Source organism: Rutidosis leptorrhynchoides, chromosome 9 (genome assembly GCF_046630445.1).
Source record: "Rutidosis leptorrhynchoides isolate AG116_Rl617_1_P2 chromosome 9, CSIRO_AGI_Rlap_v1, whole genome shotgun sequence".
In the NCBI taxonomy this organism is placed as follows: domain Eukaryota; kingdom Viridiplantae; phylum Streptophyta; class Magnoliopsida; order Asterales; family Asteraceae; genus Rutidosis; species Rutidosis leptorrhynchoides.
Window position 1 is genome coordinate 301,962,423 of NC_092341.1, and position 144,179 is coordinate 302,106,601.

Sequence of the window (144,179 nt, forward strand, 5' to 3'; positions counted from 1 at the left end):
AGAGCTTCCAGGGAGTGATATTACATCACTAGATCAATCCAGAGATTAAAGATTACAGAATCTGAACACTCTCGATATTTTGAATCAGACTCGGTATAATCGAATCTAATAATCTGACGTTCAGATTCCTGTGATAAGTTCAGCGAAGGTGTATTAGGTTTTACAGCTTTTTAACATCAATTATGGAGAATCAAGTTGATTTTTAGAGTTGGTGGCTAAAATTCTTGGTATTCATCAATTACAGCTTGATTCTATAGTTAAGTAAAGATTTGAGGTTTCAGTTGTGATCGTGAGGTGTTTAATCACATTTCTGACGGTTTAATTTCATCAATTATTCAAGTTTTGAAGATTTGATACACATTCGGTATCGTAACTGCCATACTGAATCTGCTTCAAAGCGATTAATTCTCATTTAGTGTTGCAGATTGTGGTGTGTTTGTGATTCTATCACATTCGGTTTGGTCATACGTAGCTAATTAGTGTGATTTGAGAAAGGATTCGTTTGAATTCTAAGTTTTCATACTTAGACTCAGTATTGTCAACTGCTACAGTTGACATTCGGTATCCTATACATTCGGTATCTTTGATATTTTGTGTGATACTAACTTGTTTCCTTGTGCAGCAAGGTTACAGAATCTAATTCAAAGGAATTGAATTGTGTTTGAATTCAAATTCATACAGAATCTGACTACTAAGTCAGATACCGAATCAGGATCTCGGTATCACTTAATTCATTGGTTTTAAGTGTTCTCAGGTTACAAATCTTGTGGTTACCGAATCTTTACCGAATCTGGGTGTGTTAATTGTATTTCTGATCAGTTTCTGATACAGAATCTGGTTTACCGAATCTGCTACAGTACAGAATCTATACCGAATCTGCTACAGTACTGAATCAGTTACCAAATCTGACATTTGTGTTAGATTATTGTGATTTTTCATCTTAGATTTGAGTAATACCGAATCTTTACCGAATCTACCTCATTTTCAAGATGTCTACTCAAGATACTTTGATCATTGGATCAGATTTTCGACCTTCAGTGTTGTTTGATGGCAAGTACACTCAGTGGTTTCACCGCATCACTCATGAAACAACCCAACCCGTATTTCCATACGATAATTTTTTTTTATAATACACATTTATGCGCCAATTAAATATGTAAACCATTCCACAAGTTCCATTTAAACGTACATCAATTAAAATGTTTACAAAAGGCACGAAAGCCATTAATTAAGTTTAATACAAGTTTGACCCACTACAAGGATAGTTTATAATCCAAACGACCTCGAGCATGGTTTGGGGCTAAACTACCCAGAACGTTAGGCCAACTTCAAAAGCTAACACCAAAAGCAACCCCGACAACATAAGCGGGAGACCACTAGTCCAAACGTATGCCCTTACCCACTTGGGGTCTTCACACGTATAAACTTTTCATGGCATGCAATATTGGCTCTATTTCGATCGAGCCAATCCATACCAACAACGATATCAAAATCGCCCAAAGTCATAGGGATGAGATCAATTTTAAAGTTTTCGGTACCAAAAACACATCACAATTCTTACACACATCAACCACTAGCACCGTCTTGCCGTCCGCTATTTCGACTTCTACCGGACGACTTAACTTAGCTAACGGTCTATCAAGTTTAGGCACAAATTTTGGAGACACAAACGACAAGTTTGCACCGCTATCAAAAAGAATCCTTGCCGGATTAGAATTAACCAAGAAGGTACCCGAGACAACTTCGTTGGATTGCTTGGCTTCATCGTTAGTCATCAAATAGTTTCGACCTCGAGCCGTACCCGCCGCCTTCTCTAGCCTTTTAACATTATCGTTGTTCAAATCGGGACACTCTGACTTTCAGTGTCCTTCTTTGTTGCAATTAAAACAAGTGAGCTTGTTTGTTGAATTTGGCTTCGGACAATCTCGAGCCATATGTCCACGTACCCCACAATTGTAGCAAGTAGGGACAAAGTTCCCAAAACCACCAGTAGCGCCCTTCTTCACACTATTGACACTTTTGGAACCCTTTTTGTTCTTGTTCTTTTTATTTGAAAAATTCGAATAACTCGAACCTTCAAACTTTCTTTTTGAAAAAGTGAAATCACTCTTCCTCGGAACCTCTGGTTCAAAACCCCGAGCCAACTCGAATAGCTCTTCAAAAGTCTTAGACATTCCCCGACTAATCTTACCCTTTAACTCATCGTTCAAGGTACGGTAGAAATCTTTCATTAGCTTGTGATCGTCACCAACATATTCCGGGCAAAAGCGAGTCTTTGCCAAAAAGGTAGACTTGAGAGTAACCAAGTCCATCGAACCTTGTTGCAAATGATGCAACTCGTCCCGGATTCTATCAAGGTCAGAAGAAGTTCGGTATTCTTGGAAGAATTCCTTCTTAAACTCCTCCCATGTCAAGCTCATGCATTGCTCTTCACCATATAAATTGATTTTGTCGTCCCACCACAACTTGCCTTCTTCACGTAGCATGCTAGACCCATATCTCGTCTTCTTCTCGGGAGGACATTCCGCGGTACGGAAAGCTCCCTCGATATCGAAAATCCAACAAGTACTTTTCAATGGAACCCTCACCCCATTAAACATCGGAGGTTAAGTATCCTTGAAGTTTTTGTAGTGGAAGTCCCGCCTTCCACCCCCACCATTACCTTCACCCCCTTCGCCTCGAGGATAAATGCTTCTAGCCTTTAAAGCCTCCCCTATTGCGGCTTTTATTCGATCATTGATCATTTCGGTCACTTGTCCATTGACCGACTCTTGGAAGACCTTTCGGACATCGTCAAGAAAATCCTTCTTTAACTTTTTAAAGATGGCCTCAACCTTGGCCGTGAGTTCAACATCCTCACTCGTACCACCGTTATCATTATCGTGTTCGTTTCTCGTCTTCATTCTATAAAACGGAAAAGATTAAACAAAGAACGAAAAGTCATAACATGTAAGTATATACATGTACACTACACTACTCCATCTCGCTCGACAATCGTCGTACATTACTTGTTTGACACAATTTGCACCCGTAACAACGGTAGCTAATCGTTGTTACGCGAGCACGTCGCATTAACTCGCTAGTACAACGTCCGTCTTGCTTGATGATTGCTAAACACAATACAAAACAATTAGCACAAGGTTAGTTCACATAAACCAAAGCACTAACAATTCCCGATTATGAAATGTCCCGTTCTTATTGATTAAAAACGTTCCATATTAATTGATTCCGTTGCGAGGTTTTGACCTCTATATGAGACGTTTTTCAAAGACTGCATTCATTTTAAAACAAACCATAACCTTTATTTCATCAATAAAGGTTTAAAAAAACTTTACGTAGATTATCAAATAATGATAATCTAAAATATCCTGTTTACACACGACCATTACATAATGGTTTACAATACAAATATGTTACAACAAAATAAGTTTCTTGAATGCAGTTTTTACACAATATCATACAAGCATGGACTCCAAATCTCGTCCTTATTTAAGTATGCGACAGCGGAAGTTCTTAATAATCACCTGAGAATAAACATGCTTAAAACGTCAACAAAAATGTTGGTGAGTTATAGGTTTAACCTATATATATCAAATCATAATAATAGACCACAAGATTTCATATTTCAATACACATCCCATACATAGAGATAAAAATCATTCATATGGTGAACACCTGGTAACCGACATTAACAAGATGCATATATGAATATCCCCTATCATTCCGGGATCCTCCTTCGGACATGATATAAATTTCGAAGTACTAAAGCATCCGGTACTTTGGATGGGGTTTGTTAGGCCCAATAGATCTATCTTTAGGATTCGCATCAATTAGGGTGTCTGTTCCCTAATTCTTAGATTACCAGACTTAATAAAAAGGGGCATATTCGATTTCGATAATTCAACCATAGAATGTAGTTTCACGTACTTGTGTCTATTTTGTAAATCATTTATAAAACCTGCATGTATTCTCATCCCAAAAATATTAGATTTTAAAAGTAGGACTATAACTCACTTTCACAGATTTTTACTTCGTCGGGAAGTAAGACTTGGCCACTGGTTGATTCACGAACCTATAACAATATATACATATATATCAAAGTATGTTCAAAATATATTTACAACACTTTTAATATATTTTGATGTTTTAAGTTTATTAAGTCAGCTGTCCTCGTTAGTAACCTACAACTAGTTGTCCACAGTTAGATGTACAGAAATAAATCGATAAATATTATCTTGAATTAATCCATGACCCAGTGTATACGTATCTCAGTATTGATCACAACTCAAACTATATATATTTTGGAATCAACCTCAACCCTGTATAGCTAACTCCAACATTCACATATAGAGTGTCTATGGTTGTTCCGAAATATATATATATGTGTCGACATGATAGGTCGAAACATTGTATACGTGTCTATGGTATCTCAAGATTACATAATATACAATACAAGTTGATTAAGTTATGGTTGGAATAGATTTGTTACCAATTTTCACGTAGCTAAAATGAGAAAAATTATCCAATCTTGTTTTACCCATAACTTCTTCATTTTAAATCCGTTTTGAGTGAATCAAATTGCTATGGTTTCATATTGAACTCTATTTTATGAATCTAAACAGAAAAAGTATAGGTTTATAGTCATAAAAATAAGTTACAAGTCGTTTTTGTAAAGGTAGTCATTTCAGTCGAAAGAACGACGTCTAGATGACCATTTTAGAAAACATACTTCCACTTTGAGTTTAACCATAATTTTTGGATATAGTTTCATGTTCATAATAAAAATCATTTTCTCAGAATAACAACTTTTAAATCAAAGTTTATCATAGTTTTTAATTAACTAACCCAAAACCGCCCGCGGTGTTACTACGACGGCGTAAATCTGGTTTTACGGTGTTTTTCGTGTTTCCAGGTTTTAAATCATTAAGTTAGCATATCATATAGATATAGAACATGTGTTTAGTTAATTTTAAAAGTCAAGTTAGAAGGATTAACTTTTGTTTGCGAACAAGTTTAGAATTAACTAAACTATGTTCTAGTGATTACAAGTTTAAACCTTCGAATAAGATAGCTTTATATGTATGAATCGAATGATGTTATGAACATCATTACTACCTTAAGTTCCTTGGATAAACCTACTGGAAAAGAGAAAAATGGATCTAGCTTCAACGGATCCTTGGATGGCTCGAAGTTCTTGAAGCAGAATCATGACACGAAAACAAGTTCAAGTAAGATCATCACTTGAAATAAGATTGTTATAGTTATAGAAATTGAACCAAAGTTTGAATATGATTATTACCTTGTATTAGAATGATAACCTACTGTAAGAAACAAAGATTTCTTGAGGTTGGATGATCACCTTACAAGATTGGAAGTGAGCTAGCAAACTTGAAAGTATTCTTGATTTTATGTAACTAGAACTTGTAGAATATATGAAGAACACTTAGAACTTGAAGATAGAACTTGAGAGAGATCAATTAGATGAAGAAAATTGAAGAATGAAAGTGTTTGTAGGTGTTTTTGGTCGTTGGTGTATGGATTAGATATAAAGGATATGTAATTTTGTTTTCATGTAAATAAGTCATGAATGATTACTCATATTTTTGTAATTTTATGAGATATTTCATGCTAGTTGCCAAATGATGGTTCCCACATGTGTTAGGTGACTCACATAGGCTGCTAAGAGCTGATCATTGGAGTGTATATACCAATAGTACATACATCTAAAAGCTGTGTATTGTACGAGTACGAATACGGGTGCATACGAGTAGAATTGTTGATGCAACTGAACGAGGATGTAATTGTAAGCATTTTTGTTAAGTAGAAGTATTTTGATAAGTGTATTGAAGTCTTTCAAAAGTGTATAAATACATATTAAAACACTACATGTATATACATTTTAACTGAGTCGTTAAGTCATCGTTAGTCGTTACATGTAAGTGTTGTTTTGAAACCTTTAGGTTAACGATCTTATTAAATATTGTTAACCCAATGTTTATAATATCAAATGAGATTTTAAATTATTATATTATCATGATATTATCATGTATGAATATCTCTTAATATTATATATATACATTAAATGTCTTTACAACGATAATCGTTACATATATGTCTCGTTTAAAAATCATTAAGTTAGTAGTCTTGTTTTTACATATGTAGTTCATTGTTAATATACTTAATGATATGTTTACTTATCATAGTATCATGTTAACTATATATATATCCATATATATGTAATCATATAGTTTTTACAAGTTTTAACGTTCGTGAATCACCGGTCAACTTGGGTGGTCAATTGTCTATATGAAACATATTTCAATTTATCAAGTCTTAACAAGTTTGATTGCTTAACATGTTGGAAACATTTAATCATGTAAATATCAATCTCAATTAATATATATAAACATGGAAAAGTTCGGGTCACTACAGTACCTACCCGTTAAATAAATTTCGTCCCGAAATTTTAAGCTGTTGAAGGTGTTGACGAATCTTCTGGAAATAGATGCGGGTATTTCTTCTTCATCTGATCTTCACGCTCCCATGTGAACTCGGGTCCTCTATGAGCATTCCATCGAACCTTAACAATTGGTATCTTGTTTTGCTTAAGTCTTTTAACCTCACGATCCATTATTTCGACGGGTTCTTCGATGAATTGAAGTTTTTCGTTGATTTGGATTTCATCTAACGGAATAGTGAGATCTTCTTTAGCAAAACATTTCTTCAAATTCGAGACGTGGAAAGTGTTATGTACAGCCGAGAGTTGTTGAGGTAACTCAAGTCGGTAAGCTACTGGTCCGACACGATCAATAATCTTGAATGGTCCAATATACCTTGGATTTAATTTCCCTCGTTTACCAAATCGAACAACGCCTTTCCAAGGTGCAACTTTAAGCATGACCATCTCTCCAATTTCAAATTCTATATCTTTTCTTTTAATGTCAGCGTAGCTCTTTTGTCGACTTTGGGCGGTTTTCAATCGTTGTTGAATTTGGATGATCTTCTCGGTAGTTTCTTGTATAATCTCCGGACCCGTAATCTGTCTATCCCCTACTTCACTCCAACAAATCGGAGACCTGCACTTTCTACCATAAAGTGCTTCAAACGGTGCCATCTCAATGCTTGAATGGTAGCTGTTGTTGTAGGAAAATTCTGCTAACGGTAGATGTCGATCCCAACTGTTTTCGAAATCAATAACACATGCTCGTAGCATGTCTTCAAGCGTTTGTATCATCCTTTCGCTCTGCCCATCAGTTTGTGGATGATAGGCAGTACTCATATCTAGACGAGTTCCTAATGCTTGCTGTAATGTCTGCCAGAATCTTGAAATAAATCTGCCATCCCTATCAGAGATAATAGAGATTGGTATTCCATGTCTGGAGACGACTTCCTTCAAATACAGTCGTGCTAACTTCTCCATCTTGTCATCTTCTCTTATTGGCAGGAAGTGTGCTGATTTGGTGAGACGATCAACTATTACCCAAATAGTATCAAAACCACTTGCAGTCCTTGGCAATTTAGTGATGAAATCCATGGTAATGTTTTCCCATTTCCATTCCGGGATTTCGGGTTGTTGAAGTAGACCTGATGGTTTCTGATGCTCAGCTTTGACCTTAGAACACGTCAAACATTCTCCTACGTATTTAGCAACATCGGCTTTCATACCCGGCCACCAAAAATGTTTCTTGAGATCCTTGTACATCTTCCCCGTTCCAGGATGTATTGAGTATCTGGTTTTATGAGCTTCTCTAAGTACCATTTCTCTCATATCTCCAAATTTTGGTACCCAAATCCTTTCAGCCCTATACCGGGTTCCGTCTTCCCGAATATTAAGATGCTTCTCCGATCCTTTGGGTATTTCATCCTTTAAATTTCCCTCTTTTAAAACTCCTTGTTGCGCCTCCTTTATTTGAGTAGTAAGGTTATTATGAATCATTATATTCATAGATTTTACTCGAATGGGTTCTCTGTCCTCCCTGCTCAAGGCATCGGCTACCACATTTGCCTTCCCCGGGTGGTAACGAATCTCAAAGTCGTAATCATTCAATAATTCGATCCACCTGCGCTGCCTCATATTCAGTTGTTTCTGATTAAATATGTGTTGAAGACTTTTGTGGTCGGTATATATAATACTTTTGACCCCATATAAGTAGTGCCTCCAAGTCTTTAATGCAAAAACAACAGCGCCTAATTCTAAATCATGCGTCGTATAATTTTGTTCGTGAATCTTCAATTGTCTAGACGCATAAGCAATCACCTTCGTTCGTTGCATTAATACACAACCGAGACCTTACTTTGATGCGTCACAATAAATCACAAAATCATCATTCCCTTCAGGCAATGACAATATAGGTGCCGTAGTTAGCTTTTTCTTCAATAATTGAAACGCTTTCTCTTGTTCATCATTCCATTCAAATTTCTTCCCTTTATGCGTTAATGCAGTCAAGGGTTTTGCTATTCTGGAAAAGTCTTGGATGAACCTTCTGTAGTAACCAGCTAGTCCTAAAAAACTGGCGTATGTGTTTCGGAGTTTTCGGGGTTTCCCACTTTTCAACAGTTTCTATCTTTGCCGGATCCACCTTAATACCTTCTTTGTTCACTATGTGACCGAGAAATTGAACTTCTTCCAACCAAAATGCAGACTTTGAAAACTTAGCGTACAATTCTTCCTTCCTCAATACATCTAACACCTTTCTCAAATGTTCACCGTGTTCTTGGTCATTCTTTGAGTAAATAAGTATGTCATCAATGAAAACAATGACAAACTTGTCAAGGTATGGTCCACACACTCGGTTCATAAGGTCCATGAACACAGCTGGTGCATTAGTCAATCCAAACGGCATAACCATAAACTCGTAATGACCATAACGCGTCCTAAAAGCAGTCTTTGGAATATCATCTTCTTTCACCCGCATTTGATGATACCCGGAACGTAAGTCAATCTTTGAATAAACAGACGAGCCTTGTAGTTGATCAAATAAGTCGTCGATTCTCGGTAGTGGGTAGCGGTTCTTGATGGTAAGTTTGTTCAACTCTCGGTAGTCGATACACAACCTGAATGTACCATCTTTCTTCTTGACAAACAAAATAGGAGCTCCCCACGGTGATGTGCTTGGTCGAATGAAACCACGCTCTAAAAGTTCTTGTAATTGGCTTTGCAGTTCTTTCATCTCGCTGGGTGCGAGTCTGTAAGGAGCACGAGCTATTGGTGCAGCTCCTGGTACAAGATCTATTTGAAATTCAACAGATCGATGTGGGGGTAATCCCGGTAATTCTTTCGGAAATACATCGAGAAATTCTTTTGCAATGGGAACATCATTGATGCTCTTTTCTTCAGTTTGTACTTTCTCGACGTGTGCTAGAACAGCATAGCAACCTTTTCTTATTAGTTTTTGTGCCTTCAAATTACTAATAAGATGTAGCTTCGTGTTGCCCTTTTCTCCGTACACCATTAAGGGTTTTCCTTTTTCTCGTATAATGCGAATTGCATTTTTGTAACAAACGATCTCTGCTTTCACTTCTTTCAACCAGTCCATACCGATTATCACATCAAAACACCCTAACTCTACTGGTATCAAATCAATCTTAAATGTTTCGCTAACCAGTTTAATTTCTCAATTCCGACATATATTATCTGCTGAAATTAATTTACCATTTGCTAATTCGAGTAAAAATTTACTATCCAAAGGCGTCAATGGACAACTTAATTTAGCACAAAAATCTCTACTCATATAGCTTCTATCCGCACCCGAATCAAATAAAACGTAAGCAGATTTATTGTCAATAAGAAACGTACCCGTAACAAGCTCCGGGTCTTCCTGTGCCTCTGCCGCATTAATATTGAAAACTCTTCCGCGGCCTTGTCCATTCGTGTTCTCCTGGTTCGGGCAATTTCTAATAATGTGGCCCGGTTTTCCACATTTATAACAAACTACATTGGCATAACTTGCTCCGACACTACTTGCTCCGCCATTACTCGTTCTGACACCATTTGTTCCTTTCGTTCTATTAACCCCTGGTCCGTAGACCTCACACATCGCCGCGCTATGACCATTTCTTTTACACTTGTTGCAAAATTTGGTGCAAAACCCCGAGTGATACTTTTCACACCTTTGGCATAGCTGCTTCTGATTGTTGTTGTTGTTGCGGTTGTTATTGTTGTTGGGATGATTGTTGTAGTTGTTGTTGTTATTGTTGTTGTTGTTGTTGGGCCGTTTGTTGTAGTTGCGATTGATGTTGCGATTATTGGGATAATTGTTGCGATTATTGTTGTAATTGCCGTTGTTGTTGTATTGGTGATTCTTATCACCGTTTTCCTCCCACTTTCTTTTGACTTGCTTCACATTGGCATCTTCAGCAGTCTGTTCTTTAATTCTTTCTTCAATCTGGTTCACTAGTTTGTGAGCCATTCTACATGCCTGTTGTATGGAGGCGGGCTCGTGTGAACTTATATCTTCTTGGATTCTTTCCGGTAATCCTTTCACAAACGCGTCGATCTTCTCTTCCTCATCTTCGAACGCTCCCGGACACAATAGGCACAATTCTGTGAATCGTCTTTCGTACGTGGTAATATCAAATCCTTGGGTTCGTAACCCTCTAAGTTCTGTCTTGAGCTTATTGACCTCGGTTCTGGGACGGTACTTCTCGTTCATCAAGTGCTTGAATGCTGACCACGGTAGTGCGTACGCATCGTCTTGTCCCACTTGCTCTAGATAGGTATTCCACCATGTTAACGCAGAACCTGTGAAGGTATGCGTAGCGTACTTCACTTTGTCCTCTTCAGTACACTTACTTATGGCAAACACCGATTCGACCTTCTCGGTCCACCGTTTCAATCCGATCGGTCCTTCGGTTCCATCAAATTCCAAAGGTTTGCAGGCAGTGAATTCTTTGTAGGTGCATCCTACACGATTTCCTGTACTGCTAGATCCAAGATTATTGTTGGTATGTAGCGCAGCCTGTACTGCGACTATGTTTGAAGCTAGAAAAGTACGGAATTCCTCTTCATTCATATTCACGGTGTGTCGAGTAGTCGGTGCCATTTCCTTCAAAATAGTCAAATGGAACAAGTTAATCATACAGAATATTAAGAGTAGTTAATAGTATTTCGTAGCATAATATGAACTCATTTATAAAAGCTTTTTCTTCATATTAGCGTTTTATAAGTTTAAATTCGGGTAGTACCTACCCGTTAAGTTCATACTTAGTAGCTAATATACAATTCAACTACTACAATTCTATATGAAAAACTGATTATAATAATATTTCGCGTTCAAACTTTTACACAATATTTTACAAACTTACAATACCGCTTATTTTACATATAGCATGAAATATAGCACACAATAAATTTGATACAAGATGGTTGTGAAGATAATTCTAGCTAGTACACAAGTCGTTCAGCAAAGGCAATAAAGACACGTAATTCATACGTCCAGAAACAAGTCATGCATTCTGGTTTTACTAGGACTACTTCCCATCCTTGGTCTTGTGGAACATAACCGTTATGGCCGTTGATAAGACAGCGTGTTGTAACGTCGTCAAAGGGACGAGGGTTACGTAATGTCCAACAGTCCCGTAACAATCTAAAAACCTCATTTCTTACCCCAATTACCGACTCCGTCACTTGTGGGAATGTTTTGTTTAGTAGTTGTAGCCCGATGTTCTTGTTCTCACTTTGGTGAGAAGCGAACATTACTAATCCGTAAGCATAACATGCTTCTTTATGTTGCATGTTAGCCGCTTTTTCTAAATCACGAAGTCCAATATTCGGATATATTGAGTCAAAATAATTTATTAACCCATTGCGTAAAATAGCATTTGGGTTCCCCGCAATATATGCGTCAAAGTAAACACATCGTAACTTATGGATTTCCCAATGTGATATCCCCCATCTTTCGAACGAAAGCCTTTTATAAACCAAGGCATTCTTGGAACGTTCTTCGAATGTCTTACAAACTGATCTCGCCTTAAATAGTTGTGCCGAAGAATTCTGACCGACTCTAGACAAGATTTCATCAATCATGTCTTCGGGTAGGTCTCTTAAAATATTGGGTTGTCTATCCATTTTGTGTTTTTATACTGTAAAATAGACAAGAGTTAGATTCATAAAAAAAAATACTTATTAATACAAGCAATTTTTACATATATCATAAAGCATAAGCACACTATATTACTTATATTACACCACACGAATACAACTATCTTATTCCGACTCGCTTGTTTCTTCTTCTTCGGTTTTGGTTCGTTTTGCCAAGTTTCTAGGGATATATGATGTTCCCCTAATATGAGCCGTCGTTATCCACATTGGTTTAGAAAAACCTGGTGGTTTAGAGGTTCCTGGGTCATTGTTACAACTTAAGGACTTCGGGGGTTGACGATACATATAAAGTTCATCGGGGTTGGAATTAGATTTCTCTATTTTTATGCCCTTTCCCTTATTATTTTCTTTTGCCTTTTTAAATTCAGTTGGGGTAATTTCTATAACATCATCGAAATTCTTGTCGGAATCTGATTCATCGAAGAATTGGTAATCCTCCCAATATTTTGCTTCCTTGGCGGAAACACCATTGACCATAATTAACCTTGGTCGGTTGGTTGAGGATTTTCTTTTACTTAACCGTTTTATTATTTCCCCCACCGGTTCTATTTCTTCATCCGGTTCCGATTCTTCTTCCGGTTCCGATTCTTCTTCCGGTTCCGACTCTTCTTCCGGTTCCTCTTCGGGAACTTGTGAATCAGTCCACGAATCATTCCAATTTACATTTGACTCTTCATTATTATTAGGTGAGTCAATGGGACTTGTTCTAGAGGTAGACATCTATCACATAATATCAAACGCGTTAAGAGATTAATATATCACCTAATATTCACATGTTAAAAATATATAGTTTCCAACAAAATTTGTTAAGCAATCATTTTTCAAGTAAACACGGTCGAAGTCCAGACTCACTAATGCATCCTAACAAACTCGATAAAACACACTAATGTAAAATTCTGGTTCTCTAATACCAACGCTCGGATACCAACTGAAATTTCCCGTTCTTATTGATTAAAAACGTTCCATATTAATTGATTCCGTTGCGAGGTTTTGACCTCTATATGAGACATTTTTCAAAGACTGCATTCATTTTAAAACAAACCATAACCTTTATTTCATCAATAAAGGTTTAAAAAAACTTTACGTAGATTATCAAATAATGATAATCTAAAATATCCTGTTTACACACGACCATTACATAATGGTTTACAATACAAATATGTTACAACAAAATAAGTTTCTTGAATGCAGTTTTTACACAATATCATACAAGCATGGACTCCAAATCTCGTCCTTATTTAAGTATGCGACAGCGGAAGTTCTTAATAATCACCTGAGAATAAACATGCTTAAAACGTCAACAAAAATGTTGGTGAGTTATAGGTTTAACCTATATATATCAAATCATAATAATAGACCACAAGATTTCATATTTCAATACACATCCCATACATAGAGATAAAAATCATTCATATGGTGAACACCTGGTAACCGACATTAACAAGATGCATATATGAATATCCCCTATCATTCCGGGATCCTCCTTCGGACATGATACAAATTTCGAAGTACTAAAGCATCCGGTACTTTGGATGGGGTTTGTTAGGCCCAATAGATCTATCTTTAGGATTCGCGTCAATTAGGGTGTCTGTTCCCTAATTCTTAGATTACCAGACTTAATAAAAAGGGGCATATTCGATTTTGATAATTCAACCATAGAATGTAGTTTCACGTACTTGTGTCTATTTTGTAAATCATTTATAAAACCTGCATGTATTCTCATCCCAAAAATATTAGATTTTAAAAGTGGGACTATAACTCACTTTCACAGATTTTTACTTCGTTGGGAAGTAAGACTTGGCCACTGGTTGATTCACGAACCTATAACAATATATACATATATATCAAAGTATGTTCAAAATATATTTACAACACTTTTAATATATTTTGATGTTTTAAGTTTATTAAGTCAGCTGTCCTCGTTAGTAACCTACAACTAGTTGTCCACAGTTAGATGTACAGAAATAAATCGATAAATATTATCTTGAATCAATCCACGACCCAGTGTATACGTATCTCAGTATTGATCACAACTCAAACTATATATATTTTGGAATCAACCTCAACCCTGTATAGCTAACTCCAACATTCACATATAGAGTGTCTATGGTTGTTCCGAAATATATATAGATGTGTCAACATGATAGGTCAAAACATTGTATACGTGTCTATGGTATCTCAAGATTACATAATATACAATACAAGTTGATTAAGTTATGGTTGGAATAGATTTGTTACCAATTTTCACGTAGCTAAAATGAGAAAAAATATCTAATCTTGTTTTACCCATAACTTCTTCATTTTAAATCCGTTTTGAGTGAATCAAATTGCTATGGTTTCATATTGAACTCTATTTTATGAATCTAAACAGAAAAAGTATAGGTTTATAGTCGGAAAAATAAGTTACAAGTCGTTTTTGTAAAGGTAGTCATTTCAGTCGAAAGAACGACGTCTAGATGACCATTTTAGAAAACATACTTCCACTTTGAGTTTAACCATAATTTTTGGATATAGTTTCATGTTCATAATAAAAATCATTTTCTCAGAATAACAACTTTTAAATCAAAGTTTATCATAGTTTTTAATTAACTAACCCAAAACAGCCCGCGGTGTTACTACGACGGCGTAAATCTGGTTTTACGGTGTTTTTCGTGTTTCCAGGTTTTAAATCATTAAGTTAGCATATCATATAGATATAGAACATGTGTTTAGTTAATTTTAAAAGTCAAGTTAGAAGGATTAACTTTTGTTTGCGAACAAGTTTAGAATTAACTAAACTATGTTCTAGTGATTACAAGTTTAAACCTTCGAATAAGATAGCTTTATATGTATGAATCGAATGATGTTATGAACATCATTACTACCTTAAGTTCCTTGGATAAACCTACTGGAAAAGATAAAAATGGATCTAGCTTCAACGGATCCTTGGATGGCTCGAAGTTCTTGAAGCAGAATCATGACACGAAAACAAGTTCAAGTAAGATCATCACTTGAAATAAGATTGTTATAGTTATAGAAATTGAACCAAAGTTTGAATATGATTATTACCTTGTATTAGAATGATAACCTACTGTAAGAAACAAAGATTTCTTGAGGTTGGATGATCACCTTACAAGATTGGAAGTGAGCTAGCAAACTTGAAAGTATTCTTGATTTTATGTAACTAGAACTTGTAGAATATATGAAGAACACTTAGAACTTGAAGATAGAACTTGAGAGAGATCAATTAGATGAAGAAAATTGAAGAATGAAAGTGTTTGTAGGTGTTTTTGGTCGTTGGTGTATGGATTAGATATAAAGGATATGTAATTTTGTTTTCATGTAAATAAGTCATGAATGATTACTCATATTTTTGTAATTTTATGAGATATTTCATGCTAGTTGCCAAATGATGGTTCCCACATGTGTTAGGTGACTCAAATGGGCTGCTAAGAGCTGATCATTGGAGTGTATATACCAATAGTACATACATCTAAAAGCTGTGTATTGTACGAGTACGAATACGGGTGCATACGAGTAGAATTGTTGATGAAACTGAACGAGGATGTAATTGTAAGCATTTTTGTTAAGTAGAAGTATTTTGATAAGTGTATTGAAGTCTTTCAAAAGTGTATAAATACATATTAAAACACTACATGTATATACATTTTAACTGAGTCGTTAAGTCATCGTTAGTCGTTACATGTAAGTGTTGTTTTGAAACCTTTAGGTTAACGATCATGTTAAATGTTGTTAACCCAATGTTTATAATATCAAATGAGATTTTAAATTCTTATATTATCATGATATTATCATGTATGAATATCTCTTAATATTATATATATACATTAAATGTCTTTACAACGATAATCGTTACATATATGTCTCGTTTAAAAATCATTAAGTTAGTAGTCTTGTTTTTACATATGTAGTTCATTGTTAATATACTTAATGATATGTTTACTTATCATAGTATCATGTTAACTATATATATATCCATATATATGTCATCATATAGTTTTTACAAGTTTTAACGTTCGTGAATCACCGGTCAACTTGGGTGGTCAATTGTCTATATGAAACATATTTCAATTTATCAAGTCTTAACAAGTTTGATTGCTTAACATGTTGGAAACATTTAATCATGTAAATATCAATCTCAATTAATATATATAAACATGGAAAAGTTCGGGTCACTACAGATTAGACCCAAAGTCCTACAAGTCCCGCATAAAGCGCTCACACAATAAAGTCCAAGTCTAGGCACCTATCTCAAGTGGCCTAAATCCCTCAGACCATGCTCTGATACCACTTGAAACAACCCAACCCGTATTTTCATACGATAATTTTTTTTTTATAATACACATTTATGTGCCAATTAAATATGTAAACCATTCCACAAGTTCCATTTAAACGTACATCAATTTAAATGTTTACAAAAGGCACGAAAGCCATTAATTAAGTTTAATACAAGTTTGACCCACTACAAGGATAGTTTATAATCCAAACGACCTCGAGCATGGTTTGGGGCTAAACTACCCAGAACGTTAGGCCAACTTCAAAAGCTAACACCAAAAGCACCCCCGACAACATAAGCGGGAGACCACTAGTCCAAACGTATGCCCTTACCCTTGTCCAAGCCGGAACCTATAAAATGATAAACAACGAGAGGGTAAGCAAGGCTTAGTGAGTGCAACAATTATACATACATATATATAACCTACTTACTTGCAAACACTTACCAACTCCGCATACATACTAGTTACCTAATTAGCATACCTTTCACATGTATAACGCTAAGCATCACGATAACAAGGCTAGTATAACCATAGCTTATAACACAACAATACAATATGCTAAAACACAAGTATAACGATGATGTTCACAACATCCATAGTACTCAAGATCTCAAGCCTAGCCCAACGAATGGTATCATCAACATCGAACTTAAATCCCATTCGCCTATATTAACTGTGGTATCATCAACACCGAACTTTAAACCCACATATGAGGTATCGTCAACAACGAACTTTAAACCCTCATCAACGTCACTACAATAATCGTATGGCATCGTCAACATTGAAATTTAATTCCATACGTATGAGGTATCATCAACAACGAACTTTAAACCCTCATCAACAACACAAATATACACTAGGGTATGGTATCGTCAACACCGAACTTTAACCCATACCCCACAAGCATATAAATCATATACATGCATATATAATTATTCCACTCACCTTAACACTTTGGTGGTGATTCAAATGCTTCCGTACACTTCGAGCAAAGTACCTAATACATAGGTACACATTCAATACACAACTAATGGCTTTTACCACCTTACTTATACTTTGAGCATTTAATGACCCATTAGCATTTATTAGCTCACTTACACCCAACACCACCCATAAATGGCCAAGACTCATGTTAAATCACTAAAGCTAGTGATTTAAAGTCTATTAACATTAACTAGCACAACCTAGGGTAATTCATACCCATCTCACCCAAACTAGGTCAACATTACCCATTTTGACTCATTTTAACACTTTGACTCACAAACTAGTCATACTTAGTTCATTAACTATTTTCATCATCATTAACAAGTGTATTAGTGACAAAGAACCCATTTAACACTTTCAACTTCAAATCCTAAGTCCAAACCCTAGATTATAGTTACTTAGGGTTTTCTTTCATCAACACAACCCAAATTCACCCATTTGAACCCCAAATGGGTCACATAAGTTCCAAATGAACCAAAACCCTAGCATAACTAATTAAAACTCGAAACATAGAGTTAGAACTTACCAAGACTATCTTCTTGTAGCTAACAACAAGGAGAACAACTTTAACTCTTGCTCCTAGGTTTGATTCACAAATCTCCAACTCCAAATCTTGAGTTTAATCTAAATGGTTTTTGTGTTTTGGGAGAGAAATTGGAAAGAAAATAGAAAAGGAAATGAAATAAATGAATATGTGGTGGAGAGTTAATGCTCCCATCAGATCCACATGTCAATTTACCATTTTACCCCTTAAAACCCCTTAAAATGAGCTAAATCCGGCACCAGTCCAGCAGAACTGTCGCGGCGCGGACTCAATCGTCGCGGCGCGACACATAAAGGGAAAATAGGCCCTTCTTAACCCAATCCCTGATCCAGGTTTGCTTTGTTTGTCGCGGCGCGACCCAGTTTGTCGCGGCGCGGCATTAGCCGTCGCCTGGACACCTCGACAACTTAAGCAAATTTTGATTTTATTTCATTCGTACACTTAAATCCCGCTTCCTATAATCGCCTAACCTCCAACAATGGACTCACAAGACTTAACGCTATCAAAACCCACGTATACACTTGTATATGCACCCATTATCAAGTATGTATATGTATATATATATATATATATATATATATATATATATATATATATATATATATATCTATATATATATATATATATATATATATATATATATATATATATATATATATATATATATATATATATATATATATATATATATATATATATATATATATATATATATCTATACAATTTCGCACAATCTAGCGAGTTACAAACGTAAAATGACTTAGTATGTACCTTTCGATATGTACGGGAAAAACGGGATGTTACAACTCTCCCCCACTTGAATCGGAGAGCGTCCTCGCGATCCAAGCCGCATGACAAGCCGGAAGATAAACCAGCACAAACTCTTCGGGCTCCCAAGTGAACTCGGAACCCTTACTATGAAGCCATTGAACTTTAAAAGTCCTAACCTCTTTATGTCTCAACCTTTTGACCTTCTCATCGAGTATTGCAATCGGTTCCTTGATATACTCTAACTTATTATTTAACTCAATCTCGTCTAATGGCACCCAAGATGAATCATCCGCAAGACACTTACGGAGATGGGAAACATGAAATGTATTATGGATCCCCGCAAGCTCTTCGGGTAATTCCAAATGATACGCGACCTCACCAACATGAGCTAAAACCTTAAACGGCCCAATAAACCGAGGAGCTAACTTTCCTCATTTCCAAAATCGAATAATACCTTTCCATGGCGAAACCTTAAGCATCACCATGTCACCTTCTTGAAATTTGATCGTTCGTCTACGTTTGTCGGCATACGACTTTTGCCTATCTTGAGCCTTTTTCAAATGATCTCAAATCACATCAATCTTGCTATTCATCTCTAAAACCAAATCGGTACTCCCGATTTCCTTTTGTCCCACTTCACCCCAACAAATCGGGGTTCGACACCTACGCCCATAAAGCATCTCATAGGGTGGCATCCCAATACTAGTATGATAACTATTATTGTACGAGAATTCCACCAATGGTAAGTGCTCGTCCCAACTACCACCAAAATCGATAATGCACGCACGTAACATATCTTCCAAGGTTTGATTCGTACGTTCGGTAAAATGTATCATGCCATCAACTTTAGATATATTATGAAATGTTATGCATGCTGTAAACTTTAGATGTAATGAAAGTTTTGGCTTTTAAAAATGAATGTAATGTTTGTAAAATGTATCATATAGAGGTCAAGTACCTCGCGATGTAATCAACTATTGTGAATCGTTTGTAATCGATATGGAGTTCGTCCAGATGAATTAGGACGGGTCCTTTCAGTTGGTATCAGAGCGGTGGTCTTAGCGAACCGGGTCTGCATTAGTGTGTATAACTGATAAGTCGTTAGGATGCATTAGTGAGTATGGACTTCGACCGTGTCTGCATGTCAAAAGTTTTGCTTATCATTTCTAGTCGGAAATCATCTGCTTATCATCCTTAGGAAATTACCTGCTTATCATCCTTAAAGTCTAGACACGTCTTACTGCCTCTATTGCATGGACTGTGTATAGATAAATTCATATCTTAGCGTATCTGTTATTGTTACCTTTGCCTGACAGTTTCCGTAGATTTCTCCGTAACTTATGGGATTTTAGTATTATATATGCATATGTAAATTATGTATTGCAGGGTACTAATCTACATCCTATAGTCTATTTCTTATCGAAAATCCTTCATCTGATCGTACGAGATGAATCCTGCAACCAGTTCGAGTCCCTCAGATTCCGATAGCTATTCCGATAGTTATTCCGACAGCTATTCCGACATAGATGTTCACCTAAGCTCCGAAAGCAGTGTCACCGGAATGAATCAACCAATCAGCCATCCCCAATTTATCTGATGGGTTCATAGTCGACTTAATAAATGGAGACGCGAAGAAGGCGATCATTTCCACCAACCAAATTACCCTCTTGATGATGAACCTAAAGCACTTACCGACGAACCTGTCCGTAATACCATTTTCTCGCTCGTTTCCAAAGTATCTTTTCATGATTATATTCTATTCACAATTCTAGACCTTATTCATCTGCTCGTTCCGACCGACAATCATCCCGGAATAATGGAAGAAGTCAACAAACTTCGCGCTCGAAAAAAAAATCAATCTGGAAAACGTGGTGCAAAACCCACAAGCTTCAGCAACAGCACCGGTAAAACGAGTACCATCAATAACAACATCTCAGCACAAACCTCAACATCTCATTCTATACCTCAAGTATAATCATCGTTCTACGTATCATTCTATATCATTTATCTTCATTCGACATGACGATTATGTAATCTCTAATGTTTTAGAGATTATATATTCTTGTTCTAACGGTAAATCAAATGAGTTAATATCATATTGACTCATAAAATCCATGGTTACATCTGAAGAAAATATATATGTATATATGTGTTCATAAAGATTGTAATTAAAAATACTTTCGTACAAACTATTAATGGTAAGAATATTTTAACGGGTAGGTAATACCCGAGGAAATATTTAGCTTTCATATTAACATGTTATGCTGTATATTCTTTCAATCTGATTCAACAGTTATTTACTATCCTATTTACAACCACAGATATACGTATCCGTTCACCGCAGCATAACCATTTTCATTCAATTTCATATTTGGATTTTGACCTATCAGAATCCAACAAGTGGCATAATGAAGAAATAATGACCACAATAAAAATTGATTAGAAACAGACTAATTAACAATATGTAATTTTGTTAAGAAACCACGCTAACAAAATCCTAGCTAACTGTTCCTAGCTAACTGTTAATTCCGTATTACATTTTATTTTATCGCAATTTAATTATCGCAATTTATTTATCGCAGTTTATTTATCGTAATTTTAATTCTCATAATTTTATTTATCGTCATTTAATTTCTGTTATTTATTTTACGCACTTTAAATATCGGGACATGTATACAAGGTTTTGACATATCATATTGACGCATATATATATATTATTTAGAATCACCATAGACACTCTATATGCAGTAATGATCGAGTTCTCTATACAGGGTTGAGGTTGATTCTCAAATAATATATATACTTTGAGTTGTGATCGAGTCTGAGACATGTACACGGGTCACGATACATGTTAATTCGAATATTATATATATAATTATATATGAATTATTGAATTGCTAACTGTGGATTATCGACTGTGGACTAATGACATTGGACAATTAAAAAGAATTAAAATATTGATTATAATATATGAAACTAAATGATTCTTCAAGTTTGCCACTTGATTACATCTAAAACCTCATTTGTATCTTGACAATTCTAATCTGCGTTCAAACCTTTCATGATTCTTGAAAACACCTCAATTGAAAGGATGAACCAACCGCACTTCATCTATGAAAGAAAAGATTGATGCATATAGTTATGCACCTGAAGACTCCCAGACCCTAAGTAAAAGTTTAAAACGTGTCTGTGTTAGCTCTTTTGGCATTGTTATTACCGAAAATAACATTGCAATTTTTTTTCTTCAAATTAGCCAATTTTATCACAGCTTCAACAAATCAACTTCAACTTCCATTCGAATTAGCCTTATTATAACCTCGATATATAAGTTTGCCCGTCGTCATAGTTACCGGAGAACCATTTATATTTCACCACATTAGCAATAAAATTACCAGCAACTTCAATGAATTTGGACTTTCCGAAAAATCATTATATTCATTGAAACCCCATCTTGTATTCATCTATACCCTGTAACAATAATTGCCATACCAATTACCGAGAATTAGCAATCAGTATTTCGAATCTCGTAGCATTCCTACATCAATAGTTATATGTATACATATAACAATTATCTCCTAGAATTACGATCTTCAATTCTGAAATTTTGAAAAGGCACCCAGTTTACGAATCGATACTCTGAATGTTGAAAAAGCTGAATGAAGCAGCAGAAACTGTAGGCAACCGTAAACGACTTTAGTCATCGAAAGTTTGATGATAAAGAATAGTATGTTGGAAAAGCTCAGAAACGTTGGAACTAGAAAACGGATTGAGCGAACCATGAAGGAGACCACGGACAAATACAAGGACCATACCCTATATTCAGAGAATTCAGATAATTCTGGATCCGTTGAAATCTTTAGAGAATATCTTGCTCCGAAGTCATGTTAAAATCTTGCGGAAAATCTTTCTCCATCAACCATCGAACTTAGAAATTCCAAAATATCATCATCAATATCTTCGATATTTCTGAGGATATTTTCATAAATATTCTCGTCCGAAATTATATACATCCTCGTGCTTCCTGTGTATCATTATATTGGAAACATTCAATAAAAAAAATTTAGTACCGAAAAGCAGATTATGCGAAACTATGAAGAAAGCCATGGACAAATCACAAAGAATAAGTTTGACTTCAAAGAATCCAAATAATTCAATGTCTGCTAAAGTCTTTAGTGAATATCTTGCTCTTTACTCTAAACCCTTGCAGATAATAGTTTCTATCATCCTCTGATCTTAGATATTCCGAAATATTATCGAATCTTTCATTATAAATATCCTCCATATTTCTGGAGATATTTTTATAACTATTCTTATCTGAAATCATTAATCTCTTCGTGCTATCAGTATTACATCATATAGAAACTGTTAGTTTCTATATTCTGTAAAATTTCGAGCTTAAAATATGAATGTCATTGAAGTAATGTTGGGAACTGATGCATGAGTTAGTATAATATAATGACACTTGATCAACGTGATTATATTACATTAAGTCATGCTGAGTTTCTAAATGGGACATGATGATTCACAGATTATAACGTCATCATGTGTCATGTTACACGACTCTTACATTTTATCTGATATAGAAACATATCAAGAACATATTTTCTTGATCGTTCTATCTTTCCCGGATATTCTGGTAATTTGACGAATCAAGATCGTGCTATTACCATTTCTTTCTTAGAACATTAACTATGTTCATTTCGAAATTCATATCTATGAATTCTGGACCGTTGCTCGCTTTACTAGAGGTCGAGAGGATAATATAAAGGCAAAGAGATCCAAAATATAAGAGAAAATATAAAGCCCAATGACAACACCGAAATTACAAACCGTGGATATCGGTACGTATGGAAATATAAAGACACGGGAGGATTATAAATACAATAATCCCTAGAGCATAATAGAGATAAACAGATTCTTCAGGTGGGAGTTGGAAAAGAAGAACGATCATTACGATAGTTAGAATAAGAACAAGGATCAGAACAGGGTTAAGCATTTTCATAAATATTTTAAATTTGGGAAATGAGTATAGAAGTGGTGAAAACTAATGGAACGGAAAAGGTAAATTTATAATGGAAATATTAGACGTAGTAATCGGGACAGATCATCGCATTTAATTAAAGAGATCCTAATGTCTTTAAATCTTGAAGAATCAAATCTTATAGATTTCCAAGATTTTCTTTTAAATCCCTTGAATTTCGGAATTCAACCCTCTACGTCAAAAGTTAAGACGCACCTTATTTTCTAAATTCCGCCGTGACTATGTCAAAAGTTAAATCTCTATCGCAATCTGTGGTGACAGCTTCATTTGTACGCTTCACCTAATCGAATCGTTTATTCTATATTAGTCAATAATGATAAAACTCCATTTATCAATTCATATTTATCATGAAAACATTTTTATTGTTAGCCATGACGACCTCACTCAAATTTCGGGACGAAATTTCTTTAACGGGTAGGTACTGTGATGACCCGGGAATTTCCGACCAAATTTAAACTTGAATCTTATTTGATTTCAACACGATAAGCAAAATCTGTAATGTGAAGTCTCAAAAACTTTGAACTATTTATATGGAATCATTTGACCTTTGACTATTCCTGACGATTCACGAACTTTACTTTGTAAATAAATAGGTACATGTAAATATAAATATATGGACATATATAATCCATAGTGTATACTTTAAACCTTAGGAATTAAAAATGTGAAATAATAAATAGAATAAATAAATTACCATTTTACATATATAATATTATGAGTCTATATGAATTCTAATAATAATTATTAATATATTGTGATATATAATATTTAATAAATATTATTATATAATATAGTGTAAAGTTAATATATTATTTGTAATTACAAGTTAAAATATAAATGATATATCAATGTTATTATTATTATTTCCATTATTATTACTAATATTAATATTGATATTAATATGTATTTTATTAGTATTACTAATTCTAATATGAGATATAACATGAATAAAATTTGATAAGTTACTATATTATTATTATTATAAATATCATTAATAATATTAATATCCTTATAACTAATAATATTTTAAGTATCATTGATAATATTATAAGTAGTGTTATGTTAACAATATTGTTATTATCATTGTTAATATCATCATAACTAATAATAAATTTTAAATATAATTATTATGATTATTAACAGTATTATTATTCTAGTTATATTTGTTAATAATATTAATTATAATCTATAAAAAAATAAATATATAAATATACATATATAGAGATAGATATACACATGTATATAATATATATATATACGCAAACATTTACAGTAATATGTTTTTAGGAAAAAGTAGTAATTTTATTTAAATTATTATTATAATTATAATTAAAATTATTAATTATTGATTATTTATAAATTGGATTATATCATGCGAATAAAATTAGGAATTTAATGTCAGTTCACGTTTTCATCAGACTGTATCATCAATTTGTCTCTGTCTCTAACTTTAATCCCGTCGACTTCAAATAACAGTTAAATCTAAAATTTGTTTAGTGTCTTTATCAGATAGTTATTTTAATTTGTTTTCTGTACTATCGAATTAATCCCTGTCGACCTTTAATCCCCACGAAACAAATTCGGAATTGAATATAAGTATTACACAAATTCGTGCAGTAGTCATACGACCCTCAATTCACTTCAATTCATGATTTTTTAAATCGAAAGTTTTAGAAATAAACTAAATATCCTCTGTTCTTGAACCCTTCCATCAATTCTTCAAATTCGACTAAGATTTTAAAATGTATAAATGTAGTCATGTTATAAATCTTCCGTTCAACATATCTGGAAAATCTTAACTTTTAATTTTTTCTCTTGATTACGAATTTTAGAGTCAAACCGTAATTTCTAAAAAGTCATCTGAGTTGTTCATCCAAAAATTCGATTGCTGTATGATGTGTCTGTTGAAATTGGTAATGGAGAAAGTTTACAGGAGCAAATTGAAACACAATTCATGTGAAAAACTTTGTCTAAAACGTCTTAGATTTTGAAGTTGATGATTAAATTTTTTTTTACTTCCACGATAACAACAGGTTTGATTTTTTTTTTATTTATTTATTTCGATCCTTTCAGTATCTATTAATACTATATCAGTGATTAATTATATTCCTATTGAATAAATTAACTAAGTTTAAATAACTGATTGTATTGGAAAATTTTTCTGGTCGATTGAATTGATGAAGGTGGGGAAGAAATATAGACAGAAATGTATACGGGCTAAATAAATTAGAGTGACAAGATAAAATAGATTATGGGCAGTAGCTCAGTTGGTTAAGGCGTTAGCGGGTATTCGAGGGGTCATGGGTTCGAGCCTTGCTTGGGGCATTTCTTTTTATGAAAGGCTTAGGAGGTAGCTTTCTCTTTATTTATTTATTTTTTTATATTAGTATTATTATTATTATTATTAAAGTTATTATTAAATGTTGTTATTGTTAATATTATGTTAATACTAATAAAATGACTACTATCATTATTATTATTTTTTGTTAGTACTAAGTTGTAACATTAAGTGATGTCAATTTTAATATTACTATCATTATACAACTTGTATATTGATCATTAAAATTAGTATCATTATCATATTCATAATTATTATTATCATTATTATTAATATTAATACTATCATTAATGTTATCATTAATAAAGTTAGATATTGTTATCATTAATACTTGTATTTTATCAGTATTAATATTATTAGAAGTATTATTAGTAACATCCTTAATATTAATATTAGTAGTACCAATATGATTATAAATATTATTAATATCATGAGAATGATAAAAATTATTATTATTTTCATTAATATTAGTACTTGTATTATTTTATAATATTTAGTAGTATTAATACGGACACAAGTATTAATTTTAATGCTATCTTTTTCATTAATATGATTATCATTAATGAACACTGTTATTATTAAAATTAATATAAATATTACTAAAAGTATATTTATTATACATAACCATATTAATATTTTTATATACAAAATGAAAACATTTAATTAAATAATGAAATATATAAGCTATTAATATAAAAATTATATCACTAATAATAATATATACAATTATTCGATTATGATTATATATATTAATGAATACACAACTGATATAGGTTCGTGAATCCAAGGCCAACCCAGCTATGTTCAGTTGTTTAATGTCGTCATATGTATTTTTACTACAAAATACATTAGGTGAGTTTCATTACTCCCCTTTTAAATGCTTTTGCAATATATATATTTTTGGGACTGAGAATGCATGCGCTTTTATAAATGTTTTACGAAATAGACACAAGTAATCGAAATTACATTATATGGTTGAATGATCGAAATCGAATATGCCCCTTTTTATTAAGTCTGGTAATCTAAGAATTAGGGAACATACATCCTAATTGACGCGAATCCTAAAGATAGATCTATCGGGCCCAACAAGCCCCATCCAAAGTACCGGATGCTTTAGTACTTCGAAATTATATCATGTCCAAAGGAGGATCCCGGAATGATGGGGATATTCTTATATACATATTGTGAATGTCGGTTACCAGGTGTTCAATCCATATGAATGATATTTTTGTCTCTATGCATGGGATGTATGTTTATGAGAAATGGAAATATGAAATCTTGTGATCTATTAAAATTATGAAATGATTATTTATGTTAAACTAATGAACTCACCAACCTTTTGGTTGACACTTGAAAGCATGTTTATTCTCAGGTATGAAAGAAATCTTCCGCTGTGCATTTGCTCATTTTAGAGACATTACTTGGAGTCGTTCATGACATATTTCAAAATACGTTGCATTCGAGTCGTCGATTTTATCAAGATTATTATCAAGTCATTTATAGTTTAGATATATTATGAAATGTTATGCATGCCGTCAGCTTTAGATGTAATGAAAGTTTTGTCTTTTAAAAATGAATGCAATGTTTGTAAAATGTATCATATAGAGGTCAAGTACCTCGCGATGTAATCAACTATTGTGAATCATTTGTAATCGATATGGACTTCGTCCAGATGGATTAGGACGGGTCCTTTCACTTGGCATCAGAGCAGTGGTCTTAGCGAACCAGGTCTGCATTAGTGTGTATAACTGATAAGTCATTAGGATGCATTAGTGAGTTTGGACTTCGACCGTGTCTGCATGTCAAAAGTTTTGCTTATCATTTCTAGTCGGAAATCATCTGCTTATCATCCTTAGGAAATTACCTGCTTATCATCCTTAAAGTCTAGACACGTCTTACTGCCTCTATTGCATGGACTGTGTATAGATAAATTCATATATTAGCGTATCTGTTATTGTTACCTTTGCCTGACAGTTTCCGTAGATTTCTCCGTAACTTATGGGATTTTAGTATTATATATGCATATGTAAATTATGTATTGCAGGGTACTAATCTACATCCTATAGTCTATTTCTTATCGAAAATCCTTCATCTGATTGTACGAGATGAATCCTGCAACCAGTTCGAGTCCCTCAGATTCCGATAGCTATTCCGATAGTTATTCCGACAGCTATTCCGACATAGATGTTCACCTAAGCTCTGAAAGTAGTGTCACCGGAATGAATCAACCAATCAGCCATCCCTAATTTATCTGATGGGTTCGTAGTTGACTTAATAAATGGAGACGCGAAGAAGGCGATCATTTCCACCAACCAAATTACCCTCTTGATGATGAACCTAAAGCACTTACCGGCGAACCTGTCCGTAATACCATTTTCTCGCTCGTTTCCAAAGTATCTTTTCATGATTATATTCTATTCACAATTCTAGACCTTATTCATCCGCTCGTTCCGACCGACAATCATCCCGGAATAATGGAAGAAGTCAACAAACTTCGCGCTCGAAAAAAAAAAATCAATCTGGAAAACGTGGTGCAAAACCCACCAGCTTCAGCAATAGCACCGGTAAAACGAGTACCATCAATAACAACATCTGCAGCACAAACCTCAACATCTCATTCTATACCTCAAGTATAATCATCATTCTACGTATCATTCTATATCATTTATCTTCATTCGACATGACGATTATGTAATCTCTAATGTTTTAGAGATTATATATTCTTGTTCTAACATTAAATCAAATGAGTTAATATCATATTGACTCATAAAATCCATGGTTACATCTGAAGAAAATATATATGTATATATGTGTTCATAAAGATTGTAATTAAAAATTCTTTCGTACAAACTGTTGATGGTAAGAATATTTTAATGGGTAGGTAATACCCGAGGAAATATTTAGCTTTCATATTAACATGTTATACTGTATATTCTTTCAACCTGATTCAATAGTTATTTACTATCCTATTTACAACCACAGATATACGTATCCGTTCACCGCAGAATAACCATTTTCATTCAATTTCATATTTGGATTTTGACCTATCAGAATCCAACAAGTGGCATAATGAAGAAATAATGAACACAATAAAAATTGATTAGAAACAGACTAATTAACAATATGTAATTTTGTTAAGAAACCACGCAAACAAAATCCTAGCTAACTGTTCCTAGCTAACTGTTAATTTCGTATTACATTTTATTTTATCCCAATTTATTTATCGCAATTTAATTATCGCAATTTATTTATCACAGTTTATTTATCGTAATTTTAATTCTCGCAATTTTATTTATCGTCATTTAATTTCTGTTATTTATTTTACGCACTTTAAATATCGGGACAGGTATACAAGGTTTTGACATATCATATTGACGCATATATATATATATATATATATATATATATATATATATATATATATATATATATATATATATATATATATATATATATATATATATATATTATTTGGAATCACCATAGACACTCTATATGCAGTAATGATCGAGTTCTCTATACAGGGTTGAGGTTGATTCTCAAATAATATATATACTTTGAGTTGTGATCGAGTCTGAGACATGTACACGGGTCACGATACATGTTAATTCGAATATTATATATATAATTATATATGAATTATTGAATTGCTAACTGTGGATTATCGACTGTGGACTAATGACATTGGACAATTAAAATGAATTAAAATATTGATTATAACATATGAAACTAAATGATTCTTCAAGTTTGCCACTTGATTACATCTTAAACCTCATTTGTATCTTGACAATTCTAATCTGCGTTCAAACCTTTCATGATTCTTGAAAACACCTCAATTGAAAGGATGAACCAACCGCACTTCATCTATGAAAGAAAAGATTGACGCATATAGTTATGCACCTGAAGACTCCCGGACCCTAAGTAAAAGTTTAAAACGTGTCTGTGTTAGCTCTTTTGGCATTGTTATTACCGAAAATAACATTGCAATTTTTTTTTCAAATTAGCCAATTTTATCACAGCTTCAACAAATCAACTTCAACTTCCATTCGAATTAGCCTTATTATAACCTCGATATATAAGTTTGCCTGTCGTCATAGTTACCGGAGAACCATTTATATTTCACCACATTAGCAATAAAATTACCAGCAACTTCAATGAATTTGGACTTTCCGAAAAATCATTATATTCATTGAAACCCCATCTTGTATTCATCTATACCCTGTAACAATAATTGCCATACCAATTACCGAGAATTAGCAATCAGTATTTCGAATCTCGTAGCATTCCTACATCAATAGTTATATGTATACATATAACAATTATCTCCTAGAATTACGATCTTCAATTCTGAAATTTTGGAAAGGCACCCAGTTTACGAATCGATACTCTGAATGTTGAAAAAGCTGAATGAAGCAGCAGAAACTGTAGGCAACCGTAAATGACTTTAGTCATCGAAAGTTTGATGATAAAGAATAGTATGTTGGAAAAGCTCAGAAACGTTGGAACTGGAAAACAGATTGAGCGAACCATGAAGGAGACCAAGGACAAATACAAGGACCATACCCTATATTCAAAGAATTCAGATAATTCTGGATCCGTTGAAATCTTTAGAGAATATCTTTCTCCGAAGTCATGTTAAAATCTTGCGGAAAATCTTTCTCCATCAACCATCGAACTTAGAAATTCCAAAATATCATCATCAATATCTTCGATATTTCTGAGGATATTTTCATAAATATTCTCGTCCGAAATTATATACATCCTCGTGCTTCCTGTGTATCATTATATTGGAAACATTCAATAAAAAAAATTTAGTACCGAAAAGCAGATTATGCGAAACTATGAAGAAAGCCATGGACAAATCACAAAGAATAAGTTTGACTTCAAAGAATCCAAATGATTCAATGTCTGCTAAAGTCTTTAGTGAATATCTTGCTCTTTACTCTAAACCCTTGCAGACAATAGTTTCTATCATCCTCTGATCTTAGATATTCTGAAATATTATCGAATCTTTCATTATAAATATCCTCCATATTTCTGGAGATATTTTTATAACTATTCTTATCTGAAATCATTAATCTCTTCGTGCTATCAGTATTACATCATATAGAAACTGTTAGTTTCTATATTCTGTAAAATTTCGAGCTTAAAATATGAATGTCATTGAAGTAATGTTGGGAATTGATGCATGAGTTAGTATAATAGAATGACACTTGATCAACGTGATTATATTACATTAAGTCATGCTGAGTTTCTAAATGGGACATGATGATTCATAGATTATAACGTCATCATGTGTCATGTTACACGACTCTTACATTTTATCTGATATAGAAACATATCAAGAACATATTTTCTTGATCGTTCTATCTTTCCCGGATATTCTGGTAATTTGACGAATCAAGATCGTGCTATTACCATTTCTTTCTTAGAACATTAACTATGTTCATTTTGAAATTCATATCTATGAATTCTGGACCGTTGCTCGCTTTACTAGAGGTCGAGAGGATAATATAAAGGCAAAGAGATCCAAAATATAAGAGAAAATATAAAGCCCAATGACAACACTGAAATTACAAACGGTGGATATCGGTACGTATGCCAATATAAAGACACGGGAGGATTATAAATACAATAATCCCTAGAGCATAATAGAGATAAACAGATTCTTCAGGTGAGAGTTGAAAAAGAAGAACGATCATTACGATAGTTAGAATAAGAACAAGGATCAGAATAGGGTTAAGCATTTTCATAAATCTTTTAAATTTGAGAATTGAGTATAGAAGTGGTGAAAACTAATGGAACAGAAAAGGTAAATTTATAATGGAAATATCAGACGTAGTAATCGGGACAGATCATCGCATTTAATTAAAGAGATCCTAATGTCTTTAAATCTTGAAGAATCAAATCTTATAGATTTTCAAGATTTTCTTTTAAATCCCTTGAATTCCGGAATTCAACCCTCTACGTCAAAAGTTAAGACGCACCTTATTTTCTAAATTCCGCAGTGACTATGTCAAAAGTTAAATCTCTATCGCAATCTGTGGTGACAGCTTCATTTGTACGCTTCACCTAATCGAATCGTTTATTCTATATTAGTCAATAATGATAAAACTCCATTTATCAATTCATATTTGTCATTAAAACATTTTTATTGTTAGCCATGACGACCTCACTCAAATTTCGGGAAGAAATTTCTTTAATGGGTAGGTACTGTGATGACCCGAGAATTTCCGACCAAATTTAAACTTGAATCTTATTTGATTTCGACGCGATAAGCAAAATCTGTAATGTGGAGTCTCAAAAACTTTGAACTATTTATATGGAATTATTTGACCTTTGACTATTCCCGACGATTCACGAACTTTACTTTGTAAATAAATAGGTACATGTAAATATAAATATATGGACATATATAATCCATAATGTATACTTTAAACCTTAGGAATTAAAAATGTAAAATAATAAATAGAATAAATAAATTACCATTTTACATATATAATATTATGAGTCTATATGAATTCTAATAATAATTATTAATATATTGTGATATATAATATTTAATAAATATTATTATATAATATAGTGTAAAGTTAATATATTATTTGTAATTACAAGTTAAAATATAAATGATATATCAATGTTATTATTATTATTTCCATTATTATTACTAATATTAATATTGATATTAATATTTATTTTATTAGTATTACTAATTCTAATATGAGATATAACATTAATAAAATTTGATAAGTATAAGTTACTATATTATTATTATTATAAATATCATTAATAATATTAATATCCTTATAAGTAATAATATTTTAAGTATCATTGATAATATTATAAGTAGTGTTATGTTAACAATATTGTTATTATCATTGTTAATATCATCATAACTAATAATAAATTTTAAATATAATTATTATGATTATTAACAATATTATTATTCTAGTTATATTTGTTAATAATATTAATTATAATCTATAAAAAAAATAAATATATAAATATACATATATAGAGATAGATATACACATGTATATAATATATATATATACGCAAACATTTACAGTAATATGTTTTTAGGAAAACAGTAGTAATTTTATTTAAATTATTATTATAATTATAATTATAATTATTAATTATTGATTATTTATAAACTGGATTATATCATGCGAATAAAATTAGGAATTTAATGTCAGTTCATGTTTTCATCAGACTGTATCATCAATTTGTCTCTGTCTCTAACTTTAATCCCGTCGACTTCAAATAACAGTTAAATCCAAAATTTGTTTAGTGTCTTTATCAGATAGTTATTTTAATTTGTTTTCTGTACTATCGAATTAATCCCTGTCGACCTTTAATCCCCACGAAACAAATTCGGAATTGAATATAAATATTACACAAATTCGTGCAGTAGTCATACGACCCTCAATTCACTTCAATTCATGATTTTTTAAATCGAAAGTTTTAGAAATAAACTAAATATCCTCTGTTCTTGAACCCTTCCATCAATTCTTCAAATTCGACTAAGATTTTAAAATGTATAAATGTAGTCATGTTATAAATCTTCCGTTCAACATATCTGGAAAATCTTAACTTTTAATTTTTTCTCTTGATTACGAATTTTAGAGTCAAACCTTAATTTCTAAAAAGTCAACTGAGTTGTTCATCCAAAAATTTGATTGCTGTATGATGTGTCTGTTGAAATTGGTAATGGAGAAAGTTTACAGGAGCAAATTGAAACACAATTCATGTGAAAAACTTTGTCTAAAACGTCCTAGATTTTGAAGTTGATGATTAAATTTTTTTTTACTTCCACGATAAAAACAGGTTTGATTTTTTATTTATTTATTTATTTCGATCCTTTCAGTATCTATTAATACTATATCAGTGATTAATTATATTCCTATTGAATAAATTAACTAAGTTTAAATAACTGATTGTATTGGAAAATTTTTCTGGTCGATTGAATTGATGAAGGTGGGGAAGAAATATAGACAGAAATGTATACGGGCTAAATAAATTAGAGTGACGAGATAAAACAGATTATGGGCAGTAGCTCAGTTGGTTAAGGCGTTAGCGGGTATTTGAGGGGTCATGGGTTCGAGCCTTGCTTGGGGCATTTCTTTTTATGAAAGGCTTAGGAGGTAGCTTTCTCTTTTTTTTTTTTTTTTTATATTAGTATTATTATTATTATTATTAAAGTTATTATTAAATGTTGTTATTGTTAATATTATGTTAATACTAATAAAATGACTACTATCATTATTATTATTTTTTGTTAGTACTAAGTTGTAACATTAAGTAATGTAAATTTTAATATTACTATCATTATACAACTTGTTATATTGATCATTAAAATTAGTATCATTATCATATTCATAATTATTATTATCATTATTATTAATATTAATACTATCATTAATGTTATCATTAATAAAGTTAGATATTGTTATCATTAATACTTGTATTTTATCAGTATTAATATTATTAGAAGTATTATTAGTAACATCTTTAATATTAATATTAGTAGTACCAATATGATTATAAATATTATTAATATCATGAGAATGATAAAAATTATTATTATTTTCATTAATATTAGTACTTGTATTATTTTATAATATTTAGTAGTATTAATATGGACACAAGTATTAATTTTAATGCTATCTTTTTCATTAATATGATTATCATTAATGAACACTGTTATTATTAAAATTAATATAAATATTACTAAAAGTATATTTATTATACATAACTTAACCATATTAATATTTTTATATACAAAATGAAAACATTTAATTAAATAATGAAATATATAAGCTATTAATATAAAAATTATATCACTAATAATAATATATACATTTATTCGATTATGATTATATATATTAATGAATACACAACTGATATAGGTTCGTGAATCCAAGGCCAACCCTGCTATGTTCAGTTGTTTAATGTCGTCATATGTATTTTTACTACAAAATACATTAGGTGAGTTTCATTACTCCCCTTTTAAATGCTTTTGCAATATATATATTTTTGGGACTGAGAATGCATGCGCTTTTATAAATGTTTTACGAAATAGACACAAGTAATCGAAATTACATTATATGGTTGAATGATCGAAATCGAATATGCCACTTTTTATTAAGTCTGGTAATCTAAGAATTAGGGAACAGACACCCTAATTGACGCGAATCCTAAAGATAGATCTATCGGGCCCAACAAGCCCCATCCAAAGTACCGGATGCTTTAGTACTTCGAAATTATATCATGTCCGAAGAAGGATCCCGGAATGATGGGGATATTCTTATATACATATTGTGAATGTCGGTTACCAGGTGTTCAATCCATATGAATGATATTTTTGTCTCTATGCATGGGATGTATGTTTATGAGAAATGGAAATATGAAATCTTGTGGTCTATTAAAATTATGAAATGATTATTTGTGTTAAACTAGTGAATTCACTAACCTTTTGGTTGACACTTGAAAGCATGTTTATTCTCAGGTATGAAAGAAATCTTCCGCTGTGCATTTGCTCATTTTAGAGACATTACTTGGAGTCATTCATGACATATTTCAAAAGACGTTGCATTCGAGTCGTCGATTTCATCAAGATTATTATCAAGTCATTTATAGTTTAGATATATTATGAAATGTTATGCATGCCGTCAACTTTAGATGTAATGAAAGTTTTGTCTTTTAAAAATGAATGCAATGTTTGTAAAATGTATCATATAGAGGTCAAGTACCTCGCGATGTAATCAACTATTGTGAATCATTTGTAATCGATATGGACTTCGTCCAGATGGATTAGGACGGGTCCTTTCATAAAGCGCTCACACAATAAAGTCCAAGTCTAGGCACCTATCTCAAGTCGCCTAAATCCCTCAGACCATGCTCTGATACCACTTGAAACAACCCAACCCGTATTTCCATACGATAATTTTTTTTTATAATACACATTTATGCGCCAATTAAATATGTAAACCATTCCACAAGTTCCATTTAAAGTTACATCAATTTAAATGTTTACAAAAGGCACGAAAGCCATTAATTAAGTTTAATACAAGTTTGACCCACTACAAGGATAGTTTATAATCCAAACGACCTCGAGCATGGTTTAGGGCTAAACTACCCAGAACGTTAGGCCAACTTCAAAAGCTAACACCAAAAGCATCCCCGACAACATAAGCGGGAGACCACTAGTCCAAACGTATGCCCTTACCCTTGTCCAAGCCGGAACCTATAAAATGGTAAACAACGAGAGGGTAAGCAAGGCTTAGTGAGTGCAACAATTATACATACATATATATAACCTTGAAAACACTTACCAACTCCGCATACATAATAGTTACCTAATTAGCATACCTTTCACATGTATAATGCTAAGCATCACGATAACAAGGCTAGTATAACCATAGCTTATAACACAACAATACAATATGCTAAAACACAAGTATAACGATGATGTTCACAACATCCGTAGTACTCAAGATCTCAAGGCTAGCCCAACGAATGGTATCGTCAACATCGAACTTAAATCCCATTCACCTATATTAATGTGGTATCGTCAATACCGAACTTTAAACCCACATATGAGGTATCGTCAACAACGAACTTTAAACCCTCATCAACGTCACTAAAATAATCGTATGGCATCGTCAACATCGAACTTTAATTCCATACGTATGAGGTATCGTCAACAACAAACTTTAAACCCTCATCAACAACACAAATATACACTAGGGTATGGTATCGTCAACATCGAACTTTAACCCATACCCCACAAGCAAATAAATCATATACATGCATATATAATTATTCCACTCACCTTAACACTTTGGTGGTGATTCAAATGCATCCGTACACTTCGAGCAAAGTACCTAATACATAGGTACACATTCAATACACAACTAATGGCTTTTACCACCTTACTTATACTTTGAGCATTTAATGACCCATTAGCATTTATTAGCTCACTTACACCCAACACCGCCCATAAATGGCCAAGACTCATGTTAAATCACTAAAGCTAGTGATTTAAAGTCTATTAACATTAACTAGCACAACCTAGGGTAACTCATACCCATCTCACCCAAACTAGGTCAACATTACCCATTTTGACTCATTTTAACACTTTGACTCACAAACTAGTCATACTTAGTTCATTAACTATTTTCATCATCATTAACAAGTGTATTAGTGACAAAGAACCCATTTAACACTTTCAACTTCAAATCCTAAGTCCAAACCCTAGATTATAGTTACTTAGGGTTTCCTTTCATCAACACAACCCAAATTCACCCATTTGAACCCCAAATGGGTCACATAAGTTCCAAATGAACCAAAACCCTAGCATAACTAATTAAAACTCGAAATATAGAGTTAGAACTTACCAAGACTATCTTCTTGTAGCTAACAACATGGAGAACAACTTTAACTCTTACTCCTAGGTTTGATTCACAAATCTCCAACTCCAAATCTTGAGTTTAATCTAAATGGGTTTTGTGTTTTGGGAGAAAAATTGGAAAGAAAATAGAAAAGGAAATGAAATAAATGAATATGTGGTGGAGAGTTAATGCTCCCATCAGATCCACATGTCAATTTACCATTTTGCCCCTTAAAACCCCTTAAAATGAGCTAAGTCCTGCACCAGTCCAGCAGAACTGTTGCAGCGCGGACTCAATCGTCGCGGCGCGACACATAAAGGGAAAATAGGCCCTTCTTAACCCAATACCTGATCCAGGTTTGCTTTCTTTGTAGCGGCGCGACCCAGTTTGTCGCGGCGCGGCATTATCCGTCGCTTGGACACCTCCACAACTTAAGCAAATTTTGATTTTATTTCATTCGTACACTTAAATCTCGCTTCCTATAATCGCCTAACCTCCAACAATGGACTCACAAGACTTAACGCTATCGAAACCCGCGTATACACTTGTATATGCACCCATTATCAAGTATATATATATATATATATATATATATATATATATATATATATATATATATATATATATATATATATATATATATATATTACAATTTCGCACAATCTAGCGAGTTACAAACGTAAAATGACTTAGTATGTACCTTTCGATATGTACGGGAAGAACGGGATGTTACAATTTAGTACATAGACTACAAGGGTGAGAAAGCAAAGTACATACGGGCTTCTCTGAGAGATGGTCCAGTTGTAGATTATCATCCGAATATTGGTATGCCAATTCCAGTCTATGAACTTTCTGGTGATAAACGTGAGAGAGCTCAGGGTGACATAGAGGCAAAGAACAATGTTATGCAAGCTATCCCGTATGAGTTGTTTGAAAATGTTGATAGCAACACAACAGCAAAAGATATATGGGATGAGATCAAACGACAGCAAGAAGGTTATGACATGTCAGATGTTACTAAACTGAATAAGGCTCTGGGATTTTATGAAGATTTCAAGCAGGAACTTGATGAACCACTCAAGGATACCTACAGTCGTTTCAATGGTGTTCTTAATGAGTTGAAAAGGTGCAAGATCATAAAAGTAAATGCTGAAGTCAACATGAAATTTCTCAAAAAGCTCAATGTTGATTGGCTTCCTTATGGAACCATTGTTCGATCAACCAAAGAGATTGACAAGTTGACTATTCATGAGCTTGTTGGAGTTCTTATACATTACCAACCTGAAGTGTCTAAACTTCAAGAAGGAAAGAAAGAGTCATCTCCAAGTGATCCTCTTGCTCTCATTGCCAAAAATAAGAGCAAATCATTTACTACTTCCAAAAGCTTGTCCAAGAAAGTGCTTGTTGAAGATTCAACTGATTCTGAAGAGTTGAATCTGTCTGATGTTGATGATTCTCACCTTGAATTAGTCAAGATGGCAGCCATATTTACAAAAGCCTTGAACAAATACAAATTCAAAGGCAAATCAAGCAATCAACGCAAGAATTCATCATCTTCCTCGTACTACAAGAAAGCTGATCAATCAAAACAACAACAATGAGCTGATGATTCCAAGAAGGATGATTCAATCTGTTTCAATTGTGGCAAAGCTGGTCATTACTCTCGTGAGTGCAAGATGCCTAAGAAGAAGGATGCAGCTTACTACAAGAAGAAAATGTTGTTGGCTAAGATTGTAGAAACTGGGGGAGAGCTGAAATTGGTTGATGATACTTGGTTTACCTGGACTGACGATTCAGATTCAGAGGTTGAACATGCAAATGTTTGCAAGGTGACTAAGCTCATCAAAGCTACGGAAGCAATGGAGAATTCTGACTCGGCATCTGATGATGATGAGGTACAATCATCTGAAATTCCACCTGATTTTATCAAAGTGCAAAATGACATGATGAAGAATTTGGTCTCAATGTCAAAAGAAGTCAAAGGTTTAAAATCTGAAAACAAGGTTTTAAAATATAAAATCAAACTTTTTGAGACCAAACCATCTTCATCTAAATTACAATCAGAATTGCAAAGATTGACTGTCCAACTCAGCTCCACAGAAACTGAGTTGGAAGATCTTAAAAAATCAGTTCATCCGATTAAGGTCGAAAGGACAGATTATCGTCTAAAATCGGAACGACTTGCAGAAAAAGTTCAATTTCTAGAAAAAGATCTTTCTGATTTGAAAACTCAACATGAACCCACACTTTCAAAGCTAAACAAGAAAATTATTCAATTGGAAAACACCATCATTGAAAAGGACTCTGAAATCTCTTCGTTGTCAAAAGAGTCTTTTCAAATGAAAGCACAACTTGCTCGATATGAGGAAAAACTCTATCGAACAGATCAATCCAAAGTTATCATGAATATGGAACTTTCAAAACAAACGATTTTCATGAATAGACCAAAAATAATTCATGGTGACAAGTGGGGGTTGGGTTATGAAGATCCTAAGATCTTAGAAAATGCTTCCAAAAAGATTCCAGGATTATATCATTCTGATTACTTTCAAGCTGGTTTACCATATCATTTTGTGCATGCTTCTGATACTGATTTTGATGATATTATTGTTAATCGTAAATCTAGGAAATACCATCAAATTAGCTTAATGTATGAGAAAATCAATGCTAAAATGTGTAAATCAAATCCTGATTTCTTGAAGGAACTTGTTGAAACTGAAAAGAATATGCAACATGAAAATTATGTGCCTAAGCGTAGACTGGTTTATATTCCAACACTCATGCTAGAGAAATACATTTTAATGCTTGAGAATGAAGTGTTTAACAAACCTAGTTCTAGCATTATTGCCATAGATGAGGTGTTTGATGAACCAACTTTTGATGTGAAACCAATTCTACCAGCTTTGCCTGCATGTTCTGATAATGTTTTTCGTGAAGACCTAGTACATAAACTAACTGTCTTCTTTGAGACAGAATCCCTAGGTCAGCCTGATTTAGATGTAAAGGTAGAACCTCAAGATGAACCAAATGTTGAAAACATGATAGACTTTGACACAAAAATTAATGAATTTTATGAAAACATACCTGTTGTACGAAACTTGAAACGTATATTAGGTATAGTTGAAAAAGAAAATGTTGATTTGCAACTTAAGTGTCAATCATTAGAACAAATACTTGCTTTGTGTGATAAATTGCCTCCACTTCCTAAGAAAAAATGTACTTATGATTTTACGGAAGGTGAAGTGCTTGTTTCTGCAGAGGAATTATGTCTTGAAATTAAGAGCTTAAAACAAAAAATAATTCAACTGAAACAGGCTAACACACTTAAGCAATCATCTACTGTTGAAACCAATGTGTCTGAATGTGTTGGTGGGATTTATAAGAAGGGGAAGGGGATAAAAACATCTACGGATGCAAAACCCATTACTATTCTTAAAAACCCATTACGTTCTCAATTTGGTAAACGTGTTTCAAAAGTTGCACCTTCAACACAATTTGTTGTCAAGAAAGTTCATTCTCAAAATGGTTCTGTGTTAACTAAAAAGATTCCTATGATTCCAATGTCAAATCAATCAAAGGAAAGTCTTTTACCAAAATCAGTCAAGTCAACACAACACAAGAGTCCACAACCTGATTTGAGTGAGTATGATGCAAAGGAACGTAAAATCAAATTGGAAATTTTGCAAAATCAATCATCTCATGTGTCAACTGAAAAGTTTGGACGTCTAACTAACAGAGGTGTTTTTCGTGTCACAGGTTATAATCCAAATTTGACTTACAAGTCTGTATGGGTTCCTAAGTCCACGACTAAGAAAGTAGAAACTAAACCAAAGAAATCTGCTAGTCGACCTAGGAAATCATCTCATGTTTTTCAATTTTCGTCTGTGAACAAAACATCTACTTGGAATAAGTTGTGTGTTAAGACTTCTGATAACGATGTAAAACTTGATATTGCGTATGATGCTTCATGTAATGTGGTTTTAAATGATGCTTTATTGTCTAAATTGCATGATGCTTTACATGATTATCTCATTGTTGATCCAAAGTTTATTTTTGGTACTAACCGAAAAGGACCCAAGAAACTTTGAGTACCTAAAATCTAGGAAATTAATGTTTACAGGGTTTCGACATCTGTGTTTGGTATATCGATTCTGGTTGCTCTCGACACATGACGGGCGATAAATCCTCGCTTGTCAATTTCATTGACAAATTCCTAGGAACGGTTACTTTTGGAAATGATGAGATTGCAGCAATAACGGGTTATGGAGATTTCGTGAAAAATGGCATAACGATCAAACGGGTCTCATATGTTGAGGGTTTGGGGTGCATTTTATTTAGTGTCAGCCAATTTTGTGACGGAGATCTCAAGGTTTTGTTTGAACGTCGTCAATGCTCGATGCAATCCACCGATGGAAACGATCTCTTTGTTGGTAAACGTTGTGCTTCACTTTATACTATTGACCTCAATGATGCACCATCACATGAAACCATGTGTTTGGTCACTCGTTCAACAAAGGAAAATTCATGGTTATGGCATCACCGGATGTCTTACCTGAATTACAAGGGTATTAATCGACTCGTCTCTAAAGACTTAGTTGATGGTATTCCAAGCTTTCAATATGATAAGCATCATGTGTGTCCATCATGTGCGATGGGTAAGCTGAAACGGACTTCTCATCCGACTAAGCAACACCCTAGTACTTCATCGTCCTTGCAATTATTGCATATGGACTTATGTGGACCCATGAGGGTTTCTAGCCTCGGTGGCCGGAAACATGTGCTTGTCATTGTTGATGACTATACCCGATTTACATGGATTTTCCTTCTCCGGACTAAGTCAGAAACCCATGCCATTATCATTGAGTTCATTACAAAGACTCAACGCTCTTTTAACAAACATGTTAAGAGTATTCGAACTGATAATGGGACGGAATTTAAAAATGACCTGCTTGATAGTTATTTGAAAGACCAAGGCATTGAACATCAGTTCTCTGCTGCACGAACCCCTCAACATAATGGAGTAGTCGAACGACGTAATCGTACATTGTGCGAAGCAGCATGAACAATGCTTGCTTACTCCAAACTACCTCCGAAAATGTGGGGGGAATCCATTTCTACTGCATGTTATACCCAAAATCGCTGCATCATTAATAAACGCTTTGATAAAACTCCTTATGAGTTACTATATGGTAGACGCCCGAATGTCAAATATTTCTGTGTCTTTGGTTGTATATGCTATGTGCTTAACGATTTTGACAGTCTCAGAAAGTTTGATCCTCGTGGCGATCAGGCCATATTTCTTGGTTATTCTTCAAACAAAGTTGCCTATCGTGTTTATCACAAACGGACAAAGACGATCAAGGAAAGCATTAATGTAAGGTTCGATGAATTATCGGGAATGGCTTTTGAACAACTCAGTTCAAAACCCGATCCTAACCTGGCTATTACTTCTTCCGTGCAAAACTCAATTTTCTTGAAGAAGGGTGTTCCTACGGTAACAACAAAGGAACTGGATATCTTGTTTGATAGTCTTTATGCTCCTCAACGGCATACAAATGTTCAACCCGTACCAGTTACATCATCACAGTCAACTACTGTGGAGACTCAATCAAGTCTTTTTGATGAAGATATAACACCAACTGATTCACCCGTTGCTTCTTCATCCTCCCTCCCACCTCCAGATACAGATAATCTTGAACCAATTCAAGATTCATCAGTTGATACAACTCCAGTTGTTTCTCCAGATACTCAATTGAATCCATTAGATGGTGTTACATTAGATCAAGCGGATCAAGGCTCAACGTCAATAACGGTTGATGTTCCAACGGATACCACTGATGTACAACCTCTTCCACATAACAACCGATGGACTAAAAGTCATCCAATTGATCTTATCATTGGTGATGCATCTGCTCCAGTCTCAACTCGAAGGGCGACTTGGAATATGTGTTTATACACTGCCTTTCTGAGTAAGATTGAACCAACAACGGTTGTTCAAGCTTTACTAGATCCGAACTGGGTAGTAGCAATGCAAGAAGAGATCAGTAAATTTGATCGTTTGAAAGTATGGCGATTGGTTCCAAGACCAACGGATCAACTACCAATAGGGGTTAAGTGGATTTTTAAGAATAAGAAGGATTCTGATGGAATTATGGTTCGAAACAAGGCACGTCTTGTGGCAAAGGGATATCGACAATAAGAGGGTATTGATTATGACGAAACGTTTGCTCCGGTTGCTAGGATTGAGGCTATTCGTCTTTTCCTTGCATTTGCTTCTCATATGAAGTTCACGGTGTTTCAAATGGATGTCAAAACTGCTTTTCTGAACGGTCATCTTCAAAAAGAAGTTTATGTTGATCAACCAGAAGGCTTTGTCGATCCCATTCATCCAAACCACGTCTACTACTTGGAGAAAGCTTTATATGGTCTGAAGCAAGCATCGCATGCATGGTACGAGACCCTAACAAAGTATTTGCTGGACAATGGCTTCTCTCATGGAACGATTGATACAACGCTATTCATTCATAAACACCACGGTAACATTCTCTTGGTTCAAATTTACGTTGATGATATTATTTTTGGTTCCACATCCCCGGCATTATGCAAAGAATTTGGTGACCTTATGGCCAACAAATTCCAAATGAGCATGCTTGACCAGTTAAATTTCTTCTCGGGGTTACAAGTAAAACAATTACCAAATGGGATTTTTATTAGTCAAACAAAGTATATCAATGATATGCTAAAACGTTTTAAAATGACTGATTTAAAATCAATGACAACCCCAATGAGGACTTTACTGGATACTGATGCTAATGGGGAACCCTTTGACGTTACGCTTTATTAAAGCATGGTTGGTTCTTTAATGTATCTGGCTGCAAGTCGACCAGACATTACACTTGCTGTAACTGTCTGTGCCTGCTTTCAGTCCAACCCTAAGAAATCTCACTCCAAAGCGGTTGTTAGGATTTTTCAGTACCTTAAAGGTACACCTAACCTCAGAATCTGGTATCCTCATAGATCCGATTTCAATCTCACTGCTTATACTGATGCGGATCATGGCGGTTGCCATGTTGATAGAAAAAGCACATCTGGATCAATTCAGATGTTGGGAAATAGGGTAGTTGGTTGGTCATCCAAAAAGCAGAACTGTGTGTCTTTATCAACAGCTGAGTCTGAGTACATTGCTGCAGCTCACTGTTGTTCACAAGTTTTGTGGATGCAAACTCAACTTTTGGACTATGGCTTTAAGATTTCTAAGACCCCAATTTACTGTGATTCACAAAGTGCTATTGCAATTACGAGCAACCCGGTCCAGCATTCTAAGACTAAACACATTGATATTCGTTATCATTTCATTAAGGACCATGCAGAAAAAGGGGATGTAGAGTTATACTTTGTGCCTACCAAAGTGCAATTAGCTGACATGTTCACTAAGCCCTTAGATGAACTTAGGCTAAAGTTCTTGATCAAAGAAATTGGCATGGTAGAGTATAGTGCTTGACATTCTTTAGATCTGTTGGGACTTATACTTAGGATCTCGTGTTTAGGGGGAGTAGATACATTCTAGGGGGAGCAACTTCTTCTTTTGCTTTAGATAATATCTTTCAAGGGGGAGCCTTACTTTTAGAATTCTGTTAATTTCCTGGGATTAAATTTCAATGGTTATGAAAGGGGAAGGTAACTCATTGATATCATATTTCAAGGGGGAGTTAACTCATTTTCTTGGGAATATATCAAAATGATGATTTACTTTCTTGTATATCACATTTTGAGGGGGAGAAAAAGGGAGAAAATGAAAAGAAAACTGTTTTTCAATAGTAAATTTTATAAATTCCTTGTTTTTAACTGAAATAATTCACTAAGGCTTGTATACATCTCAGTATGCAACCCGTTTTAACAATTGTTATCACTGAAGATTTGTACTTTGTACATAATTCAAAATTTTCTAAGTACAAATCTTGTTTTGATAAAATTCATAAAAATTGGAAAAGATAAAATCCAAAAAGATTTGAATTTAAATGAATAAATGCTAATTTTTGCATTATACCGAATCTGACAACCAACAGTGCAGATTCGGTAAGTTCAAATTTTTTCAACAATTGTCTCAGAAATGTTTTTCATCAAAAATGTGATAATCTTGAATGATTTTTGATAAAGATTTGTCAAAGTTGGAAGTGCAATGTGTCTAAATATAAAAATGGACTGCATTCGGTACTTAAGGCCCATTCGGTAAATCCCATGTCTTCAAAACATTCGGTATCTATAAATTGCAGGGTCAAAGTCAAACTTTCTTTTACTTTTACCTAATTGCATACCGAATCTAATCTAAACTACTGAGTCTGCCTAATCTACCGAATCCGTCTCTCTGTATCCTCAAATCTTTGGTATATTCTTGTTTTAATTGAATTTATGTATCACATGTTGTAGATCTGAGATAATTGAACATTTATAAACCAGAAAATCAAGCAAATAATATGATTGTGGCACTTAATTTTGATAATTGTTAATTATACTGAATCTGAGTTGTGTTTCATAATTCTTTGATTAAACTCATCTGATTTGGTTGATTAACATGAAATCTTGTCAAATCCATGTTAAATTAGTTGATCTATCAATTGACCGAGTCTGATTACATGTTTAATTGAGTATTTGATAGATTCTGTACATACCGAGTGTGTTCTTGCTACAGTACCGAGTCTGTTCATGTCATTAACATGTTTTTCTGATTTTTTTGAGTTGTTGATAGTGCTCCAAATGAACATATATTTAGGCGCAATATCCTTCCAATATGTAAAGTTTTCAGTTGCAATTGTTCTATTTTCAATTAATATTCGTTTATATTAAATAAGTGCGAAGACAAAAGGCGAAAACGAAGATTCGAAGACAAAAACGTCCAAAATGCTCAAACGTACAAGATACAATCCAAGTGGTTCCATTTATTGATGAGAAACCTCTAAAAATGACAAGAGTACAAGTTGCGGAACGCAAAGTACAAGATATTAAATTATACGAAAAGACGTTCGAAAATCCGGAACCGGGACTTGAGCCAACTTTCAGCACGCGACGCAACGGACCAAAAATTACAAGTCAACTATGCACAAGAATATAATATAATATATAAATAATTATATAAAATTATACATATATTATATTATATAATATAACGTCGACAAGCAAATGGCCAAAAGTTGGTGAGCTGGAGTGCGTCGCTTCGCGATCTCGGAGCTGGAAGGCACATTTGCTTCGCGATCTCGGAGCAGTCAAATCCCAAAATGCCTATAAAAGGCAACGAAGTCTGCCGAGTTTTAGACACCAAAAATAATAATACTCCCTCTGTAATAATAATTATATAATATATATATATATATATATATATATATATATATATATATATATATATATATATATATATATATATATATATATATATATATATATATATATATATATATATATATATATATATATATATATATATATATATATATATATAGTATAGGTTAGTTTTATATTAGTTAGTTTGGGTTATGTAACGGTTAATTTACGGGTTCTAAAGTCGAAATTCTGTCCGTGTAACACTACGCGATAAATAATCAATGTAAGTTATGTTCTCCTTTTTAAATTAATGTCTCGTAACTAAGTTATTATTATGCTTATTTAAATCAAAGTAATCATGATGTTAGGCTAAATATTAAGATTGGGTAATTCGGCTTTGTACCATAATTGGGGTTTGGATAAAAGACCGACACTTGTGGAAATTAGACTATGGGCTATTAATGGGCTTTATATTAAATTAACGATACCTCGTTAATTTAATATAAAGGTTACAATTTGACGTATCTATATATAACAACATACGCTTAATCGGATACGATGGGCGGAATATTTATAAGTACTAATGATTGTTCATTTGACCGGACACGGGGATGGATTATTAGTTAATGGACTCGTTAAAACAGGGGTGGATTACATTCAAGGGTAATTGGTGTAATTGTTAATAAAGTATTAAGACCTTGGATTACACACAGTCGATAACCTGGTGTAATCATTAAACAAAGTTTTAAGACCTTGTTACAGTTCGAATCCCCAATTAGTTGGAATATTTGACTTCGGGTATAAGGTTAATTTGGCGAAGACCCTCGTACTTTATAATTATGACCGATGGACTATTATGGACAAAACAAGATGGACTTATCGAATAATCCAGGACAAAGGACAATTAACCCAGGGTAATAAATTAAATCAAAAAGTCAAACATCATGATTACGGAAGTTTAAATAAGCATAATATATTTGATTTTATATTTCCTCGTACTTTTATTTATTGTCATTTTAATTATTGTTATTTATTTTATCGTTAGTTAAATATCGTCATTTACTTTACGCTTCGCTTAAAATATAAAATCAACAAACCGGTCATTAAACGGTAAACCCCCTTTTATATATTATTACTATGTATAATATATTTTGTACAAATATAATTGTTTAAAAATATAGTGTAAAATAAGTCGTCTCCCTGTGGAATGAACCGGACTTACTAAAAACTATACTACTCTATGATTAGGTACACTGCCTATAGTGTTGTAGCAAGGTTTGGGTATATCCCATCTGTAAATAAATAATTAAAACTTGTGTAGTTTGTATCACTTTTCGTACTAAAAATATATAGTATTTTCGTACCCCCACGCTACATCATCAAGTTTTTGGTGCCGCTGCCGGAGAGTCGGCGAAACGCTATATTTTTAATTCATTTTTGTATAAATATATTTATATATATTTTTAGAAAAACAATATAAAATTTAAAAAAAATTAAAAGTAAAAAAGTAAAAAAAAAATTAAAAAAACTGCCGAACTGTTTTGAGCCTGCACACAAAAACTAAATCTGCACACCTCCGCGATCGCGGAGCTACACAGAGAAAAACCTACGCGATCGCGGGACAAGGTCTGACAGTCAAACCCTTGTAATTAATGCGAATTTAGGGTTTATTTTTATATATTATTTATTATTTAGGGTTTAATTTATATATTAATGTATTTAGTATTTAGTTTTATTTTATATTTTGTAATATTAAGTTTAATTAATTGTTATTAATTATATAGATTAATATTTTTATATACTAATAATATAAAAATAATATTTTTATATAAAATTTTAGTTTTATCATTTTTCTTTTATATCATTTGATATTTTGTATCTTTTTAATCGTTTAGTTCGTAATAATAATTTTAGTTTCTTTTTGCCTTAGTTTAAAATTAGATTTTTAGGTTTTGCCGTAAAATCGCTTAAGTGTTTTTCTTTAGATTAAGATTTAGGCGCTTTAGAATTTTGCGACGCAGTTTTTAGATTTTAGTGCCTAATTAAGTTATTGCCGTTTTGGATATAGAATTCCTTTAAGCTTTAATACCTTTAGGCGCAACTTTTTAGATTTAGTTTTTAGACTTTTAAGTTTTGACATTTTTCTTTCTTATTTTTATTTTTCGACGTTTTTCGACGTTCTTTTTCTTTTTCGTTTCTATGCGCTAGTTTTTAGGATATATAATTTTATTTTTTAATTTTTAAATTTTTGACGAAAAATTGTAAGCGATTTTAAATCAATAGACGCCAATTTTTTGGTTCGTAGTAATAGTTGGATTTGTTAGTGGCTAGTTGTGGGCTTCCGATTTAAAGGGTCCTGGCTACCTGCTGCATCTATTGGCTATTCGAAACGTGGGCAAAATCAGAAAAGTCAATTAATTTAAAATTTAAGTAATAAGTGTAGTATGAAAAATCTCGAAAATATTTTGGAAACTCTTTATGACCTCCGAAATCAATTAAATCAATACCCTCAAACGGGTGTTGATGACAATTCGTTCGGTCAATCTTGGATAACGAATGACGAAACAATAACTGGTTGTGAAATCTGTGGAGATTATCATTCAACATGGGAATGTTATTATTACGTTCCTATGGAAAATTACGCACCCACAGAACCTGAATGGAATGATTATGAAGAATACAATTCAAATTGGGATTATTCCTAAGAATATATCCAAACTCAACAACCAGATGACGAGGAAAATTATGTGTCTGAAAATCTTTTAGACAATATGAAAATCAAACTCGAAGAACTCGATGCTCAAAATGAACAAATGAGAGAGTTTGTAAATCGGCAAGCTGAAACTCTATCAGATTACACACCTGTTAATCTGAGGAGTATTGTGCAAGAAAATCTCATATCATCGAATTTTAATGAATTCGAGAGCTTCGAAATCACCAATTATCCCGATGATACTTTTTATTCAGTTTTACCAATTTCACAACATATCGACACATTAGCCTCTACCGACGAAATCATCGATCAATCAATGAATGAAGAAGAAGTAAGGGTGACAAATTGGTACTCTTGGGAAAACGATAACGTTGAAAATTTTACCCCCGAGACCAAAGTGGAGGAACCGATAAGGACCGTTAATGAAGAAGAATTTGCTTCGATCCAGCCACAACCTTCCAACCCAATATTCTCAATAGACGAGTCATCTACCGAAGATGAACTACGAGCTGTAATAAATAATGACACCTCGGATTTTTCCCATTTGGGTAATAGAGGTGAAAACTTTGATCCCGAGAATAAACGGAAGGAAATGTTAGGAATTTTCCACCCTATAGTATGTATGTCGGTGTATATCGATCCATTTGACCAAGAACCAGAAAAGAGACATATCTATTTACTAAAAGCTACACTTAAAAAAGAATTAAGTAGTGACGATCGGGTGAGTCTAAACTTTAAACCCATTGATATATTATATATCACCCGAGATGTAAATAACTGGCTCACTATTCTAATTCGTGGAACTTATTCTACCGACTTCACATGTCGTCAGCTAAGTGTGGGGAAGTCTAACCCCACTTAACGTTAAATTCGGGGTTCGGGTTAGCGCATAATTTGTTAATAAAAATGCACGATTAGGGTAAAAGACGTATTTTCAAATATTAGCAAACAGTTCAGAAAAGCAACTGTTTTTGAAGAAAAACATGTGTGATAAAACAAGAAGGAATGAACGATGAGGCGTGCCATCTATCATTCGACGAGCTTTGTAATTAAAAACTGGTATCTTTAACTACTTTTCTACACTAATCACCCTCATGAATTTATAATTATAGTCTGATTTCATGCAAATGAGGGCATTGCATGATCTCAAGTGTGGGGAAGGGTTATAAATTCTCTCGGGTTTATACTTGGCTTATTTTCTAAATTTTATGAAAATTTGAAAAATTTTCAACTAAATGAATTCAAAATCATGTTTATACATATTTATGAACGATAAAACTAGGTGTTAATGCCGAAATTATTGTTACCTCGGAAAGGACATAAATTGAGAAACAACTAAAACGCTTGAATTTATTTATTAAGATATAAAAAGACGCATGAAAAAAGCCAAGTGTGGGGAGAATGTACCAAGTTATTCAATTAAAAACTATCTATCACATGTTTCTGTAAAGTTATTGCAGGTGCTTTTATTTTGGACTAAATTAACTGTTTTACCCGATGAAAGAAAAGATGGATCTACACGATGAATCAATTCCATCATTAAAAGGAAGTAAAGTCTTCCAAAAAAGACACGCGCTTCTTGATTTAGGTCAAGCAGTTGTCGTCCAGACCAGTTGTAGAGTCTACGAAAAACCTTGAAAAGTTTTCTCAAAAATCGACTGGAAATCCACGGTCCTCAGTATCAAACAGGGTCGCCATGTGGTCAGATTTATCCTAACCATGAGAAGGATTTATCTCGTAAAATGGGAGGGCGCCGTGCAAATTAGCTTGATAAGACTAATGAATCAGACCCCCAGAAAGGATAATCTCCTTAAAGATTAAAAATCAGCTTTTAAGCCTGATATTACTCAATCCTTGAGATTGACCTTAAAGATTGAGAATTACAAACTCATGGAATTCAATGATATCTAAACTCGAGCTTGAACGAGAAAATATTTTGATCAAAATTACAAACCGATTTGTTTTATGAAAATCTATTTTCAATGCATTCATTACCATTGAACGTAAAATCCTAGGAATTCACCTGGAATTCATTAGGTCACCTGAACCAAATCGGGTGTCAACCGTAAGAACGGTGGTTGCATATCATGGTCGGAGACAGGACCTTGTGCCAGACCGAAAAATCATAGGATGATCTTTACTATTGCTCCTACAAAGGATAGTAATAGCATCCGACACATTTTTGGACCATAATCAAATGCATGTCATTAGACATTGCCTTAACAGTTGCTTGTTCATCGCTTTCCTTTACAACTGGATGGTAGTTTGCCGAAAGGTAATATACGGGACAAGTAAACTGGACGTGTGCTTTCCGATACAGGGATAGCAGTGGATTACACGAACCTAAAAGTTTTTAGCCAAAATATTGATCCACAAATATATTTTGCAACACCGATGGTGGGTCAAATCAAAAAACTTATCTAGGGTAAAAGCTAGACTGAATTTTCAAAAGATCAAATGTTTTCATAAAGATCCAATTTCCTAAAGGATCTAAATTTTTATAGTCATGTGGGATTGTAAACCACATTGTTACTATCATTGTTTATACCGCCGTATCAAAATCACTGATGTATAAAGTGTGAAGAATAAAGAAGTGATTCGTGTGATTTAATTTCAAGTTCTGTATTGCTTGAGGACAAGCAACGTTCAAGTGTGGGGATATTTGATAGTGCTCCAAATGAACATATATTTAGGCGCAATATCCTTCCAATATGTAAAGTTTTCAGTTGCAATTGTTCTATTTTCAAGTAATATTTGTTTATATTAAATAAGTGCGAAGACAAAAGGCGAAAACGAAGATTCGAAGACAAAAACGTCCAAAATGCTCAAACGTACAAGATACAATCCAAGTGGTTCCATTTATTGACGAGAAACGTCTAAAAATGACAAGAGTACAAGTTGCGGAACGCAAAGTACAAGATAATAAATTATACGAAAAGACGTTCGAAAATCCGAAACCGGGACCTGAGCCAACTTTTAGCACGCAACGCAACGGACCAAAAATTACAAGTCAACTATGCATAAGAATATAATATAATATATAAATAATTATATAAAATTATATATATATATATTATATTATATAATATAACGTCGACAAGCAAATGGCCAAAAGTTGGTGAGCTGGAGTACGTCGCTTCGCGATCTCGGAGCTGGAAGGCACATTTGCTTCGCGATCTCGGAGCAGTCAAATCCCAAAATGCCTATAAAAGGCAACGAATTCTGCCGAGTTTTAGACACCAAAAATAATAATACTCCCTCTGTAATAATATATATATATATATATATATATATATATATATATATATATATATATATATAGTATAGGTTAGTTTTATATTAGTTATTTTGGGTTATGTAACGGTTAATTTACGGGTTCTAAAGTCGAAATTCTGTCCGTGTAACACTACGCGATAAATAATCAATGTAAGTTATATTCTCCTTTTTAAATTAATGTCTCGTAACTAAGTTATTATTATGCTTATTTAAATCAAAGTAATCATGATGTTAGGCTAAATATTAAGATTGGGTAATTGGGCTTTGTACCATAATTGGGGTTTGGATAAAAGACCGACACTTATGGAAATTGGACTATGGGCTATTAATGGGCTTTATATTAAATTAACGATACCTCGTTAATTTAATATAAAGGTTACAATTTGACGTATCTATATATAACAACATACGCTTAATCGGATACGATGGGCGGGATATTTATAAGTACTAATGATTGTTCATTTGACCGGACACGGGGATGGATTATTAGTTAATGGACTCGTTAAAACAGGGGTGGATTACATTCAAGGGTAATTGGTGTAATTGTTAATAAAGTATTAAGACCTTGGATTACACACAGTCGATAACCTGGTGTAATCATTAAACAAAGTTTTAAGACCTTGTTACAGTTCGAATCCCCAATTAGTTGGAATATTTGACTTCGGGTATAAGGTTAATTTGGCGAAGACCCCGCACTTTATAATTATGACCGATGAACTATTATGGACAAAACCAGATGGAATTATCGAATAATCCAGGACAAAGGACAATTAACTCAGGGTAATAAATTAAATCAAAAAGTCAAACATCATGATTACGGAAGTTTAAATAAGCATAATATATTTTATTTTATTTTTCCTCGTACTTTTATTTATTGTCATTTTAATTATTGTTATTTATTTTATCGTTAGTTAAATATCGTCATTTACTTTACGCTTTGCTTAAAATATAAAATCGATAAACCGGTCATTAAATGGTAAACCCCCTTTTATATATTATTACTATGTATAATATATTTTGTACAAATATAATTGTTTAAAAATATAGTGTAAAATAAGTCGTCTCCCTGTGGAACGAACCGGACTTACTAAAAACTATACTACTCTATGATTAGGCACACTGCCTATAGTGTTGTAGTAAGGTTTAGGTATATCCCATCTGTAAATAAATAATTAAAACTTGTGTAGTTTGTATCGCTTTTCGTACTAAAAATATATAGTATTTTCGTACCCCCACGCTACATCATCAGTTGTTAATTGATTGTGACTATGTTTTTGCATGATATAAGACTGAATATGCATCTTTGGGTGATAATATGTGATTTTTGAAGATACCGAATCTGTTCTTGGCATTATATCGAGTCTGCTATTTGGTACTTTCAAAATTTGAGATTTTCAACTTGATAAATCTTGCATGCTTTATTTAAGTATTTTGTATGAAAACTCAATCTCATTTGGTTTCAGAATCTCAAGTTTTCATGACTACCGAATCTGCTTGATTTGTGCTTAAAATTGACTAAGTGTTGTTCTGATACTTTATGATATATAATTGACTTTGCATGATGACTTTATACTGTAATGAATATCAAACGAATGTCATGTTTGTCAATTACTTGTTCATATTTGGAATAAATGATGTTTTTAACTTAGAAAAATCATAAAAATTATAAAATTTGAAAAATACAAAGGATTTCAAAGGCAAATAAGAATAGAGATATGTGCTTTATGTTAAATATCGTGTGGTCTTCTATTTCTTATTCTGTGATGACCCGAAAATTTCTGAACAAATTTAAACTTTATCTTTATATTATTCTGACACGATAAGCAAAGGTTGTTAAGTTGAATCTCAAGAGTTTTAAACTATGTTTGTACATTCATTTAAACCTCGACCAAATTCCAATGATTCACGAACCATTAAATGAACGTATATGATTATATATGTATGTATATATATATATATATGTATGTATATATATATATATATATATATATATATATATATATATATATATATATATATATATATATATATTATAACTTGAAAATGTCAACAAAGTATTTAAACGTATAATACTTTAAACTAACGTAATTATTTCTAAAATAGTTATTATCAAAATTAGAAGATAATATCGAATGATTGAATTATCAGATACATTGAATTGTAATTACGAGTCTCTGTTGAGAGGTCCACATCGATTTGAGAAATCTTCCCATTTTAACAATATTCGGAAAATGATAAAGTGATTTACGAGTAAGAACAAATTGTCAATCATTGAGTGTTAGACAAAGGATAGTGGAAGATTGAATTCCATAAAACAAGATTGATTTAATTTCTAAACGTGCGAAAACGCTTTATGATATAATGGAACTTGATAATTTAAACGTCCTTGTTTAAATAACGTGAACTAGGAGATTAGTTGTTAAATATATAGAAAACTCGCAAATTGTATTTAAAACATGTTCATTAAATATATATGTTTTCAAATTAATTAAATGAACGATTGTAACAATTGGTTATTGTTTCGATGGATACTTAGTCATATTATTTAGAACGTTTTAGAAGTTAAAATAAATAATGGCGCATAAACGAAGTATATCAAAATTAAGTTATAAAGTATAAACGATAAGTATTATAATATTTTCTAAACGAAATTTAAAACGAACTTTGAATTGAAATATAAATAGTTTGAGAGACTAAATATTATATTATTCAATAAATATTTCAAACATATATATTATGTATGAATTTACAATTCAAAATAAAAAATATATATATATGTATCTATATATTTTAACTTGGTCATAAAACATCCAGAGTTAAAATAATATATTTTGATAAACAGCGAGCCCCTGATTTATAGAAGCAAATGACCACAACGCTCAAATATATAAGTTACATTTATTATAATATGATTCATCGACGTTAAAGCCTAATTTTTGTAAAAGGTACACGTCGCGTAACAAAAAGTGTTAGTTTCCTAAACGTACGAAAGGTCGTTCGAGAAACTGGAACTGAGACATGAGTCGAGAGACAATGTCCGTGTCATTTGAGTAAAATTTATATTTTTACCATGAACGTAAATATAATATAATATATAAGTAATTATATAAATTAAATATATTATATATTAAATGTTAATATAAACCGTCGGTGCATCAAACAATCGAACATGAGCTGTAAGAGGGCCTCATGCGATCGCATGGGTTCCCCCTCACACCCTCATGCGATCGCATGAGTAGTTGGTGAGGTTAAATCCCTTTAAATGTCGAACGTACCCAGTTTCTGATTTATATATCTCGTCTCTAAATCTCTCTATATATCTATTATTTATAATTACTATTATTACTAATATTATTATTAGTAGTATTATACATAAAATACTACGACGAGGTGCTGCTTGCGTAATTTCAAAATAAGTTTTTCGAGTAGGATAAGGCTAAGGAAATTATGGGTTATAGCTGTGGAGGTGATGGGTATGGTTCATGGGTATGCTCGTGAAGTCAATCTAGTGTTTATCATCTCCGTTGCATCTATGTACCTTTCCTGTAATATTGAATCTCAATATTGATACGTGAGTACTCATAATTTAATTTTTGCATACTAATAGTGTATCCCTGACTAGTGCTCGAGTATATAGGATTATGCATGCTTGTACTTTTGATATTGCCATTAGATAGGTTATGTTAAATCCTGAATTAGTTACATATGCGGTTGAGATAAGGTATAAGATATGCATGTCGTTGGAAAGCTAGCGAAAAATTAAGAACTTTTCATTTAGATATCGAATGATTTCGATGAACGGGTTATAAGTTATAGTCAATTGAATTTTTGTATTAATATTAAAAATGATTAATATTATCGTCGTTATTATCGTCGTTATAGTTTTTATCTAATTATTATTATTATTATTATTATTATTATTATTATTATTATTATTATTATTATTATTATTATTATTATTATTATTATTATTATTATCATTATTATTATTATTATTATTATTATTATTATCATTAAAAATTGTTATTTTTATTATTATTGCTATCGTTATTATCGTTAAAGTTATAATTAAGTATTATCATTAATATTATCATAATATTTATTACTTTTAGTATTATTATAATTAAAAACTAATATTAGTAACACCTAATTATTATGATTACTATCTAATCATTAACATGAACGCGATATAAACGACGATTAAAAGCTATTAAACGAATCGATTAGGAAATAATGAGTATGAGTATCATGATGAAATTAAAATATTATAAGATATTGATTTAGATAAAATTACCGTTCTTATTTTATTATTACTATTATTATTAAAAGTATCGTTAGTATTAAAACTATCATTTTAACGAAAATTATCATTTTAATAGAAATGTCATTGTTATTATAAAATATCATTATCATTATCATTTTAAATAGAGTTATTATTTTAAAGTTAATATTAAAAGTATTGTAAATATTAAAGTTATCATAATTAGAATTATCGTTTTATCATAACATCACTTTTAGTAAATAAAAATATTGATATTTTTATTAATAGAATAATAATAATTATTATTTAATACAACTTTTACTTATTATTATTATCAATGTTATTTTATCAAATAAATATGTAATACAAAGATATTTTATTATACGTAATATAATTACATTAATAATACCTATCGTTATATTAAATGAACTTTATAAATTTTATTACTTAAGATATATAAAAGTATACTTTTATCATCTATAAATCTTAAATATAAATTTTTATTAACAAATGACTTTTATTAATTACTTTCATAAAACCGGTTAAAAATATTAAATATATATAAAACGACGATATTTAAGTTATATGTTAATCATGTATGGATTTTGGAAATCATTTTGGGTCAAGTTGATTTTTTGTTGACTGTCGCATATTAGTCTCGAGCATTAGGATTGTGATACACTATGACCTAACCTAAATTGTTAGACAAATATTGACCAACATATATTAATTATATATATATATATATATATATATATATATATATATATATATATATATAATTAATATAGGTTCGTGAATCCGAGGTCAACCTTACACTTGTTCAATGATGTTATATGTATTTTTACTATGAAATACAGTATGGTGAGTTTCATTTGCCTTTTTACCCTTTATATTTTTAGGCTGAGAATACATGCGTAATTTTTATAAATGTTTAACGAAATAGACACAAATAATCAAAACTACATTATATGGTTGAATGATCGAAGTCGAATATGCCCCTTTTTCTTGGTAGCCTAAGAATTAGGGAACATCACTAATTTTGAGAATTAGTGCACCCCTAATTGACGCGAATCCTAAAGATAGATCTATTGGACCTAACAAACCCCATCCAAAGTACCGGATGCTTTAGTACTTTGAATTCGTATTTATCATGTCCGATGGATGTCCCGGAATGATAGATGATATTCTTATATGCATCTTGTTAATGTCGGTTACCAGGTGTTCAATCCATATGAATGATTTTTGTCTCTATGCATGGGACGTATATTTATGAGAAATGGAAATGAAATTCTTGTGGTCTATTAAAATGATGGAAATGAATGATTATGATAAACTAATGAACTCACCAACCTTTTAGTTGACACTTTAAAGTATGTTTATTCTCAGGTATTAAAGAAATCTTCCGCTGTGCATTTGCTCGTTTTAAAGATATTACTTGGAGTCTTTCATGGCATATTTCGAAGAACGTTGCATTCGAGTCATTGAGTTCATCAAAGATTATTATTAAGTCAATTTATAGTTGGATAGTGGATATTATGAAATGGTATGCATGCCTGTCAATTTTCGATGTAAAGAAAGTTTGTCTTTTAAAAACGAATTCAATGTTTGTAAAATATATCATATAGAGGTCAAATACCTCGCGATGTAATCAACTATTGTGAATCGTTTATAATGTGTATGAACGGGTCCTTTCAGTTGATATCAGAGCGGTGGTCTTAGCGAACCAGGTCTACATTAGTGTGTCTAACTGATAAGTCGTTAGGATGCATTAGTGAGTCTGGACTTCGACCGTGTCTGCATGTCAAAAGTTTTGCTTATCATTTCTAGTCGGAAATCATCTACTTATCATCCTTAGGAAATTACCTGCTTATCATTATTAGTCTAGACACGTCTTGCTACATAAATTGCATGAGTAGTGTATAGACAAAATTCATATCTTAGCGTATCTGCTAAATCATATCTTATCGTATCTGTTACTTTAAACGTTGCCTGATGTATTCCGTAAATTCCTCCGTAATCTACGAAATCTTTTGATCTATATATATAGATATCCTATGTAAATAGAATACCATCGATAGCTGGAAAATCATTTCAATATCGAAAAATCCTTTATTCAATCGTACGAAATGGAATTCGTCATTAATTCAAGTTCCTCGGATTCTGAAATGGAATCCCACTTCAGCTCCGAAAGCAGTGTGACCGGAATGGATCAACCAATCAGCCATCATCTATTCTGGATGAATTGGGGATGGGTTCGTAGCCTCTTCAATCATTGGAGACAAGAAGAAGGTGATCCCTTCCATCCACCACATTGCCCTCTTGACGAAGAACCTGAAGCACTTACCGGCGAACCAATCCGAAACACTATTTTCTCTCTCATTTCCAGAGTATCTCGTCACGATTATATACTACATCAAATTCTAGATTTTATTTATCCACTCATCCGAACCGACAATCACCCTGGTGTAATAGAAGAAGTCAACGAGCTTCGCGCTCGGGTAGTGTCTTTGGAGAATATGGTGCAGAGATTACAAACACCAGCAACAGCACCATCAACATAACCAGTACCACCATCATCAACGCCAACAGTACCATTACCACACCCAACCACAACCGCATCGTAAACCTCAACTTCACAATCTGTCCCACGAGCATCAATGTCATACGCACCATAGATACCAAGGAGTACCAACAACAATAACCGACGAAGTATTAATTCATAACTTCATTGGAGAAACATTCCGCGGCGATTATGTAATCTCTAAAGTCTTAGAGATTATCTAATCTAGCCCTAACCATAAATCAGTTAAGCGAACCAAAATGATAGAAAGAAGAGTAGAAACCCTGACAAAAATGATGTGTGGTTAACAAGCTAAACTTGTTTTACCAACAGCATCAACAGTATCATCAGCGTCACCAGCATCGTCAGTGCAGACAACATCAGAATCAACAACACCTATAACATCACAAACTCCGTCAGTTCAAGAATCACTGTGGACATCATTAAAAATCAATAACGCGTATATTGTATCAACGAGTTATGAAGAATTAACTCATTCCCTCTGAAGAAATTATATGTATATGTTATATATATATATATATTGAAATAAAAATAAATCTTTCCGTGCTAAGCTATTGTGTGTGAATCTTAACTACTCAGTTAATTCATATTATGTTAACACCTATTTCCTTATGAGGTAAGGCTTAGTGTGTCAACACAATACTAGAAGTATCTAGCTAAAAGTGGAGGAGTGTTGCCGATTGATGTTTACCCTCGGGAAATAATCCCTGCAGACCCGCTTCACAAGTATAGAAACTTCTGGGGTGGCTTAATCAATCTTTTATCCGCTGAGTGCTGAGCTACTAGCCGGATGAATTCTAGTGAGAGAAAGTACTATGTGAGAGAGAAAGGTGAAGTCTCTGCTCACAAGTTTTCAGAATGTCTGAATGTGGAAAATGACGACCCAGGGGGTCTATTTATAGTGATAGATCCACCGGATTGTTCGGGGACACGTGTCAGATGATGATACGTTCTGTTATTCGTGACCCGAAATATGCGCTGGATGTGACGTTCTCTGGTCAGGGCTTAAGCGCTAGGCGGCCTTCAGGGCTTATGCATGACGGAAGCAGCCTACACAGCGGAGAACGCTTGACGGACAGTTTCACAAAACCATTGTTCTCAGTGTTTCCGATGCTATTTTCATGCGAATATTGTGCCTTTATGCGTGTATACGATAGGATACACCATTAAGTCCCCCCCAGTTTAATGACTTAAGCATTTGAAAAAGTATTAAGTTGTTAAACTTCTGCCAACACATGCCAAACAAGTCTTCACATTTGCCATTTGCATCGGGGAAAACATTATTGATAATGATGACAGACGAATTTTACTGACATTATGATGATTACTTTTAAATGGTTGAGATCTTCACGTGCCACCAGCTGTAAAAATCGTTTCTGTATATCCCACTTTTAAACTTGCCCATACACGTGTCACGATCGTGTCCATAAAAAATACATTGATGAATCTCTATATAAACCGTCATAACCTTTGAACTTCACTTTTTTACTTTTGCTCAAGATCTAAAAAGCATATCTCTGCCCAAATCTTCATCGCCTTCCTCAAGCTTTTACTTTCAACTTTTTAATGTTTTTCATCTTTCAAGGTCAGTTGCATTTTACCTCGCTGTTAATTCTTTTTCACTTTTACTGTTCATATTATTACCATGGCTTCTGTGTCGAGTACTGGCCGAGAGAACGTGGAGCTTTATTCTTCAGAAACAACTGACCTTCCTGAGGTTAGTACGATAGCATCGTCATTATTGGAGAGCCATTTTGACGGCTTGAAGATCAGTTTTCATCATCTTAATCAATACAACCCTATTCTTCCTACTGGCAATCAAAGGGCCAATAAACCGCCTGCTAGAAAAATTACTTTGTATGCTTTACAACTTACTCATGGCAACCTCCGTGTTCCTCTAACTAAATTTCTTCTCCGTATCGTTAGATACTATAGAGCCTGCTTGAGCCAAATCCATCCCCACGGCCTTCAAAAAATTATCCTTTTTGAAATGTATTGCAATGCCAGCAATATTAAGCCTCGCGTTAAAGTTTTCATATCTCTTTTTAGAATACGAACGATTAGCCACTGCTGGCTTACGATTGACAATAAACGAAATACATATTTTGTTGGGAAAAATAAAGTTTCAAACTTGAAGGACTGGAAGAGTCCATTTTTCTTTGTTGACGAAGGAGTTATTCCGGAGGAGTATTCCGTGGTCCGGAAATGGAAGTCTATAGATGCTGGTGTGGGAAAGGCTGTTAAGGTAACCGCCGCTGAGAAGCGAATAGTGAATAACCTTAAATCTCTCCGCCTTCCGCCTAGATCATATGAGAAATATGAGGGTATTCTTGTGCTGCGTAAAGTGAGCCAAGAATGGCCAAGTACTTCTGTGCCAGTACTCCGCTAGAAAAACCAGGGTAAGATGCGATATGATCATCCTAACATATATATTTGTCTATCTTTTTTATTGCATTATTGCTTATGTTTGCTATTTTTTCCTTTGTTTAATTTTTGCAGAAAATACCGAGATGCTTGTTCGTTCTGCTATCTTATCCCTCGATCTTGAGGATGACGTGGAGATCACTGCTCGTGACAAAACCCCTGCTGAGCTAGAGGCAGAAAGGGTTGCTTCTGAAGCTGAGGCTGCTGCTGCTGCTGCTAATGTTGAAAAGGAAAGGGAAGGCAGCGGTAGTAGCTCAGATAGCGAGTTCGAGTCTGACACTGAACGGATGGCGGAAGACACCACTACCGAGCAGGAAACAACAGGCTCGGTTGACATTACTGGTGAAATGCTTCCTAGCCCTCCTGCAACCAAAAAGACTCGCAAGAAGAGTATAGGTGCTAAGAGAGCAAAAAATGATGAGGGAAGCCCTAAGCTAAAACGCAGAAGAAGTATGCCAACATTGCCCTTTCTTGATATTGCATATATCTTTTCTCATAACTGTTATGTTTGCTAATTTATTTATGTTAGTGATTTTAGCAAATTCTGATGATAGCCAAGGAAAAGCTGCTGAAGGTGGTGAGCAGAGGCCAGAGGAGAATCTTGAAAGTCAAGGAGATAAATGTTCAAATATGCAATAATGTACGTCCTTCGCCCGCAACTTAACCATCGTTAACTACAATCTCTGTCTCAATTCAACAAATTCTAATTCATAATAAATCAAGTATATATTTGATTTTACACTTTCATCATCGATGTATCCGAAACTTTTCAGATAACATCATTCGTACTTTGCGAAGTTCACAAGAATTTAACGAAAACCAGCATCACGCCTCAACAAATAACGAAGTATTGATTCATAATTTCAATATTATTAAAGAAATACTTATGTAATCTCTAAAGCCTTCAAGGTATTATTCAATTCTAGTTCCAACCGTAAATCGAATGAGTTTAATTTAGTATTAACTCATTAAAATCTATGTTACATCTGAAGAGAATATATACATATATATTTTCATAAAGACTGTAATAAAATTCTTTTGTACAAAATATTAATTGTGAAATTTTTTTAACGGGTAGGTAATACCCGAGATATATATATATATATTCACAATTAATATGTTACATTCTTCGAATCTGATTAACAAATTATCAACTATACTTCCTACTTTCACAATAATATACATTCTTTCATAGAAATCAAAACAACCATACTCATTCAAACCCAATTACATATTCTGATTTTGAAACCTCAGAATTCAATTCGAGATATAACCGGTATCATCACTTTTAGATTCCTACATATTTCAAAGCTATACTTTGACTTTAAAACTGTGTTAGAACATCAAATGTATATTAACGATTACAATCTGTGTTCAAACCCTTCAAAAATTTCTGAAGACACTTCAAATAATGAGCAATAGAGATGATGATCCAACCACATATTACCCACAGTTATGTACTTAAAAAGCTCTCGAAACCAAAGTCATAATTCAACACATATCTGTGTCAAATCCTTTGGCATTTATTAGCAAACATAACTTTGCAATTCCTTTTCAAAGTAGCAAATTCTATCACAGCTCCAGCAAGACAACTTCGATTTTTCATTCGAAGTAGCCTTATCATAATCTTGATATATATGATTACCCTTTTGTTACCGGAGAACCTTTCATGTTCCACCACATTAGCAATAAACTTATTCACAACTTCACTGATCTTTGACCTTCCGAAGAATCATTATATTTATCGAAACCCCATCATTTACTCATTCGCATCTTGTAACGAGAATTGCCATAAATATCATCGGGAATTAGCAATCAGTATTTTGAAATCCCGCAGCATGTCTACGCCAACAGTTATATGTGTACGTACAACAACTATCTCCTGGACTTACATACTTTGAATGTGAAGTTTCTGAAAAATACCTTGAACTGCGAACTAGTTCTTGAAATGCTGACGAAGCAGCAACAACTGTAAACGATCTTAACAGTAAAAAGTTTGATGATAAAGAATAGTGTATTGGCAAAGCTCAGAAAAAGAGAAGTTTTGGAACTGGAAAACGGATTGAGCAAAGTATGAAAGAGGCTGTGGACAAATCACAAGGACGAAACCTACATTCAAAGAGTCCAAATGATTCAGTATCTACTGAAGTCATTAACAAATATCTTGCTCCTGATCATAAACCCCTACGGACAATATTCTTCATCATCCTCTGATATTAGGAATCCTAAGATATCATCATATCTTTCATTATAAATATCCTCCATATTTCTGAAGATATTTTCATAATTATTCTTATATGAAATCATTTACCTCTTCGCGCTATCTGTATTACATCATAAAATAAACTATTTTAGTTTCTAAATTCTGAAACATTCGAGTTTAAAATAGGAATATTTTTGAAGTAGTGTTGGGAGCTGAAGCATGAGTTAGTATAATATAATGACACTTGATCAACGTGATTATATTACAGTAAGTCATGCTGAGTTTCTAAATGGAACGTGATGATTCACAGATCATAACATCATCATGTGCCATGTTATACGACTCTTGTATTCTATTTAACCTCTAAAATATCAAGAAAATATTTCTTGATGATTCGGCCTTTTCTGAGGTATTCTGGTAATTTGACAAGTCAAGATCGTGCCATTACAATTTCCATCCTAGAACATTAACTATATTCATTTCGAAATCCATACCTACGAATTCTGGACCGCTATTCGCTTGACTTGAAGTCGGGAAGAGGAGACAAAGTATGGAACTCTTGAATATAAAAAAAAATATAAATCTCGACAACAACACGTAAATTACAAACCGTGCATATCAATACGTATTGCAACGTAAAGACACGGGAGAATTAAAATTACTATAACCCCAAGGTAATAGTAAAAGTAAATAAAATCCTTCAGTGGTAGATGAAAAAGGAGAATGATAGATATGAAGGTTAGGAGTATATCAAGAATCAGAACTGGATGAAGCATATTAACGAATGTTTTAAAGTATGAGTTGAGGGAGAAGGAATAGAAGGTGTGAGTTATAAGGAAATAAAGGAGGTGGATTTAGAGTAAAATATCCGACAGAGAAATCAAAACAGATGATCGCATTTAAAGCGGATCTTAATTCCCTTGATTATCGAAGAATCAAATCTTATTACGAAGATTTTCTCTAAATCTCTTGAACTTGGAAATCAATCCTATGCACGTCAAAAGATATGACGAATCTATACCTACTCATTTCACTCCTTTGGTGATAGCTTCACTCGTACTCTTCACAAATTCAAATGGTTTTATCCTTATTACTCAATGATGATAAAACCCTAATCTTTAGCTTATATGCGTCATGAAAACATACTTATTGTCATCCATGACCAGCCCAATCAAATTTCGGGACGAAATTTATTTAACGGGTAGGTACTGTGATGACCCGGAAATTTCCGAACAAATTTAAAATTTATCTTTATATTATTCCGACACGATAAGCAAAGGTTGTTAAGTTGAATCTCAAGAGTTTTAAACTATGTTTGTACATTCATTTAAACCTCGACCAAATTCCAATGATTCATGAACCATTAAATGAACGTATATGATTATATATGTATCTGTGTATATATCTATTATAACTTGAAAATGTCAACAAAGTATTTAAACGTATAATACTTTAAACAAACGTAATTATTTCAAAAATAGTTATCAACGGAATTAGAAGATAATATCGAATGATTGAATTATCAGATACATTGAATTGTGATTACGAGTCTCTGTTGAGAGGTCCACATCGATTTGAGAAATCTTCCCATTTTAACAATATTCGGAAAATGATAAAGTGATTTATGAGTAAGAACAAATTGTCAATCATTGAGTGTTAGACAAAGGATAGTGGACGATTGAATTCCATAAAACTCGATTGATTTATTTTCTAAACGTGCGAAAATGCTTTATGATATAATGGAACTTGATAATTTAAACGTCCTTGTTTAAATAACGTGAACTAGGAGATTAGTTGTTAAATATATAGAAAACTCGCAAATTGTATTTAAAACATGTTCATTAAATATATATGTTTTCAAATTAATTAAATGAATGATTGTAACAATTGGTTATTGTTTCGATGGATACTTAGTCATATTATTTAGAACGTTTTAGAAGTTAAAATAAATAATGGCGCATAAACGAAGTATATCAAAATTAAGTTATAAAGTATAAACGATAAGTATTATAATATTTTCTAAACGAAATTTAAAACGAACTTTGAAATATAAATAGTTTGAGAGACTAAATATTATATTATTCGATAAATATTTCAAACATATATATTATGTATGAATTTACAATTCTAAATAAAATATATATATATATATATATATATATATATATATATATATATATATATATATATATATATATATATATATATGTATCTGTATATTTTAACTTGGTCATAAAACATCCCGAGTTAAAATAATATATTTTGATAAACAGCGAGCCCCTGATTTATAGAAGCAAATGACCACAACTCTTAAATATATAAGTTACATTTATTATAATATGATTCATCGACGTTAAAGTCTAATTTTTGTAAAAGGTACACATCGCGTAACGAAAAGTGTTAGTTTTCTAAACGTACAAAAGGTCATTCGAGAAACCAGAACCGAGACATGAGTTGAGAGACAACGTCCGTGTCATTTGAGTAAAAATTACATTTTTAACATGAACGTAAATATAATATAATATATAAGTAATTATATAAATTAGATATATTATATATTAAATATTAATATAAACCGTCGATGCATCAAACAATCGAACATGAGCTGTAAGAGGGCCTCGCGCGATCGCATGGGTTCCTCCTCACACCCTCATGCGATCGCATGAGGTACTTGGTGTAGTGACCCGAACTTTTCCATGTTTATATATATTAAATGGAATTGTTATTTACATGATTAAGTGTTTCCAACATGTTAAGCAATCAAACTTGTTAAGACTTGATTAATTGAAATAGGTTTCATATAGACAATTGACCACCCAAGTTGACCGGTGATTCACGAACGTTAAAACTTGTAAAAACTATATGATGACATATATATGGTTATATATATATAGTTAACATGATATTATGATAAGTAAACATATCATTAAGTATATTAACAATGAACTACATATGTAAAAACAAGACTACTAACTTAATGATTTTGAAACGAGACATATATGTAACGATTATCGTTGTAACGACATTTAATGTATATATATCATATTAAGAGATATTTGTACATCATAATATCATGATAATATAATAATTTAAAATCTCTTTTGATATTATAAACATTGGGTTAACAACATTTAACAAGATCGTTAACCTAAAGGTTTCAAAACAACACTTACATGTAACGACTAACGATGACTTAACGACTCAGTTAAAATGTATATACATGTAGTGTTTTAATATGTATTTATACACTTTTGAAAGACTTCAAGACACTTATCAAAATACTTATACTTAACAAAAATACTTACAATTACATCCTCGTTCAGTTTCTTCAACAATTCTACTCGTATGCACCCGTATTCGTACTCGTACAATACACGGCTTTTAGATGTATGTACTATTGGTATATACACTCCAATGATCAGCTCTTAGCAACCCATGTGAGTCACCTAACACATGTGGGAACCATCATTTGGAAACTAGCATGAAATATCTCATAAAATTACAAAAATATGAGTAATCATTCATGACTTATTTACATGAAAACAAAATTACATATCCTTTATATCTAATCCATACACCAACGACCAAAAACACCTACAAACACTTTCATTCTTCAATTTTCTTCATCTAATTGATCTCTCTAAAGTTATATCTTCAAGTTCTATGTGTTCTTCATAAATTCCAAAAGTTCTAGTTTCATAAATCAAGAATACTTCCAAGATTGCAAGTTTACTTCCAAGTTTTCTAAATCCATTCCAAGTAATCATCCAAGATCAAGAAAACTTTGTTACTTACAGTAGGTTATCTTTCTAATACAAGGTAATAATCATATTGAAACTTTAATTCAATTTCTATAATTATAACAATCTTATTTCGAGTGGAAATCTTACTTGAAATTGTTTTCGTGTCATGATTCTGCTTCAAGAACTTTCAAGCCATCCAAGGATCCTTTGAAGCTAGATCCATTTTTCTCATTTCCAGTAGGTTTATGTAAGGAACTTGAGGTAGTAATGATGTTCATAACATCATTCGATTCATACATAAAAAGCTGTCTTATTCAACGTTATAAACTTGTAATCACTAGAACATAGTTTAGTTAATTCTAAACTTGTTCGCAAATAAAGTTAATCCTTCTAACTATACTTTTAAAATCAACTAAACACATGTTCTATATCTATATGATATGCTAACTTAATGATTTAAAACCCGGAAACACGATAAACACCATAAAACTGGATATACGCCGTCGTAGTAAAACCGGGGGCTGTTTTGGTTGGGATAATTAAAAGCTAAGAAGAACTTTGATTTAAAAGCTATACTTCTGGAAAAATGATTTTTCTTATGAACATGAAACTATATCCAAAAATCATGGTTAAACTCAAAGTGAAAGTATGTTTTTCAAAATGGTCATCAAGATGTCGTTCTTTCGACGGAAATGACTACCTCTTTCAAAAACGACTTGTAACTTGTATTTCCGACTATAAACTTATACTTTTTCTGTTTAGATTCATAAATTTAAGTTCAATACAAAACCGTGGCCACTGGAATCACTCAAAACGGATTAGAAACGAAGAAATGGCGAGTAAAACAAGATTGATAAAAACTACTCATTTTACCTACGTGAAAGTTAGTAACAAATCTATTCCAACCATAACCTAATCAACTTATATTGTATATTATGTAATCTTGGGATACCATAGACACGTATACAATGTTTCAACCTATCATGTCGACCCATCTATATATATATTGCGGAACAACCATAGACACTCTATATGTGAATGTTGGAGTTAGCTATACAGGGTTGAGGTTGATTCCAAAATATATATATAGTTTGAGTTGTGATCAATACTGAGATACGTATACACTGGGTCGTGGATTGATTCAAGATAATATTTATCGATTTATTTCTGTACATCTAACTGTGGACAACTAGTTGTAGGTTACTAACGAGGACAGCTGACTTAATAAACTTAAAACATCAAAATGTATTAAAAGTTTTGTAAATATATTTTGAACATACTTTGATATATATGTATATATTGTTATAGGTTTGTGAATCAACCAGTGGCCAAGTCTTACTTCCCGACGAAGTAAAAATCTGTGAAAGTGAGTTATAGTCCCACTTTTAAAATCTAATATTTTTGGGATGAGAATACATGCAGGTTTTATAAATGATTTACAAAATAGACACAAGTACGTGAAACTACATTCTATGGTTGAATTATCGAAATCGAATATGCCCCTTTTTATTAAGTCTGGTAATCTAAGAATTAGGGAACAGACACCCTAATTGACGCGAATCCTAAAGATAGATCTATTGGGCCTAACAAACCCCATCCAAAGTACCGGATGCTTTAGTACTTCGAAATTTATATCATATCCGAAGGGTGTCCCAGAATGATGGGGATATTTTTATATATGCATCTTGTTAATGCCGGTTACCAGGTGTTCACCATATGAATGATTTTTATCTCTATGTATGGGATGTGTATTGAAATATGAAATCTTGTGGTCTATTGTTACGATTTGATATATATAGGTTAAACCTATAACTCACCAACATTTTTGTTGACGTTTAAAGCATGTTTATTCTCAGGTGAATACTAAGAGGTTCCGCTGTTGCATACTAAAATAAGGACAAGATTTGGAGTCCATGTTTGTATGATATTGTGTAAAAACTGCATTCAAGAAACTGATTTCGATGTAACATATTTGTATTGTAAACCATTATGTAATGGTCGTGTGTAAACAGGATATTTTAGATTATCATTATTTGATAATCTACGTAAAGCTTTTTAAACCTTTATTTATGAAATAAAGGTTATGGTTTATTTTAAAAATGAATGCAGTCTTTGAAAAACGTCTCATATAGAGGTCAAAACCTCGCAACGAAATCAATTAATATGGAACGTTTTTAATCAATAAGAACGGGATATTTCAGTTGGTGAGGTTAAATCCCTTTAAATGTCGAACGTACCCAGCTTCTGATTTATATTTATTCATTCATCTATCTCGTCTCTAAATCTCTCTATATATCTATTATTTATAATTACTATTATTACTAATATTATTATTATTAAATTAATATTAATCTTATGGTTAGGAGTATTATTATTATTAGTAGTATTATACATAAAATACTATGACGAGGTGCTGCTCGCGTAATTTCAAAATAAGTTTTTCGAGTAGGATAGCGCTAAGGAAATTATGGGTTATAGCTGTGGAGGTGATGGGTATGGTTCATGGGTATGCTCGTGAAGTCAATCTAGTGTTTATCATCTCCGTTGCGTCTATGTACCTTTCCTGCAATATTGAATCTCAATATTGATACGTGAGTACTCATAATTTAATGTTTACATACTAATAGCGTATCCCTGACTATTGCTCGAGTATATAGGATTATGCATGCTTGTACTTTTGATATTGCCATTAGATAGGTTATGTTGAATCCTGAATTAGTTACATATGCGGTTGAGATAAGGTATAAGATATGCATGTCGTTGGAAAGCTAGCGAAAAATTAAGAACTTTTCATTTAGATATCGAATGATTTCGATGAACGAATTAGAAGTTATAGTCAATTGAATTTTTGTATTATTATTAAAAATGATTATTATTATCGTCGTTATAGTTTTTATCTAATTATCATTATTATTATTATTATTATTATTATTATTATTATTATTATTATTATTATTATTATTATTATTATTATTATTATTATTATTATTATATTATTATTATTATTATTATTATTATTATTATTATTATTATTATTATTATTATTATCATTATCAATAAAAGGTATCATCATTAAAAATTGTTATTTTTATTATTATTACTATCGTTATTATCGTTAAAGTTATAATTAAGTATTATCATTAATATTATTATAATATTTATTATCATTAGTATTATTATAATTAAAAACTAATATTAGTAACACCTAATTATTATGATTACTATTATTATCATTAACATGAACGCGATATAAAAGACGATTAAAAGCTATTAAACGAATCGATTAGGAAATAATGAGTATGAGTATCATGATAAAATTAAAATATTATAAGATATTGATTTAGATAAAATTACCGTTCTTATTTTATTATTACTATTATTATTAAAAGTATCGTTAGTATTAAAACTATCATTTTAACAAAAATTATCATTTTAATAGAAATGTCATTGTTATTATAAAATATCATTATCATTATCATTTTAAATAGAGTTACTATTTTAAAGTTAATATTAAAAGTGTTGTAAATATTAAAGTTATCATAATTAGAATTATCGTTTTATCATAATATCACTTTTAGTAAATATAAATATTGATATTTTTATTAATAGAATAATAATAACTATTATTTAATACAATTTTTACTTATTATTATTATCAATGTTATTTTATCAAATAAATATGTAATATAAAGATATTTTATTATACGTAATATGTTTACATTAATAATACCTATCTTTATATTAAATGAACTTTATAAATTTTATTACTTAAGATATATAAAAGTATACTTTTATCATATATAAATCTTAAATATATATTTTTATTAACAAATGACTTTTATTAATTACTTTCATAAAACCTGTTAAAAATATTAAATATATATAAAACGACAATATTTAAGTTATATGTTAATCATGTATGGATTTTTGAAATCATTTTAGGTCAAGTTGACTTTTTGTTGACTGTCGCATATTAGTCTCGAGCATTAGGATTGTGATACACTATAACCTAACCTAAATTGTTAGACAAATATTGACCAACATATATATATATATATATATATATATATATATATATATATATATATATATATATATAGGTTCGTGAATCCGAGGCCAACCTTGCACTTGTTCAATGATATTATATGTATTTTTACTACGAAATACAGTATGGTGAGTTTCAATGCCTTTTTTACCCTTTATATTTTTGGGCTGAGAATACATGCGCAATTTTTATAAATGTTTTATGAAATAGAAACAAGTAATCGAAACTACATTATATGGTTGAATGATCGAAGCCGAATATGCCCCTTTTGCTTGGTAGCCTAAGAATTAGGGAACATCACTAATTTTGAGAATTAGTGCACCCCTAATTGACGTGAATCCTAAATATAGATCCATTGGGCCTAACAAACCCCATCCATAGTACCGGATGCTTTAGTACTTCGAATTCGTATTTATCATGTCCGATGGATGTCCCGGAATGATAGGGGATATTCTTATATGCATCTTGTTAATGTCGGTTACCAGGTGTTCAATTCATATGAATGATTTTTGTCTCTATGCATGGGACGTATATTTATGAGAAATGAAAATGAAATTCTTGTGGTCTATTAAAATGATGGAAATGAATGATTATGATAAACTAATGAACTCACCAACCTTTTGGTTGACACTTTAAAGCATGTTTATTCTCAGGTATTAAAGAAATCTCCCGCTGTGCATTTGCTCGTTTTAAAGATATTACTTGGAGTCTTTCATGGCATATTTCGAAGAACGTTGCATTCGAGTCATTGAGTTCATCAAAGATTATTATTAAGTCAATTTATAGTTGGATAGTGGATATTATGAAATGGTATGCATGCCTGTCAATTTTCGATGTAAAGAAAGTTTGTCTTTTAAAAACGAATGCAATGTTTGTAAAATGTATCATATAGAGGTCAAATACCTCGCGATGTAATCAACTATTGTGAATCGTTTATAATGTATATGAATGGGTCTTTTCATATCCATACAGCTATATGGCGAACAATCACTTCATCAACTCTGAAACCAACATTCCTTTCAACTACTGGACTGCAATAGTAGAGAGGCATACACTATGGCCTGCTCTAAGCTCAACTGTCAGTGTACCTGTGACAGATCTGGAGCTACTCAATAGAACCATTAGGTTTGTAGAAGCTGCACAACCTACTGCTGATAATCCAGAGGGAACTTAAGCTCGATTTGAATTTCAACTAAGGGGAGTTCAAGGGATGAGGAGTTTCACTAAGGCTGATTTTAGGAGGATCTTCAGACTTCCTCTTGTACAGAATGCTCCTGCTTTCCCTGCTACTCAGCAAATGATGAACGCAGTCTTCGATCTTGGTTATGTTGGAGCTACCAATGTTCTACCGGCTAAGTTCTAGGCGAAATATATGCACTCAAGGTGGTATGTGATCTTCTCAATCATCAACAGATGCTTGCTGATGACAAGAAGTGGATCCGATAGCCTGACCGTGCCAATGCTGAAGTTGTTCTACTCTTTCATAAGAGTAGAGGCTCCTGACTATGCTGAACTTCTATGGGAACTGGTTCATGAACAAGTTGATAAGCCAAGGGGTTCATACATCCCTTGTGAAAGGTTTTTCTGTATCTTTATCCACGATGCTATCACTGCTTGTGGAAATGCAAATATTTTTGTACCAGGTACACATGGATTACAGATGAAAAGATTCGGGGAGCTGAAGATGAATACCCCGGTGATTTCTGACAATCAATTCACTGCGCCGATTCCAAATTGGCTTGTAGGGCTATCTGTATCTCAAGACGCTCGAATGCGCTCTTATTTTGAGGCTGTAGGAATACCTCTTCCGAACCCGGCACAACAAGAACAAGTTGAACCCGCCGCAGTTCCAGCCCCAGAGGTTGTAGAGGAACCTGTAGTACAACCACCCGGGCCAGCTAATCCTCCACTTAGGGTGAACCTTAAACGTTCTAGGGCAGCATACCAAGCTCAACCCTTGAGGATCAGGGAGCCTAGTTCACCTAGGATTGAACCAACCCTTTCAACAACACTCGAAGTGAGCAGTGACACTGATTCTTCAGCAACTGAGTCATCTCCTGAACATTCTCCTAAGAGAACTCGATTTATACCTGATGAGATGATTCAGACTCCGCCAACCCAATGAGTAACTAGATCTAGGACTTCGACACCCATCGTTCGCCAAACAGTTACTCCAACCGTTGGTGATACGGATCAACACCTAGAGCCAATTAGGTCACCCTCACCCATCTCCGTATCACATCCAAGAATAACATTAAGCCCTACGCTAAATGAAGCGCAAGCTTCGGTAGGCAAGAGAGCTAAACGCAAGGATGGTAAAAAGACCACTAAGCTCATCCAATCTAAACAGGACTTAACAATAAATCTTACACAGAAAGATGCTTCGGCATCTAAGGAAGTATAGTCTTCCTCTGCAGTAAAGTCTGCGTTGACTCAATCGATTGAGGAAACTCAATCATTGAAGTCCAGAATGGCCGAACTGGAGCCGAAAAGTCTTGAAAAGGAACCATGCGTATCGGCTGGAAATCCTCCTGTGCCTCAATGTACAACAGGGTCTCGAGGTCCGGCTTATCTTGATGAGGAAGATCTGTCGCATCCCATGGAAACGAGTCAACATGACAATCCTTTGGGATATTTATCAGACTTCTAGCAGATTGATCCCTTAGTTCATGAAAGTGGTCCATTGGTTCAAACCACTTCTCTTTCGAATTCTGAAACTCAGGGTCTGGAGGAAGAGTCGTTAACTGAAAGAGATGTACCACCTCATGGTATATCAATGATTTCAGGAGTCGGAGATAGCAATATCTCTGCGAGATCAAAATCGGCGGATAGTTCTACTACTTTGTCAGAGTCCCCTGAGACTAAAGTCATGGAGGCGGATGCTTCGAAAGAAACTTCGCCGGCGACAACTCCGGTTGTTGCCCAACCTCCATCAGAAGGGGATATCACGAATCTGACTAGTAGTATGTACAGCCCTACATATAAGTATAATACCGCACATCCTTACCTGCCCTCACGGCAAATCAAACACTTCCACTGACATCGCCTCCAACAGTTGCTGCTGATGCTGATGTTGTTCATGGTTACACTTTGTTTCACCAACTGGGTCAACTTCTCGGATTTTGAATAGATATGGATTAAGATATTTCTCTGACAATGAGGTGGAGGAACTATATCTTGCTGAGTTTGCTAAACGAACTGATCTTGATGAAGTTCGCGAGACTATGATGATTTATCTTGAGCAAGCAAGGATAGTATATCCTTTATCTCCATGCAAGTCACCTGGACCAATTCACATGTCTGATCATGATGATTTCGATCCCGACAATCTTCATGAGGGGGAGACTAGACAAGGTGGTTATCGGTCCAGTGGTTTTCAAAGATCAACGTATGAAGCTGGTACATCTAGTCAACATAAGGATCAAGATGTTGTTGATATATCTGATTCTGAAAGCGATGAAATTGAGGAAATTCAGTGTGAGAGTTTTCTAGATGAATCGGAAGGTCAGAGAGAGGGTGACTCAGGGATGCTTATGATTATGGATTCAGCTAATCAAGTAGAGAATAAGTCAGCTCAAGAGGACAATCAAAACTTTGATAATATTGAAGATATTTTGAAGGGGTCGTCGAGTGTCGCCAATGAATTCAATAATCATCAATTTTTTAACTTGTCATCTCCAACTGATGAATTTGGGATACATTTTGAGAAGGAGATTTTCTCTAATGGCAAGGAAGATACTACGACTCCTCCTGATCTGAATGTTCCATTTCAAATTGAAGAGATTGTTCTTGAGCGTGATGCTGATTTCCAATTAAGTGAGAAAGAAGAGAAGATGATTCTTCGTTCACCATTCATTGAACAACAAGCGTATAGAATCTATGGTGATTCTGATCTCGTCCTTTCTACATCAATGAGTGTTCTGGGTGCATGGAAATATCATAAGAAACCAGAATATCTCAAAGCTTATTTGAGTGTTCGTGACAAATATAAATTGAAGAATGAAGAGAAACTTCAAGTTCAGCGAAATTCAGAGATCAAAAGCATAAATAAGATTTTGATGATTAACAAGGATGGAGTGAAGATGCCATTGTTTCAGGTAACAAGAATGGATGATGAAGATTATCAATTCTCTGAGGCAGATTTTGATAGATTGAAGATGGAAGACATTATTTTCATTTACAACTACTTGATTAACTTGAATGAATCTGCAACAATTTATCATGCTACCGTGATGAAGGCAGTCTACATATTTATTCTTGACTCGATGAGATGGATGTCCGTTCACGATTTTCAGATGTGGTTAGAATCTGGACACAAAAAGCTCGGAATCAAACCGCCAAATCAAGTAATCGAAGAGCTAAGATATATGTCCTTACTAGAAGTAAGTGACAGTCCTTATGGGTTTGTGTTTATCAATTCTTACTATACAAAGATCTTCATCAGAGTCTCAGATTTCAGAAGATACTCAGACGGAACGTTGATGCATGCTTTCAAATATTTGAGATGGAGACTGATCAATAACTGCTATTCAACTGAAGATAATGAGATTGTCAAATACATTCTCACAAGATTGAAAAGTCGTCTAAAGACAAGAGTGAACATACGAAGATATGAGAATCTCAAGGGATTCAAATCCAAAGTTCACTTCAGAGGAACAAAGTTCCTTTAGATGTTTTAATAGGGTTATATTGTAAAGTTCACATTTAACACTAAGGGGGAGATTGTTAGGACCCCGAAGTTGTATAGTGTTAATGTGAAATATGCTTCATTGATGGCTCCTTAGAAGAGGGCTATATAAGGAACCTAAGTAGTCCTAATTAGATAGCCATTGCATTGTAACTGAGTTCTAGAAGCTGTGGAATGTAAATCTTGTTAATTCTCTCTAATACCAAATCTCCTTCACACTTACCGAATCTCATTCTATCTTATCATTTCTCTCAATCTCAACATGATCTGACCTATCAGTAGAAGCAAACCTTAAATTATAAACAATTAACAACCTGAAGATTGATGTCAAAACAAACTGGACTCACAACTTCAAACTGGTAAACAAAGAAAACAAACATCCATTCCAAATTAATAAGTAAACAATAACTGAAAAAAGAACACAAAATAGAAAAACAGTAATATAATCATCAAAAACATAAAACAAACAGGTAGAGGCAAATCTGATATTATACAACAACTGAAGCTTAAACTAATGAGATGACAGGAGTGGCAGTAGTAATTTCACCCAAAAGTTTGTTCGATTAAAAAGAACCCTAAAGAAGTAATACTCGTTCGCCACGATTAGCAGATGAAATAAACGAAACAATCGTTCAGACGACGCATAAATCAACAATAACGTATCGAGATAAAAAAACCCTAATTTTATTGCACAATCAAAGAAGCATATGTATATTTATACAGCTATGAAATCTGGCGATTACACATACGAAAGTGAAGCACAGCAGCGCAAGCAATCCTTAATGAATCGACAACAATCGGCATGGAAAGAGAGGAAAAACAGATGAGAATGAAGCGTAATGGATGTAAAAAGCTTGATTATAAACCTTTATGAAATTTAATCTCAAATAACCACGTGCCCACTAACCTGCCACGTTTAACCCACTAACAAAGAGGTAGGAACAGTAACAAACGACAATTATGTAACCTAAAACTCTAACTTAAAATATACACGATACGACATAAGCCACTTTGGCTGATATAACTTATGAAATTAGATTTAGGTTCTTCACTTGTTCCCCACTTAGTGAGGTCAACATAATAACCATTGACTATTTATAAAATCAACTAAAGGTGAAAAAATAATGGATAAGGAGTATGTATACAAAAAATAGATGTAATTGACCGCTTTTAGATTATTATAGGGGACAAAAGTATACCATGATGACCATTCTATTCAGATCAAGGTTGCAAAAGATGCGAGACGGGGTCGAGACGGTCGGGTCCTAAAAGGGTCGAGACGGTCGACACGGGGTCGAGACGGAGGTCTAGACGGATGTTGACTAACGTTGACTTTTAAATAAAAATGTTTTATATATATATATATATATATATATATATATATATATATATATATATATATATATATATATATATATATATATAAATTGTACATTACATTATTCAAAATATAAGCATTTCACACATGTTTAAATACTTCAACATTTCAAACATAAAAAAGAAACCCTAAGTAATAGCACAGCGTTTAATTTTTTTTTTTAAATAAAAAAAACTTGAAAAAAATCAGAAAAACCCGTTTTTTCCCGTCTCGGACCGTGTTTGACCGTCTTTTGACCGTTTTTGGCCGATTTCCGTTTTTTCAAAAGTTTTATGTATAAACGGGACGGGGCACTCCAAAATCCGTCTACACCTCCGTTTTTTCCGTTTTTTACAACACTGATTCAGATTAAAAGACCAATAGTATAACCTCAAGTTATTTGACCCATGAACTAATCCAGCAAGTTATTGCTTTATTAGTCATTTGTCTAAGTTCATAAAGTATCAATCAAGTATCAATCAAGTTAATGCAATATAAAAAACACACAATTGACTTACAAATTCGGTAAGAAATTTTTGGATCACCACCTTGGAGATAAAACTCCAAACCAGCAGTGAAGACAGAAACCTTAGATTTTGCATAAGTTGTCAGTCTAACACGATGACTGTATTCCTGATATAAATTCACAGCCCAAATGTCAACCATAAAATAAATAAAATGAAAACAAATAAAAACCTTTGTAAAGCACACAGCTTACTAAATATGAGGGTCGTTGAAATGATGAGGGTCGTTGAAATAAATGATCTAGTAATGCCAAAAATACGTCGTTATAAAAAAAGCACACAGCTTACTAAATAAATTAACAAACATGTAGTAACATTGAAGAAATTGAAAAAGGAAAATATTGCTCAATGACACAAGTAAACATTACTAAGCAGATTTGCCGTAATTCATTTTATAATCTTCCAATTGTACAATCGATATCCATTTAAACTACACATAATTACTTTTGTAAACTTAGTATAGCACAACTTAGATAATTTTGTAACGAAGACAATAGTAAAACCTTCAAATGATAAAGAAATTGTAAACCCTAAAACCCAAATAAATGCCTTACTCGTCCATCAAGTAACTGAAACCAATTGATATACCACAAACCGTTTCGCATCATGCCACACTATCTAATATGTAGTGCTGAATGAGCTTCAAGGGGCATCCCAATCTCTGACCGAAGTTGATCGTGTAGGTTCTCCTCGTCGGATGCTCCTATTATTATGGCTTATTGGATGCAACCCATGCTTGCTCTTCAACAAATAGCCTCATTAAGTACATAATAAACCAATCAATAACTTTTGTAAAAAAAAAATAGTGTTGTTGCAATAGTGGATACAACAATTTATAGTAGTCCTATTAACTGTTATTATTTATTGATTAAATCACAAAGAATTTCAACTATCCTTGGCGGAATGATAGTTGGTTGATACAGATTTATCTAAGTGTAGCTAAGAGGATAAACTTAAAGCTATTACACGTTTTGGACTCTAAATAAATAAATCCACACCACTAGTTGTTGCAATAGTGGATACAACATTTTATAGTAGTCCTATTAACCGTGTAATGGTTCTATTATCCACAGGTACATAGGATGTCTGTACTTGTGGGGACAACTGCATCAGAGAGCGTGCTCTCCTCTTTCCTCTTTGGTAGCTATTTGCAGGAACACCCCAATTTGGTTTAGCACCACTATTCATTTAAACAAATAGAATGTAATGTTCCCTAGACATTGACAAAGTATAGCACATGTCTGCACATGCGTTAAACTTCTGCATTCCCACGTGGTCTTGTAAGGTCACTTGTCAGCCGCCGACACTTGTCCTTTCCTGTTCAACTTTGTCTTTGACTTCTGTTGAATAATACAATTGATGTAGACCACTCGAAAAACCATCATGCTTGTAATGGAGCATGGCTGTCTTGTGTTGTATGATGCTTATCAGGTTTACTGGTTCTTCTTATGCTGAGTCACTTGATATTATTGAATTGCTGAGTACTCATCCTGTGCTGATTCAAAGAGTACACTCTACCTTGTGCTGGTGGACTAGGCAGCATACTGAACACTCGACACAGCAATATTTATTGTCTATACATAAACAAACTTGTGCTGGCTGCACATAACATTTTAGTATAAATAAATTACAGTTTTGTCATAATTAAATCCTTAATTATTTTGGGGACTCAACAATCTCCCCCTATTTGATGATAACAAAACTTATGACATTTAGAGAAAACACTAAAGCCAGCACAGAGGGACCTAATGAAAAATAGGCAGAAAATTTGACCCCTTTAAGTTTTTTTTTTTGAGATCTTTTGCTGAGTTATCTATATCTTATAACTTGATATGATTTTGAAGATTAACTCATTTCATCTTCATTACAACAGAGTATATACAGTAATTACAAAACATCATAATGAAAAATGAAGTAACAAAAGATACAATTTAAGCACTAGAAGGCTATCTGTCTTTATCTTTATTATTTTCTAGTTCATCACCAGATAGCTCTTCTTCTTTTACTTTTCAGGCAGCCCAGGCTTCAGGAAACAAGTAAGGCAGCTCAGCAGGGTCATAAACTGGAACATGAGGAGGTAGAATGATGGGATCTCTTCTGTGTGGGCCTTCACCAGTAGATTTCTTTCCTTTAGGCTTTTGAGAAAGTACTTCTTCTACGTTTACTACTGGTGCATTCCCAAATTTTATTGCTTTGTTGAAGAGCTCTTGGAGTTCTGGCTTCAATGTTTTTTTAATACCACTTTCAGCTTTACCAATGAAGTACTCCAATATCTCCATCCATTCACTGAATTCGAAGGTTCTCAAATCAGTGTAGTCTACCCTCTCTTGAATGTTATCTTCCCTGCTGATACTGAAAGCTCTTTTTGTGCCTCTGTGCACTTTGATGATCTTGCTGGGATTTGATCTCCTGGTCAGTACATCACCATACTTGCTCCTATAATAGTGATCAGATAGCTCAATTGTTCGTTCAGTTTCTATAGGAGCAGTAGCAGGTGCTTTCTCAGCAGCTTCCAGTTCATCAAGAGCTTTATCTTGTTCCTTAACAATAGCTTTGGCTAGCTTGAGGGACTCAGCCTCTTGCTTTCTATCAGCAGCCAATTTAGCTTCTACTTCCTGAAGCCTTACCCTTTCAGCATATTCAGCATCAGCATCCTCCCTTCTTTTGCTTTCAACTTCTAAGCCCAAAAGATAATCATCGACAGTAATATTCAGGGACTTTGCTGTTTCAATCATTTTCCTTCCCTCTTCAGTTCTAAGGGCATCACGATACTGCCTTAGATCCATACCCAGTTGCCGAGCCTCATGAAATTGAGCTTTCTCTTCATCAGTATGTAGCCTTTGACCACTGTTATTTAGATACACGCCAATTTCAATGCCATAAGTTAAGGCAGTGATGTAGAATGGCTGATCAAGAGGATGATGCAGCAATCTAACTTGGCGTATCCTTTCAGAAATAGCTGATTGTCTTTGCTCAAGCAATTTAGGTACAGTGATCTCCAGCCTGTATGCCTCTCTTTCATCTAGATTCACTCTAAATAGATCTGGCTCACCACGGGCAACTGAATCATCTTCCCAAGTTGTGTGTTTATCATGTGATTTTAGGGAAGATGGAGGATACATGATTGATTTTGATATGCATGAAGAACTTACTAAAAACTGATTAATACGTTCATCCTGGGTTCTGTTAAAATAAGCAAGCGTCCGGGGAGAGATAGGTGATTGAATAAATAAATGATCTCCTCTACCCCAGACTATGAAGTCAGTAGGATAAACAGTATCATCATCTTGTTTAACACCCAGCTCAGCCGCCTTGGCTGGGTCTTCAACACATGTTTCACCCAGCAGCACACTACTGGCTGGGTCTTCTATCACAGCCCTCCTTGTTGTGTCTTCAGTACCAGCTGACTGATTAGTATCAGCTGAAGGCAGATAGGGAACAATAGCAAGATGCTCCCCCTTAACATCATCAACATCAAGGTCTGTTATTTCTGCTGGTTGTTGTTGTGTAGCTGGCCGAGCAGAAGATGCTGGTCGAGAAGATGAGCTAGTTTCCAATATTGCATCTAGCCATTTCATGAACACGTCAGCTCTTACTATTTCTGACCCAGTAGATTGCAGATAATCTTTCATTTCTTCAGGGGTCATTCTTTTGATCCTGTCTGCTTGCTCAACATACAGCTATGCCCTTTTCTTGTCATACTTAACCATGAACTTAACATTTCTTTTACGAGCATCTCTTTTATACTTTTTAATGCTGATTAGTTCATCATTAATATCCAACTTGTCTGGGTCCAGGCTTCTTCTATGTTCAATTCTGTGATACTTACGAGCAACATAAGCCTCCCATTTGGCATTAAAGGCATCATTTAAATCTTGCTGTCTCTTATGATGTCTTTCCAGTTTTCTTTTCATTTTCCTTTCAATCGTTTGAGAGACAATAAAAGATTCAGCAACAGCCAGCTCAGAAACATCACTGGGCTTACTGCCAGAACCGATATCATCCACTGATGTGGCAGACACACTGGGTTGAGATTCACCAGCTGCCTGTACACCAGCTTCAGTATGATCGTTGCTGGGCTTAGTGCCAGCACCTTGATTAGTACCAGTACCATCATCATCACCATCTCTCCTTTGCTGTTTAGGAGCCTTTTCATGCTCATGCTCCCTTTCTCTTTTTGAACTTCTTTTTAGACTTCTTCTCCCCCTTTTTGTCATCAGCAGGGGCAGAAGGGTGATCAGGGGAAACATGTACATCAAGGTCACTGTCTGACTCAGGCACTGAAAATGCAAAGTTGTTCCAGTCGGCATCAGCAGGAGAAAGATGGGCACCAGGATCTACACCATATTGTCGGAGACACAGATTTGAAGTTCTAACTTCATTTCTTGCAACACCAATGACCATTTGATTAACAGTGGCCCTAACATCTACTTGTAAGGCAGCCATTTATTGCATAGTCTCCACCAATTGAAGATAAGCAGAGACAGGGACCATATTAGCCATTTGCTGTTTCTGCGAATCCAACCTCTTTGTCAATACCTGATTCTCTTCATTAAGATAAAGATTCCTTCGATTAGCAGCATCAAGATCAATTTGAAGATGGGCAAGATGATCAGTATATTCATTATGAGAGATGATTCGCCTCTTAAGATCCTCCTCTTCTTCAAATTGTTTGACAATAGCATCCACCGCTAGATCAGCAAAAGCACATACTTGTTTGAGCTGGTTTTCAATGGTAGAAGTGGTAACCTCCCCAGCTCTGTGTATGGCTTCAGTCATTCTATCAACAATAGCAGAGCAAATGGTGCTTTATAGATCTGGTGTAACTTCGGCTAATGTCTTATAGACAGCCAGAATGGAGATGGCAGCCACCTCATCAGCATTAAAACTGCTGGTTGAGGGGCAATCACTAGCAGCTAACGTAGAAGTACCTCTATGGGGTGGTGGAGGTGGAAGGTCAGAATATGACTCGTCACCATGATCACCATCATTTTTACCTTCACCCGAAGGTTTAGAACCACTGGTATTCTTGTCAGCATCATTATCAGCATCATCAGTTAGATCCACTAGTTTGTCTTTGGAACCAGTCACATTATCATGAGTGACTGGTCCGCCCTTACCAGTACCTTTATCAGCATCACCATCAGATGAAGAGGATGATGAGGAAGAAGCTGATGAATCAAAAGGTACTGGTGAATCAGGGACATTTTGCATAACACATTTACCAGTAGCTGAATCTATGATGAACTTAAGAGGCCTCCATGTACCAGGCCATGGAGCAGCGCTGGAGCCATACCAAAGTAGTGATAGTATGGCTGCTCATTAATTTGTTGTAGCGTGGCCAACCTCTCATATATCTCTTCTCTTGCTGGTCGATCCAGCTGAGATAATAGCTCAGTCAGCTCCTCTTCTGGTAATTTACTGGCTGAGACTATAGCACTTTGGGGATCAATAGTCAGCTGATCCACCAGCAAGGCAACTCTGGGAGTGATGGATGCTCCCCTATAGACGAAGTTAGGTACAACTTCATCAGGATCTGGTACCTGGCACACATATGGTTTCTTCTCAGCAGAAGCAGTAGCCTGAGAAGAATCAGTGGTGGTAGTAGCAGAGGTACCAGTATCCATAGTGGGTTCCGTAGAACCAGTGACATGTGCAGAATAGGTAGCATTTACTGCGATAAGCTCATCAGTAAGCACCACGTCATCTTGGTCACTACCTGTGATAATCTCCTCAATAGAAGCAGTTGGAGAAGTAACCGTGGTAGTGCCAGAAATATCAACATCAAGAACCTCCTTAACAATATTACCAATGATCTTTTCAAGTGTAGGAGGAGGTTCCATTATCATCTCCTCAACCACTACAGAATCAGTGGTTGAAGCAGCAATACCAGAGACAATAGGAGGAGTAGCAGAAATATCAGCAGTAGCTAACTCCTCATTATCAGTAAGAACAGTAGAACCAGCAACCACATTGTCTCCAGTAGAGCCAGCAGCAGTAGAAGCAATAGTACCAGTAGCAGTACCACCAGTAGACAAATCAGTAGCACCAAAACCAGTAGCAGAAAAGGAGAGTTCATCAGTAGAAACAATAACATCCTTTTCTTGCTCCCCCTCTGCCTGTTCATCTACCCTGCTAAGAACTGAAACAAAAGAACATTTTATGTTAACAACTGTAGAACCAAATAAATTTAACTCAACAATTGCATCTGTTGTTGGTCTCTGGAGATAGACTGGTGATTTAGTCAGCCCTTCGATTGAGACAGAGTTAGGTGTCTGTAAGTACAGTTGTGACTCTGCTGACTCATTGGCAACACATGTTGACCCAGATAGTGTAAGAGTTCTGGCTGGTAATGATGTAGGAGTGAGACTCTTGGCATGATCCAAGTAACATTTAGGCTGTGCAGTAGCCTGAGCTGATTCAACACGATGAGGAACCAGCTCAAGACTGCTTTGGGGGTCAGTTATGTTCTCCGCTGATTGTACTGTCAGCAGAGTATATTGCATGATGTTCATTTTAGAAAAATATGGAAGGGCCTGTTTAGAAGAGTATGGGTTGCTACTCTTCTTAACACTAGTTTTAAAACCAGTCAGCTTGAGAGTAAAGGTTGTGCCTTTAACTCCATTTCCATTTTTCAAGTCAACAGTGAAAAGATTTTTAATTAGGTTAGAGATTTCTACTGTTTGGTCTAGAGACGCACCAGGTTCCATAGCAGCTTTCTTTGCAGAAGCAGCAGTTGAGACTGGGGCAATCCCTTCTGTGGTTTGCTTGGAGCCAGCTTTAGCTCGTTTGGATTTTCCTGTTACCAAGAAATAGTTAAGCAACGGATTCCAATACTAGAAGTGGGTAGTCTGTATATAAGACTAAGGCTGTTCTTTATGATCAGAGAGCACTAGATTCTAATACAAATACTGCTTTACCTGTATGTGAGACGGTGGCTGTACTAGTTGAGGTAGCTGGTTTCTTCCTTTTCACAGCTGACTTTCACTGAGGTCCCTCCCCCTCAGCTGGTGCAACATCAGAGGCAGTCTTTGGGTTTACTCCACCCCGAGCAGCAAGATACTCGAGCATGCCTGGTGTTAAACCAGTATATGGAGCAGCAGGAGCATCTTTTGGCATTCCCCCTTGTTTTGGAGGCAGGTCGAATGATTGATCAGCAATCTGCTGGTAAGCTTCACCCTGCTCATTTTCAAAAACAAGGCTCAAGAACCTTGGAAAGGGGATTAGATGTGTTCGTTTGGGTGCAAACACCATTTCCCTTAACCTGAGGTAGATCTCAGCTGCGTAGTCAATGTTCCTGTTGAACAGCAAACCATGACCAATTTTGAGCTCAAAATCTGAGCACTGATCAAAGCTACCGGACTTTTGGCTGATGCACTGAGTCAGCAGTCCAAAGAAGTAATAACATAGCGGTGGCATGTTCTTCTTTAGTGGTGTATGAGCAATTGGACCAGCATATCCAATCGTTTTAAGCACTTCCCTCCTCAAATTGTCGCTCGTCAGTGAATTAACAAATGGACCACCGGGTAATTGAAGGGCATGTCGGAGGATATCAACGATGATCGAGCAGTTTAGGGTTTCAGTCACCATGCCACGAATACAAGGAGCATTCTGTTGAGTGGTGGCCATGGTGACAGTATACCAAAATCTCGATAAACAGGCCGGATAGAGGCGAGAAGGAACTCCGGTGATGGATCTCGCCAAGGGGCATCGCCTTATGTAGTCGATTAAAGCCTCATAGCCAATGTTGGCTTTAGACTTGGGAATAGAGAGAGCGTTTGCTACATTGCCTCTGGAAAGGCGAATCAGTGCATGGTCTGGTGCATTATTGGCCCTGATCAGGTTGGGGTGAATATTGAACAGTGGACCCTGTACAGCTTGTTCCTCAATGACCGGAGGAGAGTGTGGTTGCTGTTGTTGTTGTTCCACCTATTGTTGTTGCTGTTGTTGTTCCTCTGGCTGATTCTTAGCAGGTGGTGATTGGTGTTGTTGTTCTACCATTGATGAAATGTTGAAGATGAATGTATGAAGTATTTGAAGATTTGGGATTTTTTAGAGAGAAGAGTGTGTATTTGAAAGGTAAATCAAAGAGTTAATAACCGAAGGTTATTATGTGGAATTGATCGCTTTATTTAACCTTTCGGATTGGTGGAAAAAGTGCAGGAGAGAGAAAGTGGCAACTGTCATCTGCAGGCGCGTGGGCAGATGTGATAGAGTGGCACGTTTTCGAGGAGACACAGACTGTTGATATGACGTTTAATCGACTTAAACACTCATACCTCCCATTAAGCATTAAATGCATCGGTTTTCAATTCAATTTGAAGTTAAAAACCATAAGATAAATTTTGTATTAAATACAAAAATTCTTTGTGACATTTAATATGTAATGAATTTAATTTTAAATCATTGGGAGTAAATGAGTTTCAGATTTAAGGTATCATTTAAGTATTGTGAGCTATTTATTATATCGTTTTGAACATTGAATAATCATGATATAAAAGACCTTGTTGTGCTGACTGTTTGACATGTAGGCAGTAAGTGAAAGAAATTTTGACTTACTGGTTTGCCCTACATGTTGTAGAGCCAGCACACCAAGAAAATTGCCTTTTATTTTAAAGTTCAAGTATACCCAGCTCAGAGATGAGATAGTTAAAATGTTTCTCATCTAAGGGCTTTGTGAAAAGATCTGCTAACTGCTGGTTTGTTGAAAAAAATGTAGCTCCACATCTCCTTTTTGAACATGATCCCTTATGAAATGTTATCGAACGTCAATGTGCTTTGTTCTAGAATGCATCACAGGATTATTGGTAATAGCAATAGCACTTGTGTTGTCACAGTAGATTGGAGTTTTTGTAACATGAACACTATAGTCCTTCAGCTGGCTTTGCATCCATAGTACTTGTGCAGTACAACTACCAGCAGAAACATATTCTGCCTCAGCAGTAGATGTGGACACAGTATTTTACTTTTTGCTCGTCCAGCTGACTAGCCTACCACCCAGTAACTGGCAACCACCAGTAGTACTTTTCCTGTCTATTTTACACCCTGTAAAGTCAGCATCTGAATACCCAATTAGCTCAAAATCCTGGTCTTTAGGATACCAAAGACCACGTTTGGCAGTACCTTTCAGATACCTAAATATCCTTTTTACTGCTAGCAAGTGTGACTCTTTAGGATCAGCTTGATATCTGGCACAGAGACATGTGGCAAACATAATATCTGGTCTGCTGGCTGTAACATAAAGTAGGGATCCAATCATACCTCTATATTCAGTGATATTGACTGGTTCACCATTAGGATCAGCATCTATTTTAATAGATGCTGCCATTGGGGTCTCTATATCTTTTAAACATGTCAGACCAAATTTTTTTAACATATCTTTGATATATTTATCCTGACTTATATAAATTCCATCATCAAGTTGTTTAATTTACAATCCTAAAAAGTATTGCAAATCTCTTTGTAAGCTCATTTCATATGTCTTTGACATAAGTTTTGAAAAATCTTGACAATGTTTCTCATTTTTAGATCCATAAATAATATCATCCACATATATCTGTACCAGCAAGAGATCTCCATCTATCTCTTTTGAGAACAGAGTGGTATCAATTGTTCCAACTTTAAAACCTATACCAGTGAGATACACATGAAGTGTCTTATACCATGCTCTTGGTGCATGTTTGAGGCCATAAAGAGCTTTGTCTAATTTGTAGACATGGTCTGGATATTTACTGCTTATAAAATCAGGAGGCTGTTTGACATAAACTTCTTCTTGCAGCTTCCCATTTAGAAATGCAGATTTAACATCCATCTGGAATACCCTAAAGTTCATCTTAGCAGCATATGCCAAGAACAATCTGATAGCTTCCATCCTAGACACTAGAGCATATGTCTCTCCATAATCCAATCCTTCTTCCTGCTTGAAACCTTGAGCTACCAATCTAGCTTTGTTTCTAATTACAATCCCATCTTCATCCATATTGTTCTTGAAAACGCACTTGGTACCAATGATCTTCTTAGTTTCATCATCAGGTTTAGGTACCAATGTCCAAACCTTATTCCTATCAAACTGGGAGATCTCTTCTTGCATAGCTCCTGCCCAACTTGGATCTTTGATTGCTTCATCAGGACATGTAGGTTCAATGGTAGACATAAAGTTTACATGCATACAAAAATTGCTGGTTGCATGTCTTCTTGTTTTAACACCACTTGCCAGATTACTAATAACTTGTTCAATTGGATGCTCCTTTGTCCATCTAGTGTTATGAACAGGTGAGCTTGTTGTGGAACACACAACATCTTGATCATCAGCTGGCTCAGAGGAATGAGCAGCAGTGGGAGACAGCTGTTCATTATAAGTGTAACTAGTACCAGCTTGAGATCCTTCAGAACCAGTAGACCTATGCTCCAATTGTAAAACTTCAGTAGAGCCAGTAGGTCCACATGGTTTAGACACAGATGGAACAGAGTGTTCCATCTCATCATCAGAGAACCCAACAACATGGATTGGTGAGGGATTTGCTGCTGGTTCTTCTTCATCATCAAGAGCTTGCTGAGTTGACTCCTCAAACAGTAACTCCTCATCTGTGATGACCCGGAAATTTCTGATCAAATTTAAACTTAATCTTATATGATTTCGTTACGATAAGCAAAGTCTGTAATGTGGAGTCTAGAAAAATTTAGAACCATGTTCACATATTCAGTTACCCTTTGACTAATCCCAACGATTCACGAACCCTTAATTAAAAATTGAAATGTACATATAAATAATTATACATGTAAATACTTACAAATTATAAATTAAATATATCAATGAACTATTATGTGAGTTAGTTATTATGAAAGATAACTTAGGTTAACTAAAACTTGTTATTTAAAACTGTTTAATTTAATATAGAGAGTATATCGAATATGGATAGTTTCGAACATAAGTTGTCAAAGTAACAAAATATTAAATGTATACTTTGAGTTTAGTTGTTTCAATATATATCGGATATAGTTAGTACATAATAAAATCGGATATTTAAAAAAAACATAATTTTATATATAGTAGTGTGAATATATATGGTTTCTATACGTAATTATTGATTATACATAAAGTGTAATATATTAAAAAGTATAAGTATTAAGTATTCAATTCAATTATATAATACATACTATAAATATTATTAACACATTAAATTAACTACAAGATAAAATATAGTTATATTATTAATAGTGTTAATATTACTTCCATTTATAAAAATAAAAACTAATACTAACATAAATATCAGTATTACAAATATTATTATCTATAACATATAAATATGAAATTTGATATATCATTATCAATATCATTGTTTCACTATTAGTATCATTGTTATTATGATTGGTGGTAAAATTATAATTACTATGATTATCCTTATTGTTATCAATAAAAATTATCATTTTATTTTTATTATCATTATTTATATTTATCATTACTACTATTATTAGTATTATTTTGATTATTAATATAATTATCATTTGTATTATTATTATCATTAGTATTAGGTATTAGTTTCATTAATATCATTATTATCTTTATCATTAATGTTATTCTAATATTAATATTAGTGTATTTTTTTACAGTATTATTATTAATTCATTTGTTAAATAATAATATTATATATATTATATATATATATATATATATATATATATATATATATATATATATATATATATATATATATATATATATATATATATATATAAACAGTTAAAGGTGAATGATCTGTTTTATCTCTGTCTGTTCTAATAGTTTCTTTGCCCGTGATTTGTTCTGTCGACTTCATAAAACAGAACAACCATAAATTCCGCGATAGATCTATCAACCATAAAACAGACAACCATAAATTCCATAAGATTACTAAGTCCATTGTATTCTATCACTTTACAAATTCCCATTTTTTTTTTGAAAGAACAGACCCGTTCCCTCTGTTGTGTTTGATTTTGTCAAAAACTCGAATTATGATGTTATTTCAAAATCCATAAATGCCATTTTGTTAAGAATAATTTTTTTAAACTATCTGTAAAACAGCAGAGTTCAATTCCTCTTCTTCTCTTCGAATTTTCGAGTCAAACAATTGGAAATAAAAAGTCAAACCATGTTCAACAATCAAATTTGAATTTTCTGTTTTGATTTAAGTTTAATTGATGATTTAGATAGTTTCTAAAAGAGTTTTGAAATCTATTTCATGTTGAAACATTTAACCAAAATGATCTAAAAAGCGAAAACGATTTTTTTTACTTGTAAGCAGCGACGGCAGCAAATGCTGCATATATACATTTATTTTTTTTTTTAAATCCATTTTATCAATAATAATCGCTTTTGTGTTGAATGATAAATCCTAAACGTGATTTGGTAATTATTCTTAAGGTTTAAGGAATTGGGTTAACCAATTATTGAATGAAAAAGATGAAGTTGAGCATAAAAATCAATTACGGGTTATATATTTATTAACAGTCGATTAAAATAGAAAGACAGCATTGGAGGAACGGTTTGAGAGGGATGTCGGGTTTCGAGAGGTTGTGGGTTTGAGTCCCTGTTGGGACAGTTTATTCTTTTTGGGCCAATTTCCTCTTGAAGGTAGTTTTAATATTTATTATTATTATTATTATTATTATTATTATTATTATTATTATTATTATTATTATTATTATTATTATTATTATTATTATTATTATTATTATTATTATTATTATTGTTGTTGTTGTTGTTGTTATTATTATTATTATTATTATTATTATTGTTATTATTATTATTATTATTATTATTATTATTATTATTATTATTATTATCATGATATTTACTATTGTTGTAGTTATTATTATTGTTATTATAAGAATTGATAATAAAAAGTACTACATCTATTATTAATATTATTACATGTATTAAAAAAATGATATTACTATTAAATGTAAAACTATAATATTATTAGCAAGAATATGTTTATTATCATTATTATTAAGAAAGTAATATAAATTACTATCATCTTTGTAAACATTAGTATTAATATCTTTTTATAAATAATAGAAGTGATAATATTGACATAAGTAATATTATTGTCACGAATATTATTAGTAGGTAAGTACTAAAATTAATATCATGACTATCATAACAGTAAAACCAATATTGCTACAAATTTTATTATAAATGTCACTACTATTATTACTATGATTCTTATTATAATTATTATTATAAGTAATGTTATTATTAATATTATCATTATATTCAATTACAACTTTTAATTACTATATTATTGAATATATAAAAATATACTTATAAGTAATATTACATATATGTATGAAAATGTTATATTAACAATTGTTTTTACATAAATATTCATATAAAACAAATTAGATGTGTTTAATATATATATATATATATATATATATATATATATATATATATATATATATATATATATATATATGTACATATAACTATATAAATAATAATCATTTTCAAATATATATACAAATTAAATAAATGATATATAAAGTTATAACATATGGGATTGTTCGATTATGATTATAAGTTTTAATATATATACGAATGATATAGGTTCGTGAATCCGAGACCAACCCTGCATTGTTCAATATAGTCATATGTATTTTTACTACAAAATACATTTGGTGAGTTTTCATTTGCCTTTTTACCCTTTATATTTTTGGGCTGAGAATACTTGCGCAATTTTTATAACTGTTTTACGAAATAGACACGAGTAAATGAAACTACATTCTATGGCTGGATTATTAAACCGAATATGCCCCTTATTATTAAGTCTGGTAATCTAAGAATTAGGGAACAGACACCCTAATTGACGCGAACTCTAAAGATAGATCTATCGGGCCCAACAAGCCCCATCCAAAGTACCGGATGCTTTAGTACTTCGAAATTTATATCATGTCCGAAGGAGGATCCCGGAATGATGGGGATATTCTTATATGCATATTGTGAATGTCGGTTACCAGGTGTTCAATCCATATGAATGATATTTTAGTCTCTATGCATGGGACGTATGTTTATGAGAAATGGAAATATGAAATCTTGTGGTCTATTAAAATTATGAAATGATTATTTATGTTAAACTAATGAACTCACCAACCTTTTGGTTGACACTTTAAAGCATGTTTATTCTCAGGTACGAAAGAAATCTTCCGCTGTGCATTTGCTCATCTTAAAGATATTACTTGGAGTCATTCATGATATATTTCAAAAGATGTTGCATTCGAGTCGTTGAGTTCATCAAGATTATTATTAAGTCAATTATAGTAGAATATATTATGAAATGGTATGCATGTTGTAAACTTTTCATGTAATGAAAGATTGTCTTTTCAAAAACGAATGCAATGTTTGTAAAATGTATCATATAGAGGTCAAGTACCTCGCGATGTAATCAACTGTTGTGAATCGTTTATAATCGATATGGACTTCGTCCGGATGGATTAGGACGGGTCCTTTCAGTTGGTATCAGAGCAGAGGTCTTAGCGAACCAGGTCTGCATTAGTGTGTCTAACTGATAAGTCGTTAGGAGGCATTAGTGAGTCTGGACTTCGACCGTGTCTGCGTGTTAAAAGTTTTGCTTATCATTTCTAGTCGAAAATCATCTGCTTATCATCCTTAGGAAATTACCTGCTTATCATTCTTAGTCTAGACACATCTTACTGCAATGATTGCATGAATAGTGTATAGACAAAATTCGTATCTTATCGTATCTGCTAATCCATATCTTAGAGTATCTGTTACTGTAACTTTGCCTGACATATTCCGTAGATTCCTCCGAACTTATGGTATTTTAGTATTATATATGCATATGTAAATTATGTATTGCAGGGTACTAATCTACATCCTATAATCTATTTCTTATCGAAAATCCTTCATCTGCTCGTACGAGATGAACCCCTCAACCAGTTCGAGTCCCTCGAATTCCGACAGCTATTCCGATAGTTATCCCGACAGTTATTCAGAATGGATAGTCATCTAAACTCCGGAAGCAACGACACCAGAATGAATCAACCAATCATCCATCCCCAATTCATCTGATGGATTCATAGTCGACTTAATCAATGGAGACGCGCGGAAGGCGATCCCATCCACTAACCGAATCCACCTTTTGGCGAAGAACCTGAAGCACTTATCGGCGAATCTGTTCGTAACACCATTTCACCCTCATTTCCCAAATATCTCGCCACGACTATATCATAACTCAGATTCTAAACCTTATTCATCCGCTCGTTCCGACCGACAATCATCCCGGGGTAATCGAATAAGTCAACGAGCTTCGCGATCGAGTAATCAATTTGGAGAACATGGTGCAAAACTTACCAGCTTCAACAACATCACCAACAGAACCATCAGTAACAACACCAGTACCATCAACAATCCATGCCTCGACATCTCATTTTGTACCTCGAATATAATTATTGTTCTACGAATCGTTCTACATCATTTATCTTCGTTCGACATGGTGATTATGTAATCTCTAATATGTTAGAGATTATATATTCTTGTTCTAACGATAAATCAAATGAGTTTAATATCATATTGACTCATTAAATCCATGATTACATCTGAAGAAAATATATATGTTTTCAAAAAGATTGTAATTAAAAATTCTTTTGTACAAACTGTTAATGGTGAAAATATTTTAACGGGTAGGTAATACCCGAGGAATATTTAAATTTCACATTAATAAGTTACACTGTATATTCTTCGAATCTGATTCAACAGTTATTCACTATCCTATTTACAACCACCGAGATACGTATCCGTTCACCAAAGAATAACTATTTTCATTCAAATTCAATTTCATATTTGGATTTTGACCTATCAGAATCCAACAAGTGGCATAATGAAGAAATAATGGACACAATAAAAATTGATTAGAAACAGACCAATTAACAATATTAAATTTTATTAAGAAACCACGCTAACAAAATCCTAGCTAACTGTTCCTAGCTAACTGTTAATTCCGTATTACATTTTATTTATCGCAATTTAATTATCGCAATTTATTTTATCGCAATTTATATTCTCGCAATTTTATTATTTGTCATTTAATTTCTGTTATTTACTTTACGCACTTTATTTATCGTCATTTAATTTCTGTTATTTATTTTACGCACTTTAAATATCGGGACACGTATACAAAGTTTTGACATATCATATCGACACATCTATATATATTATTTAGAATCACCATAGACACTCTATATGCAGTAATGATCGAGTTCTCTATACAAGGTTGAGGTTGATTCTATAATAATATATATACTTTGAGTTGTGATCGAGTCTGAGACGTATACGGGTCACGACACGTATTAATTAATTCGAATATTATATATTAAACTATATATGAATTATTGGACTGCCAACTGTGGACTATCGACTGTGGACTAATAACATTGGACAATTAAAATGAATTAAAATATTGATTATAACATATGAAACTAAACAATTCTTCAAGTTGCCACTTGATTTCGTCTTAAACATCATTTGTATCTTCACGATTACATTCTGCGTTCAAATCATTCATGATTCTTGAAAACACCTCAATCGATAGGATGAATCAACCGCACTTCATCTACGGAAGGAAAGAGTTATGCAGATAGTTATGCACCTGAGAAACTCTCGGCAACTGAGTAAAAGTTTAACACGTAACCGCGTCAGATCCTTTGACATCTATTAACAAAAATAACTTTGCAATTCCTTTTCAAAGTAGTCAATTTTGTCACAGCTCCAGCAAGTTAACTTCGACTTTTCATTCGAAGTAGTCTTACTATAATCCTGATATATATACAATTACCCTTTTGATACCGGAGAATTTTTTTCATATTCTACCATATTACCAGCAGACGTACCAGCAACCTCGTTGCTTCTTGGTTTAAATCTCTCCGATAATCATTATATTTATACATTGAAACCCTATCATATACTCATCCGCATCTTGTAACGAGAACTGCCATAACAATTACCAGGAATTAGCAATTAGTACTTTGAAAACTCACAGCATATCTACATCAACAGTTATATGTATGACATTTATCTCTTAGAATTATAATCTCTCTTTCTGAAATTCTGAAAAGCACTCAGTCACAAATCAATACTCTGAATGTTGAAAAAGCTGAATGAAGCAGCAGAAACCATAGACAACCGTAAACGACCTTAATCATCGAAAGTTTGATGATAAAGAATAGTATGTTGGAAAAGCTCAGAAAAGTTGGAACTGGAAAACGGATTGAGCTAACCACGAAGGAGACCAAGGACAAATACAAGGACCATACCATATATTCAAAGAATCCAGGTAATTCTGGATCCGATGAAACCTTCAACGAATATCTTGCTCTGTACTCATGTTAAAATCTTGAGAAAAAATCTTCCTCATCAACCATCAAACTTAGAAATTCTAAAAATATCATCATCAATATCTTCGATATTTCTGAGGATATTTTCATAAATATTCTCGTTCGAAATTATATACCTCCTCTTTCTTCCTGTGTATCATTATATTGGAAACATTCAATAGAAAATTTAGTACCGAAAAGCGGATTATGCGAAAATATGAAAGAAGCCGTGGACAAATCACAAAGAATAAGTTTGACTTCAAAGAATCTAAATGATTCAATGTCTGCTGAAATCTTTAGCGAATACCTTGCTTCTGACTCCAAATTCTTGTGGACAGACTTTCTTCACCATCCTTCGATATTAGAAATTCCAAGATATCATCGTATCTTTCATTATAAATATCCTCCATATTTTTGAAGATATTTTCATAACTATTCTTATCTGAAATCATTAATCTCATCATGATATCAGTGTTATATCATATAGAAACTATTAGTTTCTATATTCTGTAAACTTTCGAGCTTAAAATATGAATGTTATTGAAGTAATGTTGGGAACTGATGCATGAGTTTGTATAATATAATGACACTTGATCAACGTGATTATATTACAGTAAGTCATGCTGAATTTCTAATGAAACGTGATGATTCACAGACTCTAACATCATCATGTGCCATGTCATACGACTTGTACATTCAACTTCACCTCCGAACATATCAAGAAAATATATTCTTGATTGTTTTATTCTCAGTAATTCTGGTAATTTGACAAATCAAATCGTACCATTACGATTTCCTTCTTAGAACATTAACAATATTTATTCTAAAACTTATATCTGCGAATTCTGGACCATTACAAGAGATGTCTAATCGCAATAAGAAGAAACGGAGGGACAAGGCTCCGAAACAGAAATTGGAGTATAAATCGCAGCAAATAGGAGGGAGTATTAACTGTGGGTAACAATGATTATAGGAAACAGAAATAGGGACATTGAAGCATAAGGGGAGATATAAAGCCCAATAACAACACAGAGGTTACAAACCGTGGATATTAATACGAATAGCAATATAAAGACATGGTATAATTAAGAATAGTAACACCCCAAGATAATAGTAGAAGTAAACAGATTCTTCTGGAGGAAGATTGAAAAGAAGGATGATAGAAATGATAATTAGAAAAATATCAAGGATTAGAACTGGATTAAGCATTTTCAAAATCTTTTGGATGTATGAACTAAGAAAGTAAGTATAAGAGTGGTGAGAATAATGGAACGGAAGAGCTTAATTTATAATGGAAATATCAGACAGAGAAATCGCGGCAGATCACCGTATTTATTTATAGAGATCTTCATTTCCTTTTTCGTCGAAGAATCAAATCTTTTAAAATTTCGAAGATTTTCTTTAAATTCCTTGAATTCCGGAATTCAACCATGACTAGTCAAAAGTTATGATGAAACATGTCTTTCTCATTTCACTATTTTGTGATAACTTCACTCGTACGCTTCGAGTAATTGGATCGTTTATTCTATCTTAATCAATAATGATAAAACTCTAGTTATCAACTCATATTCGTCATGAAAAACATTTTTATTGTTAACTATGACAACCACACTCAAATTTCGGGACGAAATTTCTTTAACGGGTAGGTACTGTGATGACCCGGAAATTTCCGATCAAATTTAAACTTAATCTTTATATGATTTCGTTACGATAAGTAAAGTCTGTAATGTGGAGTCTCGAAAAATTTGGAACCATGTTCACATATTCAGTTAACCTTTGACTAATACCAACGATTCACGAACCCTTAATTAAAAATTGAAATGTACATATAAATAATTATACATGTAAATACTTACAAATTATAAATTAAATATATCAATGAACTATTATGTGAGTTAGTTATTATGAAAGATAACTTAGGTTAACTAAAACTTGTTATTTAAAACTGTTTAATTTAATATAGAGAGTATATCGAATATGGATAGTTTCGAACATAAGTTGTCAAAGTAACAAAATATTAAATGTATACTTTGAGTTTAGTTGTTTCAATATATATCGGATATAGTTAGTACATAATAAAATCGGATATTTAAAAAAAACATAATTTTATATATAGTAGTGTGAATATATATGGTTTATATACGTAATTATTGATTATACATAAAGTGTAATATATTAAAAAGTATAAGTATTAAGTATTCAATTATATAATACATACTATAAATATTATTAACACATTAAATTAACTACAAGATAAAATATAGTTATATTATTAATAGTGTTAATATTACTTCCATTTATAAAAATAAAAACTAATACTAACATAAATATCAGTATTACAAATATTATTATCTATAACATATAAATATGAAATTTGATATATCATTATCAATATCATTGTTTCACTATTAGTATCATTGTTATTATGATTGGTGGTAAAATTATAATTACTATGATTATCCTTATTGTTATCAATAAAAATTATCATTTTATTTTTATTATCATTATTTATATTTATCATTACTACTATTATTAGTATTATTTTGATTATTAATATAATTATCATTTGTATTATTATTATCATTAGTATTAGGTATTAGTTTCATTAATATCATTATTATCTTTATCATTAATGTTATTCTAATATTAATATTAGTGTATTTTTTTTACAGTATTATTATTAATTCATTTGTTAAATAATAATATTATATATATATACATACATATAACTATATAAATAATAATCATTTTCAAATATATATACAAATTAAATAAATGATATATAAAGTTATAACATATGGGATTGTTCGATTATGATTATAAGTTTTAATATATATACGAATGATATAGGTTCGTGAATCCGAGACCAACCCTGCATTGTTCAATATAGTCATATGTATTTTTACTACAAAATACATTTGGTGAGTTTTCATTTGCCTTTTTACCCTTTATATTTTTGGGCTGAGAATACATGCGTAATTTTTATAACTGTTTTACGAAATAGACACGAGTAAATGAAACTACATTCTATGGCTGAATTATTAAACCGAATATGCCCCTTATTATTAAGTCTGGTAATCTAAGAATTAGGGAACAGACACCCTAATTGACGCGAACTCTAAAGATAGATCTATCGGGCCCAACAAGCCCCATCCAAAGTACCGGATGCTTTAGTACTTCGAAATTTATATCATGTCCGAAGGAGGATCCCGGAATGATGGGGATATTCTTATATGCATATTGTGAATGTCGGTTACCAGGTGTTCAATCCATATGAATGATATTTTAGTCTCTATGCATGGGACGTATGTTTATGAGAAATGGAAATATGAAATCTTGTGGTCTATTAAAATTATGAAATGATTATTTATGTTAAACTAATGAACTCACCAACCTTTTGGTTGACACTTTAAAGCATTTTTATTCTCAGGTACGAAAGAAATCTTCCGTTGTGCATTTGCTCATCTTAGAGATATTACTTGGAGTCGTTCATGATATATTTCAAAAGATGTTGCATTCGAGTCATTGAGTTCATCAAGATTATTATTAAGTCAATTATAGTAGGATATATTACGAAATGGTATGCATGTTGTCAACTTTTGATGTAATGAAAGATTGTCTTTTCAAAAACGAATGCAATGTTTGTAAAATGTATCATATAGAGGTCAAGTACCTCGCGATGTAATCAACTATTGTGAATCATTTATAATCGATATGGACTTCGTCCGGATGGATTAGGACGGGTCCTTTCATCATCTTCTTGACCAGAAGATGAAGTAGGGGCAGTTTCATCAAATGTAACATTAATGAATTCTTCAAAATAACTCCTTCTTTTATTGAAAACCCTGTATGCCTTTGACATGTTGGAATATCCTAAAAATATACCTTCATCAGCCTTAGCATCAGACTTTCCTAGCTGATCCCTATTGTTTAGAATGAAACAGAGAGTGCCAAATACATGAAGAAATGAAATTGAGGGTCTTCTGCCTTTGAGAACTTCATAAGCAGTTTTTTGATGTCTTTTCACTATTAAAGATCTATTCTGGGTAAAACAAGCAGTGTTCACAGCTTCTGCCCAATATGAATTTTTCAGCCCAGACTCAGCCAACATAGATCTTGCTGCTTCAATGAGAGTTCTGTTTCTTCTTTCTGCAACACCATTCTGTTGAGGTGTTCTCACAACATAAAAGTTCTATGAAATACCTTTGTCAGCACAAAATTCTTCCAATGTTGCATTTTTGAATTCTGTACCATGATCACTTCTAAGCTGCTTCACCAATTGCCCATTCAGTAATTCCATTCTTTTGATAAAATTGATAATTTCATCAGCAGCTTCACTATTTTGCTTCAAAAAGAACACCCAAGTGTATCTGGAATATTCATCAACAATCACCAGTGTAAACTTCTTCCCACTACAACTGGCTATATTAACAGGACCAAAAAGATCCATATAAAAAAGGTGAAATGGTTTCTCAACAGATGAAATCTGCTTTGATTTGAATGAGGCATGGTGATGCTTCCCTTTTTCACATCCAGGACATAATCTGTTCTCCACATAAGACATTGTGGGTAGCCCAGACACCAAACTTTTACTAGATAACTTATGAATATCTTTGAAGTTGAGATGTGAGAGTCTCTTGTACCATAACCACTTGAGGTTGTTTGCTGCCTTTGAATAAAAATAGGTATCAGTTGTTGTGACTGCTGTGTTCATGTCAATTTGATACATGTTCTTATGTCTTTTTGCAGTCAGCAGTGGCTTCCCTGTCTTATCAAAAATAGTGTCAATCTTCCTTCTGAACTGGACTATCTTACTTCTGCTTGTGAGTTGGCTTATGCTGAGTAGATTATGTTTAAGCCCAACGACGTATGCTACATTTGAAAAAGTAACATTTCCATTTGTTAAAGTACCAAAATCCTTTGTGTAACCCAACAAATTATCTCCATATGATACAATTGGACCATCCTTTTCTTGAACACCCACTATCGAGATACCAGATTTGCTTGTTTTGAATGCCCTGCAAAGTAGCTAAGAGATTAGTTATTTTTGGGAACCCATCCAAGGATGGGTTCTGGAAGGGTCATCTTTGATGATCTCTTTCTGTCTGCTGGTTTGCTTGAAGAGGCAGCAGCAGATGGGGTTAGGGTTAGAGTACACCGGTTAGCTAAGTGAAACTTGCTGCCACATTTGTAGCATTTTCTCACATTTGGTATCGGTGACTGGTCATACACTGAGTAAATGGGTGCAGTAAGATCGGGTCTACTTTCAGATATGACAGCTATGAGCTGGTCAAGCTTGACAGTCATTATCTCAGTGATAGATGATCCAACACTTGATTCCACAATTTGGTTCACTTTAGCTTTTTCCCTTAAGGGCAGCTTTCTTTTTAGAACCAGTACCATAATCATGGTATACTGCTTTGCCTTTGTTCGACGAACCAGTGTTGGAAGTTACTGACCTATCAGCTGATGCTGGTCAATTCTTGTGAATCTTGATTGCTGCTTTTGACTTGCTAGTATTGCGTTTTGCTGGCTTGTCATTAGCTACTTGTTTACCAGTACAATTTTCATCAGCTGGCTCAGCATTGGTGGAATTTGAACACGAAGGGGAATCAATTGATTTTAACTTTCTTTGATTGTTTTCATTGATTTCCCTTTTAATGCGTCTTTCCTTTGGAGTCATATAGTAAATGCTATAAGGATCAGTAGCTTCATCAATTGAAGTACTGGTTTCCTTGGCTTTTACTTCATCCTCCAAAATTTCTTTCATGGACGGTGATGGGGTCACAGTAGGTCTGACAAACTTATTTGTTAAGACCTTTTTACCCTTAACTATCTTGGAAAAGGTATTTGGCAAGACAGCTTCAGGATCTGTTTCAAGAATGAGGTCCATGTAAGTAACTTCTGTAAGAGCAGCAGCAGCAGCATAGTCACCAGCAAAGAAAGCTTCAACTTGGGCAGGCACCTGCTCATTTACACACTTAGCTGTGCGTTGAGCAGATGTACACCATGAAGCAACAACCTTCTTAAGGTCGTTTAGCTGGTTCTTAAAATCTTCTGCCTCAACGTGAAGAGACTTTAAAGCAAAATTTTGTTTTTCAAGTTTTGAAATTTCATCCTTCAAGATCTTAATTTCATCAGTTTTGCTTTTAAATTTATTATTTAAAGATTTGTTGTCGTGTTTCAAAACTTCTTCATGTTTACTGCCCCTACATAAATCAACTCTTAGGTAGTCAAACATTTCAGCTTTTTCATCATCAGTATAAGTTCGAAAATTATCAACCTTATACAGCATTTCAGATTTCCATTGAGGTGAATCCTTTTTCCGATCAGCTTCCCTCACATCAGCTAAAAACATACTACCATTATCATCCTCATCAGACTACTCGACCTCCTTGGCCATCAAACACAGCTTTTTACCAGAAGCATAACCACCAGCATCATCATCATCAGTATCACTGTCAGAAGATGAAGAAGAGCTGGTTTCATCCCAATCATGATGCTCAGCAACTAGAACCTTTTCTGGCTTCTTTCCTTTCTTATCAGTCTTTGCACTTTCCTTCATCTGTGCCTTCATAGCTTTGTACTTGTTCTTGTACTTATCGGCTTTTGAGAAAGAGTTAGCATGTGATGTTGAAGGTTTCCTGGACATGCATACAGCAGCAAAATGTCCAACCTTCCCACAATTGTAACACTCAGATTTAGGACCCTTGACTGATTTACTGATGTAGCTAGCACTTGGTTTATTACTCTCTTTGTATGGCTTGCTGGTTCTATTACGATTGAACCTTTTGAACTGCCTAGCCAGCAAAGCCATACCTTCAGCAAACCCTTCCACATCATCTTCATCATCACTACTTTCTTCAGACCCAGTACCACTATCCACCTCATCTTCAGCTGACTCATCTTCTGCCATCAACTTTTGAACTAGTAAAGCTTTTTGAGCTTTCTTTTTAGCAGCAGCAATAAGAGCAGTATCATCAGTTTTTGAGGATTTTGAGATGGTGGGGGCATACTTAAAGTTTTCTTTTAAATTCAGTTCAAGTTTAGCTTCTGCCTTCTCATGGTTCCAAAGTGTACCATAAAGAGAGGACATGTTAAAGTTCTTTAAGGTCTGAGTGGTTCTTAAGGGGTCAGTCACAGGTTTTCATTTAGTAGGCAGTGAGTCATTGAATTTGTTTACTTGTTCAAAATCAGTATATGTGATTTTTAAAGTAAGCAGGTCAGCAACTAGGGAGTTAAACCTAATGAAGGTTTGCTTAAGGGTCTCATTCTTATAGGCAAAGAACATTTCATACTTTCTTTTCAAAGCAATAATCTTGTTCTGCCTAACCTCATTAATGCCTTCATAAGTGACATCTAGATAGTCTAACATAAGCTTAGCATTCAGCTTTCCCTTAATCAGTTTGAACAGGTGGTTAGGTAAATTTATAGCTAACAGGGTTCTGACCTTAGGGTCAAGTCCAACACGACATTTGTCCTCAGCAACCCATCTGGCTGGAGTGAGAATAACCTCTCTGCCAGGAACGGCAGGAGTGTCAGCAGTAGCTGGGATGCTATCTAGGGCTGTTAACGAACCGAGCAGTTCACGAGCTGCTCGAGTTCGAGCTCGTTTATTTCGAACTCGAACACCTTAATATTCAAACTCGAGTCGAATTCGAACATAACTAAGCGTTCAATTAGCTAAACGAGCCGAGCTTGAAAATATTAATATTCGACTCGACTCGATCGAAAGCTCGAACGAATTAATCGAGTCGAACGAGCACAATCATTATAATGTTTTGGCTTTTAATTTTTTCCCCTAAATAATTCATTTATTATTTTATTTTAATTTAGTAGTAGTCGTATTTTTAATAAATACATCGTTAGATTCTAACTAACGTTTCTAACTTAAGGATAAACTCACTTGTATATTTATAATGTCATCTTCCCTACTGTATCATCATCATCTTCCGATGTGGGATATACTCATCTTTTTTGCATCCCACATTGATGGGGTGAAAGAATTAATATGAAGTAATAACTCTATAAATATATCATATATGACTCACATATACTCTTGGATACATGCGTATTGAGTTTCTAGTTTTAAAATACATAATTAGTACAATATTTTAATTTGATACATGTCAACGAGCTTATTGAGCTCGAGTTCCTTAATTCCTTAACGAGCATTTTAAGCTTAAAAACTAGTGTCATATCAAGATTTCTAAAACTCGAGCTCGAGCTCGAACAATAATTAAATTATCGAGCTCGAACTCGAACACATTTTTTGATGTTTAATCGAACTCGAGTCGAACTCGAGCTGAATAATTTTTAAACGAGCCGAGCCTAAATTTCGGATACTCGATTTGATTTTGTTCGTTAACAGCCCTAATGCTATCAATAGTCTCAGTTGGGATAAATGGACCATCTGTGGCAATACCAGGCATAAGTGGGTCAATAGACTCCAAGTGAAGCATGAACCTTGCCTTCCAGGTTTCATACTCATCTTCATCAAATTTGGGTGGTCTATTGGATGAGCCATTTTCAAGGTAAGCTGTATTTGAGTATGAAGCCAAGAGAGAATTTAGATCCAAGATATTAAATTATCAAGACTGAAGCTCTGATACCAGTTATTGGTCCCTTGATAAGCAACAGGAGTATTGTAGAGGGGGTGAATACAATTTCTTATATTTAACTAATCAATTAAACACAGTTTAGTATTCAAGCATGTAATGTAAATAGAGTCAAAGGTAATTTTTCAACTGTTATTCTTTATAGATTAAATCACAAAGAATTTCAACTATCCTTGGCGGAATGATAGTTGGTTGATACAGATTTACCTAAGTGTAGCTAAGAGGATAAACTTAAAGATATTACACGTTTTGGACTATAAATAAATAAACCCACACCACTAGTTGTTACAATAGTGGATACAATAATTTATAGTGGTCCTATTAACCGTGTAATGGTTCTATTGTCCACATGTACATAGGATGTTTGTACTTGTGGGGACAACTATATCAGAGAGCGTGCTCTCCTCTTTCTTCTTTGGTAGCTATTTACAAGAACACCCCAATTTGGTTTGGCACCACTATTCATTTAAATAAATAGAATGTTGTGTTCCCTAAGCATTGACAAAGTATAGCACATGTCTGCACATGCTTTAAACTTCTGCATTCCCACGTGGTCTTGTAAGGTCACTTGTCAGCCGCCGACGCGTGTCCTTTCCTGTTCAACTTTGTCTTTGACTTATGTTGAATAGTACAATTGATGTAGACTACTCGGGAAACCACCATGCTTGTAATGGAGCATGGCTGTCTTGTGTTGTATGCTGCTTACCAGGTTTACTGGTTCTTCTTATGCTGAGTCACTTGATTTTATTGAATTGCTGAGTACTCATCCTGTGCTGATTCAAAGAATACACTCTACCTTGTGCTGGTGGACTAGGCAGCATACTGAACACTTGACACAGCAATATTTGCTGTCTATACATAAACAAACTTGTGCTGGCTACACATAATATTTTAGTGTAAATAAATTACAGTTTTGTCATAATTAAATCCTTAATTATTTTGGGGACTCAACAAATACCTATCGAGGCAAATAACTAATGGTGACGTGATGCTACAAAGATTGTTACATGCTAAAGGCAAGTAATGTTACATACTACAACTTATATGAAATATCAATTGGCACATAGCTTATCATAAGATATGTAACATCCTCAGACAGGGCTTAGAAGTAAGATGACTATTTTGCCCTTAGGCATAACTGTGTGGTTAATTATGCTTTTATTTTAGTTGAATAGTTTATATTATTTTATTATGTGGTTAAGACCAGTTTGTGGCAAAGGTCACAGAATAGTTTCGTTTATTTAATTTGAACTCCGTTAGGGCAGTCAAATTAAGTGCGAAAGATATTAGATAACTGGTAAATACCCGTGTGTGATGGGGTATGGTATTTAACTCACATATATAAGCTTGTTACAGCTCATTTCTATCTTTTTCTTGAAACTTCTAATTACTCCGTACCTTAACTCTCACTACTTGAAAACCCTAATCTGTAGATCTTGATTTGGAGCTTGAATTGTGTTTAAAATCGATTTCCTTGTGTCATTGTGAGTCTATCAAGGTAAGATTTGTTCGATTTCATATCCAAATCAGTGTTTTAATTGAGATTAAAGCTAGGTTTTTGAAAAAAGTGATTTTGGTGTCTTAATGCTTAATTTGATGTTGTTTTGGCTCAAAACTTGTGGGTTTATACTTCTAAATGTTTTATGTACAAGTTATAAGTGGTTTTGAGGTCAAAAACAGGTTCAAGATTGAGATTTGGGTGATTTTGGTGCAAAACCCGTCAGTTTCTGCTGCTGCTGCACGAAGAACACAACCGCACGGTTGCAACTTGCAACCGCACGGGTACATGTGCAACCGTATGGATGCAGTGGTGTTGGTGCAACCGGGCAGAAGTGTGCAACTGTACGGATGCAGATCAGATCGGTAGTTGTTGTTTAAATTAACTGTTTCCTAGCTGTTATGCTGTCCGCGTGACTTATGATTATCAGGATGTAAATTCTAAAAATGCATAAGTGTTAGGTGGACTTTTAGCGGCGCTTTTTGTGACTGATTTTCTCTAGTGTGCTGTTTTTGTTAACAGACAGAAACTAACTTGATTTACCTTATGTTCAGGTGATAAGGATAAGGAAGCCGCTCAGTGATAGATTATCTGAGCTTATTGCTGGTATTCGGTGAGTGGGTCTATCTCCGGATAGAGTATTAATTAGTTGACACGCTACTTGTTCAGACTCTTTACTCTTATGTTTATGTTCAGTATGAATACCATGTGTAGTTAGTTATTTCCATGCTAGTTAGGACGATTGCATGACTGATTATCTGTGTTCTTATGTAGCACTATTAGTTGGACACCAACCGAGGCGTCAAGGTTGGGAACCCACCGAGGCGACAAGGTCGGGTTGGTGTGAGGTCGACTGTGGTAGCCTGGTCGGGTCATGATGTTACTGATTGTTCAGTATAGCATAGAAGGACGCATGTGTTGCGTTCGGACGGTTATGCAGTGGAATCAGTAAAGCGGACTATCGGTAGACTGTAGTTTGATCAGCTAAGTCGTGTGCTCGTACAAGCCGCCGATCCTCATATTGTCAGTTGTTGTTATATGCTAGTTCAGGACGTTAGTGTAATGACCCGGAAATTTCCGACCAAATTTAAACCTTAATCTTTATATGTTTCCGACCCGATAAGCAAAATCTGTAATGTTGAGTCTAGAAAGTTTGAAATGTATATTCAGGAAATCAGTTACCCTTTGACCATGCCTGATGATTTACGAACCATTTTTTTTGAAATGTGTGAATATATAAATGTATGTATATACGTATATATAACTTAAAACAATAATAACTATTATACGAATTATTATTATAACTAAATAATTAAAATAAAATAAGTTGTAATGAAAAATATTTTTACCCCTTTTAGTTTAAGTTTTAGTACTCCGTACACGTTAATTGAAACAGAAAATAAATAATTAGTGAACCTTTTTGAACAGGTTTTAAACAATTAATGGGTGAAATAATAAAATATAATTAAACTAAAAATTCGGGATTTTTAGGAGCATTTTTATACGTTAACTGTTTAGCAACGGACCACGATATAGCACTGTGCAAAGTGTCGGTAGCTAAATGACATTTAAAAGGCTGATTTACTGTTTCCTTTTTAAAATTTCCTTATGATTACAATTATTCTAACTGTTCTTGTCTGGCCACCTGTATCCATTCTATCTACCCACTTCTTTATATTCTATGTAGTATTTAGTTTATATATATATATATATATATATATATATATATATATATATATATATATATATATATACATATACACAGGCAAGTTAGAGGAGTCATCATCACCTCAACTATCTAAACCCATTTCCACTTCCTTTTGTTTCTAATTACGTTCAAGAAAACGAAACACACACATGTGTATGTATCCATAACTATTCTCATCAAATGGTTAGTAAATCATCTTCATACATCATCATCAAATAATCATTACTTGTTATGCTACTTCTATTATATTTTACTTCGGTTCGGTTCAATCACAAAACCACAACCATCTTCTAACCGTAAACCATACAATCACCCCAAACCCACTTTGATCACACACGCCACACCATCGAGCATGAATACACCATCTTCACTTTCATCACCCTAAACAATCGTACGATCACTACCACCATACTTTTATTCTGTTTCTATCTGTTTTTCTGTTTAGGTTCAAAAAATGCCACCTCCTACAACCGAAAGATGATGTTGATTAACTGCTGCAGTTCGGTTCTGTTTGAATCCGAAAACCAACCATCACTCAATCACCATCGAACCACCATCCCACCACAAACCACCATGCAGACACTCCCTTGTTACTTTTATTCCTGTCGTGAACCATACACCCAAAAAGCATCGATATAAACCCAAACCGAATGACTTTGATTACTGCTACTGCAATCGTTATTCTGTCTCCTGTTTTACTATTTAACCACCACCATAAACCCTCTAAAACCACCATCTTCTTATACACGTTTTATATTTCTGATCGAATCACCATCTAACCGCCATGACTATGATGATGATAATGGATACGTAGTTATGATAATGATGGTATTTAAATGCCAAGAGTGCAGCTGTAACAGCATTTTTTGTTCAATCAAAAACCATCATTTTTGATATTTCCTTGCCAAAACCCACTTGTGAGTAAACAAACAATATATTATGGATGTGTGCTTCTTTTTCATTTATTGACCGACATTTTCTAATCAGACAATACACCACATGCCAATAATTCGATAGTGGATAGTAGGTGGGATCATTAAGTACATGAAAGGTGTATTTAACTAAAGTAAAGTGGTCGGCCCCTTTGAGAACATACGCATTTTTTTTCTTTCCCCTTTGTGATCGAGATAACCTGCGGCACTACCATTTCTTTCTAGTTTAACAATGCTGCTATTAGATCTTAATAACTATGTGGGTGATTCATTCATGATATTAACGAAGGTGTGGATGATAACGATGAATATTTTTCTGTGACGATTAATAAACGAAAAACATAAACATTTACTAACTTGGGCCGTAATCCCTTAGTGATTTATATTGGGCTGTTATTTTCCCATTTAAATGTTACTACTTGGGCTTCGAATGGGCTTATGGACAGAGTTCTTTAATGGGCTCATTAACCTGCTGTTGGGAATGATGATGATAACATTAACTGTGAAGAATATATATAAAAAAAAAAGAGGGAAACGAGTTATATAGAATCGGTATTGAAATTAAAACAGAAATGGTAGATTAGAAGGATGGTCGGACGTGTTTTGATTTAACCAAGAGGTCTCGGGTTCGACTCCCGGCTCGGGCACTTTATCTTTTTAAGCCTCTTAAGGTTCGTGAATCCGAGGCCAACCCTGCATTGTTCAGTTTCGTAGTATGAATATTTTTACTACAAAATATTCGATGGTGAGTTTCATTTGATCCCTTTTTAATTGCTTTTGCAATATATATTTTTGGGCTGAGAATACATGCGCTGCTTTTATAAATGTTTACGAGATAGACACAAGTACTTAAAATATATTCTACGTTGAGTTGTACCACCTTGGCATACTTCCCTGTAGCTTGGTAACTACTATTTACATACGGTATTGTAAACGCGAATCCTGTTGATAGATCTATCGGGCCTGACAACCCCAACCGGACTGGACGACCAGTATTCAACGGTTACACAGTACTTCGTTTTGTTACTACACTTGGTACAGTGTAGGGAGATTTCATAATAAAGGGAATATGCGACGTTGATTAAATGTTAAGTATGGTTACCAAGTGCTCAACCACTTAGAATGCTTTACAAACACTTGCGAGTGTATTATGTTTATGATTATGAAATCTTGTGGACTATTAATATATTGAAATGATTGTTATGATAAACCTATGAACTCACCAACCTTTTGGTTGACACTTTAAAGCATGTTTATTCTCAGGTACGAATTAAGTCTTCCGCTGTACATTTGCTCAATTTAAGGACATTACTTGGAGTTGATCATTGCAATGGGACCAAATGTTGATGACTTCGTCCAGGTGGATAAGGACGGGTCGTCACAGGTGGTATCAGAGCGGTGGTCTTAGAGAACCAGGTCTTGCATTAGTGTGTCTAGCTGATAGTTGTTTAGATGCATTAGCGGGTCTGGACTTCGACCATGTCTGCATGTCAAAAGTTTTGCTTATCATTTCGTGTCGAAAATTACCTGTTTATCATTCTAAGTCTAGACACGTCCTACTGCCTTTATTGCATAGATAGTGTACCGACAAATTCATATCTTAGCGTATCTGCTAATTCATATCTTCGCGTATCTATTACGATAAACTTTGCCTGATATCTCCCGTAAATTTCTCCGTAATTTAAGGAATCCTGGTATTATATATAGCTATGCATATTATGCATTGAGAATACCACCCAACTATCAGTTGCTGTCACTAAACGTTTCATACCAAAAATATTTTTCTGTGATCGCGAAAGATGGCCTCTACGAATCGTCCAAGTTCCTCTGACTCCGAAGACAGTGTGACGGGAGCACACCAACCAATCAACTACCGTGATTACTGGAGAAGATGGGGGTGGGTTCGCGACATACTCACCCTATGGAAAAAGGAAGAAGGTACTCCATATCATGAACCGAATCTACCACCTAACCTTGGAGTACTCGACCCGCTCACCGGCGAACCTGTTCGCAACACCGTTTATACCCTTTTTGCGAGAATTTTTCGTCTTGAGACTACCATTAACGGAACTAGAGAAGATATCCGATCTCTACCTCACACTGATAACCAACCAGGGTTAGTAGAAGAAGTTAAAGAACTTCGAGCTCGAGTGCTAACCTTGGAGAATGTGGTTCAAAACTTACAATCACCAGCAGCATCACCGGCACTAACAGTACCACCAACATCAGTATCACCAACTCCAGTAACATCACCAGCCTCAGTACCAACAGCACTAGTACCACCAACAACAACATCCGCGTCACCAGCTTCGACATCTCATTCTGTACCTCGAGCATAATCATCGTTCTACATATCGTTCTACATCGATTATCTTCGCTCGACATGGCGATTATGTAATATCTAAAGTTTTATAGATTATGTAATCTAGTACTAACGATAAATCATATGAGTTTAATATCATATTAACTCATTAAATCCATGATTACATCTGAAGAAAATATATATGCAAGTATATTTTCATAAAGATTGTAATTAAAATTCTTTTGTACAAACTGTTAATGGTGAAAATATTTTAACGGGTAGATAATACCCGAGGAATATTTAGATTTCACATTAATCAGTTACACGGTACATTCTTCGACTCTGATTCAACAGTCAGTCACTATCCTACTTGTATCCATAGATATACGTATCCGTTCACCACAGAATCCATTTTCGTTCAATTTCATATTTGGATTCTGATCTATCAAAATCCAACAAGTGGCATAATGAAGAAAACATCGGACAAAGTAAAATTTGTTAGAAACAAACGAACTAAATAATTGAAATATTGTTAAGAATCCACGCTAACTATTCCTAGCTAACTGGTTACATTTTATTTATCGCAATTTAATTATCGCAATTTACATTCTCGCAATTTTATTTATCGTCATTTAATTTCTGTATTTATTTTACGCACTTTAAATAACGGGACACGTATACAAGGTTTCGACATATCATATTGACCCATCTAGATATTTATCTTGGAACAACCATAGACACTCTATATGAAAATGACGGAGTTAGCTATACAGGGTTGAGGTTGATTCTAAAATATATATATAGTTTGAGTTGTGATCAATACTGAGACCGGTACACGGGTCACGATACGTATTAATTAATTCGAATGTTATATATTAAACTATATATGAACTATTGGACTGTTAAATGTGGACTATAGACTGTGGACTAATAATATTGGATAATTAAAATGAATTAAAATATTGATTATAACATATGAAACTAAACATTTCTTCAAGTTTGCCACTTGATTTCATTTTAAACCTCATTTGTATCTTGACGATTACAATCTGCGTTCGAACCTTCCATGATTCTTGAAAACACCTCAATCGAGAAGATGAACCAACCACACTTCATCTACGGAAGAAAAGATTTATGCATATAGTTATGCACCTGAAAAACTCTTGGAACTTGAGTAAAGGTTTAACATGTATATGCGTTAGCTCCTTTGGAGATGTTACTACCGAAAATCACTTTGCAATCCCTTTTCAAAATAGCCAAATTTTGTCACAGCTCCAGCAAGACAGCTTCGACTTTTCACTCAAAACAACCTTATTAAAACCTTTATATATATATATATATATATATATATATATATATATATATATATATATATATATATATATATATATATATATATATATATATATATATATATATATATATATATATATATATATATATATATATATATATATATATATATATATATATATGCGTACCCTTTTATTATTACCGGAGAACCTTTCATATTCCACCATACTACCATTAGCATTTAATCATCTCAAAACGCAATTCTCCTGAAAACCCCTCGGTTTAATAACCAATGACCCAGATCCGTTAACTTTGAAAATGTTGACGAAGCAGCATGTTGTAGATGGCCTTAATGGCCAAAAGTTGATGATAAAGAAGGAAGTGTTTGGAACACTCAATAGAAAACTGGTACTGGAAATCAGATTGAGCACACCATGAAGGAGACCAAGGATAAATACAAGTACTAAACCCTATATTCAAAGAATCCAGGTAATTTTGGACCCGATGGAATCTTTAGATAATATCTTGTTCCGAAGTCATGTTAAAATCTTGCGAAAAATCTTTTCCATCAATCTTCGAACTTAGAAATTCCAAAATATCATCATAAAATATCTTCGATATTTTTGAGGATATTTTCATAAATATTCCTGTCTGAAATTATCTATCTTCTCGTGCTATCTATGTTATCTCATAAAAATAACTGTTTCAGTTTCTATCCTTCTATGAAATTTGAGTTTAAATTATGGATGATTTTTGGAGAAGTGTAGGGAATTGAAGCATGAGTTAGTATAATATAATGACACTTGGCCAACGTGATTATATTACAGTAAGTTATGCTGAGTTTCTAATGAAACATGATGATTCACATCCTATAACGTCATCATGTGCCATATTACACGACTCTTATATTCGACTATATCTCTAAACAAAATCAAGAAACATATTTTCTTGATAATTCTATCTTTCCAGTGACTCCTGATAATTTGGAAAATGTTTGGGAAATATGAATTGAAGTATAAAAGTTGAGAGTTGCGGAAATAATGGAACAAAAGAGGTTCATTTATAATGGGATTACCAGGCATAGAAACCGAGACAGATTACCGCATTTAATTAAAGAGATTTTATTCACCAAAGAATCAAATCTTTCAGATCTCGACGATTTTCTCTAAATACCTTAAAATCCGGAAATCAATCCTATCGACGTCAAAAGTTAAATCTTTACCTCAATCTTTTATGATAGCTTCATTCATACTCTTCAAATAATCGAATTGTTTTATCCATATTACTCAATGATGATAAAACTCTATTTGTCAGCGCTTATTCGTCAGAAAAACATTTTCATAGTCAGCCATGACCATCCCAATCAAATTTCGGGGACGAAATTTTTTTAACGGGTAGGTACTGTAATGACCCGGAAATTTCCGACCAAATTTAAACCTTAATCTTTATATGTTTCCGACCCGATAAGCAAAATCTGTAATGTTGAGTCTAGAAAGTTTGAAATCTATATTCAGGAAATCAGTTACCCTTTGACCATGCCTGATGATTTACGAACCATTTTTTTTTGAAATGTGTGAATATATAAATGTATGTATATACGTATATATAACTTAAAACAATAATAACTATTATACGAATTATTATTATAACTAAATAATTAAAATAAAATAAGTTGTAATGAAAAATATTTTTACCCCTTTTAGTTTAAGTTTTAGTACTCCGTACACGTTAATTGAAACAGAAAATAAATAATTAGTGAACCTTTTTGAACAGGTTTTAAACAATTAATGGGTGAAATAATAAAATATAATTAAACTAAAAATTCGGGATTTTTAGGAGCATTTTTATACGTTAACTGTTTAGCAACGGACCACGATATAGCACTGTGCAAAGTGTCGGTAGCTAAATGACATTTAAAAGGCTGATTTACTGTTTCCTTTTTAAAATTTCCTTATGATTACAATTATTCTAACTGTTCTTGTCTGGCCACCTGTATCCATTCTATCTACCCACTTCTTTATATTCTATGTAGTATTTAGTTATATATATATATATATATATATATATATATATATATATATACATATACACAGGCAAGTTAGAGGAGTCATCATCACCTCAACTATCTAAACCCATTTCCACTTCCTTTTGTTTCTAATTACGTTCAAGAAAACGAAACACACACATGTGTATGTATCCATAACTATTCTCATCAAATGGTTAGTAAATCATCTTCATACATCATCATCAAATAATCATTACTTGTTATGCTACTTCTATTATATTTTACTTCGGTTCGGTTCAATCACAAAACCACAACCATCTTCTAACCGTAAACCATACAATCACCCCAAACCCACTTTGATCACACACGCCACACCATCGAGCATGAATACACCATCTTCACTTTCATCACCCTAAACAATCGTACGATCACTACCACCATACTTTTATTCTGTTTCTATCTGTTTTTCTGTTTAGGTTCAAAAAATGCCACCTCCTACAACCGAAAGATGATGTTGATTAACTGCTGCAGTTCGGTTCTGTTTGAATCCGAAAACCAACCATCACTCAATCACCATCGAACCACCATCCCACCACAAACCACCATGCAGACACTCCCTTGTTACTTTTATTCCTGTCGTGAACCATACACCCAAAAAGCATCGATATAAACCCAAACCGAATGACTTTGATTACTGCTACTGCAATCGTTATTCTGTCTCCTGTTTTACTATTTAACCACCACCATAAACCCTCTAAAACCACCATCTTCTTATACACGTTTTATATTTCTGATCGAATCACCATCTAACCGCCATGACTATGATGATGATAATGGATACGTAGTTATGATAATGATGGTATTTAAATGCCAAGAGTGCAGCTGTAACAGCATTTTTTGTTCAATCAAAAACCATCATTTTTGATATTTCCTTGCCAAAACCCACTTGTGAGTAAACAAACAATATATTATGGATGTGTGCTTCTTTTTCATTTATTGACCGACATTTTCTAATCAGACAATACACCACATGCCAATAATTCGATAGTGGATAGTAGGTGGGATCATTAAGTACATGAAAGGTGTATTTAACTAAAGTAAAGTGGTCGGCCCCTTTGAGAACATACGCATTTTTTTTCTTTCCCCTTTGTGATCGAGATAACCTGCGGCACTACCATTTCTTTCTAGTTTAACAATGCTGCTATTAGATCTTAATAACTATGTGGGTGATTCATTCATGATATTAACGAAGGTGTGGATGATAACGATGAATATTTTTCTGTGACGATTAATAAACGAAAAACATAAACATTTACTAACTTGGGCCGTAATCCCTTAGTGATTTATATTGGGCTGTTATTTTCCCATTTAAATGTTACTACTTGGGCTTCGAATGGGCTTATGGACAGAGTTCTTTAATGGGCTCATTAACCTGCTGTTGGGAATGATGATGATAACATTAACTGTGAAGAATATATATAAAAAAAAAGAGGGAAACGAGTTATATAGAATCGGTATTGAAATTAAAACAGAAATGGTAGATTAGAAGGATGGTCGGACGTGTTTTGATTTAACCAAGAGGTCTCGGGTTCGACTCCCGGCTCGGGCACTTTATCTTTTTAAGCCTCTTAAGGTTCGTGAATCCGAGGCCAACCCTACATTGTTCAGTTTCGTAGTATGAATATTTTTACTACAAAATATTCGATGGTGAGTTTCATTTGATCCCTTTTTAATTGCTTTTGCAATATATATTTTTGGGCTGAGAATACATGCGCTGCTTTTATAAATGTTTACGAGATAGACACAAGTACTTAAAATATATTCTACGTTGAGTTGTACCACCTTGGCATACTTCCCTGTAGCTTGGTAACTACTATTTACATACGGTATTGTAAACGCGAATCTTGTTGATAGATCTATCGGGCCTGACAACCCCAACCGGACTGGACGACCAGTATTCAACGGTTGCACAGTACTTCGTTTTGTTACTACACTTGATACAGTGTAGGGAGATTTCATAATAAAGGGAATATGCGACGTTGATTAAATGTTAAGTATGGTTACCAAGTGCTCAACCACTTAGAATGCTTTACATACACTTGCGAGTGTATTATGTTTATGATTATGAAATCTTGTGGACTATTAATATATTGAAATGATTGTTATGATAAACCTATGAACTCACCAACCTTTTGGTTGACACTTTAAAGCATGTTTATTCTCAGGTACGAATTAAGTCTTCCGCTGTGCATTTGCTCAATTTAAGGACATTACTTGGAGTCGATCATTGCAATGGGACCAAATGTTGATGACTTCGTCCAGGTGGATAAGGACAGGTCGTCACAGTTACCATATCTGCGGCCTTTGCATGTTCAGTTGCTTATGCTTGGTCTGTTAGATAGTATCCATTCACTTAGCAGTTGTGCTAATTCCCCCACATTTCCACCCCTTGCAGGTTTAGGTACTGCTGCTTAGGACGGGTGTTGCGGACAGGTTAGAAGACATGCTTGACTACAAGCTTACTCTGATGTTTTCTATCCTTATGATGTTTTCACGTAACACCGTTGTTGTATAAAGTTGGTTTGTAAACAAAGTTATGTAAACGTTAATTAAGGCTATTTTGGTAATTAAGCATTTACTTCCGCTGTGTTTAAAAAAAAAATCAGGGTGTTACAAGATATACGATGATTAAATTTAATTACAGTAAGTAAGGTACATGATATAAATAGACAACTTCAATCCAACGTATACATCAAAATATGACGTTTGATTTAATGGGGCAAGAGTTGACAACTTTGACTAAATTTATAGACTTTTAAATATTCAAAAATTTACACGGGTCAAACCTACTCAGTCTGTTGATTTGAACTCGTACTGAGGTTTGACCTATCAAACCCACCGATTTTGCAATCAATAGTTATGTGCGCAAAGTAAAAACACATACAAAATGTGCTGATACAAAATAAAATATTCATGATTAAGTATGAAGAGTTGAGTACCTCATAGCCAATCCAAGCAACATAAACTAAGACAGATACAACTAAAGCATTATTGAACTTTCGGTATAATTCAAGCTTGCCCATGCTTTTTCGTAACTAAGTCAACATACTTAGAAGATACAAGTAGTAATTAAGTCAAATTTAGCATATAACATATTGTAGTGCATGAGTAAAAAGCTAAACCCATCCATTTGAATTCAGTACTCGATGCAAATTGTCAGCTTTAAATCATAAGCAAATATCAGAAAGAAAAATAATTACATACACTCAACAAAGGTCAGAGTATGCCAATAATTGAAAAACTAAATTAAAAGAAACTCTATATCAATAGAGTAAACATGAATTACGTTAACAACAAAATAGTTCAACTTATTCAATGATTTAGTGAAGTCATTACATTCTACTGATATTGTCATTAGGTATAGAGAAATACCAGAGACCAAGGTTTAAGACGTGCTGCTATTCCCATTTGTCAATTTTGAAGACCCTAAAACTGATTTAAGCAAAAGGAATATGTACAATGTATCATACAGGCAACTACCAGCCATAGAAGATTTAAGCAAAACTGATGAAAACAGATTTGTTAATTGCTGATAGAGTTTGTGGTGGAAAAAAATTGAAGAAGTAATGATTTTTTTTTTGTGTGAACCCAAATTTGAAATAACCCCTTTGTTAAATGAATTTACGGGCTTTTTGAGTGGACACGTGTCAATTATAGGTAATTACGGATTATTTAATCATTTTTAATTAGAAAATTAGGATTAGTGGTGAGGAATATGGGAAAGACACGTGGATAGAGATCGACTACCGATTAATTTATTATGTAGAAGATAATAACATTATTTATTTTTATTGCAATAAAATAAATATATGCATCCTTGTTGAACTAACCGAAAAATCCTCATCCACACTGAATTCCCATACCCACTTGTCCATCGAATCAAACAAATTAACTTCTGTAATGATCGCATAGCCCAAACACAATGTCCTGGAATATAAGCCCAAAAGTCCATCCTTTTCTAAAACCAATTGGTGATAGAGGGACTTCCCCTTAGACTTATATACATACATTTGTTTTGTCCCATGACCGATGTGGGACTTTGGTTTGCACCCTTACAAACCTCCCCTCAAACCTAAGTCCATCTAGGCCTCCCCTCCAACGATAGTCTGGATCCTACCTTTACCGCCGCCAACTCGGAACTCTCAACCAGGTGGGAGGGCAGGGATATTTCGATACAAGGCTTTCCAGGATCAACTCATCGTGCCAGGGTCCCCCTCGAACGAGAGCTGGGTCAACTCATCGCTGCTCAAGACCGAGGGGTGCGCCACGTCGCTGCGTGCGCTCAGGGGTGCGCCCTACTGCGTCGTCCACCACATCGGGGCTATAGCCTAGCTCTGATACTCACAAGAATAGATTTACAGAGTATTACAAAACTCTTACAAAAAAAAACTCTCAAGCTCACACACACTCTCTAGGTTGTGATTACACTTCTCTGAATGATTTGGGATGATTTACAATTGAGGTTTGCACCTCTATTTATAGTAAAAATTCTATGGCGGTGGAAGGGTGTGAACGGAGATGGTGGGCGGCCGTCATCGTGTTCATCTTTGCTTCTTCTACATGGTGCTGGAAACTTTCAATTCTCCCCCTCCAGCCGAATCCACGAACATTCCAGTTATGTCTCTGCATAACTCCAACTTCTCTCGAGTCACCACCTTTGTTAACATATCCGCAGGATTCTCCTTTGTATGGATCTTCACTAGTCTCAACAGTTGTCGATTAATTACCTCGCGTATCCAATGATAGCGAATATCAATATGTTTTGTACGGGAATGGTACATGGAGTTCTTGCTCAAATCTAGAGCACTCTAACTGTCACAATGTACCTTGTACTCTTTTTGCTTGATTCCAAATTCTTGGAGATAACGCTTTAACCACAACATTTCTTTTTCAGCTTCTGCGGCAGCAATATACTCTGCTTCAGTTGTGGATAATGCAACACACCTCTGTAGTCTTGACTGCCATGAAACAGCTCCCCCTGCAAAAGTGTAAATGAATCCTGAAGTAGAATTCCTACTATCAGGATCTCCGGCCATATCCGCATCTGTATAGCCTTCCAAGATTGGATCAGCTCCCCCGTAACAAAGACATAGATTCTTTGTACCTTTAAGATATCTGAGAATCCATTTTACTGCATCTCAATGCTCTTTCCCGAGGTTCGAGAGAAAACGACTCACCGTTCCCACTGCATGAGCAATATCGGGCCTTGTACACACCATCGCATACATCAAACTTCCAACTGCTGAGGAATATGGTACTGACGACATCTCCCCGATCTCTTCCTTGGATGAGGGACAAGAACTCTTGCTTAACTTGAAATGGTTAGATAATGGAATGCTAACAGGTTTGGCATTGTTCATATTGAAACGTGAAAGCACTCGTTCAATATACTTCTCCTGAGATAGCCATAACCTTTTATTCTTCCTATCTCGGGTTATCTGCATTCCCAAAATCTGTTGAGCCTGTCCTAAGTCTTTCATGTCAAAAGACTTAGAGAGTTCCTTCTTCAGCTGGTTGATCTTCGTTGTATCTTTCCCTACGATCAAAATATCGTCTACATATAGTAGAAGAGCAACGAAATCTCCTCCAGAAAACTTCTGAATGTAGACACACTCATCTGCTGCAGTTTTCTTGTACCCGTGACTCACCATGCACGAGTCAAACTTCTTGTACCACTGCCTAGGTGCCTGCTTTAAACCGTACAAACTTTTCTTCAGCTTGCATACGAGGTTATCTCCTGAAACCTCAAAACCTTCTGGCTGCTCCATGTAAATTTCTTCATGTAAATCTCCATGAAGAAAAGCTGTCTTTACATCCATCTGTTCAAGCTCCAAGTTCATACTTGCGACCAATCCAAGTATGACTCTAATTGAAGTCATCTTGACTACTAGTGAAAATATCTCGTCAAAATCAATCCCTTTCTTCTGCTGGAATCCTTTGACTACAAGTCGTGCTTTGTATTTCACCACTTTTCCACTACCATCCTTTTTCAGCTTGAACACCCATTTATTTTTCAGTGCCTTCTTCCCGCGTGGAAGTTCTACAATCTCATAAGTTTGATTTTTCTGCAGAGAATCCATCTCATCCTGCATTGCGAGCAACCATTTTTCTTTATCCTTATGAGTTACTGTTTCATGAAAACTCTCCAGTTCTCCATCTTCAGTAAGTAGAAGGTACTCGGATTCTGGATATCTACTCGATGGAATCCGACCTCGTTCAGATCTACGAACTTCTGGAACATTCTGAGGAGATCCACCATCATCTTGACCTTGTGATGGTGCTGAAACGTCTGGCAGATGGGGTTGTGGCTCCCCCTGCTCAGCACCGTCATTTTCCTCATTATCTTCTACTTCTGGCATTTCTTCTTGCACTGAAAATTCATTTCTCATGAATGATTCCGTTGTTGCCTCTGGCACCTGAGCAGCAACATTTGACTTCTGAGATATTGTGGGTTTTTCAATATCTTCTATTGTCTGGCTTTCATGGAACACCACGTCCCTACTTCTGATCACCTTTTTCTCCTTTGGATCCCATAATCTGTATCCAAATTCTTCATCTCCATAGCCTATGAATATGCATGGAGTGGTCCTTGCATCCAGCTTCTGCCTGAGCTCCTTGGATACATGTGCGTACGCCAAACATCCAAATACTCTTAAGTGAGAGTATGATGGATCCTTTCCAGACCAAAGTTTCTCCGGAACTTCAAAATTCAGTGGTACTGATGGAGATCGGTTGATCAAATAACAAGCGGCTCTGACTGCTTCTCCCCAAAATGGCTTTGGCAGCTTAGCCATACTGAGCATGCTCCGAACACGTTCCATGATTGTTCGGTTCATTCTTTCTGCTATACCATTATGTTGAGGGGTACGTAGGACCGTCTTCTCATGTCGGATGCCATATGATCTACAATAGGCATCGAACTGTCTGGAAGAGTATTCACCGCCGTTGTCGGAACGAAGACACTTTAACTTCTTTCATGTCTCACGTTCTACCATGACATGGAACTGTTTGAAGTAATCGAACACCTGGTCCTTCGTCCGCAAGAAATATACCCACACCTTTCGAGAAGCATCATCGATAAATGTTAGAAAGTATCGGTTGCCGCCAATTGATTCAACCTCCAAGGGACCGCAAACATCAGAGTGTACCAGACTGAGTAACTCTGATTTTTTCGTTGAAGAGGAATTAAACGAGACTCTATGCTGCTTACCAAACAGACAATGATTGCAAGAATCTAGTGCAACATCCTTGTCTACATTGATAAGCTCCTTCTTTATTAGGGTAGACAACCCTTTCTCACTCATGTGACCGAGTCTCTGGTGCCATAAATTTTGTGAAGCCTCCTTTTCTGCAACATTAATACTGTCTGTGCAGATCTTCACATGATTCTTGTACAGTGTGCCACAAATGTGTCCTCGAGCGACTATCATAGCGCCTCTTGACAATTTCCATGTGCCTCTACTGAAATGACTATCATAGCCCTGTTTATCGAGAGCTACTCAGGAAAGTAGATTCAGCCGAAGATCTGGCACATGGCGGACATCCTTCAGAGTGATTGTGCTCCCGGAACTTGTCTTTATCTTGACATCACCAATTCCGACAATCTCAGCGGAACTGGAATTTCCCATCTTCACAGCTCCAAAGTCACCAGCTTTGTATGTTGTGAAGTATTCTTTGTATGGAGTCACGTGGTAGGAAGCTGCAGTATCTACCACCCATTCCGCTTCTTCTCGTGAGACGTGAAGGCATGTCTCATCATGGGTTGAACAATAAGCTACATCACCAGAGATAGTCACTAATGTTTCTCCACCCTTATTCTTCGGCTGTGAACTACTTTGACCTTGTTCTTCTTTCAATCTATAGCAGTTCTTCTTCATATGTCCCTCTAATCCACAATGATGGCATTTATATGTTGGTTTTCTGCCATCAGCTGACCTGCCCCTGCTCTTGCTTCTGCTTCTGCCTCTACATTTATTTTTGCTACTCATTCGCTGTCTCTCCCGATTCTCTGTGACAAAGGCATGGGTCTGATCTGTGCCCATGTCTTTTCTCCTTGCCTCTTCACTGAATAGGGCATCCTTGACCATTGACATGGTAAGTTTGCCATTCGGGGCTGAGTTGCTGAGTGTTACTACCAGCGTTTCCCAACTATTGGGAAGGGAACTAAGTAGCAGTAGCGCCTGAACTTCATCGCCAAGCGGCATCTCTACAGAAGATAACTGGTTGACCAAGCTCTGGAACTCACTGGTATGCTCGGCAACTGAAGTTCCACTTTTGAGCTTCATGTTGACTAAACGCCTCATCAGCAGGGCTTTATTCCGAGCAGTCTTGGCCTGATACATGTCCTCCAACTTTTTCCAGAGGACATATGCGTCTGTCTCTTGTGCAACATGGTGGAAGACACTATGATCAATCCATTGACGGATCTGACCAATAGTTTTTCGGTTTGATTTCTTCCACTCTTTCTCTTTGGCAGAATCAGGGTTTATACCCTTCAATTCAATAGGATCGAACAAATCCTTACAGCTGAGGAGATCTTCCATCTGAGGTTTCCACAGCGTGTAGTTTGTGGCTGTGAGCATAATCATAGCTCCGGAAGATGATGTTGACTCTTCTGTGGACATTATCACCTTAGAAATAATTTTTTAACACAAACGGGGTTGAATTGTAGAAAACAGAGATCACCGTTACGTCCGGAACGGTTGAAAATGGTGGAATAGACACTTCGCGGCTTAAATTCCACTTACGGGGCAAAATTATAATTTTTATAAACTTCAGGGACCAAGAATGAAATTCTGAAAATTTCAGGGACCAAATTGTAAAATTTCAGAATTGCTACAGTACCGCTACAGTGACTTGCTACAGTGCCGCCAGCTGCTACAGTAATTTGCTACAGTGATCGTCTTCTCCGGCAAAAATTCCGGCACCGGTCGTCTTCTCCGGCGAGATTCCGGCGAGTTGACCAAACTTTGACCGCGTTTTCTGGGCACGTTATAACTCCGTTTAAGTCGCCGTTTTTGCGTTGGACTCGGTTCGACGAGACGAATCCAATGGTACACTCAAAATTGAATTTTGAGAAAACTTCCGAAAACCCAAAAACTCAACCAACGTCTCTAACCAAGCTCTTGATACCACTTGTAATGATCACATAGCCCAAACACAATGTCCTGCAATATAAGCCCAAGAGTCCATCCTTTTCTAAAACCAATTGGTGATAGAGGGACTTCCCCTTAGACTTATATACATACATTTGTTTTGTCCCATGACCGATGTGGGACTTTGGTTTGCACCCTTACAACTTCGCCAAGCTTTGAGGTCAGGTCGAGTAACGTGTTGTGGTTCCTTGGGCCGATGTCCCGGACCCAATCCCACTCCCATTCTCCATTCCGAAAATAATCTGCAACGCTGCAATCCTGTAACATCCCGCGTTTTTCCGTTAAATTTATTTTTAACACCGTCTTTTTTTTTAAATAATATCCTTCGTTATTTAAATTCGTAATTTCCGTTGACGAACGTTCATAATATTCTCGTTATTTAATTATAACATCACTCGTCTACTCGAGCGTTTTTAAAATATTCGTTTGGTTAATTCCCGCACCCGCTTTGAAACTTGAGGGACTAAACTTGCCAAGAGGGCAAAGAGATGACTAGGTCAACTAGTCAACCTTCACCCTCCTCCATTCAATCACCTCCACCTCTCTCTCTTTCTCTCTATCAAGAACACACACAAACACCCAATTCAATCATTCATCATCTAAATTCAATCTTGGAAGCTCACAACAAATCCGATTACATTTTCGTAATCCTCTCTTCATCCTCTACATTTTGATACAAACTTCATCTCGTTTGGGTAACATTTCTAAAACTCTAGATTTCTTTAAATTCGTGTTTTTGACTTGAAATTGTGTTAGTTAGTGTCTATGGCTCGTGTATAACATGAATATATGTTTTGTTTGCTCGATTCGTTGTTTTGAGTAACTAGTTTGAACATTTGAAATGGGTTAGCTTAATCCTTGATTTTGGATGAGTTAATGTTGTTAGATTGTTAAAGTGCATGTTTTAATTGTGTTACTTGTATCACTAGCTTTGTTTTGATGCGTAGGTTGATTAAGGAAACTTCAAAAACATGAATATTGATTTTGGCGGATTTTGGTTAGGGTTTGATAGACTTAAAACGAGCTTTTGATGTTTCGAATGCCATGAAATGTTATTAGTAAGTGTTTAGTTGTAATGTATGCTTCATTACCTTCAAAACGGCATATCGTATGTGTAAATTGGATTCCCGAATCATAAAATACGTTTTACGAACTTGAAACTTTGAAAATAAACCCTTCTTGATCAATTGACGAGTTTTCGGTTATTGTAAATGATGTTTTTGATTAATGATATGTGGTTAGTTGTATTCCTTGTCGAAATAGCTTTCCGATGATATAAAATACATGTTCTAATTGTTTGCGGATCATAAAATGTGATTGTTTGTGTTTTGGTTCGTGCATACTTTGAAAACTGACCAGAATTCTCTGGCCAGGTAGTGGCGCGGCGCGCCACATCCCCGCGCGGCGCGCAGAATCGCCTGGCCAGATTCTGCTCACTTTGGCGCATTTCACGCGAAATGTTTGACTAGCTATCGACCTCCGATTCACATGAAACTTGTTCTAATATGCTTATATATGAATAAAAACCTCAGAAAAATAGTTCGGGACCGAACCCGAACGTGTTGACTTTTTCGTTGACTTTGACCAAGTTTGACTTTTAGTCAAACTTAACCAAACTTTTATACAATCATTCTAACATGCTTTTACACTTGTTTCTTGTATGAAACTTGACAACGTGATTCACATGCTATACTTAATCGAGTCGTAACGAGCCATAGGACTAATTGAACACATTTCACCCGACCTTGTGTCGTAACCGGTTAATTGACACAACTTACTTGTTTAGGTCAAGGCTAAGCAACTTTCATGCACACGTTTACTTTGTGAAGTACTTTTATACTCGTGCACTCGAGGTGAGATCATAGTCCCACCTTTTCAACAACTTTTTATACTTTAAATTGTGGGCTGAGAAACATATACTTTGTTACATTTGGTGCTACTTACTTTTATACTTTGAACACAAGTACAAGGAAAACAAACATTCCACAGCGAGTTAGAACAAAAATCCTCAATTCGATTATCATTAGTTACACTTGCAGGGTGTAAGCGAGAACTTATATTGTGTGGCCATACGGGTTTGACAAACCCTCACTACGGACGGTTCGCTACCGTCTACGGGTGAAATATATTTTTGAGAAACAGTGTATGTTCTAACACTATAGTGATGGGGTTCAATGGAAGGAAACGTTAAGTCTTGATAATTGGGTGCTCGCGAACAATACTTTTGGAATGCAAACGATTTTGATAATCAACTATGGGAATACTAAATCTTGTGGTTCAAAAACAACGTTTACAAATACATCTATGATTTCACCAACGTTTTTCGTTGACAGTTTTCTATATGTTTCTCAGGTTCATACTTGGCTATTTGATACATGCTTCCGCGTACACTCATACTTGCTTGGAGTCGAGCATACATGCATACACTCTGATTTCTTGCTTGGGGTCAAGCATACTTACATACATACGCTAGGGATAGCACTTTTGGATTCAAACTTTTGTTTACATACTTACGCTATTTATAGCAACGGTGTTTTTCAACTTATATCATGTCGCAAGTTATTTCATTTATACTTTATGACTTTTGTAAACTTAGACTTGTTGTCGAACGGTTTTGTAAACTAAACTTGCAAGTCTTGTACCTTTCAAATGAATGCGACATAATTTTGGTCAAACGAGTCTCATATAGGGACTACGACCACGCAACGGGACCTAAGTTAACGGCGCCGTCAATAACGGTTTTGGTCGGGTCGTTACAAGTGGTATCAGAGCGTTGGTTGTAGAGAACTAGGATGCATTAGTGTGTCTAACAGAGTCGTTAGGACGCATTAGTGAGTCTAGACTACAACCGGATAGTTAGCCATTGCATTCAGACATACATTTGCTATAGATAGCACTTACTTGACTACTTGTGCATTATACTTGAATCATTCTTAGGCAAACTTTTTAATGGTACCCAAACTTTCATCATACGAACTCGTATTCCGCCAATTTTTGGTAAAACAAGTGAATTCAAGATTCATGCGCGTAAGGATGACAACGACTTCATTGGTCACACTTGTCCGGGAACGCTGTCTCCCAGATTATGATTCGCCACCGTTTTCAACTTACTATCGGTGTCACACCGGTGTTCCTTACTATCTACCACTTCTTGTTACTACCATCACTACTCTAGGTGAGTATCGTCATCGCTAATTATCACTACGGTTGCGTACTTCTTGTTATCATGACTCGTTACTCTTTTCATACCTGAATACATTATTGTTTGAATCGAACCGATTTGACGTTAACAATCATTTATACACTTCCCGCGGGGAAACGCTTCTTTAGAGTTGTAGAAACTATTTCGATTTAATACGAGTCACGTTTGAGACGTCGTTACATTTTGTTCATTTTAGATTTTCGCGATGACACGAACTTGAATCTATAGAGTGATGTGGGAATGGAGGTATGAGTTAGCGTAATATAACGACACTCGATCAACGTGGTTATATTACGGTAAGACATACCAAAGTTCTAGTGACGCGTGATGGTGGTTAGACTCGATCAACCTAAACACCACCATGTGCCATGTACATGACTTCATCCTTTCATGTTTGGACATCCGAAAACTCCGAGAAAATTGATAACAACCATACCGGGGACACCCCTTCGACTTTTGTCGAACTATACTTATGCTTCCGAATGAATTACCGATTCCTCTCGACTTCAACCGTATGTTACACGTGTATACTATCTCGTCCCCGCACAGTCTTATTGACTAATTACGATTTACTCGTTATGCTCGCACCGAGGCGGAAACTTCTCTCTCATCACACTCGTACTTCCGGTTCAGGAAATCTTTACTCTAAACTCTCAATGGGGGAAGAGACTCTCCACGTTATACTAGTATTCACCTCGAGGGTGAATAGTTCCGACGAACGTTTTTGGAAACTGATAAATCTTTCGCGACGCGAATTTTCTTGAGAAACTTGTCCTAACAAACTTGTCCAAATATACCTTAAGGAAATGTACCTCGTTTCGGATCGAGATCCTCGTTTCATTTCTAGACTTACAAAAAGCCTCGGGACCGCGTTTAGACATGAGTACCGCGTACCATCCACGACCCGACGGACCGAACAAACATGCGATTTAAACCTTGGAAACCATAATACAAGTTTGTATTACCAACTTCAAATTTACTTGAGAAAAGTATTTTCCTTTAACCGGATCCTCGTACTACAATGATTTTCATTCGAGTTTTAACGTCACTCCTTTTGAAACCACATGTGACCGGAAACGTCATTCTCCTTTGACGAATCAAGTAAACGATGATCAATTCACCGGGGCCGAGGTTATTCATGAGCAACCGAGAAAATTTATTCATATTCAGGTAAAACCCTACGCGACTCGTAATCACCAAGAGCTACGCCGATGTTAGACGTAAACATTTCAAATTCCACGTGGGAAACCGCGTCACGTTAAGAGTCGCACCTTGGAAAGGTGCAATCCGTTTCGGGAAAACGTAGGAAGCTAAATCCGCGATATTTTGACCCTTTAAATTCTTGGGGTGTTTTGGACCCGTCGCTAGCCGTTTAGATTTTCCGACCCATTTTGAGTCTCCGTTTATCCTACATTCGATGTATCAACTCAAAGACGTGTTTTGCGAAACAAGAACTTGTCATTCCTTTTCGATAAGCTTACTATCGACGATAAACTTCATTCCTAGGAGGACCGGTTGAAACCATGAATCGTGAAACCAAACTTCAATCCAACGTAAAAATCCCGACCGTCGAAGTTCGTTGAAATACCCTAGGACGTACTTCTCCCTTATTCGTAGAAATTACAACGCAAGATCTCGAGTAAGATTCAACAACTACTACTTCCAACTAAATTTCGGGACGAAATTTCTTTTGAGGTGTGGATAATGTAACATCCCGCGTTTTTCCGTTAAATTTATTTTTAACACCGTCTTTTTTTTTAAATAATATCCTTCGTTATTTAAATTCGTAATTTCCGTTGACGAACGTTCATAATATTCTCGTTATTTAATTATAACATCACTCGTCTACTCGAGCGTTTTTAAAATATTCGTTTGGTTAATTCCCGCACCCGCTTTGAAACTTGAGGGACTAAACTTGCCAAGAGGGCAAAGAGATGACTAGGTCAACTAGTCAACCTTCACCCTCCTCCATTCAATCACCTCCACCTCTCTCTCTTTCTCTCTATCAAGAACACACACAAACACCCAATTCAATCATTCATCATCTAAATTCAATCTTGGAAGCTCACAACAAATCCGATTACATTTTCGTAATCCTCTCTTCATCCTCTACATTTTGATACAAACTTCATCTCGTTTGGGTAACATTTCTAAAACTCTAGATTTCTTTAAATTCGTGTTTTTGACTTGAAATTGTGTTAGTTAGTGTCTATGGCTCGTGTATAACATGAATATATGTTTTGTTTGCTCGATTCGTTGTTTTGAGTAACTAGTTTGAACATTTGAAATGGGTTAGCTTAATCCTTGATTTTGGATGAGTTAATGTTGTTAGATTGTTAAAGTGCATGTTTTAATTGTGTTACTTGTATCACTAGCTTTGTTTTGATGCGTAGGTTGATTAAGGAAACTTCAAAAACATGAATATTGATTTTGGCGGATTTTGGTTAGGGTTTGATAGACTTAAAACGAGCTTTTGATGTTTCGAATGCCATGAAATGTTATTAGTAAGTGTTTAGTTGTAATGTATGCTTCATTACCTTCAAAACGGCATATCGTATGTGTAAATTGGATTCCCGAATCATAAAATACGTTTTACGAACTTGAAACTTTGAAAATAAACCCTTCTTGATCAATTGACGAGTTTTCGGTTATTGTAAATGATGTTTTTGATTAATGATATGTGGTTAGTTGTATTCCTTGTCGAAATAGCTTTCCGATGATATAAAATACATGTTCTAATTGTTTGCGGATCATAAAATGTGATTGTTTGTGTTTTGGTTCGTGCATACTTTGAAAACTGACCAGAATTCTCTGGCCAGGTAGTGGCGCGGCGCGCCACATCCCCGCGCGGCGCGCAGAATCGCCTGGCCAGATTCTGCTCACTTTGGCGCATTTCACGCGAAATGTTTGACTAGCTATCGACCTCCGATTCACATGAAACTTGTTCTAATATGCTTATATATGAATAAAAACCTCAGAAAAATAGTTCGGGACCGAACCCGAACGTGTTGACTTTTTCGTTGACTTTGACCAAGTTTGACTTTTAGTCAAACTTAACCAAACTTTTATACAATCATTCTAACATGCTTTTACACTTGTTTCTTGTATGAAACTTGACAACGTGATTCACATGCTATACTTAATCGAGTCGTAACGAGCCATAGGACTAATTGAACACATTTCACCCGACCTTGTGTCGTAACCGGTTAATTGACACAACTTACTTGTTTAGGTCAAGGCTAAGCAACTTTCATGCACACGTTTACTTTGTGAAGTACTTTTATACTCGTGCACTCGAGGTGAGATCATAGTCCCACCTTTTCAACAACTTTTTATACTTTAAATTGTGGGCTGAGAAACATATACTTTGTTACATTTGGTGCTACTTACTTTTATACTTTGAACACAAGTACAAGGAAAACAAACATTCCACAGCGAGTTAGAACAAAAATCCTCAATTCGATTATCATTAGTTACACTTGCAGGGTGTAAGCGAGAACTTATATTGTGTGGCCATACGGGTTTGACAAACCCTCACTACGGACGGTTCGCTACCGTCTACGGGTGAAATATATTTTTGAGAAACAGTGTATGTTCTAACACTATAGTGATGGGGTTCAATGGAAGGAAACGTTAAGTCTTGATAATTGGGTGCTCGCGAACAATACTTTTGGAATGCAAACGATTTTGATAATCAACTATGGGAATACTAAATCTTGTGGTTCAAAAACAACGTTTACAAATACATCTATGATTTCACCAACGTTTTTCGTTGACAGTTTTCTATATGTTTCTCAGGTTCATACTTGGCTATTTGATACATGCTTCCGCGTACACTCATACTTGCTTGGAGTCGAGCATACATGCATACACTCTGATTTCTTGCTTGGGGTCAAGCATACTTACATACATACGCTAGGGATAGCACTTTTGGATTCAAACTTTTGTTTACATACTTACGCTATTTATAGCAACGGTGTTTTTCAACTTATATCATGTCGCAAGTTATTTCATTTATACTTTATGACTTTTGTAAACTTAGACTTGTTGTCGAACGGTTTTGTAAACTAAACTTGCAAGTCTTGTACCTTTCAAATGAATGCGACATAATTTTGGTCAAACGAGTCTCATATAGGGACTACGACCACGCAACGGGACCTAAGTTAACGGCGCCGTCAATAACGGTTTTGGTCGGGTCGTTACAAATCCTTCACACGAGCTAGATGGTAGAGACGACCATATTTATGTTTCAAAGGACCGTCGCCCATCCCATTATCCAACCAAAATTTCACCGACCGACCATTACCAATCTTCATTCTCAATGTGTTAGCAGGACTAATATTGTTTTGTTTTGCTTATAAGAAACATCTTATGATATTAAGCCACACACTAGACGAAGAGCCATGCATGCAACCACTTGCGCCTCCATCAGCACCATAGACTGCCCGAATGGAGGTTGCCCACAATGAGTTCGGATCCGAGTGAAAACGCCAAATCCACTTGAATAAAAGTGTATTATTAATTACATATTCTGACCGACATGAATCATTCAATGATTTACAAAGTCACATAGTTTGATCTTTTTCAACCGTGAACGTAAAATAATTTCTAAATTTTTCTGCTAACTAAAAGGACTTCGATCAAAAAATACTTTCATTCAATAAATTCGTTTTTCTTTAATTAAACTTTACAAATTTCAACATTTACACTGAGTCGTCTCGTTGATTTAATAAATTTTGTCGTGACATAAAAATTGACCCTAATAATTTTTAATTACATGTCAAAGATTTTTTTCCGGCCAAATACATATAAAAAGATAATACTACTTATTTGTTTGATAAACAAATTTTCTTGATTTATATTGTTTTACTACAAGAAAAAGTAGAACGGGTGACGGCCCATTTTTTGCGACGACGTACCTCACGCACGAGACGAAATATTTTGTCGTTTACGGCTTTTTGCAACGAGTCTCGTCGCCGTAAAAAATGGTCCGTCGCCCGTTCTATTTTTCCTTGTAGTGTTAGTCATGACAAACCATTGTGTACCAAATAAATTTAGTCAAAATCATGCATGCATAAATCAAACCACTCAATATTTGTATCTTCCCATCTTCAAGTTAACTTGACTTCATTTGTTTGTGTACAAATAAAGACACTAGTAGTTGTATAAAATCGAAAAGAAGTATAAAGTAAACAAATTAGATTAAATTAAATAAAAGAATAATAATATCAAGATTTACATTATCAAAGTCTTCAAGTTTCTTATTGTTGTACCGAGCTCTATTGTGTAAGTACGTTTAGTAATGAAACCCTAGTGTTTATCAAACTCCTAAACACCTTTTCACTCCCACTCTCAATTCCGTCAATACATTCTTCCATTTCATGCATTGTATTCTTGTTCAAAACTTCATCTTTACAAATTTTCAAACTCAAAATCCCATTTTCAAGTTCTTTAATCCCTTTTACCCTCTTTGATTTCTTTAATCCCATCATCCATGAACTTTTTCGGACCTCGAACGACCCATATATCCCACCAAAAACCGCTTCTGATATCATAATAATCACTTCAATTACATCTTTTATCACTCCAACTATATCAAGATCCGAATTAGGATCAGAACGAGTTAGATCATTCCTATTGTTCTCCTGGATCGTTTGGAGAAACGGCATGAGCTTAAATATTTCCCTACCCGATTTTTTCAAACCCTTAATACAAACAACGGTCTTTAACCCATCTCTTCTCCTATAAGCAAGTTGTGCCGCAATATTGCATTGTTTTAACGTTGAGATTTGCATTTGGAAGGTTCCATAAACATCAACCATCACTAGAAAATCTTCTAGAACTTTTTCCACCCAATCTTGGTAACGTCTTAGAGAGTCTCTTGACGGTGCTAAATCAAGCAGGTCATCAAGAGACTCCAAAATGGTCCTAATACGGACCAGGGCATCTGAGATTTTATCGGAATTAATTGATTCTGGTACAATGTCATATGCCCATTGAGATTTAAGTTGATTTAGGTGAAATTTAAGCTGATAGAGTATAGGGTGGGATCTTGTGGGAAGACTAGTGGATCTAAAGTGGAGCCTTTTTCCAACGGCTTTCATGGTGGATGATGACAACGGTGGTGGGGGTGGCGATGGGGTGTTCGAAAAGGACACGGATCGCCGGAAATGTGCTACCATTTTTGGTGTCATCATTATTGTATGATAGGTTTATTTTGGTATATTTTATTAAATAAAAATAAATTGGTGATACAAGTATGCAGTAAAGTGGCAAGTATATATAGTGTTGAAACTTAAAAGCGCGTTGGTAGAGCTGGTTTGCATGTGGCAGGTGAGGCTGAGCTGGAATTGTTATTAGATTCAAAATCAGTTACTCGTTTGCGAAGAGTATATATAGGATAGAATATAATTATCACCAATATTCGGATTCTTGAAATTAGAGCATAACTCATGACTCAAAATGTGGTTACTTATTTTGTCATCAAAATGGAATCCAGAGAAATTAAAAGATATATTCAAAATAGTTTAATGGTTTCTTTTAATATCTTATAACTGTCCAAACCTCTAGTCATATCACATCTTGAGATGGTCAACGGAATAATCAAAACAAGAAATAACCCGATTAAATATGTACATCCGAGTAAAAATTATTTACCGTCACCGAATACCTAAACATGAAAAATTAAATCTCTCATGTTTACTTGTTCAAGATCATTCGGTTATTACTCATAGAATTGCTTCAGCTATCGGGTTGGATGCGAGTGCGAGTTGTTTAGGTTTAAAATTTGGATTCGTTGGAGGTCCATGAGATCACGAGTTGTCATGAGGATTCCAATGTTTCGGGAATCGCTTCATCGAGTAGAGGTGATGTTGGTTAATTATCGGATATTATGAAGAAGATAAGAAACAAAAAGAAGTTGCACTACCAGAAATCCGTTTTTTTGCCACGAAGCCATTTGTGGCGACACATGTCGCCGCAAAGGACCGCTAAACGCCAAAAAAGTTTCACTTTTTGACTTCTTGAGTCAATTTTTGTCGTATGTGGCGACAAGTCGTCGTAACAGTAGCCGCATACTTAATTTTTCATTGGCTTTTCCTTTTTCTCAATAAAAAACACGGTTAAAGTTTGAAAATCTCAATTGTGGCAACATGTCGCCACTAAACGTCGCTACAATTGGTATATATTATTTACTTTCCAATTAATTTTTCCCTAAATTTTTCCCTCCAAACATGCAAAAGTGTACGAAGTGGCGGGAAAGTTTCGAGCCAGACAAGTTGTGGCAACATGTTGCCGCAATTTATGTTTTAGATTTATTTTCGAATTGAATTTTTCCCTCCAACTAAAAAATTTGACCACGTGGCGGCAGGTTGAATGAGACGAAGATGTAAGACGGTGGATCAGGTGGAGATTTAAGATAACGAAATGTGACGATGATGTAACATGGTGGAACGTAGCGGTGATGTAAGTTGGCATAATGAGGCGGTTATGTAAGATGACATAATGTGACGATGATGTAAGATGATGGAATGTGGTGGTGAAGTAAGTCAGTGAGATGAAGCGGTGATGTAAGATTGTGGAATGAGACAGTGGTGTAAGATGGTGGAAGTGGATGTGCTCAATCTCCGAGATGAAGATGAGGTGACTGGCAAGGGAAATGAAGAACTCGATTTTTTTCAAGGACTTAGATGGATCGTGACCTGGGTTGTTTGCCCGTCAACAACAATTTAGTTGGTGACGGATCTTCTAATATTTTATCATACAAATTTGATAATCGGTCGGTTAAGGAATTTCGACTCAATATGGTGTATGGAAAGTTGGTTAAACCGGGCCCAAATGGTTGACTTGATCGGGGTTCTTGTCTTTCAGTTTATTTTTTTTCGTTTTTGTTCTTTGGTGTGTTACGTCTAATTTTTTTTTTTATTGATTATGTGGTAGTGGTTTTTAGTTTTTGTATGACGTGGTTTGGTTTTGGTTGGTTGAGGTTCAGTTTTAGATAGTTTATAGTTTGTTTGTTGTTTTCTATGTATGAGCTTATTTGATTTTCTTTTTATATCTTTCGGTTGTTGACGTTTTCTTATTGAAAACAAGGTTTCGTTTTATATAGATTTTCGTTATTTTGACCCAAAAAAAGATATATCGCATTGTTGAAAATTTATAATTGAATTATACATGTAACAAATTATAATTATTTTTTGCGAAAAAATGAACTACTTTAATAAATAAAAAAAGATTTCATTCAAAAGATAAAAACCCTTTTAAACATACAAACGAGAGAACTACCGAGCTAAACAAAATAAAAATCAAGACTGAAACTCGTGACTCTACAAACAAAGCAATCTAGAACATGACACTCAAGGTGTTGGTGTACTGGTGATGATGTGACTCCTAACTGCCGTTTAAAATTAAAACAATAAGAAAATAGAGATGGTGACCAATCTACGAGACGAACACGAGATTAAAAACCATCTAGATCACATAAAAAGCATACAACTACGAAAAAACGTTTCCGAACATTTACTGATAATTTCGAACATCAATGCCCGTTTAGCTCTCGGGATTCCGAAGGAATTACGACAGAATTGAAATTGAATTTAAACACGCGTCGTGTTTAAATTCAATTACAATTTCGTCAAAATCTCGTTATATTCAGTGAATCAAACGGACCCAAATCTCTCATTTACTTGGTAAATTAGTACTCCGTAAGAAATAATTATTGAACAAGTACAATAGTTGAGATTTAAGATGAAGATGTTAATAGGCACGTGAAGAACATAGGTCAAACTGTCAAGGTTAAGCAACAATATGACGATGCATGTTTCCCACGTTCTTCCTTGGTTTCGATTGAATTAAGAAATGATTTTGTCTAATCAGCTACCTCAATCATATCAAAAACCAGTTTGGTTTAATACTTCTGTTTTATACTTTATATTTTATTTATATATTTGTTAGTATTAATATTATTGAAAAGCAACAGAATTATATATATATATATATATATATATATATATATATATATATATATATATATATATATATATATATATATATATATATATATATATATATATATATATATATATATATATATATATATATAACCTTATATATTATAATTACTAGATATAAGAGCCCATGCGTTGCACGAAGACTCTTCCGCAAAGGATCAAGAATTTTAAAATGATATAGCAATTAACCATTCACATATTCATTGGCACAAGTAATTTGGTGGGTGAATTCGTTAAGTACGCTTTTTTAAACTAAATACATAACCAAGAGTTAGATAACATAGACTTTGGCTTGGTCATTACATATACCTGAAGGAAATAATATAGAACATGTTCCTTACTTGTTTCCGAATAAACTTTGAAAGTGCATAATAGCAATTTTTGCATAAAGATCAACGTCTTTTCACCAACCCCTTATACTTTTCATCTTGTAACATACAAACATACGTGTCCTGCGTTTGAATTCAATGAGACATTCGTCTCCAGCCTTGTATCCATTTGATTTGACAAACTTAGTCCATCCGGAAGACACGTACAAATTTGGTTTTATTTTTTTCCTTCTTTTAGACCCCATATGTGAATAACTTCGTTGAAATCAAAGCGTTCGTATTTTCCGCCATTTATAAGTTCAGGAATATCAACAAACTCTTTTGAAAGACGCTGCAACATAAGAGTTTATGTATTGTTAAACAATTGTTACATATCTATAATTAATGGTTGTAAATATATAGTATTCAAATGCGTTACTATTGATACCAATTACTTGCATTGTACACTTACAATGATGAAACGAATTATTAATCAAATTACTATGTCCAAGTCATTTGTCTACAACATGTTGAACTTCTATAAATCGGTTCAAAGTGTTAAAATTGACAACTATAACACTTTACTAATTAAAAGGTTCGAATCGTGATGATGTATGATACCAATACAATTACGAAACCCTTCATAAGCCTTTTTTTGGTTCGTGGAGATTACATCCATGACCTCACCCTTCAAACCATTGTGTCATAACAAATAAAACCAATAATTAGACCAAAAGGTGAAGTAAACATAAGCGCGCACACACACAAAAACGATACTTGATAAAGAAATGAAAGAATATCGTACCTTTTACCAATATCAGGGCTTATATATCCTTGAATGTGTCAAATGTGTCATGTATCCTTAAAATTCTTTTTTTGTACAATATGTTTATATATGGACGACTTTAGTGTGACTAATTACCGGTTCATCCGCGTGTATTGATACTATTGTGAAGTTCCAGTATGTACTTACATGAACAAATATATGAAAATTAGTACTAATTATAAACAGAAATATATATAATTTAAAGAAATATATATAAAATGTAATGTGAATAAAAAAACAAGATTTACTTTAATTCCACCTGCGCAATATTAATATAATTAGATTTAGATTCTTCACTTGTTCCCCACTTACTGAGGTCAACATAACCATTGACTATTTATAAAATCAACTAAAGGTGAAAAAATAATGGATAAGGAGTATGTATACAAAAATAGATGTAATTGACTGCTTTTAGATTATTACAGGGGACAAAAGTATACCATGATGACCATTCTATTCGGATTAAACAACCCATAGTATAACCTCAAGTTATTTGACCCATGAACTAATGCAGCAAGTTATTGCTTTATTAGCCATTTGTCTAAGTTCACAAAGTATCAATCAAGTATCAATCAAGTTAATGCAATATAAAAAACACACAATAGACTTACAAATTCGGTAAGAAATTTTTGGATCACCACCTTGGGGATAAAACTCCAAACCAGCAGTGAAGATAGAAACCTTAGATTTTGCATAAGTTGTCAGTCTAACACGATGACTGTATTCCTGATATAAATTCACAGCCCAAGTGTCAACCATAAAATAAATAAAATGAAAACAAAGAAAAACCTTTGTAAAGTACAGAGCTTACTAAATATGAGGGTCGTTGAAATAATGAGGGTCGTTGAAATAAATGATCTAGTGATGTTAAAAGTACGTCGTTATAAATAAAGCACACAGCTTACTAAATAAATTAACAAACATGTAGTAACATTGAAGAAATTGAAAAAGGAAAATATAGCTCAATGACACAAGTAAACATTACTAAGCAAATTTGCCGTAATTCATTTTATAATCTTCCAATTATACAATTGATATCCATTTAAACTACACATAATTACTTTTGCAAACTTAGTATAGCACAACTTAGATAATGTCATAACGAAGACAATAGTAAAACCTTCAAATGATAAAGAAATTGTAAACCCTAAAACCCAAATAAATGCCTTGCCCGTCCATCAAGTAACGGAAACCAATTGATATATCACAAACCATTTCGCATCATGCCACACTATCCAATATGTAGTGCTGAATGAGCTTCAAGGGGCATCCCAATCTCTGACCGAAGTTGATCGTGTAGGTTCTCCTCGTCGGATGCTCCTATTATTATGGCTTATTAGATGCAACCCATGCTTGCTCTGCAACAAATAGCCTCATTAAGTACATAATAAACCAATCAATAACTCTTGTAAAAAAATACCTATCGAGGCAAATAACTAATGGTGACGTGATGCTACAAAGATTGTCACATGCTAAAGGCAAGTAATGTTACATACTACAACTTATATGAAATATCAATTGGCACATAGCTTATCATAAGATATACGATGATTAAATTTAATTACTGTAAGTAAGGTACATGATATAAATAGACAACTCCAATCCAACGTATACATCAAAATATGACGTTTGATTTAATGAGGCAAGAGTTGACAAGTTTGACTAAATTTTTAGACTTTTAAAAATTAAAAAATCTACACGGGTCAAACCTACTCAGTCTGTTGATTTGAACCCGTACGGAGGTCTGACCTATCAAACCCACCGATTTTGCAATCAGTAGTTATGTTTTTTTTTTTTTTTTTTTTTTTTTTGAACGGCAATCAGTAGTTATGTGCGCAAAGGAAAAACACATACAAAATGTGCAGATACAAAATAAAATAGTTATGATTAAGTATGAAGAGTTGAGTACCTCGTAGCCAATCCAAGTAACATAAACCAAGACAGATACAACTAAAGCATTAGTGAACTTTCGATATAATTCAAGCTTGCCCATGCTTTTCGTAACTAAGTCAACATAGTTAGAAGATAGTAATTAAGTCAAATTTAGCATATAACATATTGTAGTGCATGAGTAAAAAGCTAAACCCATTCATTTGAATTCACTACTCGATGCTAATTGTTGTTAGAAATAGGAGGTTATGTGTATATTATTTATGGAAGAGAGGATTGATAATTTAGAAGTTTGATTGATCTTGAAAACTCTTCTTTTATTGCTTATTGAATTGCTTTGTTGCTTGATTACAAATGAGGGGTGAAGCCCTCTATTTATACTACTCAATGGAGTAGTCTAGATCACTCCATCATCTACTACTATCTAGATATTTTCTAGTATTTCTAGACCTAGATATTTTACAAGATTATTCTACACACATTCTACACACTTTCACTACTACATATTACAAGAAGTTTCTACATAATGGGCTATAATCTTGATCCAAAATAGTTGTATACTTGCAAGCCCAAATCCAAAACAAATAGCCCAAAATCAAGTTTATTTTCCAACAGCCCCCCTTAAACTTGATTTCGTTACTCCGAGCATATTCCGTAATCTCTGAAACGTCTCGTGTTTTAGAGGCTTTGTGAAAATATCAGCAACTTGGTCAAGTGACTTCGCGTACTTTATCTGCACCTCTTTATTTGTAACACACTCCCTGATGTAATGGTATTTCGTATCAATGTGCTTGCTTCTATCATGGAAGACTGGATTCTTCGCTAGAGCAATCGCAGACTTGTTATCCACATATATCTCTGTAGGTTCCTTTTGAAAAAACTTAAGCTCATTTAGTAACTTCCTGAGCCATATTGCATGACAGGTGCACGATGTTGCTGCTACAAACTCGGCTTCACACGTTGACAAAGTCACAATGGGTTGCTTCTTCGAGCTCCATGTGAACGCCGTATCTCCCATATAGAACACGAAACCACTCGTACTCTTACGATCATCTATGTCTCCAGCCCAATCACTATCACTGTATCCAACTAGCTTGAAGTGCTCAGAAGGCGAATAAAACAGGCCATAGTCAATCGTACCTTTGATGTAGCGAAGTATCCTCTTGGCCGCCTTCAAGTGATTTATTGTAGGTGCTTCCATGTATCGACTTACTAGTCCAACTCCGTAGAGAATATCTGGCCTCGTGCAGGTTAGGTACCTCAGACTTCCAACCAAACTCTTGTATTGTGTTGGATCCACCAAGTATCCTTCATCATCTTTTGACAATTTCAGATTGCAATCCACCGGTGTGTTCATTGACTTGCAGTCATTCATCTTAAACTTCTTGAGCACCTCATTCGCATAACCTTCTTGGGATATGAATATTCCTTCTTTCTTTTGTTTTACCTCGATCCCAAGATAGTAAGCCATAAGTCCAATGTCGGTCATCTCGAACTCCCGAACCATTGCTTTCTTGAACTCATCAAACATTTTGGGATTACTACCAGTGAATATCAAGTCATCCACATATAGGCACACAATCATAACATCTCCTTCCTTGCTTACTTTGGTATATAGAGCATGCTCATGTGGGCATTTTGTAAAGCCATTCTGTTGGAAATACTTGTCTATCCTGCTATTCCATGCTCGAGGCGCTTGCTTCAACCCATATAAGGCCCTTTTCAATTTCAGCACCTTATTCTCTTGGCCTTTCACGACGTATCCCAAAGGTTGTTCTATATAGACTTCTTCTTCTAAGTGGCCATTAAGGAACGCGGATTTGACATCCATTTGATAAATCTTCCAATTATGCTGAGCCGCAAGTGAGATTATTAATCTTATAGTTTCTAGACGAGCGACGGGAGCAAATACTTCTTCATAGTCTATGCCAGCTCGTTGACTATATCCTTTCGCCACCAACCTTGCCTTGTATCTTTCAACTTCACCTTTGGAATTCTTCTTGGCCTTGTACACCCACTTTACACCAATAGCCTTATGCCCTTTTGGTAGTGTAGCAAGATCCCACGTATCATTCTTCTCGATTGCTTGAATCTCCTCGTCCATGGCACGTTTCCATTTTTGGCTTTTCGCTGCGTCTTCGTAACTTATTGGCTCACAATCGGCAAGAAGGCAGAACAATGATAGATCCTCCATAGGCTGGGTTACCTCGTACAACTCCCTAATGCTCCTTGTGTGATGTTGTAGCCTACTTGATTCTCCTCCTGATGTTGGTGTCACTTCATTAGGTGTAGTGGTTGGAGTACGTGGAGAGTGCGGAGATGGTGTACTAGAAGGTTCTTGAACTTCTAGATATTCTTCGTTCCTTGTGGTACTTTCGAATGGATAAGGGAGAAAGTCGTAGTTCTCCTCTTCGGGAACATTCCAATCCCATGTTTCTTCTTCATCGAACACCACATCTCGACTTGAGATTACTTTACCGGTCTTGGGATTGTATAACTTGTAACCCTTCGAACTTGAGTCATAGCCCACGAATATGAGTTTCTCGCTTTTATCATCGAGCTTCGTCCTCTTCTGATCTGGCACATGAGCATATGCCACACTTCCGAACACTCGAAGGTGTAAGATGCCGGGCTTCCTTCCACTCCAAGCTTCAATGGGCGTTTTGTTCTTGACGCTTCTAGTGGGCGAGCGATTTGCTAGATAGATCGCACAGTCCACTGCCTCAGCCCAAAACTCCTTAGGCATCCTTTTGCTCTTTAACATACTCCGGGCCATATCAAGAATGGTCCTATTTTTTCTTTCCGCAACACCATTTTGTTGAGGTGAATACGGAAGAGTTAGAGGACGTCGTAACCCGTTGTTGTCGCAAAATTTCTTGAATTCCTTGGATGTGAACTCTCCTCCACGATCGGATCTCAACGCCTTTATGGTGAGACCACTTTGATTCTCCACAAATGCTTTAAACTTTTTGAACATTCCAAAAGCTTCCGACTTCTCTTTTAGAAAATAGACCCATGTTTTTCGACTAAAATCATCAATGAATAGAAGAAAATATCTATTTTTACCAAAAGACGGTGGGGTGATGGGTCCACACACATCCGTGTGAATAAGTTCTAGAGGTTTCTTCGCTCTACTAGAAGCTTCTGTTGGAAAACTGTTTCGAAAGTGCTTTCCTAGAAGGCATCCCTCACATATTTGATCCGGATGATTAATTGGAGGCAAACCCTTCACCATTCCTTTACTTGATAATAATTTTAAGCCTCCAAAATTTAAGTGCCCGTATCTCATGTGCCAAAGCCAAGAATTATCTTTGAAACATGCTTTTAAACATCTTGGAATGTCATGTTGAATATTTAGCATGAACATCCTATTCGTTGACATTGGCACCTTAGCAATCAAACCTCCTTTTTGGTCTCTTAAAGAAAGGGTACGATTTATCATGTGAATATCATAGCCTTTCTCCAAGAGTTGTCCAATACTCAGTATATTCGTCTTCATATTGGGCACATAATACACGTTAGAGATAAATTGATGCTTTCCATTTTTCAAGCGGATGAGAATCTTACCTTTGCCTTTAACCGGGACTTTAGAGGAATCTCCGAAGGTGATATTTCCACTAATTACCTCGTCTAACTCCACAAACATGTTTTTGTCACCGCACATATGGTTGCTTGCACCCGTGTCGAGATACCACAAATTTGATTCTCCGTTATCTTCACCTTTGCATGCTAGTAACAAAGTGTTTTTCACGGCTTCGGTATCTTCTTGCACTAAATTTGCTCTTTCTTGCACGTAATTGTTTGACTTCTCACATTCCGAAGCATAGTGGCCAAATTTATGACAATTATAGCATTTGGTTTGAGAATTGTCATACCTTGGCTTTCTACTTGTGTAGCCTCTCCCGCGACCTCTTGTCGGGTGAAAATCTTGACTTCTTTCTTCATTTTTGTAAGAACTATAACCTCCACGTTTGATATATCCTTGCCCTCGTCCTCGGCCACGTACTTGACCACGGCCTCGTTGACTCGTTTGATGAGTCTTTTCACTGTTCTCTTCCTTGAAAGAGAGTTTTGCTTGTAAAGCTTGCTCCAAAGGCTCCTTATTTTTCTTATTGAACCTCTCTTCATGGGCTTGTAGTGAACCCATGAGTTCATCGATAGTCATTGATTCTAGATCTTTAGATTCTTCAATTGCTACGACTATATAGTCGAATTTTGAATCTAATGATCTAAGAATTTTCTCAATGACCCTCACATCACTTAAAGTTTCGCCATTCCTCTTTAATTGATTGACAATCGCCAAGACTCTTGTAAAATAATCGGAAATTGATTCTGAGTCTTTCTTATTTAAGGATTCGAACTCACCTCGTAGTGTTTGTAGTCGAACCTTTTTCACCTTTTCAACTCCCTTGTGAGAATTCTCCAAGATCTCCCATGCTTTCTTGGCGGTGGTTGCACTTGCAATTTTCTCAAAAGCTCCATCATCTACACTTTGTTGGATGATGGAAAGAGCCTTTTGATCGTTCGTCTTCATTAGTTTTTTTTCCTTGCCGAGAGGACCTTTTTCTGCAGGTTCCTCATAGCCTTCCTCCACAATCTCCCATAAGTCTTGTCCACCTAGGAAGGTCTTCATTTGGATGCTCCATCGATCATAATTATCCTTTGTGAGGCGAGGAAATGTGATGACATTGTTGGCCATCATCTTGTCGAACCAAGCTCTTGATACCAATTTGTTAGAAATAGGAGGTTATGTGTATATTATTTATGGAAGAGAGGATTGATAATTTAGAAGTTTGATTGATCTTGAAAACTCTTCTTTTATTGCTTATTGAATTGCTTTGTTGCTTGATTACAAATGAGGGGTGAAGCCCTCTATTTATACTACTCAATGGAGTAGTCTAGATCACTCCATCATCTACTACTATCTAGATATTTTCTAGTATTTCTAGACCTAGATATTTTACAAGATTATTCTACACACATTCTACACACTTTCACTACTACATATTACAAGAAGTTTCTACATAATGGGCTATAATCTTGATCCAAAATAGTTGTATACTTGCAAGCCCAAATCCAAAACAAATAGCCCAAAATCAAGTTTATTTTCCAACAATTGTCAGCTTAAAATCATAAGCAAATATCAGAAAGAAAAATAATTACATACACTCAACAAAGGTCACAGTATGCCAATAATTGAATTGAAAACTAAATTAAAAGAAACACTATATCAATAGAGTAGACATGAATTACGTTAACAACAAAATAGTTCAACTTATTCAATGATTTAGTAAAGTCATTACATTCTACTGATATTGTCATTAGGTATAGAGAAATACCAGAGACCAAGGTTTAAGACGTGCTGCTATTCCCATTTGTCAATTTTGAAGACCCTAAAACTGATTTAAGCAAAAGGAA

At 34.3% G+C, this 144,179-nt stretch overlaps 1 protein-coding gene across 1 annotated transcript; it reads right to left on the reverse strand.

Annotated features, from left to right (window-relative positions):
- Positions 1-132,008: 132,008 nt before the first annotated feature.
- LOC139868923 (uncharacterized) lies at positions 132,009-132,911 on the reverse strand. The gene has a single exon (XM_071857259.1). The coding sequence runs from the start codon at positions 132,909-132,911 to the stop codon at positions 132,009-132,011; it is 903 nt and encodes a 300-aa protein (XP_071713360.1).
- Between the last annotated feature and the right edge of the window lie 11,268 nt (positions 132,912-144,179).

Coding starts and splice junctions, on each gene's coding strand:
- LOC139868923 (XM_071857259.1), bottom strand. CDS start 132,911: ATGGTAGCACATTTCCGGCGATCCGTGTCCTTTTCGAACACCCCATCG.